This window comes from Abramis brama (assembly GCF_963993115.1).
Source record: "Abramis brama genome assembly, chromosome: 15".
Lineage (NCBI taxonomy): Eukaryota > Metazoa > Chordata > Actinopteri > Cypriniformes > Leuciscidae > Abramis > Abramis brama.
In genome coordinates this window covers 20,950,497-21,063,360 of record NC_139977.1, presented here as the reverse complement: position 1 = coordinate 21,063,360, position 112,864 = coordinate 20,950,497, and the positions used below count along the sequence as shown (strand labels likewise).

General features: G+C 38.4%; 5 protein-coding genes across 6 annotated transcripts; 2 read left to right on the top strand and 3 right to left on the bottom strand.

The window, feature by feature from the left end:
* The first annotated feature begins 8,656 nt into the window (after positions 1 to 8,656).
* Positions 8,657 to 12,337, top strand: kcnk12l (potassium channel, subfamily K, member 12 like). The gene is made up of 2 exons (XM_084138215.1): positions 8,657 to 9,051; positions 11,168 to 12,337. Exons 1-2 carry the CDS (start codon positions 8,706 to 8,708, stop codon positions 12,175 to 12,177), a joined length of 1,356 nt encoding a protein of 451 aa, XP_083994341.1. The 5' UTR covers positions 8,657 to 8,705; the 3' UTR covers positions 12,178 to 12,337.
* A 5,479-nt stretch (positions 12,338 to 17,816) lies between these two features.
* Positions 17,817 to 25,559, bottom strand: ppm1nb (protein phosphatase, Mg2+/Mn2+ dependent, 1Nb (putative)). Its single transcript, XM_084136388.1, has 6 exons — positions 24,830 to 25,559; positions 23,857 to 24,428; positions 22,687 to 22,804; positions 22,402 to 22,516; positions 19,016 to 19,079; positions 17,817 to 18,878 (listed from the first exon to the last, which is right to left on the bottom strand). Exons 1-6 carry the CDS (start codon positions 25,239 to 25,241, stop codon positions 18,852 to 18,854), a joined length of 1,308 nt encoding a protein of 435 aa, XP_083992514.1. The 5' UTR covers positions 25,242 to 25,559; the 3' UTR covers positions 17,817 to 18,851.
* Positions 25,560 to 27,392: 1,833 nt separating this feature from the next.
* Positions 27,393 to 35,021, top strand: rtn2b (reticulon 2b). The gene is made up of 7 exons (XM_084137509.1): positions 27,393 to 27,465; positions 29,687 to 29,894; positions 31,598 to 31,736; positions 32,181 to 32,250; positions 32,397 to 32,443; positions 33,412 to 33,470; positions 33,662 to 35,021. The coding sequence occupies exons 1-7, from the start codon at positions 27,453 to 27,455 to the stop codon at positions 33,750 to 33,752; spliced, it is 627 nt and encodes a 208-aa protein (XP_083993635.1). The 5' UTR covers positions 27,393 to 27,452; the 3' UTR covers positions 33,753 to 35,021.
* A 4,543-nt stretch (positions 35,022 to 39,564) lies between these two features.
* On the bottom strand, positions 39,565 to 41,708 carry LOC311097013 (serine/threonine-protein kinase pim-3-like; the record flags this gene model as incomplete). Its single annotated transcript, XM_084136481.1, has 7 exons — positions 39,565 to 39,626; positions 40,233 to 40,412; positions 40,494 to 40,875; positions 41,083 to 41,133; positions 41,276 to 41,370; positions 41,539 to 41,625; positions 41,699 to 41,708. The coding sequence occupies 7 exons, from the start codon at positions 41,706 to 41,708 to the stop codon at positions 39,565 to 39,567; spliced, it is 867 nt and encodes a 288-aa protein (XP_083992607.1).
* Positions 41,709 to 50,128: 8,420 nt separating this feature from the next.
* On the bottom strand, positions 50,129 to 108,615 carry nectin3b (nectin cell adhesion molecule 3b). Of its 2 annotated transcripts, XM_084136107.1 has the most exons (8): positions 108,431 to 108,615; positions 82,839 to 83,189; positions 79,584 to 79,883; positions 75,271 to 75,388; positions 73,418 to 73,569; positions 57,809 to 57,953; positions 51,653 to 51,755; positions 50,129 to 51,082 (listed from the first exon to the last, which is right to left on the bottom strand). In XM_084136107.1, the coding sequence occupies exons 1-8, from the start codon at positions 108,522 to 108,524 to the stop codon at positions 50,915 to 50,917; spliced, it is 1,431 nt and encodes a 476-aa protein (XP_083992233.1). In that variant the 5' UTR covers positions 108,525 to 108,615; the 3' UTR covers positions 50,129 to 50,914. The 2 variants fall into 2 exon arrangements, with proteins under 2 accessions (XP_083992233.1, XP_083992232.1); XM_084136106.1 differs by lacking the exons at positions 50,129 to 51,082; positions 51,653 to 51,755; positions 57,809 to 57,953 and adding an exon at positions 67,669 to 70,363.
* Positions 108,616 to 112,864: the final 4,249 nt, after the last annotated feature.

Below are 112,864 nucleotides of genomic sequence, written 5' to 3'. Positions count from 1 at the left end.
AATAAATCAACATTTTATTTATTTAAACCCATTTTGTTATGACTCTTTTTTTTTTTTAACCTGAAAGGATTAATTATTACATTTTTTACTAGTTTTTCTCTAGCACTCTCTAGCGGTCCCCTGGGGGTACCCGGACCCCCGTTTGAAAACCCCTGTTGTACAGAACAAACTAACATAAGCAGCCAAACACATCTGATGTTTTGAAACATAATGCAATGCATTGACAACATTACTACCCTTCGCAGGTTGAAGTCACCACTGTCAAACCCGTCAACAGCGCTGTCAGTTTGTATTGTCTAGCACACTATGGTGCGCCACAGCAAGCTACAGAAACAGGTCTTATCTCTGTATCGGCAGTTTCTCCGCTCGGCACAGGACAAGCCGGGCTTCTTACCGAGAATACGTGATGAATTCCGTGCCAACTCTGCCATCAAGAAGACTGACGTCATGCACATAGAATATCTTTATCGGCGAGGCCAACGCCAACTTGAACTGCTTAAAGATGTAAACACTAAACAGCTTGGATCATTCAGCAAGTCTAAAGAGGACAGCTGACCACTCATATAGCCTATATGTCTGTCATATAATCAGTACTGTATTCAAATATTTTACAAAATGTGACTCGAAAAGAACAAAATAGGGTTTTTTTGGGAAATCACCTCCCTTATTTAAATGGAATATCCAAATGACTTTCACTTTTCTCAGGCTGGACAAGATTAACCCATTGCTGTTTTATTTTTATGGTGTTATTTATGTACATTAATTTGCAGATTAAACCCATATTATTTGGTGTTATGTCAGTATTCTACTTTTTTCCATTACTTCCTCAGACTTCAATTTCTTATAGTTACTTCTGCATACCACATTTCGTAGACGTCGAAGTGTCTACTGGATGTATTATGAGTTAGAGTCAATGTAACGGAGTGTTTAAGGTCATATCTGATTCTTAAATGATTCAACACAAATATGTTTATTTTGTCTTTTGCTTATTGGTCACATTGCTAAATGCTGCTATAAATCCTCTGTCCTGTTGGTAGTAGATGTGTGTTACCAGTTACATTAATGTCTTTGGGTTCACATTATAAACGTAGAAAATGTCTACGAAATGTCTTTCATGTCTATGAAAGATATTTTGAAGAATTTGGGTAATCAAACAGTTGATGGACACCATTGACTTCCATAGTATGGAAAAAAATACTATGGAAGTCAATGGTGTCCATCAACTGTTTGATTTCCGACATTCTTCAAAATATCTTTTGTGTTCAGCAAAAGAAAGATATTCATACAGGTTTGAAACAACATAGTGTGAGTAAATGATGACAGAATATTTTATTTTGGGTTGAACAATCCCTTTAAGTGGTTGCATGTTACATTCATAAAAAAATATTTATGGTTTTGGTCTGAATCTATAGTTATATCCTATCGTAAAAGAGATACATTCACTAAAAAGATTTACTTATCTATATATATTTTTTCTAAATGAAGAATTATCATTTAATTCTAAAGAAGATTTTGGGTAGAATGGCAGCCAGTCACAGTTCTCTTTCATCGCATGGAAAGAATTGCTTTGAAAGTGAATGGATACTGAGGCTGTCGGTCCCTAACATTCCTCCATATGTTTTCTCCAAGTCTTGAAGCACATGAGGATGGGTAAATGAAGACAGAATATCAACTTTTGGATGAACTATATCCAGAGGATAAGTGGGTATGAAAGATTGAGGAATCTCTTTAAACAATGAAGAACACATACTTGTTCTTTTATGACACAAGATTTTTTTTCTTTTCTTTTCCTCGTCTATCGAAGGCTAAAGAGGTTCAGATTAAAATTACTAATGACATTTATCCATGTAATGAGTTCCTGAGACAGCTTTAATTTGGATTGTAATGAGTGCACATTTTGTAAAGGCGGACAGGGTAATTGGAACATTTATTTTATTCATGCAAATTTTGAATTTTGCAAATTTTGTTTTAATTTTGAAATATAGTAACTGACTTTAACTTTTAAACAATAAAATATGCTTTCCTATTATGAATTCTGATGTTAAAACATTTCGGATAATAATATGATTTCATGCATTTTTTTTTTAATAATTATTTATTTATAATAGTTATGTTTTTGCTGCTGTTTAGAGTGTTTGAAATTATGTTTGTCATTAAAAATACTGAAGTAATGACTTGCCCGTCCATAAGTGGGCGCAAGTGCGAAAATAAATCTGATTTCATTGAAGGAAGAAGAACACGCTGCGGTGTAAACAGGAAGATCATGTAAGTTGTGTCACAAAAGCAAGGAACAGAATTTTAGCCGTAGTTCATAGTTTACTAATTATTAATCGCATACATTAATAACATACTGAACTTCTCGACAACAACAAAAGTATGGCGGAGTCAAACGGGATGACAGATGCTCAGTTGATTCAGCAGGTTGGTGTGACAAACGTCAATTCTGTCACATGCAGCTTTTCTGCCAAATATGAATAAAAAATGAAGACTAGATCCATCACCATGTTTTACTATGGTCTTAACTCATTTGCATTCTAACCAGCATGATTGTGATTGTGTTCGGGTTGCAGCTGGCTCTGCTGGGCTGGCTGAAGACCGACAGTGTACAGTGTAAAGATCTGCTCGCTGCTGTCACTGGGATGCAGGTGTGCCGTGAGCTTCTGGACAGACTCTCTGGGCAGAGCCAGATAGATGCATACAAGGTAAGAATTTTCTTTTTTTTTCCTTTGGCATCTTTACAAAAAACTACTGCGTTTGTACTATATAGGCCTAGGGCAATTGTAACACAACATTTCTTCAGTCACAAACAAGCCAAAATGATGACACTTTTTTCCCTGCCCAGTAGTTTTCTCTCTGCATGAGAACAATTAGTGATATATAGGCCTATATTTTTTAAATGCTCAATGTTTTTCTTCTGCTGTCTAAAGTGTCGACGCCTCTAGTTTGTTGGTTAAAGGTAGGGTAGGCAATTTTTCAGAGAGGCAAGCTATGTTTGAAAGCATTTGTGACCCTGGACCACAAAACCTGTCATAAGTCGCACGGGTATATTTGTGGCAATAGCCAACAAAACATTGTATGGGTCAAAATGATAGATTTTTCTTTTATGCCTAAAATCATTAGTATATTAAGTAAATCTCATGATCCATGAAGATATTTTGTAAATTTCCTACCTTAAATATATCAAAAAATTATTTTTGTGAGTGGATGCAGCAAAATGGCCAACAGAAATGGACAACTTTAAAGGCCATTTTCTCAATATTTAGATTTTTTTGCACCCTCAGATTCCAGACTTTCAAATAATTGTATCTCGGCTATACAATATTGTCCTATGCTAACAAACCATACATCAATGGAAAGCTTATTTATTCTTACCCATAAGACCCATAAGTTTTGTGGTCCAGGGTCACATATGATCCCTCAGAGCGTCTCCAAAGCCACGGCTCCTTAAAAACACATGAACGCACACAGCAGAGTCTGCAAAGCCTATATATATATATATATATATATATATATATATATATATATATACAGACCCTTTCCAAAAAAAATAGAATATCATGGAAAAGTTTATTTATTTCCATAATTCCATTCAAACGTTAAACTTCCATAGATTATAGATTCAGGGCCCACAACTTTCGACAACTTTCGAACGATTTCTAGTATTTAGTTGTTTATTTGTACATAATTTGGGCTTCCAGCTCATAAAACCCACGAAAACAGGATTTCAAAAAATTAGAATATTACATGAAATCACACAGTAATTACACAGTGATACCATGGTCATTGAACCAGGTTTTGGTTATTTTGGCAGTGTGGGCAGGTGCAAATCCTGCTGGAAAATGAAGTCAGCATCTCCATAAAGCTTGTCTGCTGAAGGAAGCATGAAGTGCTCTGAAAATGTCCTGGTAGACGGCTGCGTTGAGTGGACAGCACAGTGGACCAACAACAGCCGATGACATGGCTCCCCAAACCAACACAGACTGTGGAAACTTCACACTGGACTTCAAGCATCTTGGATTGTGTGCCTCTCCATTCTTCCTCCAGACTCTGGGACCTTGGTTTCCAAATGAGATGCAAAATTTGCTCTCATCAGAAAAGAGGACTTTGGTCCACTGTGCTTTATTAAATCCAGAGTCAACGCAGCCGTCTACCAGGACATTTTCAGAGCACTTCATGCTTCCTTCATTTTCCAGCAGGATTTGCACCTGCCCACACTGCCAAAATAACCAAAACCTGGTTCAATGACCATGGTATCACTGTGTAATTACTGTGTGATTTCATGTAATATTCAAATTTTTTGAAATCCTGTTTTTGTGGGTTTTATGAGCTGGAAGCCCAAATTATGTACAAATAAACAACTAAATACTTGAAATCGTTTAAGTTGTGGGCCCTGAATCTATAATCTATGGAAGTTTAACGTTTTGAATGGAATTATGGAAATAAATAAACTTTTCCATGATATTCAAATTTTTTGGAAAGGGTCTGTATATATATATATATATATGTATGTATGTATATGTTGCACAGGGATGAGTAAAGAAATGAAATTATGAAATTGGTAATGAAATTATTCCAACTAATATAAATCGTTAATGATTAAATAATTTACAAATACCTATATATGTTTTTTGTTTATGATTTTAGGCCTAGGCACTTCACAGTTGTACTGTAAATTGTGTTGCTTTGTACTTTATACCTAATGAATACTAACATGAATACTAACATGGTCCAACCTATCTAATCCATTAAAGACATTAATTTATTATAAATTCATAACAGAATGTATTACAGAACACATTCATTATAAAGCAGACAAACATTTGTGACGTGATGTTCTACTTCCTCAGAGGGAATGCATCCAGAGTATTGCTGACTATGTGAAGAAGAATCCCAGGGCTTCGCAGCGCGAGCTCAATGCTGAGGTTGAGAAGAACGTGCTGGTGTTTGCCTCTAGAGTGCAGACTCTATAGATATACGTGTAACTGCCTTCATTGTTCTTTACTGACCAAAATATCTCTCCCCATTTTGTCTTTCTCCCTCTATCTCTGTATTCTAACAAATCTATCTAGCTGACTTTATCTAAACTCTCATATGTTGAGTATGCTTGTTTTTCATAATCTTGAATAATTATTTATGAGGGCAACCTGTCAGCTTGTATCGTTTTTTTTTTAATGATATATAATGCTGATTTTTACTGGTTATTTCTTTTGATTTCATATTTACTGTGATATTCACTATACAGAAAGTCACTTATAACCTAAAACTTGAGTTTTTATTTTTAAAAGATGAGATTTTAATCTTCTAGTTCAAATCTGAAATAAAGTGCTCATATCTGATCATGTATTGTGTGTCATTAAAGTGCATAATACATATATAATCAAACAAATGACTTATTCATTTACAGGCAGCAGTGTGAAGGCCAGTTTTGAGAGCGCTGATTTTAACACATAGACGACAAAGAAAGACAAAGAGAACTGTCAGGTGGATGAAGCGAAAAGAGAGAGGAAAAATAAGAGGACAGAGACTCCATAATGAGCTATCACTATATTCATCACACAGCACCTGTGATGAATTACATTATGCAGATCACACTTCTCAGATCTCTTGATGACTTTAAAGACAGTGTAGCACTCGGAGCCCAAACCGATGATTATCGCTGCTGCTTTTGGAATAATACAAACGCGAGACGTGGCTTTTGCTGTCTTTTCGGTTATGCGGCAAAACACTTGTCTTCCAATAAGGACAAAGTTTATGAATAAAATACCACACTCTCTTTTGATATAGCGCTTGTCTGTCTCCACTGCACCTGGGCACTTACAAGCAATGACCAGTACTCTAATGATGGGGGAATACAGTCTTGTGAGCTGGCAACCAAGATGAAAGGCAAGGGTGGGCTGGTCAGAGAGAACAAAGCAATGTCGTCTCAGCCATCTAAGCACATCTCACAATAGAAACTGAGTACCACGGCTATATTTCTGTCTGTCCACATCAAACAAAGCAATATTTTAATGTAAGTAACGCAACAAGCACATGGTGGTCTGACAGCTTTTAAATTGTACTTGGATGTCCTTGAAGTTGCATTTTCAGAGAGATCGTAATGGCGTAGGGGTGATTTGTGAGCGTTTAGGTATTTATCATAACATCAGTCCTTAAAAACAAATTACCATGGTAAGCATAATTTGCATCAACATTCCATTACTACTTTTGTTTCCTATTTTTTTAATGGCATTTATGTTATCAAAATATTATTGTAGTAAATTTACTGACTTAATAACAGCCTTATGATAAAATGCAAAGTGATAAGTCAAGGTGATTAATAAAAAAAAATCCATGTAGGCTACATTTGTATGTCGAAGATTTACAATTAACCTCTCTGTCAGCAACTGTTGATTGCTATAAGATAATTTTCGGTTTACAATGGAAATAAATGTAAATTAAGTCCGCCTTCCAATGTCTATGTTGCTGCCTCTCTGAAGATTATATGATTGAGGGCTCGATACCTAAGTTCTTAGTAGGTGGGATGGGGGAAGATGCCCCGAATGTGAACAATGTGGATTTACTTTTAAATTGTAACACATGTTTAGCATGTGCCGGATGATGATACATCTGCCAATGTGTTGTTATAGGAAATAAATAGAAACATTTGCTAACTTAGTGGTTATAGCACAAAATGTCAAATATCAAAAGAGTGGTAAGATGGCCCCTACCAGGGTAAGGTGCCAGAAAGGTCATCTTACCCCAAGAGTCTAATTTTACATTACTTCAAAATAAAGACTATAACTTTTACTCCACAATTCTAAAAACATTATGTGTCCACAAATGAGCAAATAGACACACAAAAACTATGATATTTAATATAATACGATGTCATAGATCACTATAAGATCACTCAAAACTGTTTCTGAATAAATCTCACAAATGTTGATATTCAGATGAAATGACTAAATTAAAAATAGTGTAGCCATTCATCAAAAGTGCTGAGATGAGGTTTTGTTTCATCTATGGTCGGGAGAAAAAGGTCATCTTACCCCTACCTACCCTAAATGTGTGTCTACATAGACAATAGTGGCCAAAATTGTTATTTTTTTTCTTATTATTTTTTGTGTGTGAATTGACAAATCTTTGAAATGAACAAATCATTCTCGTTTACTTACTGTACATAGCCTGCTCATAATTTTCGTTCACTAAAGTCTCTTCCATTGACGATCACGTTACACTTTTAATGACAAAACGTTTTTTTATAACTGCATATAAAGTTTTTTTTTTTTTTTTTAAGATATGGAAAAAAGACAACAATAGCAGCCTACATAGTTCTAAATAGTATAGGCTATTCGTTCAGTACTGATGAAATTCTCTGCAGAGTGCTAGACCTATATTGCTTAAACAACCTAGGATACACTCTTTTAGTAGACATTCACGTGAATAAAAGATAAGACTTGATTCAGTCAAGAATCGGTTGAGTGAACGATTTAGTGATTCATCATAATACACAAAAAGACTGGCGTAATGCAGAAAAGACCACAGAAGGAATCAGTGAAAGAACCTTTTTAAGATTTAAACGATTCTCAGTGGAATGAATACAACTGATACCTTAGGCTGCTCAGCTCATTACATCTCTCTCTCTCTCTCTCTCTCTCTCTCTCTCTCTCTCTCTCTCTCTCTCTCTTTTTGTCACTACTCCTCGGCTGCATCATTCAATCACGCACTGCCAAGGATTCACACTTGCCACGAATAGACGGAGCCTTTTTAGTTTAACTTAACGTTTGAATTTTATGTTGTGTGGAGTGATGTTTGAAGGACTTTGGTGACAACATCGGTGCTCTTAATCAAAAAAAAAAAAATAAAATCAGGTAGGTAACCTTTAATTTCACCACTTTAAAAGTTTCTTTGCGATAACCAAATTATTCCTGATCACTTAAATAAGGAAAATGAGACTGACATTTCCCTAATAATTGTAGCCATGTTTGTTGTTGATAATCAGGGATCCAGTCCATTTAAATAGTTTTAGTCTTAATAATGGCCTTTAAAAACCAAATATACAATTAAAACATTTAGAATATGTGTATAATAAAACATAATGTTCTATTCTGTAGTGTGTGCTTGATAATTTTTTATTTTATTTTACATTTTTAAATAGTCAGAATCTAGCGATCTTGTAAATAGCCTGCACTTGCAGTTTAAGGGAACTTCCTTCTAATACCTTTCACTAAAGTGGCAATATGTTTTTATTTTTTTCAGCCTGCTTTGAAGGATGATTTCACATGAGGACCACAACATTATTACTGACTGGTGTGGAACCAACTATACTTGGATAGCGAGATGGGGAAAGATAACAATCTTGCGCTTGCCTGCCTACTGTTACCTGCTAACCCAAAAGGTGTATCTTGAGGTCTTATTTCCTGAACCATGTGTCATTTTACCTGATAACCCTGCTTTTTACGATGGTCTCTGTCTCAGTGCCACTGGAGAAAGTGATGCGGTTATGAATCCTGCAGAATGTTAATGGACATGAAGAACTTTGTCCAGTACACACTCGTCCTTCATTTTTGAACTGTATCTGCAAACATATGGTTTTCATGTGACTCTACACCTCTTCTAAAAATCCCATTGTGGTGACGTTTATATGTGCGTTTTGAAAGTGAGTGTGTTCTTGTGTCTGTGTGCATGTTTGCCTGTTCTTGTCATTTCCTGCTGATGATCAAGTCATGCCACGTGGAAGAGATGTCAGCAACAGCTGTTGCCTCCCACTGCACCTGAATGAAGACAATGCCCGCTTTGGCTTGTTGGCAGCCCTCATCCTCCTCTACCTGCTGTTTGGGGCGGTGGTGTTCTCCGCTCTCGAGCATCCCTCTGAGCTGCAGGCTCACAAGCGCTGGGATGAACAGTTGGCCAACTTCACAGAGCAAAACAGCATAAACCTGAAATCACTGCAGGTCCTGCTAAGGCAATATGAGGAGGCCTTTGTGGTTGGGATCCGTGTGGACAAACTTAGGCCCCGCTGGGATTTCTCAGGGGCCTTCTACTTTGTTGGTACAGTAATCTCCACTATTGGTGAGTTACTTTTTAATTAGTTCATGCATTCCCTTGTAATTGAACCCATAGTCAAGGCATTGTTAGCTCTACTGTTTGAGCTACAAGCATGGTTATAATTGTTAACTAAAACCATAAAAAACTAATCAAACTGAAATCAATTAAAGTATTAAAAACCTAAACTTATTATGTTTCAACTAGTTTTTTGTTTAAAGTTGAAGTACTAAACTAACTAAAACTAAATAAACAAAAATTAAAACTTAATATACTGTAAATGAGACATATTTAAGAAAACAAAAACTTTATTTTAAAATTAAAGTTAAAAACAATAAAATCTAATTCAAAAATTTAAGTTTAAAACAATAAAATCTAATTCAAAATATTAACAAAAATTATAATAATGAATCAATGGAACTAAAATGAGTCTGGCTACTAGAATACAAAAATGTATATTATAAATATTTCCACTGACCAAATCAACTTTGTTCACTTATTTAATAAGAATTTATATATATATATATTTTTATTTTTTATATATATATTTTATATATATTTATATATATATATTTTTTTTAAATTTATTTATTATTATTTGTTTTTACTATGCTTATCATTGAAGGAATAATAAAAAAAAGCAAATTCTGTCATCACTTGCCCTCGTAGCTCTGAGCCCATGCCATATTCTTTTTTCCGTGGCCCAAAAACTGAAGTTTCTACAAAACATCCAAGCTGCTCCTTTACATAAAACAAAAGTAAAAACGCAATGCACAGCCACATTTGCATTTCTAACTTGAAATTCCCCTTTGCCATAACTGAAATCTTACAAACGTCCTGGGCCCGTATTCATAAAGAATCTTAATGCAAAGAGTAGCTCCTAGTGACAAAATTCTTAGAAATGTGGGCGTTTACTCTTAAAATTAAAGAAAAAATCCTAGTAAAGAAAAAAGTAATTCAGAAAGCATCTTAACCCTTAAAAGAGGTCTTAAGGTAAACATTGTTAGGAGCACGGACGAGGACTTTTAAGAGGCTTAAGAGTTTCTTTAGCAGAGGAGAAAATGACAGAAAGACGAAGAGGGAGAAGAAATGTGTTGCAGACAATGGATGACAGTGAGTTAATAAGAAGCTATATATTAGATCGTGCAGGGATCATGTTTGAGACAGATCTTTTTAGAGACACGCTAATATCTCCAGCACAGCGCAGAAATGCCATAGCGCCTGAAATGAAAGTAATCACTACATTACGATATTTGGCAACTGGGAAAATTCCATGTTTGATACATTAAAACCAACATTCAAACCACCACTTAAATAGACATGCCAGTAATCAGTGTAACTGGAAAGAGTGGAATTTTTTTTATCATTCTAAGCAATCAAATACCTTATAGGAAATTAACAGCATGGTAAAAAAAAAGGATTTATATACACATATATAATGTGTGTGTGTGTGTGTGTGAGAATGGTCAAATAGGAAAAATTATGCATGTAATTTCAAAGTGAAGGCTTAAAATAGACCCTATAGTTAAAATCACTTTTTTTTTCCTTCTTGGTCAACCAACCAATCACAGTCTTCAAAAGATTGTGTCATACATAGCAACGGGGTCAACCCCGCCTCCTCACTAAGATAAAAGTTTTTGTCTTTTCCTTACTCAGAGTTGCTCTCAGATCGGTCCCGAATCGCTTTTAAGCTAAGACTCCTACGTAAAAGTTTTTAAGCTAAATTAAGAGTTTTCTGAGAGGATTCTTAGAATCTTTATGAATACGGGCCCAGGTCTTGCCCTGCCTGGTTTGACGTGATTTATGTCAAATGTTATTGGCTGTTGTTGTTCTCATGACCACTTGAAAAGTACTTAAATTGAATGTCCACAACACTTGGAATATAGTGCCATATGGTGGATTTTTTGTATGGTGAAGTTTTTTGGAACAGCCTTTAGTCTCTACTTTCACTGTATTAAAAAGCAAACAAATGTTTTTTTTTTAAACTTTGTGTCCCACAGAATACATAAAACCACAGTGGATTGGAGTGACACAAGGAGGACTAAATTATGAAACTTTGTGTGTGTGTGTGTTATTTTTTTCTCCTAATAAATGTATTAAAAATACATAATCAAAATACTTCCTGTTTCCTATTTCCCTCCAGGCTTTGGCATGACCACTCCCGTCACGGTTGCAGGTAAGATCTTTTTGATATTCTATGGACTCCTTGGCTGTGCAGGAACAATCCTCTTCTTCAACCTGTTCCTGGAGCGCATCATCACGATGTTGGCCTACATCATGCGCTGGTGTCACGAGCGGCAACTGCGGCGCTCCGGCGTGGGAGGAGAGGAGGCCAGGAGCGAGGATGACAGTCTGGAGGGCTGGAAACCGTCGGTCTACTACGTAATGCTCATTCTGGGCATCGCAGCCCTGCTGGTTGCATGCTGCGCGTCTGCCTTGTACTCTGCCATGGAGGACTGGGACTACTTTGAGTCCTTCTACTTCTGCTTTGTGGCCTTCAGCACCATTGGCTTCGGGGATGTAGTGAGCAGCCAACGGGAAAGTTACAAAGCTCAGGAGGCCTACCGTCTCGGCAACTGCCTCTTCATCCTCATGGGTGTGTGTTGCATTTATTCCCTGTTCAACGTCATTTCCATCATCATCAAGCAGACGCTCAACTGGATCCTCGGCAAACTGGACTGCAACAGGCCTCAGTGTCCCTGCCGTTGCCGTCCGTACAGGCGTCGAGGTCGGGCCTGCTGTTGCTGCTGCTTCCCGCGCATTGCCAACCAACGGCACAACCACCACCCTCCACCGGGAAATTCCCGGCAGAGGGCTCAAAAACGCAATGCCGTGCACCCTGCCCCGGCCAACGAAGCGTCGGGAAAGCGTTTCACTAATGCATCAGTGGAAACAGTTTGTGATAGTGAGACTGACGCTGGCTTAGGACCAGATGGAGGTTATCTGACAGGGCGCAGACTGTCTGGAGAAATGATCTCAGTCAATGACTTTATGACCAACAAGGTTTCTTTGGCAATTTTACAGAAGCAACTCTCAGAGACCGCTCACGGTAACCCAAGACAGAGCCATGTTCGTCAGAACGGCTTCTCTGGTGGAGTGGGCGCCTTTGCTATCATGAATAACCGCCTTCAGGAGACAAGTGTCGATAGGTAGCTCGGTTGGACAAAGATGACGTTGGATATTGCTCATCAGTTGCATATAAAGATATACAGGATTTAATCATGACTTTCAGTTCAGGGTTGTGTACCATTTAGAACTGAATTAAGACTGGCTTTAAAATTCTAAACTGTAATTCAATATAATTCACGTATAATTCACGTATAATTAAAATGATTTGAAATTCAACAAATTTATAATGCTAATTTATATTCATGACTCATTTTTTAACTACAAAAGCATAGTTTAGGTTTCTTAAAGGGTTAGTACTTCCAAAAATGGAAATTATATTATTTACTCATCCTCGTCATTTCAACCACTAAAGCCCCTTTCACACAGAGATTCCGGAAAATACACTGATAAAGTGACCCGGGATTTGACCCGGGTTCGTTTGATTTTGGTTCATTCACACTGCCAGTGATTTTCCGGAATCAGAGAGTGCGTTCACACACGACCCGTAAAAATCCTGTAAAGACACGTGACATCGATGTGACTTGTAATGTCTTAGCAGCGTCTTAAGTTTGCTTATGAGCTGCGATTTCTCTCTCGATCGAAAAAAAAACACACTTGTGCATTTTTTTCTCTGATTCGATCATAAACTTGCGCATTACGTACCGTTTCACAGCTGGCGAACGATCCCGCTTCAGCGTCATCACTATGACACGGCATTATTATGGCTTTTGTTCACACAGCGCGCGTTCCGGGACTGAACACGGCAATGTAGGTCCCCAACCCGGCATCAATCCCGGGTCGTGTTTGCGTTCACACAGAAGGCACTCTGGCAATTTGCCGGCAATTTCCCGGGTTCAAAGCGCTGTGTGAAAGGGGCTTAAGACTATCGTTCATCTTCGAAACACGAGGCAAAACCAGCAATGCAAGTTTGAGAGGTGGCGCCCTGACAAATCTCGCGAGAATCATGACTTACTTTACAGCACGACGTCACATACATCAACAACATATGAAGCAGCCTCTATGGAAGACACTAGCACGCATTTCAGACGTGAATCATGGCAGAGTCGACGAAGAAAACGAAGAAAGCGCGGTCGGAAGAGTGCAGAGACGGCTCTGTGCGAGGGGTATTTACGACAGTAACGTTAAAGAGTCGCTGTTTGAGAAAAACGGAAACTGCATAGTGTGCCTTTAAGAAAAACACTGACTAGATAGACAGACAGAAAGATAGACACAGACAGACAGACAGACAGACAGATAAACAGATAGATAAATAGATAGATAGATAGATAGATAGATAGATAGATAGATAGATAGATAGATAGATGTTTGAAATGCATAGAAATTGTAATCTAAATAGTATTTCATTTATATATTGTAACATATTTAGTAAACCATTGAGGACTATTGAGGAAATTAATTTTCTGTGTTGAATTTCTTTGAATTGCAATTCCAAACCAAATTCCAGTTCAACTTCCTATTGAATTTTGGATAATTCAATTATAATTCACACTCACTGACTAAAGGACAGGCAATTTTTCAGTTCTGAATTTTTCCCAACCCTGATCTCATAGCCTACTGTTCGCTGGGAATTAATTTATCAGAGGTTTAAGCATTTATTACATGCAATTAAAGATGTAAATTGTACATTTAGCCTATTATTGTAATATACAGTAGCCTACAGAGACAATTACTTCAAATTAAAATAGCCAATTACCTCTGTAGATCACAAGGACGGCGAATGTAAGCATTCATGAATGGCTTAGTTCTTAAGAGGAGACGGCTTTCAATTTTTAAAAAAAATCATTATAAACAAATGTGATTTTAATGGTTAACATCGCTTCTCAGAGTCACTTTGATGCTGAAGTGATTGGCCGGTGTGGTGAGCAATCACACTGTGCTTCTGGAGAGATACTTTAACGGCTCTTCGCGGAAACAGACTGATTTTCAAGAGCCAGGCAGATGAAGCCACGGCACTTACAGAGAGACAGTCCCCGGAGGAAGAAATACAAGTGTCAAATCAAAGAGAGATGGTCAGTATTATTCATTGTTTGATCGTTTCTATCACAACGCCGTGTCCTAAGAAACAATACAATTATGTGCAAATAGACTTTTAGCAAAATGGATATAATGCGAAATTATCATCAGTCTTTTAAAAGACAGAGTCATCTCAATTATTTTTGTTGTTGTAGATAGACTGTATAGATTCTGTAGATATTGTATATTGTAAAGGCAATTTTTACTGCTTTGTTGAATATTTATTTTGGTATCATCATTTGTGTTTCAAAAGAAATAACTACTCACACTTTTTACATCTGTGTTACAGCAGCCTCTTGTCATTCATAGAGGTTTATTTATTAAAAAAATAGCCTATCTTTTTCTGAGTGACAGACAGCAATGCTGTGTTGGTATGGCAAGCCGTTTTGACTTTTATTCTTTCTCAGGATATGAATTCTTGATATCAACAATTCAGTTTTCAGTAGTTAAAATGCTAATTCTTGACATCAGAAATTGGATTACTAGTAACAATGTAAATTTTTGATATCAGGAATTACATTTCAACTAGTAAAACACTATAATTATTGATATCTGTAATTGTATTTTCACTAGTTAAATGTCACCATGTGGCTGCCATTCAAATTCAATTGTTGATATCAAAAATTTGAAATTGAAAATTTCACATATCAGGAATACAATTCTTAATAGTAAAAATCTTCATTTTTGATATCAATAATTACGTGGTTACTAGTGTGAATATAAATTCCTAATATCAATAACTCAGTTTTCACTAGTTTAAATCTTAATTCTTGATATGTATTTCAACATTTGTTATTTCTGATATCTGAAAATATATTTCTGATATCAATAATCAGGAGAGTAATTTCAGATAGCCTATCTAAAATGGCTTTCTTACTAGTAACAATCACATTCATGATATCAGAAATTAACATTGTCACTAGTGACAATCAAATTATTGATTTAAAATATATATATATATATATATATATATATTTTTTTTTTTACTAGTAGCAATTCCTATGGTGACATTTAACTAGTGAAAATACAATTGCAGATATCAGTTGATGACGTCATTTTTGATATCAAGAATGAACATTTTTACTAGTGGAAATGTAATTCCTGATATCAAAACTATCCATTGTTACTAGTAGAAATCTAATTCCTGATATCAAGAATTAGCATTTTAACTACTGAAAACTGAATTGTTGATATCAAGAATGCATATCCTGGGAATGAATAAAAGTCAAAACGGCTTGCCATACTGAGTTTGCTGTCTCACAGTCCGACTGTGTTAAATGAGGAGCGAGTCTCTACTGCCCCCCTGAGGATGACAGTGGTATATACGGTGGCCCAGTAGTGCACACAACACAACGAAATTTAAAAAGCAAACATAAGTTCACAACACAACTAAATTAAGCCACAACACAGCGAAATGAATCCACAACACAACGGAAATGAGCCACAACACAACGGAAAATGTACAACACAACAAAATAAAGCCGCAACACAACCGAAATGCTCCCGACCACTAGAGGGCTCTCGGAGCGCGGTAAAGTTAGTTTTCCTTGCCACTGTTCTAGAGTCGGCACTCGGCAGTCTTAATATATCAATACCACGATTAGTTTTAACAGTATGTAACCATTGTATATCGACATAAAATATACTTCAAAATCACCTACATGAATCACAGCTGCGTATTTATACCGATTTATACTCTAGAATGCTTTGACGCGCTACCACAGCGCATGATCCCTAAGGGAATGTCTGGAAATTCCACCAATAAGTGGTTAAAAACGTATAATTTATTATAAAATAATTTGATAAATAAAAACAATTTGGTGAATTGCAGAATTACAGGAAGGTATTGGCACAATTTCACCTGTAATAAATCAGTCTGGTCACTAGGAACCTACCACAAGCTTTGGGACATGGAAAAAAAACTTTTTGGTGAATTTCAGTAGGCCTAATGTTTTTATTAAAAAAACAAAACAAATTGTGTATTGTGCATACATGGAACTATTGGCACAATTTCACCTGTTTGTAAGTCAGCCTGGTTAATAGGAACTACAACCTTTGAAACATGATAAAAGAAAAACAACTTTTATTATATTACAGAAATTTCCCAAAACATAATTGTTTAGGCTACTATAAATACATGAAGGGTGGTATTGGGAAAAAATCAGCTGTAGTAAGTCAGTCTACTACCAATACCATCAAGCTTTGGATTTGGAACATGTCTTTTTTTGAATGTTAAAAGTAATTTTAATTAATACAAATTATACGTTTTAACAACTTGAAGGAACTGGCGGATGTTCCCTGACGGTACGTTCACACAGGTCGTCAGCGTCAACGCTTGACGGAAGGCGTGGCTGAAGTTTGGCACTGACGCCATGGTCATAGCAGCGTCAGCCAATGAAATTAGACAGGAACTCAACAACAAGCTTCATTGTCATTCAATGGTCATAAAGGACCGGGTGATTGCCCACCGCAATAATTAGTTTCTCCTCCATTTTAAAATTTATCCTCAGTTTGCTGCTCTTGAACAGGATGAGCGTGATTGGCTGCCGCCTGGCTACTGTATTTGCATAGAGCGATCTGATTGGCTGACGCTTCCGTCGGCGGCGCTTCACTGGCGTTGCTCGCGGCAGAAGTTGAAAAATTCTCAACTTCTGCCGCGAGCAACGCCAGTGAAGCGCCGCCGACGGATCCACAATTCTTTTCGGCAAAGCTTGACGTCACCCATTCAAAGTCAATGGGAAGCGTTGACGCTGACGCCCCGTGTGAACGTACCGTAAGGGGTCATGCGCTGTGGCAGCGCGTCAAAGCATTCTAGAGTATAAATATGCAGCTATAATGCACGTAGGTGATTTTGAATTAATAAATGTCGATATACAATGGTTGTATACATTACATACTGTTAAAACTAATCGTGGTGTTGATATATTTTTTAGACTGCTGACTCTATAGAACAGTGGCATGGAAAACTAACTTTATCGCGCTCCGAGAGCCCTCTAGTGGTCGGGAGCATTTCCGTTGTGTTGCAGCTTTATTTCGTTGTGTTATACATTTTCCGTTGTGTTGTGGCTCATTTCCGTTTTGTTGTACATTTCCGTTGTATTGTGGATTGATCTCGTTGTGTTGTGAACTTATGTTTGCTTTTTAAATTTCGGTGTTGTGCACTATGGGTAAAAAAAAATCAGTGGGGTTTTGTTTTACATACAGTAGAACCCTAGGGTTTTTGACTCAATTTTAAAGAACACTTTATGCCAAGTAATATATGGAGAAATGTCTTAACCTGTTAAACATGAAAGTATTATGCAATATTTTTCTTTTTCTAGTGATAAAATATGTTGACAAGCTTTTTAGTTCATAAAATGTTATTAAAATTAAAAATTAATTAATTAAAACTATATCCGTAAAATGATCCCATGATGGGAACCCCTAAAAGGTTTTATATATGAAGTGCCTGACCAAACCCTTTAAGTTTCTAGAACCTTTTCTTCAAAGACTGCTTACTGATATTGTAACTCCTGTGCTGAAATCTGAGATCAACCACACACACACACACACACACACACACACACACACACACAAAATGTATGACTAATTACCATAAAGCCATCTGGTTATGTAGCAGGACAGACATTAATAAACAGAAATACCATGAATGACTTGATCTGTTTATTATCTCTTTTTTTTCTCAACCATTATGCTAGCACAAATATTGCACAATATCTGTAAAATGTGCACAAAAATTATTACACAACATGATACAGCACTGCATCAGTTCATTTGCTAGTCATTAGGAAAATCTCAGTAATATTAACACGTTGGCATAATTTCAAAGAGGTCAGTAAGGCAACACAGTACAGATCATGCAAACAGAGTAGAGAGATTTACAGGAAACAACTATTCAAAAACAGAAAAAATTGCACTCTGTGACCATATTATGGGCCTGTATATAATCCAAAATGTAAAAGTGCTTGTTTGAATTTTATTTGATAGAATTTGTTTCTTAAAATCTCATCATTTCACATTTGCCTTATTTGAATTCTTAAAGGAGTAGTTTACACAAAAATGAAAATATTGCCATTATTTACTCAAGATCATGTTACTCCGAACCAGTATGCTTGTTTTTTTTGTTTTTTTTTATCAAAAAAACAACAACACTTTGTTACCACATGCTGTCAAGCTTCTAAAAGGAGTAAGCACTAAAGGCAAGTAAATCATTTTTGGGTGAATTATTTCTTTAATACATCACTGATACACTTGTTGCTAATTTAATGTTCCTCAGAGTCCAGAGAATAATCTACTATAAGTTCTGACTTTGTATATCGGTTTAAAAAATGACCTGTTATAATGCAAAGACTGAAGAGAATCTTAAAAGTTTGTCATCATGCTTAAACACGTTACCTGAGTATTGTTGATTGTAAGACTCATTGAATACATTTGGTAAGGAAAATACTGAACGTATCACAATCTAAAGAGTCAAAGTTATATACAGTCATTATTGTCCTGCATTGTGGCACAGCATTGCTTTTTGTAAGTTTCGTCATTCAAGAAACATACAAAAAGAAGGAAGTAAAATTTGTGTTGCTGTCCAAAAAGATGATCCTTTCCATTTTTCATGAGTTTAAAAGACAGATCACCTTTACTTCTTCCTCAATCTAGCACATCCATTAAGCATTTATAAAACACGGACTCTAATTGGCATCTGTAGGACGGAATTCCTGAAAAGATACAGAATTCAGATTAAAAATGCTTAGATATTAACTTTAGCAAACAGGAATGACAAATACATTAGTCATTTTAACATGTTATTGTAACATATAAAATAGATTTAGCATCATTCTCCACAGAAGCTTACCTGGGCTAATCTTGATCGCCGTGCCTCTTTCTGCTGATAGTAGGCAGAAATTATACAGTTCCGCCTGCAAATGTCCAAAAAATATGTTATTTCAAAGTTCAGCCCTCTGTTCTTTTGTCAGTCATCCCACCTACATATCATTTGAGCTCTACTTGTGGAGTTGATTGGTGCTCTGGTGCCTGTACTGAGTAGACACTTGAATCTGAGAGCAGCTGCTGTGTACATGGACATTGCTCTGCAGCACAAGGGTATATATGTCATCCTTGCAGCTTTAATCTCATAATTACATACTGTGCATGTGTCACTATAGGCCTACATTAAATAGTACCATTTGATGAAGTGCAATACCCCCCCCCCCCCCCCCCACACACACACACTAAAACAGTTCCATTTTAGAAGAATTAACTTTATTAATTTTGTGAAATGTTTCTCTTATTCACTTGATCCAACACTTTTATATAAATTATTATTATTTATTATTATTAGTGTTGTTTTTGGCGGCCTGTTTTAATTTTAGTTTTAGTCTAGTCTTTGTGTCAGGCTGTCATTTTAGTTTTTATTAGTTTTAGTCACATTCATACTCTTTTTAGTCTAGTCAAGTTTTAGTCGACGAAAACTGATGACATTTTAGTCTAGTTTTAGTCAACGAAAACTGATGACATTTTAGTCTAGTTTTAGTCGACGAAAACTGATGACATTTTAGTCTAGTTTTAGTCAATGAAAATTGTATTTTAGTCTCTTTTTAGTAATGCGATTTTATTTAACCCAGTCAATATAGAATTTCAAACAAGGCTTATTATAGGCTATTTAGTAGGCCTATATTTAGAGCTGTGACGGTGGCAGGTTTTTTTACCACCGCGGTAATGGACCAACTACCGGCGGTGGTTGGGGGGTTATTAAAAAAAATACACTCTGCGCTTTGGATGTGGGACACGAGCAGGAAAACACGAAGATATCGATCTCTTTATGATATCTTCGTGTTTTCTACTTGATGTAAATTGGTTTGAAGAGCGAATTTTATCCTCCACAAGGGCGAGATATTTAGGCTGTGTTTGAGATTGCGCTGCCAGAGAAAGTGAAACTAAAAATCACCCACACGTGTCAAACGCGCTTTACAACTAAACTCGCGCCCAATGTCTAATATAACAAGCACAAACTGTGTTAAAAAGAATTTGACATGCAAGTACAAATGTAGGCTATCTGTCCTACAGCGTTTTTCTACTTTACCACAGTAAAGAATACGAATATAATAGGCCTAATTAGAAGCGAACTAAGAAACGTTTATAATACCTTTAGAAAATGGGTGAGATTTGGGAAAAGAAACAAGAGATTCCATGCAGGGATGAGTCACGATTTTTGGATATTCGATTAGTTTATTTAATTATAAAATATCGAATAGGTTGTGCGATTATACTCTAAAATAAAATCTCCATGTTCTGGCGCTGATGCGGTGACGTGTTCATGTAACAAGAGACGCTGCCAATAACAGCTGTCACAAAGAACCAGCAAAAGTAATGATTAGGAATGTGTCAAATATATCAATGAGACATTTTAATAGAATAACTAATGGAGTAATATATGGTTAAATTCGCTGATAATCGGGTGACCAGATCGCAATCCAGAATTTAAAGCCGACAATGGGTTCACGCACAACTCTCTCATTCGTCGTGACGTTACATTTCGTCTCGTCTCGTTTTGGTCAACGAAAATGAAGAGACATTTTAGCATAGTTTTTATTTTTTAAACCACATTTAGTCTCGTTTTTATTCGTCAACGATATTGCATTATACATGTATTTTAGTCATCGTCACATGACCATGCATTTACGTCTAGTCTCGTCTCGTTTTCGTCAGGTGATAACGGTTCGTTGACGACAATATTTCGTCATAATTTTCGTTGACGAAAGCAACACTAATTATTATTATTAATAAAAGCGATTAAAATAAATGATTCAATTATTATATTAAAAATACACTCGCTGGCCACTTTATTAAAGGTGGGGTATGTGATTCTCTTTTTTGTCCATTTTTTCAAAATCACTTGAAATCCTATTCCTAACCAACACAATCTCATGAAAGTGCGTATCTATAGCACGAATGATAATTCTCGTATAATTTATACGCCAAAACGAGTTTTAGCGTTCAAATGATACGCACTGCAAACCCCTTGGGTAGGATTAGGGGTGAGGAGGGCGTGCATATTACACGCCATAAAGTGCGTATCATTTGCACGCGAAAACTGCGTACCATATTTACGCTAAAACTCGTTTTGGCGTATAAATGATACGAGATATTATCATTCGTGCTATAGATACGCACTTTCATGAGATCGGGCTCTCCTAACCCACTTACAGCCACTGAGTTAGAAGCACTTAAATTAAATTTAAGCAATTTAATCATCTGTGGAACGGGCAGGACTCGAAAAACTCCAGCCAATCATTTCCAAGACCACCTAGAATCATTGGACAGTAAGTTTGTCAATCAAACAGTCATACCATACCCCCCTCCCCCATCCATGTCCATGTTCTTCGAATGGGTGGAGTCAGGGCCAGCGTTGGAGGAAAGAAGGTAGGACCATTTAAGTTGTGTATTTTCAAAATCTGCCAGCCGTTTTGCAAATCCCATACCCTACCTTTAAGTACACCTATTCAACTGCACATTAACGCAAATATCGAATCAGCCAGTCACATGGAAGCAAGTAACTTTATTTAGGCATGTAGACATGGTCGATACGATCTGCTGAAGTTCAAACTAGGCATCAGAATGGGGAAGAAAGATGATTTAAGGGACTTTGAACATGACATTGGTTTTTGGTGCCAGAAGGGCTGGTCTGAGTAGCCTATTTCCGAAACTGCTGATCTACTGGGATTTTCATACACAACGATCTCAAGGGTTTACAGAGAATTGTTCGGAAAAGAGAAAATATCCAGTGAGTGGCAGCTCTGTGGGCGAAAACGGGAGATTCGCATCATGGATATGACGTCGACAAATCTGCAGCAACTGCGTGATGATATCACGTCAATATGGACCAACATCTCTGAGGAATGTTTCCAGCAACTTGTTGAAAGGTTTGAGTCAGTCTTGAGGGCAAAAGTGGGTCCAACCGGGCGGGTTGTAGCAATTTGTACCGGTGAGTGTAAATCATAATAAATCAATAAATAAATTATAATAATTATTTATTTTTAACAACAACAGTTTAAAAATGGAAGAAAGATTAAAAAGAACGCTAATCGAAAGCTTAGCTTATAGATCTCATATAGAAACCGTTTAAAAGTTCTTAAAGATGTGCATGTTGCAGTCTGTGAAATAGTTTTTTACACTTCTCACACATCATTGCTGACTGCAGTTTTGAGCAGCAGTAAAGCATGATATTAAACACACACTCACTTGCTCTGAAGGCCGCCCCCTGGTGGAAGTCCAGGTATCACTGCTGAAGCCAGAACTGTCAGAACGGACAGCAGATCAGGCTCATCACCTCTTGCACTCAGCTCTTCAAATATCTCTGCCAAAGAAACATGCATGACAATGGTTAAATTCCGCAAGCAGACCACTAGAGGACCATTACATTTTATTCTAACCATTACATGAATCCACTATTTGAAAGGATTTTCAGATGTGACATAAATCTTAAAAGCAACATCAAAAGAAGCCAGGTTTACTCGGATGATTTACCAGCTACTTTGGACTCCAGAAAGTCCTCCAGCTCAGCCTCCTGGTGCAGTGCTTCAGGTGACAGCTGGGGGGCGCCAGGGAAACAGACTAGAATGATGCTGATGTTATCAAGACTCCCCTGTTAGCAAACACATGAAGAGACATCCAAACAAAATAAATGGAAATGTAAGATGTGCAATTAATGTGTCCGCTATGCGATTTCATCGCTAAACTGAACAGCATTGTTTTCCTCTGATGTGTCTTTAGATAAGGCAGGCAGTAGCATGACGCTCACCAGTCTTGAGGCTTTTGTTTTAAGGACAACTTCCTCACGTTGATGATTAAGTAGATTGGAATTGGTGACGCTAATGCAGACCTTATCCTTCATTTCTTAGGGATGTTGTCGGGTGTCTATCCCTACATGGCAGAACGCTGGGTAGAATGCTGTAATCTCCTAACACCAAGGCTAAAAGTAGTTTATCCTATTGCAGCTTAGCAGCTGAATACAGCAGCCTCACTTTGAAATGGTGGATGAAAGCGCAGACCTGACAAAGCAGAGATCTGGCTCACTGCAGAGAGAAAGATGCTGACATTTTCAGGTCGGCACACATCCTTTTCAGCAGCCTAAAGGCCATTCTGTGTTTCTCTTATGTAATACAACAGCCTGGCTGAAGTCAGCTTGAGATGCCATAGCCAACAGACTCCAGACTTCATATTATAAAATTTACTTCATGTTTACGATCCTAAAATACATTTTGGGTAACTGATTTTGGAAAATATATGTACAGTATATAAATTTAAATATTAAAAATGTCCAAACATTTGAGGAAATATAAGCAACTAAAACTTGTATATTAAATAACTTGTATATAAATTAGAAATTTGTGTAATAAAATATATCTGAAAATATATTTTCAGACATATTTCTGAAAGCGGCTTGTCTCTGAAACTTTGGAGAGCAGTTTGCATGTGGCATTGCATCTTTTGCAATACATCCATGGCAGTCAAACGCGAGAGTTGGTCTATGCATGTAAAGTTTTGGTGGTAAATCCAATGTAACAAAACGTGAATAAAGCAGTGAAGCTGCCATTTTCTCGCCCCTAGATCTCCTGCATGAGTGGGAGGAGAAATCAAACTCGAGGTTTGGAGCACACAATCGAAATCAGTGAGAAATCTTCCATTCATACTAACCTTATAGAGGCAGAGGTCGATGACCTGGGAGCAGACCTCTCTCAGGTCTGTGCAGACACGCAGTCGGCTGTGTACGAAGGCACAGAGCTCTTCATTACTGACAGTGTCCCACACACCATCGCAGGCCAGAACCAGAAACTCGTCTGCTGGCGAGCGCTCCACAGCCGACACTTCCGGCTCGGGTGAGACCATCTGTTCTGTGACCGGCCTCCACTCGGCTGTCTTGTAACTGAAGTCGCCCAATGCCCGAGAGACTGCCAGCGAGCCATTCACGCGCTGCAAAGTCACAGATCCTCCAGCGCTCTCTATCCTCTCCCTCTCACCAGGGCTGAAGGGCTTGTGGTCCTCTGTGGAGAAGGCAACCCGCCCCGCACGGCACAAGACGGCCCGAGAGTCCCCGCAGTTCACAAAGTAGATGTGGTGCGGGGTGATAGCAGTGGAAACGACAGTGGTCCCTCCACGTTCCCAACCCTCACGGCAGGCCATGGCATGAAGGTGCTTGTCCATGAGAAAAAAGCCCTCCTTGATGCCCTCAGTGACCCTTTCCACATCCGCATCTGCTCGGATCTTGCCTGAAAAGAAAAAGCTCATGTCACTAAATCACAAAGACGAATCTAAAGGCTTCATTAGTAAAGATTGCAACAAACAGCCATTATGTGACTTCTAATTGCTTTTCCTACATTAGGAACATGTTGTCCACTAAAATGAACTTGGCTAAAATGAAGTCAGATCATGGCTTAATTAAGTAATAATATTGATGTGGCGTTGGATGTACAGTAGGTTTAGAAATTAATCCAATCTGAGGAGATCCTCTCAGCAATATCACAATATCATGTGATGATCAAATGGGAATTCTGTTTCTCAACAAAATCCTCCAAGTCGTTACGTTTGCTGTGCTCTCAAATAACTGATGATGTACTGTCATCAGTATAAGCCAAAGAGACAGCTTTTTCTAGAACAGCTTGTCGCTCACCTGTGCCCAAGATGTGGTCCAGCAGGTTCCGGGAGCAGTGTTGGGCCACCGCGCTCCCTGCGTGTCCATCGAACACGGCGAAGAACCCCCAATGGGACAGTTCCCCTCCCAGCTGAGGGAAGCAGTTGTGGAAATCCTCCATGTGGGCCCTCCAACCCTGCATGCTGGCCAGGGCGTAGGTAAGTCCCCAGGAGGCACATCCCTCTTGCATGTGCTTGTCCAGAACCGGTCGATCTAAGTAGGGGCTAGGGATGACCCCTTCCTCCTCTGCTCCCTCTTCGCCTTCGGACAGCTCCCCCGCACCTCCCCCTCGCCCCCCTTTAAAAAAGGAGGTGACCCTTTTCTCTGTTTCCTTCACCAGCTGCCTTACAAAAGCAGGCATTTCCACGCTTCCTTTCCTGGATGTCCTCATGGTGTCTTTTTTTTTCCGCACTCGTTTGAATCCGTTCACGGCCTCCACCCAGTGCTGTTGCTCGCTGGCTTTGGTTTGGCTGTGTGCAGCCTTTCTGCTCAGGGCCTTCACAGCATTATCTCCCAAGAGGCTGATTCTGCACCTTCAAGCATCCTTGAATGATCCACTGTAGAACGGTTGATTTCCCCTTCTGTCACTCTACCCATTGCTAGACATTCTCACTATGATCTAATCTATCTGTAGGCATAGTTACTCTTCCCAATTTGATCCACTTTTGTTGCCTTCCTCCTCTGTATGTCAGTGATATTCTCTCTCTCTAAGCTTTCTCTCTCTCTGAGCCTGTTATTTTCCTGTCATCACTCTGATTGGCTGAGCTATTTCTGTGTACCAATCATCTCGCAGTGTCCTCCCTCTTGTTGTACACACCAACATGCAATCCTTTTGCACAGTGGCTCTCTTTTTCACATGTTCAGTGTGCCTCTCTCCCTCCCTCCCTCCGCCTCTCCTCTTGAACTCCCTCTGTTAATCATCTGTGCTGAACATTTGATAATTTTGGATTACCTAACATGCACAGATTAATGTGCATAACAGATTTTCACAGTAGCCCAGTTAGAGAGAAAGACAGAGAGCGAGAGAGGGAGAGAGATAAAAAGAGAGCACACAGTAGCCTCTTTTTAAAAATGTTATGTGGGGTAGATTCAGTGATTCATATTAAAGAACATGGTTTGCCTTGAGCAGAATTCATGAATGGCATATTCAAACATGAACTTAGGAGACTCTTAAGGGATGATTCGGACAGATTAGTGGATTATGTTAATTTAAAAATGCATTCATGCACATTATTACATAACAGGCTATTTTTGTCTTTGTAACTCTTCTAGTGTGTCCATGGAATGATGCAAATATAAATATGTCATGAATAAATGTGTTTGATAGCAGAACGATCATTGCATCAGATTCTGGTAGTACTGAGTCATCTGCTGGGTCAAGTAACATAAAAAAAAGAAAAAAAAAAGGGATTTTTTCGGATTTTTAACACTTTTATACAGAAAGCAGTAGTGGCACAATAAAGAACTAATAAAAATAAATATAATAATAGTAGTAGTGGTAGTATTGATTATTAGGGGTGTAACAATATATCGTGTCATAATATATCGCAATACAAAAATGACTAAATGTATTGCGCATGTGTATGATTCATCCAAAATTACAATTTCTGTGAGAAATAAATTCAAGTTTAAAGAGTTTCAGTGTCAGTACTACATTAAACTACAATATATAATGTTGAATATAATGTATAATAATGCAATGGGGGAATATTTGTGGGTCCTGATTATGCCAAATGTCTTATGTTACCAGTAAAAAGTGGCCTACATTATTTTATATCTAGCCAGTGACAGAGTGCAAGAATGTTCGTCTAAAATAATTCTGTATTTTCAGCTTCAGAATCATGAATATTTTTATTCTGGTGTCACCAGCACCAAGTCCAAGCCTATTAATTTCCACCCCCAATGTAAAACCAAATTTAGCATTTTAATCAACAGTAAAAAGATGTGTTATCCTTTTACCATATGTCTTGGAGTATCGCAATAATACTGTATCGTGAGTTCAGTATCGTGATATGTATCGAATCGTGACATGAGGTTATCGTTACACCCCTACTGATTATAAAGTAAATGTAATAATTATATATAGATATTTTTATTATTATTATTTATTAAATCATTTATTAAATTATTATCATAATACTATTATTAATATAAAAATGAATATAATTTAAAATAAATTAATATATAATATTAATATATAAAACTGTACACACACACAATCATCAGAATAATCTTCACACAACATCTTCAGTTGGGTGTTAAAGGCCAGCACTTTTGCTAGCATGTGAGAAGAAAAAAGGCACAGGATTCCCTGAACAATCCCTGAGTAATTTGCCCGTATCTGGTTATCCATTTCTCATGAGATGAAGACTTGTCTACACACAGACATATGCTGACGTCTCAGGTTCCTTAAGCTCAGAACCCCCCATGAGGGATCATAGCTGTGTATGTGTGTGTTTGTAAAGATGGAGTGTCCAAGTGGTTGAGATATTATTAGGTCAGACCAACCCCTTCCTGCTGACAACGCTAGGATGGCCAAAAAAAGCCCAGAGGGTTCGTGGAGTTCTGGGAGGAGAGGGGGTTTGATGTGGAAGCAGCAGAAATGGCCAGCAAAGGTGAGAGTCTTCCGCAAAAACAGAACAGCACTGGGACTGAGGTCTCCTGAGCTATATTGTTTACTTGTGTAATGTGCTGGTATGCGAAGAGCAGGTTGTAACTGAGGAAAGTGTGTGTGTGTGTGTGTGCGTGTGTGTGTTTGTGTGTGGGCGGGGGGATCAGATTGAAGTTGAGTGGTTTACACTAGAGGTATAGTAATACTGACTAGTCAGCACATCACACAGGACTTCTCAATGAGAATCTGATGGATGGACTGCTTTCAGGAGCGGACTGATGCATGACTCTAGGATTTTGAGGCAGAGGGAGAAAAGGAAACATTGATGTCTGAAAGAAGGAGGTGAGATCTTCTCTCAGTCTTATTTTGGCAGTGCTGGCATATACGTCTCCCCAGAGAGATTCAATCTGACCCGGCCATGTTAGGCAGCAATAAAGAGGAGTGAATGCCTCGTGGAGGATTTTTTTAGTAGAGAAGATTTCAGAGGGTTTGGATTGATCTCATAATGGCTCCTTCAGCTTTGCACCAGTGTGCGCCACAGCACAGATTTGCACCTGCGTTCGAAGGATAATCGGAATCAACAGCTGTTGGGGTCTATTGGCTTTACAGTGGAAAGGGCGTGAAAATGCACACTGCCATTAGCTGTTCCACTTGGGTTGTGTCCATGCACTCTCTCTGACACAAGGGCTTCTTGTCCGTTTATCTCATATGTTTGACTCAAAGAGCATTTGCTCTAATTTATTGCAGTTGAACAAAATAATCTGCAAATAAGTGATAGATGAGCTCATGGACAACTGGACAGTGGAAGATTCAGATTAGTCTGTTCATATGCAGACAAAATTGAATGCGTTTATAGACTTGGCGTGTTTGGCACAGCCTGGGGTGTATAATGTGATCAAGCTTGGCTGGACAATGACGTGGTTTCATCAAGTGTTTCTGGTGGAGTCGGCCTTGATCACATGTCTGCTTGTCATAATAATCAATAATCAATGCTAAATGAAAATCTCTGACAGCCTTTTTTAGATTAAAAAACTAAATCTCAGTAAAGTCCTTGACAGCATTAAGGCCACTCCTTTATGTTTCTGTGAACTTTTTAATTCCACTTGTTCATTTCTGTCCTTTTGTGTTGTTTTCATATTCCACTGAGCCTTGTTTATCCTTTTATTGTGCTATTTGAGAGCTTTTCCACTGCTTCACGTTGCCTGAAATTCACCTCAAAGAAGAGTGAGAATGTTTAGCCTTGACAGAGTATTTTAATATTTTGTTTTTGGATACTCAATATATACTCTACCCATCCCATTACTGGTAGATCACTCATTTTACACAAACAAAGTTGGATACTTTGGTGGCTGAATGACATTATCACTACAATGATAATACTGGTAATGAACACATGTTGCAATTTCAGTACATTAAATACATCCAGATCACAACTATTTTACTCTCAACAAATGTTGTGTTGACAGTAATACCACTCACTGCTAAAGCTTGCTGCTAGCTAATTAAAAAAAGGTTACAGATGTTTATGTGGTCACATATGGCATCAGTTTTTGCATTTTATATTTTCTCCCCTCTGTCAAACCTAAATTATCATACATTGCACATTAGGGAGAAAAAAAAGAGAGAGAACCCTTCTTGACAGAGATGATTCAGCTTCCTATGTAGGATGTCACTTCCATTATTTGACATAGGCTGACATTAAAATTAAGGGACATAAGGAAATTAGTGCTTTATTTAACAATTAATCTACTATTTTCTTAACATATTTGGGGAATAAGATTACAGTTGAAACAAAATGCAAATGTGAATTTTAGTCCCACTAAATGTAAAAAGCCCAGAGTGAAATATAGGCCAATTTGCTTACTCTCTTCACTGCAAAAATGTCTCAATTCTCCAAAATAATACTAATAATTTGGTTTAAATTTAGAATAGTTTTCGAAAACAGAGAATTTCTTTAAAATATTGTCAATTATTCATTCACTCAACTAAAGTTTGTGGAATCACTCAAAGAATGGATGAAAATCTGTAATATGATAGTCTGTTTTACCACACACATTACCAGACGCTGTGCAAACACGCACATCTGCATCCCTTTTTGGGGCCGACTTCAAAGCATGATCTTTGCATTTCTCCCTCAGTCGCTTTCCATTTTTCAGCCTGGCTATGCCTCTTTATATGTTTATTTCCCTGACGTTCCACACATTCATTTTTCTTGCCCTCTCTAGTGTTGGATCTGTTATACTGGCGAGATGTGGGGACCACCGGGCTGGTGTTTACTGGTTTGGTTGTGGGTTTGGCTTGTTTGTTCCAGCTCAGTGCCATCACGATCCTGTCCAACCTCGGTTTGGGCATTATGGCCTTCACGCTCCCTGTACGCTTCCTTTACAAAGCTTCGACACTTGTCCGCCTCAGCGATGGATCTCATCCCTTCCAGTGAGTATGCTGTAAAACAATAACAGTTTAAACAGCCATAACCCCAAATGTGTAACTGACACTGCTGTTTACTGTAGCTCTTAAGAGTAAATGGAATAGTAACAGAAGTCTCATGTCACTTCACGCCCGAGTGAGTTGATTCATTCAAAAACAGATTCATTAAACAACAAAAAGTCATTTAATCATTCACTCAAACAACATTGTTCACAAAAACTGTTGCTGAATCCCAGTTCTCTTATACTATACTATACTATATACTCTTATTACATGGCTTGGTTGAATTCCAGTGTAGAATGCGGTCTGTTATTTCTTGATAACAGACCGCTGCAAAGTATAACACACCGTTGCCATGAAAAACAGAGCATTGCTATGGACGCAGGATTCTAACCATAGAGACGGAACGGACTATTTTCTTAAGTGGAAGCAATACAATCGTTTTTAAATCAATAAACTCCTTTTTAAATCAATATTTTGTGTCAAATTATTTATTTATTTGGTAGGTAGCCATGAAATAAGTGGGATAATGTAGAGCGAGGCGGTTGTTATAGCGAATACAACCCCTTCAGGCTGATTCTCGATCAGCCTGTCGGGGTTGTATTTGCTATAACAACCGCCTCGCTCTACATTATCCCTTACTTATACTCTAACACTATTATGTACTGTTTTTGTGAAGTTTTTCATTCGCGTTTTTGGCGTACAGACGTCAATGTTGTTAAAACGATCCCCGTTCACACGGATCTGCAAAAACAATTAAAAACGCTGTATTATGAATGACAGGCCAGCAGTTAGCAATGTCACTTTGTAAAGAAACACTACGCACCTACAGACTGAACACGTAATAAGCATGCGCATGACGCATTACTAGTCGCATCAACTAGTCGTGTAAATGAACGGCCAAAACGCATCAAAAGTTTTCAGTTTTTAATTAAAAACAGTGGTGTGTAAATAGCCCAATTCTAATTTCGATTACTATTTAGGATGGATATAGTAGGCTACCTATTTAAATGTGAAATGGAATGCACCATTATGCATTTGACAACAAACCAAGTGACAGCTTTTTGTGTGTCATTGAATCATTCACTCAAACAATTCGTTAAAAAACACTGATTCATTGAGGAATGAAACTGTACTCTGCAGAACCTACTGTGTGTTGCTTGAAGATGCATAGGAGTATTTTATGGAGAGATTTCTAAAATTGTTTGCTAATAGTTTTTTTTTTGCAGGGTTCCGGGGATTCAGCTTTGAATTTGTTTGAAAGTATTTCCATTGATGAAGGCAGAATACACAGCATAATTGCTAATATTGTTGTCTTAAATGTAAACTGCTCAATATTAACTTATTTACTATATTAGAATCTAAACCTTTTTTTTATTGAACTGTATAAAATAACAAATTGCAATAGTAGTGCTATGGAAAAACACTCTTGTTCATGTGATTTTGCTTATAAAATTAGACCCTAATTAGACAACCCCAGTCTGCCCTATTTGCAAGCTGTTTTGAATGGACGAGTTCACTCTGATACAGTTCATATAAAGTTGTTCATGGGTTAAAATGTTCATTCTTGAGATGCATAACAGCTGAGCAGATTTAAAACAAATATTGAGTGAATTGGCAGGAGCTTGACGGAGGGAAAAGCAACTCAAATAAACTGGGATTAATGCATGTAATCTTTCTCAGCTGGTCCACTTTTCTTTATTAAAAAGGTCATATTTGGATGAGGACCGCACGCTGACAGATGAGGACACAGTCCGCATGGCGGAACAAATCGTTCTGCTGATTGCTACGGCTGTCACCGAGTTAAAGAGGCTGTTCTTCATCGAAAGCATCATGGACTCAGTGAAGGTCTCACACACATCTTAAATATCTCACCTCAGCTATACTGAGCAGTTTTTACGCTTTTACTGCAATTTATGACCTACTTTCACTACATCAGGGGATATTGCTGACTTACGTAATCAGTAGCCTACTGATATTAAATATTACCATGTGCTTTAATTCCCAAAGGCAAAGGTGCTAGGAGAATAAGCATGTGAAAGTGAAGAAATTCATATTTGGAAAAAAGCTGAACTTTATTATTATATGAACAAAAGGTTCCTGTAGCTCCCCTGGTTCAGCAAGGGAACTCAGATATAAAATATATACTGTAGGCTACATTCATTGCACTGTTAATCTCTTCAGATAAAACAAAGCATCTTGCAAATGAATAAATGTAAATCTAAAGTATAACCATTCAAAATGAAATATAATGCTTTTATCGGAATGACTGTATTTTATTTGTTTGTGTAGTTTGTTGTGTTCCTGTATTTGTTGACATATGTGGGGGTCCAAGCTAATGGTCTCACGCTGGTGATGACCGGTAAGGATATCCTGCTGAAATTTGTAATGTAAAGCAAATCATGACTGAAACTATTTTTTTAACTAATATTAGTCACTAAACCGCCTGAATTCTAAACACGTGTTGATGTTACATGGCGTTAATGTAATCCTTTCACTTCTGAACAGGTGTGATATGTGCCTTCTCTCTGCCACTGTTATACAGACTTCAACAGGTAAGTGTATCAGTTGGATTTCATATATAGAGACCTTTATTCAAAGCTCTTTGTGGCATCAATGGTTCCATGAAGAACCTTTAACATCCATAGAAACTTTCCATTCCACAAAGTTTTAAAATGTTCTTCACACCAATGGCCCGTTCACACCAAGGACGATAACTATAAAGATATAGTTCTAAAAATCATTCTCATTATTTAAGAATAGCAGAGTTCACGCCACAGCTATAATGATAATGGCACAAAGAAGCAATATCGTTGGAATCACTTTCAGAACGATTTTATTCAACTGATGAACAATAAAAGCATTGATAGCCAATCAGAATCCATCCTACTATAACGAGCTCGAGCATTTAAAGTGACAGACAAGCACGCGCTTAGAACAAACAGAAAGATATTGTCCACTAGTGTGGACGCTAATTTACACTGTAAAAAATTATATAATTAATAAGTTATAACAACATATGTTTTTACGTTGCATAACTCATCAAAATAAGTTAAGCAATTTTCAACTTTTTTTTTTTTTTACAAGTTATAAGATTTAACTATTTTTTTAAGTCAGTTTAATGTAATTGAAATGACTTAAACATCTAAGTTGACTGTACTTAAAACTTTAAGGCAGCAACTTTTTTTTTTACAGTGTAGTTTGTTCGTTGGTTCTTGGTGTGAACGGGCCTTAAGAAAAAAAAAGTTATTCTATCTAAGGTTTTTCGGAGAACCCAAAGGGTTCTTCTATATGGCATTGCTGCAAAAACACCCTTTTGGACACCCTCTTATTTTTAAGAGTTTAGGTATAAAAAAAGTGTTTAGAAACTGAATGTGTTAGGTAACAGCAGGAATTTACCATTGCCCTCATTTTCCTAACCAGAAATGCACTTTTTATTAGATCTCACTAATTTATGCACATTGTTTCACACACCATAGGCTATTTCAAACTTGACACTTAAGTTTTATTTTCATTTTAACAGGGGAGGATTGACAAGATTGTTAAAGCAATCAAAAAACTTGTGGATAAAATCACCGAAATGTAAGTAAGAAGAAAAAAAAATCAAGCAACTTAAATTTACATCATTCCAAATATTTAATTTCTCCTTGCATAGAAACAAATGATGCTCAAAACACATTCAATATGACTTTAATGAACTAAAACAACCGTGGTTTATTTTCTTGAATGTATCATGTTCTCTGTGCCACTTCTTTTACACGTTTCTTTTCTAGAGTTGATCTTGTGGTTTCCCTGGCCAAACCTTCACCAGCCCAAGCACCTTCCCCTACCCCCACACCAAAAATTAAACAGAAGACTAAATGAAGAGGAGGGAGAGAGAAATGTGGAGTACACTGAACAAAGAAAGTCTTACGTTGCAGCTGCAGGTCGGGGTTTGGGGGTTTGAACGAGCGCTATGTTTTACAGTACTTTTCTTACGGTCCTAGGATATTCTTCACCAGGTCTTCTCAAAAGAATTAAGCAAAAAGCTTCTTCAAGAAGCACACGTCAGTCAAGAGAAGTCTAGATGTACACCTATTGTATTCATTTATTTAATTCAAACTGTCTTTTATAACCAGTAACTGTATAAAGCTGTGTAATATTTATAATTCTTGGTTCATTTTGCCTGACTAGGCTTTTCTACTGATTTTCATAGAAACAGCTGAACCTAGTGACAGTTGCAGTATGTTTTTCTCCACTAGAGGGAACAATGTGACCACACAATCACAGCAGTTCTCGGTCAGAACGTTACAGAAATATTTTTGGAGCTTACAGTTCACGCTGGGATTGTTGTTCTCATAATTTGGTTTTTAATTTAATACTGAATGTTACATGGCAATTCAAAACTAATTTATAAGTCACTATGAAACAAGTTGTTTTGCTTCCCTGTCTTAGTACGTCTTTTGTGCAACACGACCCCCCAGTAAACATGTGTTTTCAATGTTATTTGCCCTTTTTTGCATCTGACAACATAGAAAAAATCTCATCATGTTTCTTCGACCTTGCACTTGAATAAGCAACTGCTGATGATGCAGCTGATTTGAGATGACTACGGAGAGTCCAAAGGAACAGCGATTTCAAAACATTCAATTATACTGGTTGCAGATGACATTCTGATGCTGAACAGAAACAAATATAGGATGTCTTTTGATGTTAAAATACTTCCATGCTAGGATTTCCATAAACAAAATATGGTTATTGTCATCACAGACTTTTAAGAAATAGGCCTATCTGTAGGCTACCATCCGTAAAATGACAACATTTATGGAGGGGACTGTTTAGAAAGCACGAGAAGAACATTTCGCACACTACGAGAAGACGAACCAATGTAAGGAATAATACAATGTAAGGAATAATACCAAATACTCATCTGTCGAGAAAAAATTGCACTCAAAGGGACATTTTGTATTCATTGCCGTTTTATATAACCTACTTCAGACTTTACTTTAAATTGCCCCTGTGTGTCATAGGCTATTTGTTAAATGGTAGGAGTGGGAAATCTCTAATTGAGGATATGAAGAAAATTGACATTATAGAAGTTCATTAAGCTTTTCTAAATAGCGGTAGCTATGTAATTAAATGCCCTGTCTGATTGAATGATGACTGAATTGTCTGAATGACTCAATTTATAAGGACTATAAGTATTTTTCGACATTCTTTGAAGTTTTGTAGGCTACTTGTACTTTGATTAGTACTTGACCTGTTGATATTTACTGGTGCCACCACATTAGAGATATATTCTTTTTTTAGCAACAACATTTTGTCTCTTTAAATGTTTTTACGCACAAAAAAAGTTACATCAAATCATTTTTTGGCTCTTAATTTTCAATAAATAGGGAATTATTGCTCCATGACTGATTCACAAACAGCCTTTTACTGGAAAAAAAGGAAATATATTAATTTTATAATATGAAATATAATATGAAATTACTATAATTACAATAACTTTTCATCTGCAGCTAGATAACCTGATGACTTATATGTAAATAAGCAGTTTTCATAACAGTGATGTTCATTGTTCTATAAAAACACATGAATATGATCAACAAACATACAATGTAATGACAACGCAGAACACCCACAAAACCTTTTCACATCATCAAGCCGTTCTTATTGTTGAGCCATATGTCAGTCTTTTTCATTTTTTCACTCTTCTTCCAACTAAACTTTTGGCTTAGATAAGTGATGTATAATAAATGGAACAATAGGGAAAACACAAAATCTGAAGTTTGTAATTTAACACAACATTTGGCAAGCAATGTTCATACAATCTTACACATAATGTGTGTTAAGTTTAAAATGTCCTCCAAAATTTTAATTTCCATTCTTCACTAACAGGGTCCAATTCTTCACAACCCCCCGATCAAGCAAATAAATAAGAAGGATAATAAGCTGTAATTTTGTCCGTGATGACATCCTCACAGATGATTCTGCCAATATGTTTTGGGATTGTGGTTGTATAAAAGCTGCAAAGGGAAATACTATCTCGAGTACGTCAGCACGAATGAGCTCGACTTCTCGCACTTGACCAGAAACATCTGCAATGAAATGAAATAAATAACTAAAGAGAAAATATCCCAAAATGCCTTAATGTGACATCAAATGAAGAATCAATTGACCATGCAATTCATCAGCAGCCATCAGACACAAACCAGCTGCATCAGACACGGATTTGAGCCAATTAAAGAATATATTCTCAACTGATAGAACATGATCCCACAGCAGGATTTGCCCATGGCACTATGGGAAAGAAGCAGAAGTAGTGCACTACAGTTGAGTGCAGGTCATTCTTACATGAGGCTGTCTGGCAAAGACGTGGTAATTGAGTTTTAGAGAAAGTGCTTTCACAGCAAGAACTGCGTCATGGAGAGATCATTGCAAGGTGAGTCACAGAAATCTCTCTTTATAGGTCAGAAAAGTCAGAATTGGACACATTTTTACCAAAGTGAATGGAATGAAGTGAATGACATAACTTTACTAATTCATTTCATAAAAAGAACAATCATTCATTTGCTGGTTTAATATTATTGATTGCCTAAATGGATCCTCGCTACAAATGTCTGTTCATTGATCATACACTCCAATGTTTTTTTTTTTCTGTTTTTTTTATTGATGTGCACTCTCTGCTGAGAGCTCTCGTACATTTACCCGCCTCACTTAGACACACAAATGTGAAACACAAATAGAGGTTTTCATAAAGTTCGCAAACCACTGACCCTTTTGACTTGTAATTTTATAGCGAGCCATTTCAATTAAGAGTTAAACTCTTTCTCTCAGTCTTTTTTTGCCTTTGTGAAAGCCACTTGAATGATCTCATTCACTGAGGCAAAATGCCACAATGGCCCCAGATAATCACTAGGACAGACTAAGAGAGAATCCCTTTGTTCCTGAGAGAGGGAAATTATTCAAGGAAACTTCTGCGAGTGAGTCTGGATGGGTTGGATATCTGCAAGAGGAAGAGGTCAGGAGAAGGGAAGCACAGGAATACAACCAACATGGATAGCTTAGGTTCACTAATGTTTTAATCATACTGCGGCTGTATGGGGGCAGCTGTTTTTCATCATTTTTATCATTCATAGTGTCTATATTTATATCCTTTTCTTTGGGTTTGATATCCTTTTCTTTGCACTGAAGGTCGAATGAAGCACTGTCACAGATATGCAATCCAGATCACTGAGGAAGCTGTGAAAATAGTTTTAGAGAAAAACAGCTAGAGAGGCCTGTGCAGTGGCAACCTTCAGGGAATGGATGGACAAATGGAGAAATAGCAGGAAAGTTGAGCGAGAGAGAGAGAGAGAGAGAGAGAGAGAGAGAGGGTGATGACGTATTGAGACATTGAGCAGAATCAATTGTTCACGTGACCATCCCCCTCTGTAGGGCACCTTGATCCCCCTGGTGTTAACAAAACACTTGCATACACATATTCTCCCTTATAACACCAGATGTATCCTCCACAATCTCTGTGTCCGAGCTGGAATTGCCTAGACATCCACTAATAAAGAAAAATGTAGGCTATTTTTGGGCTCCTATAAAAAAAAAAGAAAGAAAAGAATAAAGAAAGCCTCTCTCTTCCAACGGCCAGAACGGAACCCAGAAAAAAACTCATAAATAATGATTAGAAAGGAAGAGAAGTTGGTTGAAACAGTCTCACAGTTTCAATCCAATAAGGGTAGTGCAGGGAAATCACAAGGGTGTCTGGGAAAGCAAGACATAGTAAAGCGCAACATTTTGTATTGATTCGTATACAGCAAAGTCATAGCATGCTGCAGTGATTCTCGACAGATTTTGCTATAGGTTTTTCCTCACATGTTATATTGTGCTTTTCTATTTGTATAATACTTTTTTATGCTGCCACTCTAGTGATCCTGGCTGTAGTATTTGTACCACATACTGTACATATCCATTTGTTTTGACCTTGCATTGTGTTAAACAATAACCAGTAATATTTTTGTGAATATTGTTTTTATATGTTTTTACTACAGTATATATTACCATATATAACCATTGTGTTATGTTACGAATCTGTATCTTTAATTACACGTTGTCAACAGGACGTTAGTAATCTCAATCAGTTAAGCGCATGCACCCAGCATGAAGTTTGCAAGACTGTTCCCTGCAGGTCTGAAAAATGCCAAAGCTCAGTGCCCTTTCATGCACACTATCCACGCTACAGTATCTCTAAAATCGCTTCAGAGCAAAGTGTTTCCCATCATTCATCATAGTGTCCCCGAAATTGTGAGATGTCGAAAAAAAACGTTACAATGTAAGTTAAATTGATTAGATAGGCTATTACATTTAATTTGGTAACAAAGCATGAAGTGTTGCATATTTTATTGGTGCAGAGATAAGTATTTTGTAAAACATCTGCTTTTTATCACTTATTAGAAGTCATCTGTAACATAGGGACTACTGAACAAATATTAAAAATATAAATTTGTAAATAAAGTTATGATGTGTGTCCCATCAAGCAATTAAAAGTTCTACTAAGACTCTGGCGTTCTTCACACTTGAACACTTGAACCAAATACAATAGTAAGGTAAGTGATTAAGTGTGGGTATTGGGACAGGGCCGCAGATTCCAACAAGTGATGGAATTAGCAAATTAGCAAAAATTAGTCTGCTTCGTTTTGACTCATTAAAATAACTAGTTCATAAGAGTCATTTGCCTCATTGTTTGCCTCATGACATTGTTGAGAACCTCTCTTTAGCCTACATACTGTACTGCACTTTATTACTCACTCACAGCCATAAGCAGAATTATTGTCTCTCTCTATTACTGCAGATTTATTGCCAAAAGACAACAGGCACTTACTGGTGACAGGCTTTATAAACAGATGGTTTTCATCTAGACGTGAGATAAATGTGGCTGATTTTAAGTTCTGCTGCAGCTCTCTGGTTCCTCTTTATAATCTCTTTCGGAAGTTATGATGAACCACAGTGTCTGAATCCACAACCCCCGTAGTTCCCATCTTTCATAGCGGTTACTGAAATAATCTCACTTTGATATTATATTTAATCCTTATCTATTACTTTCGTCACATCCAATTTGAAAGAAACAAATGTTGTAGTTTATGCTAGTGAAACTTAAAGGAACACTCCACCGTTTTTTGAAATAGGGCTTATTCACCGTCTTTCCTACATTTAGATAGGTGGGCAAATGCATTTTTGTCTAAGTGCATGCATTGTTTTAGTTTGGAAGCGCCACCGCTAGCTTAGCTTAGCATAATGAATGGAATCCTTTGTTGCCAGCTAGCATGTCATGAGTAAAAGTGATAAAAAAAACAAATAAAAAAAAACGAATTACTTTTTGTGGCCTGCGTATTCACAACGAGTACAAATAGCGATGCAGATTAAGACTAGGCGATTTCCTAGGCAGATATTGACTTGGGACTATATTGGGGTGAAGCACAGGCGAAGCACTGCTACTTGGGCGCAGAGATATGACTTATGACATATATAAGGCGCTATATAGATACAGATGACTTGTCTTGACTTTTAAAACAAAGCAAATGTGGCTGTGATGACTGTGATGTCTTGTTTCCAGTCTTCAGTCTCTCATGTTCTTGCTCAGACGTGGACAGGCTCTCTGATCTCTCTGGTGTGGCGCTTGAGTTCCCTGTCAGGTTGGGTTTGGACTTCAGGCTTTGGGTCGAGTCTCCAGCTCAAGCCCTCCACCAAGGACAGCAAGTGTGTTCTTTCCTATCCAATACAAAGATTATATGAACAAGTCAACTCATGAATGATATTTTAAGAGCTGTTTTAACTGAATTCTGTTTGCACTGATTCTGTTATTTTCCTGTTTACCGTGAAGCCGCTTTGAAACAATCTGTATTGCACAAAGCGCTATATAAATGAAGGTGACTTGACTATAACAAGAACATTACAATGAACACAAATTTGAAAATCTCACTACAAACAATCCAGAGTTGAAGACCGTTGATAATAATCCTACTCTCTCTGTTACACTTCCTCACACCTGAAATCACTGATCGAGTGAATCCCCTGAACTTCTCCAATCTATAGTAGATCATTTATAATCCATTGATGTTGTGACATCTGCTCTAACGTGGGCCGTTTCGTTGGATCCCGGGCTAGGCACTGGCTAATCAGATCCCTGCATTCTGTACAAATGTTAATAAGGAGAAAGCTGGTTAGTCATGTGACTTGGAATCTATGAAAACAGTATCTAAAACATGATTAATATAATGTAAAATGTTCCTTATCTTTAACTTTAACTGTATCTGTACAGAGCCTTTACTTTGTGTGTGTGTGTGCTTATCAGTGCTTTCAATATTATTCACTCACCTCTGGATAAGTTGGAATTCTGAAATGTAACTCTGGCTTCTATGATTTCTGTTCTACTGCAAAAAGGACGAGATGCGTTCACCATCTCATAAAACATCACTCCTAGAGCCCAGACATTTGCTGGGACGGCGTGGAATCTGGGTTCTGTGAAGACTTCAGGTGGGCAGTGATCCTGTATTCCTGTAAGACATTTGCACATTGTTGAGCATTTTTTCTTAAAGCGTCACTACATTCAGGTTTCCACACTCCCAAAATGCTCACCAACGTATACGTCGCTCTCGTAGCCCTCACTACTGAATAGCTGACCGCAGCTAAAGTCTATCAGCTTGAGGTCTAACGAGTTTCTCTTCAACAGGAAATTCTGTGCTTGAATGTCATTATGAAAAACGCCATGCTCAATGCAGTGTTGTACTGCCAGCACAGCCTGTGGCATGAAGACCCGTGCTGCTGTTTCACACACTTCAGGATTACGAGTGATGAAGTCCAGCAAGCTCTCGCAGGGTTCGGGTAACTCCATGATGAGAGTGAATTTGCGAGGGTGTTCAAACCACTCGTAAAGTTGTATGACGTAGGGGCTTATGGGTTCTCGCCTCATCATTAGCAGCAGCGCCACTTCTGTAATGAGAGGTTCAGGATGTCCAGGCTAGAGAAGAGAGGTAGACAGAAGGTTAGCTGGGTAAAAATCAAGAGCGTTCAAAAGAGCCCTTAAAAGAGCTCAAAGTTTTTTCTTTTGTGCCTCTAGGCTTATTTGTCAATCACATTTACACCTAGTGCTTCCTATTTAGGTGTATTAACTACAGCAATCTGCACTTAAACAACTAAATACATATTCAGGTTTTGGCCGACTTACAATATCAAGATAAAGAAAATTGTCAAACTTGCGCATCCGCTTGATGGCAACCTGCAAAAATAGATAAAAACAGTTTCAGTAACAGTATTCAAGCACCTGACCTTGCACTAAGTATTAAACCATCTGTAAATTGTTTTGAATATGTTTTGATGTACGCAAAAGCAAAATGTTTGTACAATTCGGGAAGATTTACCTTTTTGCCATCAAATTTGCGTGTTCCCCTGTACACACTGCCAAACGCTCCAGATCCAATCATCTGTCCCGCTTTATAGAGAGACTCAAAGGACTCTGAAAAACAAACAGAAAAATATGAGAAATATAAATTAGATTGTTTTATTTCAAAAATATCAGTCCTGGTTGTGTCGAGAAAATAATATTAATATGTGGAAAATAATATGAATATTCTCTGAAAACAAGCCTTAAGATATTTTTAGTGGAAAACAAGACAAAATTTACCATTATTTGGCTCGACATCGGAGAGATCTGGTGCAGGTGATGATGGATCAGGTGATGATGGATCAGGATCAGGCTCTGGCTCCAGATCTGCTGGAGGGACAAAAGGCTCCACAACATCCACAGCACAACTGTGGCAACAGCAGCAGAAAAAACCCTTCACAGCCTTCCATACCCTGTAGAGGAAACGACCAATTCTTTTCCTCTTCCTTGTAGGTTTTTCTGAAATGAAGAGAAACATCTCTGATGTTAAATTAATGATATCATGACATAACTTACATTTTACTGTTAAATTCTTATCTGTAATGTTACAAATCCAAAGTAATGGAAATATTTCCAAGCTACCCATCTGACTTCTCCTAAATGCCTGCATAAATGTCCCAAAATCATATTTCACAATATTAATAGTCCTTTTATTTCACAATTTTTATTTATCACATAAGCGACTCAGTAATCCTCGGCACGACGGCCATTTTGACAATTTTGTGAGTATTTGACAATTCAAGTGCAATAAGTCAGAAATATAAATCTATTGGGGATGGAATGCTGTCTGAGAATCGTCTTTCTGTGCGCGTGTTTCTGGTGTGTGTATGAATAAAGTTTTTTAATAAAGTTAAGCAATCGTTATTTCTAAATGTTCCCTGAACGTTCATAACGTCCAGTTTTTTCAATGTTTCAAAAATGATTTTTCTTGGTTAAAGGAACATTATATTTTATAATTTTGCATTATGGGAACTTTACTTTTGAATGTTCTCTTAATGCTCTGAAAATGTTCCAATTCAAATATTTCAAAAAATATATATACAAAAATAAATCTGAAAGAAAATTTCAGCAAAATTCAGCTGAGCAACAACAGTAAATGTGACCGGACATTAACATGCTAAAAACTTGAAGCAGTTATGCATTAAATAGCAAAATCTCTATCTGTACACTTTACACTGCCCAGCCTTATTTCAGTCTCACCTGTTGAGCTCTTGTTCACAGGAGAAGCCTCCATGGCACCCTGAGCAGTTCGGCCACTTGAAGTCTCTGTTGGCTCGACAGGAACTTGACCCGGCAGTGGATGGCACCGCCACCCTTTCATGCTGTTGGAACAGGACAAACCGCAGCTGCTGCCACTGTCCTGTTCGCTTTGGCTCTCCGAAATATCACCACTCCACCTCCATTCCACGCTGTACAAGCCTCTGCTGCTCAGCCTCAACAACTCTCTGCATAACTGCCTCTCCACATTGTCCTCAGAGAGGGACAAAGATGATGATGAGTCTGGAAAATTTCAGACATCAAAAACTGTTTTCTTTTCTTTTTTTGTAATAATATTTATAATCAATGTAAGAAATGGTCAAAGCCTATTCTGACCTCTGCGAGAAGTGGACGGGCGTCCATCATCTGTGCTCTTCTGGCTGCCGCTCTGCCACTCCTTCCTCCTGTGAGCCGGACCTGTGGACACAGAAACAGACATGTCTGGGATAAATTGGCCTGTGGGAACTATGTATTGTTTTTAATATAATATTTCACATAGTTAGTATTAATGGTTTAATAATAACCAATACTCAATGTCAGTGGTCAATTACAAATTGTTAATACATAACTTTAGTTACTCAAATTGAAAAGTTGATTTCAAATGCAAGGAATCAAATACATGTAATCACTTAGCTGGGAAAACTGGGGGATCAAATTTACCTCGCACAAGTTCCTTCACATTAATTTACTCAATCATTGTACAACAATATCATACCATAACATACCATTTACAAATAAAAAACTAAAGCACTCACTTCCTCTTCCCCCCATGTGAGCCATCGACATCCTCCAATCTGCAATAAAAACAATACAAATACAAAAATACAAAATACAATACAAAATACAATACAAAAAAGAACAAAATACAACTCTCAAAATTAAATAAAACGCCAAACTCCTTCTAACGTAAGAAAAGAACAATTAAATAGAAGTCTCCACAAAAACAATATGAACTCTTTAAAAAATAAAAATATGTAAAGGATATATGCGCCGATCTTCTAGAATAAAAGTCTCTTCTCCGCTTCAGCTTCACAAGATTTGCATAGAAAATACTTTGCAAAAGTCTCTGAATTGTTCGCCTCGTCTCTCAACCAACTCTCAACCAACTCAGAAAGCGATCAGTTCGATTGTATACAAATGCAGTCAAAATTCATAACATGCGTTGCTATAGCAAATCAAATTCAAATAATTCATAAACACGCACGTAACGTTACACCTTACGTCTCGCGCGTGAGCGCACATCGAATCTCAACACATTTATTGAAAAGTAACCAACTTAATTTTAAACAGTTATTATTATTATGATAATCCGTGGAATTATTCTTGCCCAAAATCTTCATTAGCTATTCATAATTGAGCAAATTAGCGCCGACTTCGCAAGGTACTTACAGTCTAATGGATCCCATAGTCATTGCATCTGTCCAAAATGCGTGCAAAAAGGAACAAGGGAGGATAAATCGGACATCATCTTATTATAAAGTCTAGAAGAATTAAATTTCCGCATGTAAACATCAAGCCAATCAGCTTTCAGTATCACTAATGCGTCATCACACCGGTTAGTAATAGAGTGGTGAAGAAAAGAAATCCAAATTAATAAAGCCCCATTTACTGACACAAATCAATGACCTGGGCCCTCATTAAATTATGGAATAATTTTTAAAAATATTTAAAATTAAATATTTGTGGAAAACATATGTAATATTTGAGTTACATAAAAGCTTTTTATTTGTTTTCTTCCTACCCCCCCTCACCCAACACAAAAATGGTTTGGCCACTGATCAAAATTTTATGTTGTCATCTGATTTGAAGTTCAGTACGCTCAAAATGTCCGGTCAGCACAAGTCCGGTGCTCAGAAAAGGAAAGAAAAGAGAAGAAGAAAATAGAGGCCTTAGAGATTTTCTAAACAATTAAAAAGGTAAGAAACAGCGCAGCCAACGTTTACGAGCCTTGTCAGGGGTTTTCCTGCATTGAATTTTTTTTTTTTGGCGGCCGCCAAAGCAAATTTTTTGTCCCGCCAAAGCGGTGAGTGAATGACTGCTTACGAGCAGAGAAAAGCGCCCCGGCCGCGCGCGCGCGCTCTCACGTCTTCAAACAACACGTCGAGCGCTGTCTTCCTCTCTGTCTCTCTCTCGCGCATTTTAATCAAAATCAATTGACACGATAGTAAAAGGTCGGAAGACCGCAGTTTCACGTGGAGCATTTGGAGATTTTTCTCTCCTGAATTACCGCGGGGTGTGAATTGTGGTAAAAAACGTTGCCTTATCTTCTCTAAAAAGCGTTCCGCCCATTCAGCTGACATAAACCACAATTTCAGTAAACGAAAAACCTATCAAGTGATGAAATGTTTTCTGTGTTGACACAAATCTTGTGCGATGTCCTAAACTGCCGAGATAATCCATAGATAATCACACAATGCGTCATGCTAGTAGGCTACACACCCACTAATGATGACACGTCCGATACGCAAACGAATGACCTTTGAACCATTCACTTTAATGACGTCTCAATCGGTGTATAAAAAATCGGTAACATTTTACAATATGCTCAATTTATTCAACTCTAGTTAATTACATTAGTTAACATACTATTAATAAACTGCACTTCTACAGCATTGTTAATGTTAATTTTAATATTTAGGCTTCTAATAGCCTACATTATTGAAATCAAAAAAGTTGTATTTGTTAAAGGAACACTCCACCGTTTTTTGAAATAGGGCTTATTCACTTTCTTTCCTACATTTAGATAGGTGGGCAAATGCATTTTTGTCTCAGTGCATGCATTGTTTTAGTTTGACAGGGTCGGCGCTAGCTTAGCTTAGCATAATGAATGGAATCCTTTGTTGCCAGCTAGCATGTCCTGAGTAAAAGTGATATAAAAAATTTCAAAAACCCACCTAATTACTTCTTGTGGCCTGCGTATTCACAACAAGTACAAATAGTGATGCAGATTAACACTAGGCGATTTCCTAGGCAGATATTGACTTGGGACTATATTAGGGGGAAGCACAGGCGAAGCACTGCTACTTGGGCGCAGAGATATCACGCCCAAGTAGCAGTGCTTCGCCTGTGCTTCCCCCTAATATAGTCCTTAATATATAAGTCAATATCTGCCTAGGAAATCGCCTAGTGTTAATCTGCATCACTATTTGTACTTGTTGTGAATACGCAGGTCACAAAGAAGTAATTAGGTGGGTTTTTTTTATTTTTTATATCACTTTTACTCAGGACATGCTAGCTGGCAACAAAGGATTCCATTCATTATGCTAAGCTAAGCTAGCACCGACCCTGTCAAACTAAAACAATGCATGCACTGAGACAAAAATGCATTTGCCCACCTATCTAAATGTAGGAAAGAAAGTGAATAAGCCCTATTTCAAAAAACGGTGGAGTGTTCCTTTAACATACGGTAGTTAATGCAGAGGAGAGGAAGAGCAAGGGAAAAGGAGAGATCTGGGCGCAGGGGAGGGGCCCATCTAAGATTATGTAGTCCAGGGCTGCGTTCAGCCCCGACAAAACGTTGCACAACGTTTTTTAAACAGAAACGGTGATGCGTTGAACACACTGTTCTGATGACGCAAGAGTTGCAACTATGGCAGCTGAGAAGGCCATTCTTTGTGTTCTTTGTGAAGAATTTTCGGAGCCTGATGAAATCGGTATAAATATGTGTTTAATACAAAATATGCCCGATGTTACAGTTACTGCACTTGCCGCCCAGAGCAAAAGATAACATCCCAATCGAGTGAAGGGATTGCTGAAACTGAAGCACACATCTTACCTAATTCAGACTAAAACACATCTATTTAGCCTCACATACTGACTTTATTTGTAGTTCATACTGTTTTAATACCCTGTATTTTCTTTCTCGTTTTTAGGAAAAGCACTTAATTACCATTGTTTATTTCTATGCCAAATGTCATACATGCAATGAAGCTAAAAATATAAACAACATCACTATGTTGATATCCTATATTTTTACAATAAAACTTATGACAAACATGTCTTCTAATATCCTCAGTTGTTGTGTATACCGAGCTGCACATAGATAGTGGAGCTGCATCGAACACATTTGTAAATTACTTTACTTGAACCCATTGTGCGAGTTCACTTTAATACCGCGTGCTTTATATACATGTTGCTGCTGATTGGACTGCAGTTCTGACACACCCACCAAACAAGAGAAAACGTATCTCAAACCCCGTTGCACACCGGTGCACGCCGTTTCCAGGAAACATGACGTTCAACCCGGAAACCGTAGCAAAACGTTGCGCACCGTTTTGAACTTGAACGTGCCCCAGGTGTTGTGCCAAATTTCAACCCCTGCCAAATTATTACCCCCCTAGTATTGGTAGGTTTAGGATTAGTGGTGGGGGTGGGGTTAGGATTAGGGGTGGGGTTAGGATTAGGCAATCAGGTATTGACTTCAACGAGGGGGGTAATAATTTGGCAGGGGGTCGAAATTCGGCACAACACCTGGCCCAGGCAAGACTGTCAGCTGGCCTGATTTCACTGTCCACTGAAATGTAGGCCTAGATGTGATTGATGAAGTCATACTGAATCAAGGAAGTATAATGTACCTGGAGAAGGCCAACCATTAGCATTCACATTAATTTCTTAAGTTGCTCGGCCCGACCCGTGATGCTGTCATCTTCGCTTCAAGGGCTGTCAGTTCAGGTGTTATGCAAGATAATGGCAATTTAGGTAGGTGTGTTCGACTTCGGCTGCGGTTGGAGATTTTTGCCACTTGCATTCTGGGGAGGACGAGTTGAAAACGGACACTTTCTGCTTCCCGTAATAACACTCGCGCTGTGTTTTGCACAGAAAATACACAGACGTCTGAAAGAAAGAAAGTGAAATTAAAAAGAAAGATTTACCACAGCACTTTTGACGCCAATCAGGACATATTTGATGTAGGCTTATGTTTTATAGCCTACTATTAGCAATTACATGAAAATAGTTTTTACTGCTACAAAAGAACAAATATTAAATAATAATAATAATAATAATAAAAGTGTTTTATATTTAAAGTATTTTTGAATAACTATCAGCAGAGATGTTTTTTTTATTATTTTTTTCAATTAACAGTGCAGGCCTAGTAATAAATCGGACTGGTTTGCTTTAAAACTTCTGAAGCAAAAGTCAATCCATGACCCCATGTAGCCTACTGAGTTTTTTCTTTTTTAAATGTTTTTTTCCAGCGAGCACATGAATAAAGATTTACCACTTAACGCCAATAAAGGCACATTTGATGTTCCTTTATCTGACAATTTGTCTGTCAAGAATATTGCTTTCCAGTCCTAACCTCAGATATCCCTGTTCCTTACGTCAGCTTTGTTTCTTAAAGACAACAGGGTGACTTTTAGCACTGAAGGAGAAAAGAGAAGAAAAGGAGGAGGCCTGTACCACCTTCTGCCCCGTCGTCATAAATCTGTAATGTTGGACTCTGTGCTAACCATCCCCCACTGTCCCCCTCTCCTCTTCTCCCTTGTCTCCTGTAGGGCTGTAAATCTGCGCAGGACGGTCACTCTGGGGCCGACTGACTTAATAGTTTAATGGCTGTACAGCGTGGCAGGTGTCCAATATGGCTGCCGTTGACTGCATCTCCATTACGTGTCAGCGTTGATGGTGAGTTCAGAATACAAGAGAAGGAGAAATGCTGAAAGACAGACAGCATAGCAGATTGTTCCACTATAATAAAGTTAACCAGTCTCCTGATAACAATTGCAGGACAGGATTTTGGGATGCACTTTGCTGTGTTAAATATTTTTTATGGCCTTACTTTATACTCCAGCACTGCGCCAGTGATGGTCCACGTTAATCTACAGTGACAAATGACTTTTCACAGGCAACTAGAATTTTCCAGCATTCCCTGCTGATTTTTGGAATTCACAGAGATATTCAGGATTATAGGCTAATGTAATGCAGACGCCATATACACTGAAAGTGGTCTGTACAGTTTAAAGGGTTAATTCATTCAAACATCCAAATTAATTGCAATTATAATGATTGGAGACTGAAGCATTAAAGATTCAAAAAGGACAGAAAAGCATCTTAAAACAGTGGCTTTCAAATAAGGGGCCTCAGAAAACCTCCAAAGTGGCCACATGATGACTTAAAGTTATTCAGATTGTTATTATTATTATTAGTATAATTAAAATGAATATTATTATTATCAATTGAGATAAAACTAACTTAATTAAAATGCTAAAAATACACAAAATCAAGATATCCTTTTTTACCCCCCAAAAGAAGGGGAAGTTATTTTGATTTTAAGATTATGAGGGCACATGAATTAAAAAAAAAGATTTATGCACGGATAAATCATTGATAATAATGCAATATTCCGTAAAAAGCAAGAATGGTCAATTTTGATTTCATGGTGACCCACTGCTTTAAAAGTATCATATAAGTCTATATAGCTCTTGCACAATATACCAAATCTTTTCAATCTGTATGTTAGCAAAAGACTTACAGCTCAGCTATTCATGTACAAATAATTCAGACCAGTTTTGCGAGAAGCTCAATGTCTACATATTATAAAGCTCCCAAAGGTTTCGTTCTCCGAAGATACTATTGCAAAAATATTTATGCAACATTCCACATTGTGTCTAGAGACTCGCAAAACTGAGACTTTTGCTGGAACGACAGAACGTTTGCTCATCCAGAACAAATATGAAATCTCTCAGGTGAAAATTATAGACCTCAGCACCTCAAATCCCTTAGATGGCTTCTTAATGCGGTGAAATATCAGATCCACCGCGGGTCAGACACACAAACAAGAGATCAGGAGACAAAACATAAAAGGATATACAAGCTCTGTCAAGAAACGGTAGAAGAGTACATATATCAAAACATGGCTCATCTCTGGTTTGTATAAGGTGATGAGAGAGCTGTTATGTTATTGCGCGCTCTGTAATAGATTTGGACTGAGAATCTTTATTAGTCTAAATGGATTTATCCTGGATGAGTCCAACTTTATACTTTATTGTGGGACTGACACATTTTTATATAGCGATGGTGGATGCATTCCAGAGAGGTAACTCACTGATGCAATAAACAATGCTCTCATTGAGTGTTTGGGGGTCCACTGGCTGACATTTCCCCGAATGGTGAGGCCAGAATAGTGTAGATTGCTCCCTGGTGGCCGCCACCTCATTAAAAGCCTGCTGTTTAATGGCCTTGCCTATCCAGTTGCCCAGCAGATAACCAGTTTGTTTACCTACAACACAAGTCATAAGTTGACATGCAGACAGAAGTCTGTGCCGAAAAGCTTACAAACACTCCCGCCCGTCCCCATTCACTGTCTCTCGTGCCTTCCCAGAGAGCATTTTGTGGTTTGAAATTTTCCATCATCGACTGGGGGAAGTTTGTATAGCAGTCTTGATGACTAGAGCAGCATTTTAGGTATTCATCAGGTTTTACAACCTATATTTGACTCTCAAACCCTTCTAATAAGATTGTGTGCGGATTTGAGAAGTAGCGCTGCTGTAGTTATATTAGACGTGTTTTTTTGCAAACCAATATGGAAAATGATGTCATTTTAAATGTGCTGCACAATAAAACAAGTCTCATATTTACAGGTTACATCGCTTTATTTGATTATCGATATTCTGTAATTCAAAGATTGCTTTGGTTATGAGATTCAAAGTTCATGTTTAACTAAGCCGACTGGGAAAAAAAAGTTAACAAAAATGATCTAATTGAGAGCTTATACAAATAAAAAGCCACACTGATATAATGAGCTCAGATATTTACATGATACAGTATCTACACACATACTGTAAGCAAGGGCAAAGTACATAAGAATGTGCCTTATGATGCCAATTCACATCTACTGTACATCACAGTGTAAACAAGAAAACTCACGGCAAATGAACTCTAGCAGTCACTATTTGTCATAAGCAAACAAATCTCAGTTTGTCAAAATCTCACCTAAATGACAACCAGTCTACAGTGAATAAAAATAGCATTTTACTGAGGAAAAAGTCCTTGCGTAAAACAATCAAAGGGCAATGATCCCTATAGAAAACTTTGTACAGTCTTAATAATGTCAACCATAGTCACCCTTGACCACTAGATTCGTAATATGAGATGTGAACAATGTGAACAATGAGACTCATATAGACAGCCTAGGTAATCTATTTTATATTGGACTATACTGTAAATGTTAAACAAGCCAGACTAATAATACATATATGGTGCCAGGGTTTTCATTGCGCATTATATAGACCTTGTATATACACCAGTAATAGTTCAATGTTCTAATTACTGTATGGCGGTGATTTTGTTTTGCTCCCAGTATTCTCGTAAACAGTTTTCACTATGGGGCTGGCAGTGCCCTGCGGTTGACACGAGGTCGTCATCACACGTAGTGTTCTCTATGGTTGATGTAAACTCGGTCCTCCCCGTTCTGATGACAGATCCACTCCTGATAGGACAGTGAATGGTGAGTGGGGCTGTGGAGGTCCCTCCGAGCCATTCTGACAGGCCCCCGTTCGGCCAGTTCGTAGTGCCTCTCCATCCGACGAGCCTATAAAATGACACAGCAGCTATAGTGCATACTATATCCAAAGTATTAGTAGCAGCTCCACTGGGTGCTGATGCTGTTAGACAATGAAATGCAATGTTTAATGTGATTAGATGGATAGAATGCAGTGGGTTTTTTTTAGGGCTGTCAATTGAATTTAGGAATAATGAATGAATGAAAAACAGCTGACCAGTTTTTAATTGTTTTAAGGGTTTTTTTTGGGCACTTTTCATCTGGTTAGACTGGAAAACCAGCTGCTGACCAGATAATAAACCAATTTTGTCTGGATGGGAGACCAGTTTAAACCAGCTAAGACCAGCAAACCACATGAGGCTGGTGTATTTTTCAGCAGTGTTATGTGTTGGATGGGTAAAAACGCCAGAAAAGACAAAAGAGAAAAAAATCTGGAAAAAGTGAGCTAAAAGAGAGCATATAATCACTCCTTAAATAATAAGAAACATGCCAGTAGTCATCTTTCGAATGCAGCTCTATTATAAAGTACCACTGAAGGAAAATAAATCAGATTATAGAGCCGGGACCCCCACAGTGTAAACAGAGTAGTGTGAGGTTTACCTGAGAGAATGAGGCCACCTGAGGGGCCTGAGAGGCCAGTGGGATGACAGGAGGTCTCTCTGTATATGGAGGAGGAGGCTTGTGAGTTGGAGGGAGGTCAATTCTGTAGGACAAAAACCAACAACAGTTAGAATAAGTATATCACTGACATGTTGCATGATTCACAATATTATTTGCAGTGACCCCAAAGTATCTGGATACATGAGCCACAATAAAAATAATGTATGAATGTCATTGCATTACATAAAAAAAAAATCAAGCTAAGTGGCATTGATTTTGTAGAAATGTACTGTTTAGGCGCTGTTTTCAGGCTAAACATTTCACAGAAGTTTGTTCGATGATAAAACGTACAGAGTCACTGTTTGTATTCTTGTCAGTAGATTGAGGAAATGGTGGTCAAGAGCCAAAAGTATGAAATGTGTTTAGTCTGAGGAACAATAACAACCACACCTTCTTTTAGTTCTGGGAATGGAATGGAACTTTTGTTCTGTTTTACATCCATGGCAATACTGCCAATTTTTCAAGCTGAACACAAAATAATCTCATTTTTAAGGCTAAAACAAATCTGAGAGTCTATGATTCCTATGCAAGGTGTCACTTTTGACTCAATCCCCAGCCACTCAAAATGGCCTCCATGTTTTCAAGCCCCTACGGCCACTCTGAGACATACTTTCTCATGCTCTCTGGACCTCTAAACCAAACACCAGCAGGCCACAATAGACCCCGTCTGGAGTAACTTTGTGTGGGTACACATGTGGGTGGAGGTGTATATTAGTGATATACATAAATACAACTGGGGCCCATTTTAAAACTCCAAACAAAACTGAGAGAAATGGAAACAAATGACTTTGTCTTCTTGTTTGACTTGTAAATCACTGCAATGGCTCTCTATAAGAACATACAGTATGCGAACAAACAATCATGTCATTTACATTTCCTTTAAACAATTCATCGTGGTTTGATGTCCTAAACTTCTACAAGATACTATATTTAATATATAGTGCTGTCTCCAATGCATATAACAAAGCTAAAACAAGCTTATTAAAATAATTTCTGATCTGATATTGACCACAACTACACTAGCAATTAAGAGGAGTGGTCTCACATCCCTATAACTTAGGCTCTGATGGACTAATGTCTATTTAGCTTCTGCTTTGTATCCCTATGCATTGGGTTGTCCAGAGGGTCGCCCTGCCCTGACCTTGAATTCCCAGAATGCCTAATATATGGAAAGATACCTGTTCTCGTTCCCTGGATTTAGATACTGCTGTGTGTGCCATAAAGGTCATCTACTGAATGTCATAAAGATAGCCTAGAGTCATTAGTGGACAAATAAGGAATCTTAAACCTTCACTGCTAGTTTTGAAAGCTCTGCATTGACAACCAATGAGAACAAGCTCTTAAAATACAGAGTTAGTTCACACCTCTTGGTTAAAAACCCTTTAGGGAAAACATGTCAACTGTGACCTCTCCTCATATATTTTCCCAATGTGCATCCATAAGCTCCTCATTCCTCAAGGGATCAACTTTGCCTTTGTTTTTCCACTTCCTGTGGGCATTAATCTCCAACCATTAGTAGTACATTGTTTTGTGTAATTGATTTTCAATGGACTATCAGTCTGTCTAATGTGTCCCCTCCCCTCCCCACATAAAGTCTAAATCAGACGGAGATGGAAAAGTGTACAACAGTGTTTTATGGCTCATTAAGTCTATATGGACTCACATTAGCATTTCCCATGAAAAGTTATGACCGAAATAGAGGATTAAAAGCAGGAGATGTCATCCATGGACTAGAAAGATGATATGGTGAGTGCATTCGTACATGAGCAGGAAGAGACGCAGACAGGCCTGGATACTCTCACTGGTTCCACCTGGATGTCCAAAGAGACCAAACAAGGGCCAAAATTTTGGACTTAGCATCAAAGAGGGAACGAGATTGCATTGTCCTCATATAGTTTTCTCTCTTTTCATCTCCTCTCATGTACTCAATGCACAGTTGAAGGTCAGATTAATTTGTTTTCCTCCAAAGAGAGCCTGGAACATTTTCCAATTGTCTTGATTTTAAGCCAAGACCTTGACATATAAACTAAAACTACTTTAATACTTTAAAGGCTGCCACATCATCTAGTGAAGGATAAATTCAAGGCCACTTTAGATGAATGAGAGCTATCAAAACAAATTCAAACACAAAATCATCACGACTCGGAAATGAAAGTGGAAAGCTCACACAAACCTGATAAATATAGAAAAACCTATAAAAAATACCTCTTGAAGCATTTGAAGGAAGCACATTTTCTCATCTTTGACTACTGGGTGCAATCAGATCTAAATGTCAAGAGTTATATGGACATTTTTGCTTTCATTCCGGCATAAGCGCCATGTGTTAGCATCCCAATGCTGCTTATCTCTCGCAGATTCCCTGCTGTCTCCAGCGCAGTGGCAGCGACATCCATCAGACCAAACCCAGCTGTCCCACCACACTGATCTGCATGCAGCCTGCAGCCAAAGTAAAGCTGAGCCAAGACACACAGAGGCTGAACAGGGATCAGCCGAAACAGATAAGAGTGCCTCTTGCACCTCTACTGAGAGTGACGCTTCTGACAGCGCCGCTGAGAACTTTCAGAGAGGGCTCGCTTCAAGATAGATGTGGATAAAGATAGCGCAGCAGAAAGCAAGTAATAAATACTAAGAGTCAACAATTCAACAAATTTGAAAACCTTACGGGACCTCTACACAGGATGCGTTCTTTTATAACTGTTTTTATTCAAATAGCCAATTAACGTCACAGTCATCAACCTTAATTTCTGATTGCTAGTTGGACGCAGACGGTATTTTAGTAATATTAGCAATATTTTAGTCAGAGAAAAAAATAACATTTTAAATGTGGACACTACTGTTCGTAAGTTTGGGGTTGGTAAGATTTATTAACATGTTTGATAGAATTCTCTTGCGCACTAAGACTGCATTTATATGATCAAAAATACAGTAAAAATAATAATATTATGAAATATTATTACAATTTAAAATAACGATTTTCTATTTTATTATAATTATTTTAAAATGTGATTTATTCCTGTTAATGTGCAAAGCTGTATTGTCAGCAGTCATTACTCAAATCTTCAGTGTCACATGATCCTTCACAAATGATTCTAATAGTATCAGCTTAATATTTTGGGGAAAACCATGATACTTTTAGAGCATTTTTAGAGCATTTATTTGAAATAGAAGTTTTTGAAAACAATGTCAAAGTCATTTTTGATCGATTTAACGCATACTTGCTGAATGAAAGTATTAATTTCCTTTTGAATAGTGGCGTACATCTGCTAAAAGTTAATTTTGTGCATGTTCAAGACTACACTAACCTAACAGACAGCTAACTCCAGAATGTATCCAGTGTGAATGTCTCCTTAGCTGTCATGTTTGGATAACACGCTCAGGTCATATTACAGCAGAAACTATTTGAGAAAAATAGAAAATTCTGAAACAAATTTCAAGGTCCACAAATCATATGGAGGCCAGACGTTTGAGCGCTGAGAATTGTCTGCCTGCCGCATTTCCCCTGTTCCCCGATATAATTTTCCCTGTGAACAGCTGTATCACGCAAGAGTCCGCTGTGACTTCATCCTCATGAGAATTGCATTCATCACTATGGCTCTAGGAAACATATATTTTTTTGCTATGTTTGCTTAACTATTTATACTCATTTATTTACACTAGCTCCTTTTATAGAATAAGAGAAGAACGTCCCATATTCAGTGTTATTTCTGCTGACAAACACTAACAACCTGTGGCAAACTAACAATGGTGGGTCCTTGACAGAATAAAAACATCTGCAACAAATCTATGTGGTCTTCTGTGGGCACAATACATTTGTAAACCTGGGTTAACATTTTAATTTGCATATTTATATGGCGAATAACATGAATTGGATGAACACATCTCAGTTTGTCAATCTTGACAAGAAAGACTTTCTAGCTATTTTAAGCCACTTCAACCTTCAAAAGCAACATACTGTAACAGTTTCTTTCCTCCAGTTAACACGTACGCCATCACCGTTTGATCAATGTGTTTGACAGTCAACAGTCATTTTTCTACCCGCTACTGAAACTAAACAGCGTGTGAAAGTTTCAGCAAATGTAGTGTTTTGCGTTCAAAAGTATTGCAATCAAAGGTGAAACTTTGCGCTGCATCGCAAAACATTTGCGTTCTCACCCAAAGCTAAAACGTTTTCCCCCTCACCCTTATGTCCATCACAAAAATTTTGCAAGCAATTGCAAAGTTTCTTGAGGGGACACAAATAATTAGCAAAAAAATTATTTAAGAGATACGATTAAGAGATATAATTTCCCCTACCATTTCATTTTTATACCATCACAATGAGCTCTGTACTATATTATATTATTATTGGTTATCTATTGCTAAACAACTCTGTTAAGATGCTTGCAATGAATCATATCACATTATACTTTTGGCACCATAAAAGCGGTGCTTACCCAGGGGTTAAAAAGCAATGCTAACACTTTAAAAACTACAATTGTGAAATGCCACTTCACCAGCGATTAATTAGTGGCCTCAAACCAAGATCAAAAAGATGATAACCCGGGGTTAAGTGCAGCGTGAAAAGCCATGTGAAGCTCTATGAGGGGAGCTGCTTTTTGGAGGCTGTGGGAAAAGGGAGACCTCCGGGCTGGCTGAAATAAGACGTCTGTGGGCTCACATCTAGAGACACTCTTAGTGACAGAACAATAAAGCGGCTCTTTTAGCATGAACCAAAAGAAAAAAACTGAAAAATCAACATGATTTGTCAAAAAGGAGCTATCTGAAGCTCTTTTACCCACACAAGTTCTGAAATGATGTATCGTGTGGTAGTCTCTGTATACTGCAAAAGCAAATACACAACTGTAGTCTATTGTGGCTCTAGTCTCTCTTTGTGATGACATGCAGTTGCCTTTTCAGGAAACAAAAGAAAACCATCTGATGTTACTCCCACTAGAACAGACCATTCACAGTCTTGACTGGGTTTCTGGGCTCAGTAATAATTGACCAGACAAAATATATTACAGTTAAGGGATGAAGCAAAGGTTAAGCCATAAAAAGGTGCTGTAGCGTGAAGTGCCTCGTTCTGACAGGCCAACAGGTGAGCCGGACAGAGCTGAAGCGGAGTGTAATGTACTTAATGATAGTCTGACTGGAAAAACAAACTCTTCAATAAACTATTCACTTCAGTAAACTCATTTTAAACATATTACGACTATGAGTAAATCGGTTTGGCATGTTAGACCAAAACTGTAACACATGAGCACATCGATGAAACGCTACTAAGAAATCTGGTACAAGTCTGTAAGTTCACTGAAATGTAGGTTGGTGATGGTTAAAGATTTATTCTTTCAGTCCAAGTTCAAAGGAAGGTTAGGAAGTTGCTGAGGAAGCATGGTAATGATTAAATAATTCACCAGGTAAGTGCCCATGTACTGCCCCAACTGAAGGTCTAAGTTGTGGCAAAGCAGGTGACTCAATATCTTAGATGTCTGACAATGTCTGTACCCATGCAAACAATGTTATGTTTTAAGAATGTTTTCTGTTCCCTTCAAGTTATTAAAATGCAACTTCTGAACGGTCTGGGAAAGTTAAAAACATCCAGTTAAAAAAAAGTGTTTGGGACAATTCTTCCTTATTTATGCAAATGTTGTTATTTTTTCCATTATACAAATGTCCTGTATTTGTTAATATATAAAATTGTTAAGTGAATGATAGTGTCCACAAAAGTGTAGTTTCAAACTTCAGTAAGACTAAAGATGCAACATTTTAAACAGGATTGGGCAAAAATACAATCTAATAAAATAGAAAAAATAATTAAATTATAGAAGAAAATAAAGTACTAAAATTAATCACTGTTCTACTAAATTAAACTTAAATAGATGATTCATTAACTCATGGATTAAAGGGCAGTTTACACGGCACCATTTTAAAAACACCAACTAAAAACAGAAAACTTTTTATGCGTTTTAGCCATTCATTTACACGTCAACGACGTTTTGAGGGCCTGAAAACACAAACTTTTGAAAACTAATATATTTGAGATCTCATCCTGCATGTCGTTAGGTAAAAGTTAAAAGTCAGATTATCTGTATAGGTGAAGATATTGCATGTACTCACACTTTATCTGAGTATGTGGTTTGGGGCGCCTTGCGTGCTGTAAGGAGCACGATGGTGAAGACTGTGATGAGGAAGAGTGCCAGCACAGCTCCCATCACGGCCCCAGCAATAGCCATGGAGGATGTCATCTGCTTCTGAGACATGTCTGAAAGGCGCCACAACACAGTGAGAAAAAAGAAAAGCTAATTAATAAATAAACACGGCCAACGCTATTGGAGGTACATCAAGTTCCACTAAAAACACTGCTGATCTTGGCACAGAACGGCTAAATGCCACAAATTATAACAAAAAGCACAAAAGATTGCAAAAGGCAACTAACAGAACAGCAAGAGACTACAAGACAGCTCAGTTAAATAAAGATATGAATAAAAATGTGACAATGCCAATAGTGAGGGCAGAGTAAGCAAAAATATTGAGTTCATACAGCCAGAAGAATTTAGCAAATAAATAAATACATAAAAGTATCTTTAAAACTAGAAAGATGTACTTGAACAGCAGAATGAAGACAATAGCTTCATCTGAAAATGCATAGCCAATTTCCCCACTATATGTTAAATGTCACAGTATTCATAAAAGAGTGGGCAAAAAGTACCCAGGTGACCTATTTGCAGTGAGATTCTCAAGTGTGCATCCAGTGGACACTTTACTATCCCATCAGGCCATAGGAGAGAATTTGTGAATGACAGTAAAGTGACGCAACTGACACTGGTAGGTCACATGACGAATGTAGTACGTCCAGATTACAATCAATCATACACACATTCATACATACGGTAACACTTTAGTTTAGGGTCCAGTTCTCACTGTTAACTTATAACTTACTGATATAACAAGGATATTGGCTGTTTATTTTTATTCTCAAATGTGCTAAAAAAAAAAAGGAACAAAATGGGTTAAAAATAGCAATGCACATACACTTTAGGGATGTTTAATACAGAAAGTAAGACAGAAAAAGATTCAGAAAACGATGCCAATGATTCAGTTGGTATTTTACAGTGCATATCATCTGTCCTAGTGGATTTAATTGTTAATCAAGAGTCAGAGTGTATGTGAAATAGCGGTTTGTTGTTACGGCGAGTCAGGTGGATGGGTGGGTTGTGCAGTGGTTGGAAGGGGCAAGCTGTTGCCAGCCATCTCTAAGGCTCAGTAATTAGGACCTCATGCTGCCCTCCTTTTAAAGCCTGCTGTTACTGTCTCTCCCACCCCGCAGTGCTCTTATGCTTTGCTGCACTCCTTCCTCCAGCTTTCCCTTCCACTCTCTTTCTCTGTCATTACTACCTCGCTCGTTCGCTTTTACGGTGAGTTTCACACTCTTGCGCAACTTCATTTAGCAAGTTCACCAAAATCAATGAGGTTGCTGAGATCACAAGCTCGTTATCCCCACAACGGGACTCCAGTAAAAGGATTACATCCATTAATTAAGATTAATTAAACTCAAAAGTGTGCCCCTTTGGATGATCAACAGACTTCTTGGCCAAGAGTGTGGAACAACGACACCATATTACCCAACAGTTTGAGGATGTTGGAAATGCTGAAAAAGAATCACAATGTCTTTTTTTCCCCTAACACAAATCAATTGAACGTATTATCGAGTGTTTTCCCCTAAGGTTTTATGGCCGAGAACCCAATAATTACCACAGTGCTGTTACTGTCAGCTCACCTCTGCTCTCACAGGAGAACAGAACAGGATGTTCAGTCACAAGTCATACAATAGTGATTGTTTAAGTGTAGCGAGGGGTAAATATTTGCCTTGCTGAGCACACGTTTGGCTCATGAGGGGGCTGAGAGAAACTGGCACTGGAGGAATAAAGACAGTGAGAGCAGGAGGTCAAGGGCGTAAGGAGTCAGGAGATCGGGGAGGGAATATGAGGAGAGGGGATTGTGGCTATAGGGGACTGTAAGCACCAATGTGAGCTGGGATAGAGAATATTAGCAAAAAGTTTGGCACTGAATTGGAGGTTTGGCACAGTCGTGCTTCAACCAGGCTCGTGACAGATCTTTGCACAGCAAGTCCATACGGCAACATCAGAAGGCAGTGTATTAAAAATATGACTTCTGCAGCTTGTGAAGAGTTAAAAGTGAAGCGTATCATTTCTGTACCATCACAATATTTTTTCCATATCATTTGATATCTATATTTATCATGTCATACCATTAAAGGGGAAGGAAATGCATTCCACGCTTGTTAGATCTCAAAAACAAATGTAAACACATAGCTATTTTCATTTAGGGCCTCATAAAATCTTTTTCATTTGTTCCCAAATTCTGTGTTTTCTATTTTGTATTTTATAATTTAATACAAATTAATCATCAAAAATGATGTCTAATGAAATGAATGACATTTTTTTTAACCATTTATTCAATATTTTAAAATGTATTCAAATGAAAATCTAACAATTAATTTACAACAATACATTGCATTTTATTTTATATCAAATAAGGTGCATGCAGCACAACCGAATTTGTATACTGAAAATAAAATAAAACATTGTTGAAATATACATCATCGTTGTATGATATTCCTTAAAATAATAGTAAAAATAATGATAATAATAAATATAGCTGCAAACTGAAATTAACGGGGTTCAAGCGCTTTAAGGCCTTTCAACACGTGTAAAAAGGTATTATGTTTTACATATGAAGCCTGCACCACCTAAATCATAGATGGAAAAGACCATTCACAAACAAAACAGGTAATTTACTAAGGAAATATATGTTTTAAAACTTTTTAACAGTTATTGAGGTACAGCCAAAAAGTTTGCATAGGTTTTTTAAATAAACTCCAATATTTAATGAACAATTCAATTGACAGCGGTGGTCCTAGAGGCAAAGTTGCTCAGAATGAGTTCTAAAATATGGTACGAATATGGCCATATGGTCATGGGCATGTGCGAAAAATCGTGTAATTATAAAATCCTTCACGCACGCGAAAAACACAAAGGCGTCCCCCGGTGGCCAATTTCTTTGAATTTCTCACAGGCCTCTAGGGCTGTGAATCAAACAGGCCCAGTGAGTTTCGATCAGACTCTGTTAACCTTGTCTGACAGCTGCTCGAACTTCATTGGCCGAAGGTGGCCATGTTTTTCGAGATACGCAAATATCCTCACAGACAATCGCGGCACCTTGGACAAGCACACCACATGTCAGTTTTCAAGTCATTCGGACTGTTGCGCACTACTGGTATAGCCATGTTTGTGTTTTTTTTTTTTTCATTTTATAGCACCACAAAGTTGCCAGTCGCCATGGCCTTTTTCACGCAACCACAGACTGAGCCCATACATAGGTGTACAGAGTTTGTTTTTCAAAAAATCCAAAATACACAATTTTGACCGTATTTTATCCGAGACGTTCATTCTGTCCGCCTTGCGCCAAGGATTCCAATGATATAAGACACTTGAGATAAATGGTTTAGGAGTTATGAGCCATTGCGTACTTTTGATTGCTGTAGCGCCACCATCAGGGCGATTGAGAAGAGCCTCTGGGACGTTGTATATTGGGTGGGTACAACCATCCCTCAAAGTTTCAAGTCTCTGTGACTTATGGTTTGGTCTGCCCGATCACTTTTAGGGGAGAATTCATCCTTGGAAATTCTAACAATTACAATAGGGTTATTACAACTGCTAATAAGAAGACTTTGAGAACCATATTTTATTTCTGTTATAAATTCTTCAAGTTAAACCGAAACTCTTATTTCGGCAGTTTGTCAAAAAGATCTTTGCGTTTCAGACAAAACTGCACTGCTCAGAAAAAGAGACATGAAGAACATGTAGATTTTTAATGCCACACCCCTGACCATTTAGAATAAATGTAGGCTAAATATCGAAAATTACTTGGTTTCAGGTTTCCTGAAAACGCCTTCTGCAATTGGTCGATAATGTAGGCCCAAAATCATTTATTGTCTTTACACATTGAACTAGGATAGAAGCCATTTTACCATTTAAAAAAATTACACACAACAAACAGAAGTCGTCATAATTACAAAGAATTAGCCTTCATGTTAAGGTGTGATATTTACCATTGCTCTGTTAAATTTCATGGGCGAAATCCAGTCATTTAGCATCCTAACGATAATAACAAGAAATGGCAATGGCCAATCATTAATTTTTTTTGTACAATATGCAAAAGATTGAGGATTAAGGATAAGAGAGGAACTCTGTTGATAAGTGAGAATGTTCCTAACATTAATCGCATTTCTTTTTTATTCCCCCTACCTTCCACACTCTATTTCTATTACTAATTAGCACATAGCTTAGCATCCAGTCCAGCATGTCTATATTTATTTCTCTATAAGCTAGATGTTTTCTGAAGGTTTACCTTCATTTGGGATTATATGTGGTTCAGTGTACAGGAACAATGGTCAGGGATGGTGTCAGGGCTCTGAGGGGGCAGGAGAGAGGCGATCATTCTACCGTCTGGCATGTAATACCACAGATGGGCCCCCCACAGTGAGTCACAAGACCCCTTTTCAATTCAGTTCAGCAAGGGTTAAAGCTGTCTGTTTGCTGCGCAACATTCACCTCACATATTACAAGTAATAAAGCAACAGACAATTTGGTTTATTCACTCCAAATGCATACAAAGATAGAAATTGTAGGATTTCCCTCGTGAAAAAAGTACACTTTAGAATACTTTTAAAAAGAGTGATTATTACAGATCTAATATACTTTAAAAATAATAACCTACTTAAGTGCACAGTTTTTGCACTTAACTGCATGTTAACTGAAATTAAATGAAAATGTGTTATAGTTTAAATTTATATTAAATACAATTAGTCACATTAGGAGTGTTTTTTTTTCTTTATGCAAATTCATACTTCTATTGTCTTTGAATTATGGTTAAAGTGTACTGCCGAATATACCACTACACTCAGAAAAAAAGGTACAAAAGCTGTAACTGGGGCGGTACCTTTCAAAAGGTATAATTTTATTCCTTTAATATTTTTTTATTATGAATATAGGACTGACCTGAAGGAAAATGCTATGTCTACTGTAAATGCAGGTACACTCGCTAACTCGATCTCTCACAATACTCTACTATAGCTTCAATGAACAATATCAATGAGATCAAACATGTTTAAATTGCTAAGAGTGGTTGCTAGGGTTGTATATACAGTGAGGAAAATAAGTATTTTAACACCCTGCTATTTTGCAAGTTCTCCCACTTAGAAATCATGGAGGGGTCTGAAATTGTCATCGTAGGTGCATGTCCACTGTGAGAGACATAATCTAAAAAATAAAATCCAGAAATCACAATGTATGATTTTTTAACTATTTATTTGTATGATACAGCTGCAAATAAGTATTTGACCACCTGAGAATCCAAAGATTCTCTATTGGGTTTAGGTCTGGAGACTGGCTATGCCACACCAGAACCTTGATATGCTTCTTACAGAGCCACTCCTTGGTTATCCTGGCTGTGTGCTTCGGGTCATTGTCATGTTGGAAGACCCAGCCTCGACCCATCTTCAATGCTCTAACTGAGGGAAGGAGGTTGTTCCCCAAAATCTCGCAATACATGGCCCCGGTCATCCTCTCCTTAATATAGTGCAGTCGCCCTGTCCCATGTGCAGAAAAACACCCCCAAAGCATGATGCTACCACCCCTATGCTTCACAGTAGGGATGGTGTTCTTGGGATGGTACTCATCATTCTTCTTCCTCCAAACACGTTTAGTGGAATTATGACCAAAAAGTTCTATTTTGGTCTCATCTGACCACATGACTTTCTCCCATGACTCCTCTGGATCATCCATAAGGTCATTGGCAAACTTAAGACGGGCCTTGACATGTGCTGGTTTAAGCAGGGGAACCTTCCGTGCCATGCATGATTTCAAACCATGACGTCTTAGTGTATTACCGACAGTAACCTTGGAAACGGTGCTCCCAGCTCTTTTCAGGTCATTGACCAGCTCCTCCCGTGTAGTTCTGGGCTGATTTCTCACCTTTCTTAGGATCATTGAGACCCCACGAGGTGAGATCTTGCATGGAGCCCCAGTCCGAGGGAGATTGACAGTCATGTTTAGCTTCTTCCATTTTCTAATGATTGCTCCAACAGTGGACCTTTTTTCACCAAGCTGCTTGGCAATTTCCCCGTAGCCCTTTCCAGCCTTGTGGAGGTGTACAATTTTGTCTCTAGTGTCTTTGGACAGCTCTTTGGTCTTGGCCATGTTAGTAGTTGGATTATTACTGATTGTATGGGGTGGACAGGTGTCTTTATGCAGCTAACGACCTCAAACAGGTGCATCTAATTTAGGATAATAAATGGAGTGGAGGTGGACATTTTAAAGGCAGACTAACAGGTCTTTGAGGGTCAGAATTCTAGCTGATAGACAGGTGTTCAAATACTTATTTGCAGCTGTATCATACAAATAAATAGTTAAAAAATCATATATTGTGATTTCTGGATTTTTTTTTAGATTATGTCTCTCACAGTGGACATGCACCTACGATGACAATTTCAGACCCCTTCATGATTTCCAAGTGGGAGAACTTGCAAAATAGCAGGGTGTTCAAATACTTATTTTCCTCACTGTATAAGTAATTAAATTAATATAAATGTGCAATTAGTCAACTAATGGCTTAAATGAAAGACTACTAGTCAACTAGAAAAAATTTAGTCGGGGGCAGCCCTATTTTTTTGTGTTTGTCTGTCAATACAACTGAACAATCCCTTTTGAGCTTTTTTCCTTTATCCACCCTCAACAAACATCTTATGAAATCTGTTGGTCCCTCTTCAATAGTTTTGTCCTGCTAAAGTGCCCTCTCCATAATTCAGGTGCCTTTTTGGCGGCTCACTTTAACCCCGCTGGACTTAAGACCTTACGCAGGTGAGCCCAGACTTGAACCGTATCCTTTGAAGGCGCTTTCATTCCTCCTAAAAGATGTTTACCAAGCAGATTTAATGTTTCTGGAGACTGACGGAGAGATTCACAGCTCAGAGCAGAGGTGATCCCAGAGGATTAAATGAGTTCACACTCGCTTAGAGCCGGTTCAAGGGTGGCAGGCATCTTTAAACCTGATTAAAGGGATCAGGTGTTTCTCTTAGACTCACTGTTATAGGTCTCAGATTGTCGTATTGGACACGGACAGCCCGTAACTCATTCAACACTCTCGGCGGGTATTTGATAACAGGAGCTGGGATGGGAAGAAGCACCACAATGCATTCTGGTAAATGTTACATGGGGAATGCTGGCCCTCCCTGCTGGCTGACACCTGATAGCCATATTGGAGTGCAGGTAGGGAGTTTGTCTGTGTTGGACCGGAAAGGTTTCTGTTGTGTGTTTGCGACCCATGAGTCTTAATTACTGTGAATTACTGTCTGTGGGGCAATGGAAAGAAACAGAGAAACGTCCTTGAAAAGGGCAAATGTTTATGATGCAGCTCACCAAAAGGGCTCAATGACTGTTCAATATAACTCGTCTCTCCTAATAGAGGCCACTAGACAAGAGAAAGCCCACCGCTTAAGTATTGTCGAGAGGGTTGTTCTGGCGAATGAAGATAGGTCAAGTGTCAGAGGTCATCTCCTGTTGTGGCTGCCATTGTTTAAACTGACAGATTTTTATGAAGGTACTTTAGTGTGCTCGACTGTAGAGAGGAGAAGCTGATTCTGGGTGGTCTCTCAAATCATTAAGTGTTTGACAAAGACCTCAAATGCTATCTGAAGTGCTCACTGCAGAAATAAGACTTGAAGAGTATCTCGTATCTATCAGCATTTCCCCCTTAGCATTTTATTTGTCTTTTGGGTCAACGTGACTTCCTGAGAACCAACTGGAGGCAAATTAATATCACTATATTCGGTTTCATATTTGTACACCCTAGTATATCTGTGACCGTGAAATAATAAAGTGCAGTCACACTTTCCAAGGTTCAAGTTCTGATATATGTGAGACTCTAAAAATGGAGCACTGAACATTTAATAACAGCCTTACCACTGAGGGAATGACTTCATGACCACTGTGATGTATTAGTGGAAAAATATGTCATAAAAGATGGATATCTGGGAGGGAGGAGTCACAAATGACAAATTTTCCAATGGAAATATTCTCTCTGGAAGGAAAAAGGAAGAAAATGACTTGGTCACAATGACAGATCGCAGCCTTTTAAACTGACCATCTTTTATAGAAGACATTTATCTTTATAATTGATATACTTCACACGTGCATTTTCGTTGTCATCCCCCAGTTCTCCTTTTTAACCTTAGTCCATCTTTGGCTCCTCCCTTCTTCCTGTCTCAAGCTCCCCCCTTTTCTCAAAAGCTCTCCCTATTTTTTTTCCTGGAGAATTGCCCTCTTTTATCCACTCTTTATTTTTTCTCTGTGATGGAGAGCGAGACGGGAGGCACAGGTATCCCTCAAGAGAACAAGCTCTCTGTCATGAGCCCGGGAAGAGTCTGTTGCCATGGGGACGGTGTCAATGGCCTGGAAGGGAGCTGTGGCAAACAAAACCATTCTACCGGTCTAATTTAACCAATCAGAAGCACTCATGGATCAGGGAGGGGGGTGGTAATACTGCTCCTTAGTGAATCTATTCAAACAGTGCAGTGAGAGACAGTGACCTCCTCACCCGTGATAAGGTGACTGCATGAATGACATTGTTATTTTCAGTGGGCTTCCTCACTTTCCAAGGAATTATACAGTATGCTGGACTTACAATACCTGAGGGAATGAAAGTGTCTCTATTCTGTATTCTCTAAAGGTATAAAGAGCATGTTTGTGTCATTTCCCATCACTGACGTAAACAATTTACGGCATTGTTCAGAAGAAAGGCTTTATTTGTTTATTCCTGTGATGGCAACTCATTACTCCAGTTTTCAGTGTCAGATGATCCTTCAGAAATCATTCTCTGCAGATTTGGTGTTCAAGGAACACTTATTATTATCATCATTAATGTAGCAAACAGTCGACTCAAATGTACAATAGCTAAAAGGCCCAGTCTACTTAATTAAATTTATTTAAATGAATTAAACATGAACAAAACAGTCAAAGTTTTGCACAATGTGAAAGTATCATATCGGTTTGCACAGAATATAATGGATATTTAATTGTGCATTTTGATTTCCACCATCTTTTAAATTTAGATATTAGCTATTATCTTTTAGCTATTTCAAGATAAAAGTTATAAACTAAGGGTTATTTGTACACACCTAAAACAACAGGTAATTACTTTGACACTACAAATCTGTTTGCCCCAGATTTGGGGTCTAATGTGGTCAAACACATGAAAATGTATGAGAACCACTGCTTTACTATACTAATTTTAGCCCTGATCTCATGGTCTTGGATTAAAGAGGCACATTTCATGAGCTGACTTTGGACATTGATTCATCGTGGAACTTCTGACAACTAATTACTAGCTTGTCCCACCACCAGCTGATTGGACAGGATGATAGACTCACCAACGACTATGAAACAAAAAACACTCAAACACCATTTAGTCCCACAGCTGTGCTTGATCTTCCCTTCGTCAACCAGCTCCCCCATCTCCTCTCACACAGATCGACAGAACAGCAGTGCAAACACAAGAATCAACAAGTCCATAATCCCCTCCACTTTAAGGCTATCCTAGGTAAGTCTGAGAGGAAGTTCGGCCCCCATCCACAGGAAGCTTTTAGCCACAGGCTTTCCCACAAAATATGCATGAGGCTCAGAGCACGAGGGGATATTCGGAGATGAAGTAGGTTAACCACAGCAAAGGAAAAGAGGGCGTGAGGAATACATCCCTGGAGGCCTCCAGGAGAGTAGAGGAGACCCCCACAGGGAACACTTCTGCAGCTGAAGCAACCAGTCACACCCAAGACCTCAACATTCACCCTTCCAACCAACACGAAACAGATCTGAGGCCAAGTTATAAAACAAAGAAACATGTCACAGAAAAAAGGTGCTTTATTTCAAAACAAATGTATCCCAAATTTTTTTTTTTTACAAAACAATGCTCAGTATATCATCTATACATTGCAAATACATTTCTTCTCTGCTATTTTTCTTTTAATCATTTTTTGTATTTTTTTTGCATTTTTTTTTTTTACAGTAGATCTTTGTAAAACAAAACGAAAAAGTGAAAAAGATGTTCTGGAGAAGTGTACGTGTTATCCTCTCATCACAATCTGTGTAACGGTGGGTTTTCTAGTGCGTTCCACCGTTGAATCTCAGGCTTCCTAGAGGAACGATAAAGTCAAACAAACTAACAAACAAAACAAGGTTCTCCAAACTGCCAGCATATATACATAACAACCTTGTTTACATTGAATTCTTCAACTTTGCATTGCCCAAAACTGTACACATACATATTTTGTTTTACTTAACTCTTTGATGTGCACTGTAACTCAAGTGTCACATGTCATTTAATGCGAGCAAAACAATTAGTTATTGTCTGAAAATCTGCAAAAAGCAAATCATAGAAAATGGCACACAAAACAAATGACAGTACAAATTAATGTTCTCAGGGCCCATCCTGACCATTATATGCTTCAAAAACTACTCGCACACTTCTTCTGAGAATGATACTCAATCGTTCGTAACTTCTGCATGCACATTATAATGCTTACAGGGCACGTCTTCAGTTTAAGGCACTACAATATCATCTCCAGTATCTCAAAACCCAACCATATGCATCTGCTAGCTTATTAAGATCCAGCCAACACTAAAAATGAATGACCAATAACACGTGTGTTAGGCTATCGTCTTCTGCGTTAAATTATGTGTGAGATCTGAGGCCAGAAATCTGAACACTATTGCACAGACAATGAGGAAATTCATCAAAACACTGTCGGTTAACACTAGCTGATTGGATTTACATAATTACAGACAGACACACGGACACAGAGAAAACACACAGAAACACAAGAGACAGGCACAGGACTTGATTTGTGACGTAATGCAAGCCGCTGAATGCAGTCGGACGTTAACACTTGGCAGTGATGGTCTGACGAAGACAAGCCAGACAGCTACATTAATACGGGACAAGCTTTCATGTCGAACAATGGCAGTAGTTTTCGATGTTCAAGACATTGTCCAACCATCTCCTTTTGCAGACAGACTAACACAGCGGCAAACATTTCTGATGGCACAAACAAAAGAAATCCAGAGCTAACAGAGTGACACAGTGGTATGCAAATAGAAGCTGAATTGATACAATAACAGCACCCCATTTCGGCAATCATACTGTCTGGCTTTCTCCCATTGGACTTTATCAAATCCAGCACAGTCCTCCCTGTCTAGCACCTCCCTAAAGCACTCCAACTCTGAATGCCAGTAGAGAGGAAATAAATGTTGCCATGGAAACCGCCAGGCTGTTGACAGGAGCTAATTTCTGCCTCCATCAGAGTGACAGCATTGAAAGTTGATGTGATTCATCAAAACTCATCGCTTACATCGGCGCTGATCTGAAACACTTATCGACAGGTTATCTGAATACAAATTGCATTTGTTTGAACGCCTTTCTTTTTTTGTATTGACTTCCTTTTAAATAAATCACACAGTACAACTTACTGTGCAAAGGAAAGGAGACTGGTTATTGATTTGGCAAGAAAACCCAACTTAAATCACCCCTGAAATCAACCCTGAACTGGTTTATTGGTGAAACATAAAGCAGATGTCTTTTTACCTGACCTTAACAAATGAAGACAAAAATTATACCCTCTCTTGGTCCCAAAACATCCTTTAAACCAGCTAGCTATGAAGAGCTAACTAATGATTAGGCTAATGTACAAAAACAAATTGGTATGTGTAAACTACTAGAAAAGGTGCATTTCCTACTAATTTTCTGTACATAACTCTGTTCATCCTTGTATCATTTTGCAGTCTGAAGCATTTCAAGTGTCTACGCAGTCTCTTCCTGCTCATCCTTCTCAGACATACCACTCCCTCCGCGAGATCATTGAGCCATCGGTGTGCGACACGTAGTCATTGTCGTAGCAGTCCTCTGACATGTAGGGGGAACCGTTGCTCATGACTTGCGGAGCGGCGTACCTGCGGGGCTCTGGCTGCAGCGAGCTCCTCTGGATGTGATGGGCTGGACTTAAGGTCTGCGGATGGCCGGGGTGATGGTTGTTGTGGTAGACGTGCTCATGGTTGTGATGGTTATGGTGGTTGAGTTGACCGCCTGCTTCCCTCAAAGCTCTACTGCGTCCATTGGGTGATCGCTCTCGGTCGAAATCACCCCACTCTTCTCGATCCTTATCCGGGTAGATGGAGCCGTTATCCTGGTTGGATTTGAGCTTTGTGTCAGGGCTTCCTTTGCTGTAGACTTGCTGCAACTCATGGGGCTGGGGAGCCTTCTGCATGTCCGAGGGGCCGTGATACTGCTTTGTGTAGTAGTCGCCGCGGAAAGTCCGCCGCTGACGCTGGTAATAAACACCACCTAGAATGAGCAGCAACAGCAGGAAGAGGGCTCCGCCCACTGCCCCACCCACAATTGAGCCTAGGCTTCCCTCCGGCAGAGGCGCCAGGGTTGGAGAGGTGATGAGGGCTCGCTGTTTATTGCCAGGTGCGGTGGCAGAGATGTCGGCGGTTAGGAGGCGCACAGGGGTGGTGGAGGGCATGGTGGTGGTTGAGGGAGGATCTAATGGAGGGAAGGAAGGAAAGGCAAGAGGGAAGGGGGCAGGAGGAAGGGATGGACAGACAAAGAAAAGTAGATAATGTCAATGCCAACTACATCCGCATATCATTAACAGTCATATGAATCTGCTTCCAAGATTGTAACATCTTCTAGCATAACATCTAGACTGACCAACAGTTGCCATGGACGTGACAGTTTCAGGTTTTGGATCAGTTCTTTTACTGAAAGGAAGTGACTGCAAACCTTCCGACAGCTTCAAAACCTAAAACTGTCCAGAGCAAAGACTAGAAAAAAACAAAACATGAAAGTGAAAGAAGAGTTGAGATCTTCATGATAAGGGATTCATGAGGAGCTACATACTAACATCTCCAGCTAACAATGAAGTACAGTTGTCTGCAACAATGAAACCTAATGAACAACATTTGTGTTAGCTGAGAGAGGGAGTATGTATGACCACATAGCTGAGTGATTAGAAAAAAAACAAAATGGAAGGAAGGGGTCAGTGAAAGGGTACGAGCTACTGGGGGAGGGGAGGGAACAGACATCGAGAATACCCTGCTAACGTGACTTGACTGGTGCAAGGATAGGAGATTGAGCTAACGCCATTACCATGCATTGATCGCTTGATTGTGTTAGGGAGCAGCGTGTTGCGTTTCATTTCATTCTGGAGCATGCATCTGTACTATGCAAGTAGCGTTCACTGAGGCTGGGAGCTGAAAGTCAAACTATCCCACTACGGAGTGTCCTGTTCCCGGCGCAATGAGAACTATTTGGCTGGCTGTGAAGTGTGTGAAAGCATAGAGTGCAGACGTGCAAGTCGCAGGAGTCAGGGCTGCAAGCTCTTCAGGGTTACGTGGTTCAAATGCTCCAGCTAAAGTGGGGAATAATTTGCTCATCCTCACTGGAATGAATAATAAACGTAGCATACATAAAGCATTCCTGGACTGTATTGTTCCCGCAAGGTCAAATGTAATTTGGATGCATCTGTGGGTCTGGTGAGAGAATGTATATGCATGTAGGAAAGAGCAGCTATATGGTTCAGAAAAAACTGAAATGTCCCATTCATTCTTTTGGAAACATTTTTGATACAAAAAGTTCTGAAATATTTTTGCACTTCCACAGTATTCCCAGCGCAAACATCTGTTGCATTTATTAAACCACAGGGATAGTTCACCCAAAAATCTAAGTTGTTACCAAGGCATGGTACGGGGCCCAGTACAAGTTAGAGGATGCGGGGCCTGGTGCAAACCACCCTGGTTGTCATTATTTACTCACCCTCGTATCAAGCCTGTATGTGGTTATTTCTTTGAGTGCAATACAAAAAGAGAATTTCTGGAGAAAATTCACACAGCTAAGGTCTGAATGATTAATTAAAGAATCTGAATGGTTTATATTTATATATATATATAAATTGATAATGATTTACATTTTGGACAGTTCCTCACATAAAGCTAATGTACGACTCCAGAATACTTCAGAAAACTACAAGACTACGATTATAGTGCAGATATTAACACCATGAACCACAGTTGTATGAAAAATAAATAAATAAATAAATAAATAAATAAATAAATAAATAATCGGCATGAACATTCATCAAAATATCTTTGATCCACAGAAGAAATAAAGTCATACAAGTTTGCAACAACATGACGATGAGTAAATATTGACCGAATTTAAATTGTGTGAACTATCCCCTTAAACCACAAGGACACGGATAATGTCAATTTATTTTAATTTATTCAATTTCACCCAGCGAGTTAAAGAATAATTTGTTTCAATCAATAAACACTAGAGCTTCTCGCCTCCACACGTCAATGTCCAGAAAGGAAGAGAACAGGACATAAAGAGAGGTCAAGTCACAGAAAGGTCAGAAATCCCTCCCCCTTTCATGCTTCTCTTCTCTGTGCCTCCATAAAATCCAATTAATCACAAATTATGTACAGTATGTGTTAACCCATGCTTGTCCGAACACTGTACATATCATTCAAACCTAAATGTGATTGGTTCGTCTGGAGGCAGTGTGTGGGTGTTTATCTGGGGGGTGACTGGTGACCACACAGGTAGTGGCAGGGTGTTTAACATGCAGGACAGGTTCTGCCCACCCATACTCATGCATAAAGATCAGTGACTAGCAGCAGACACCCACAGTCACTCAGTCAATACGCAAACAGTAGCAGTAGGCATTCTAGTAGAAACATCACGACTCAAAAAATTGACGCAAAGGGACTCTTAAAAAAAGATATAGGCAGACAACTTTGACATAAAACGCAAACACACGCAAACAACAGAAACACATAGCTTCATGCATGCATATGCTGAATCTTTCTCAAGCATTAAAAAAAAGTTTAAAAAAAGAAGAAAAGAAAATACATAATTAATGGCGGTTGAAAAGAGCTGGTGAATGTTTCATGAATCTAGGACATCTCTCAGTCAAGTTTGCTTCCGCTCTATTCTCCCCTTGTATAACTGCGTGACAGTCTCAGAGATATAAGTGTGCACGAGGGAGGGAGGGGGAAGGGGGGGTGGGTAATGTGTGTCTCTATCACAGAAACTAATTAAACAGCAGTTTTCAATTTTCAAGTTTAATGTTTACACAAAAATGATAGGAGATAAACACCATGGAGTTTGACAGCGGATACCTGTCTCAGAGGTCAGTTAGACAATGACTCATGAAACCCAATAAAAACCAAATCAAACTTTTTTAAAAGAGCCAAAGCTGAACTTAATGGAGGGCCAATGACCTTCAGGCAAAGGCCTCATGCAAAAGGAACATGATTGGGAGCTTCTGTGCCTAAAACAAAATGGATCAGGATCCATGTAACTCTGAGTGATGTGAGATAGGTGGGTTCTAGAGAAGAAAACATTAAGAAACATCTTGCTTGAAATAAGTAAATGAAAGAATTAATGCGAGAAGTAAATTTTTTGGGGGATTTAAGCCAACATTTCAACAAATTTGACTGGTTAAGTTGCTGTTTGCTTATTATTGTTTCTCCAGCTTCACATGGGAAACATATTGATAAGATGGGTATGGCAAGTTTCAAGTCTCTCACTCACCCTGAATGCGTATTCTAATATCTCGACTGCGCAGTCCAATATCGTTTGCCACCTCACACCTGTAAACGCCAGAGTCGTTCTTCTGCAGGGGCCTCATAAAAACCAAAGAGTTATTCAGCACCTCTGCTCCATCTGGCATTTCTCCATCCAACCTACAACATACAAAACATGTCAAATTGCTTCCAAATAGCAAGATCTTTCATCTGCCCAGACACTGTGGAAAATGTCAGTAGCAGTAGTAATTTACAGAGTCAATCAAAAGTTGGACTTATGATCTAAATGTCTATGGTTAACTGCTTTAAAAAAAAAGCAAGCTTTTTTTTTTGTGAAATGGATGAGTTGGACCAGATAAGGAAACAGCCAACAAGTGCCCAGCATACATGGGAACTCCTTCAAGATGCATAGTTGAGGAAGTCGCCAAATAAAAGATGATTTGTTAAACAAGTTTTGACTTGTTAAACATATTTTTGTTTGTTCATAACTACCATATGTCATTTCATAGTTTTAAAGGGGACCAATTATGCAAATTTCACTTTTATATTGTTTTTGAACATAAATGTATGTCCGCAGTGTGTGTACACCACCCTTTTGTTGTTTTGTTGTTGTTATTTCCCCATAAATGTTCATTTCAAGACACTTTCAGATTTGAGTGAGACATTTAATCTTATTAAAGCTACTAAAATTATTTAATCAAGAGCAATGAGTGATTTTCTGTTTTTCTTCTGTTGTTTGATTCATATTTACAGCATACAGCAGTAGATATTGCATATTATGCTGCGGTTACTTTAATACACAGATCTAATGCCATTTCTTTCCCCGCTGTTTACGTTCACGGACATAACTGACTGTGTTGATGGCGGCGTCATTCCTCTTCCTTCACGGCTTCCGGCACCAGTGTAACAATGTACAGAGGAAGGAAGGAAGACGATTGTGTGTATGTGAACTTTGTGTGTTTTTTACTTAACCTTGTGTGTGTTTGACAGTTTAAGAGCAAAGACAGGAAAGAGATTGTAGTTTAAAACTCGCGCGCCAGTCAGTTTTCGGTGCATGTGCATCGGATGCATGCGCTCAGAAAACCATATATCAGAAGTTTAAACTTATAAGGCTTTAAAACAAAATGGCAATAATACACTTTCAAGATGACAAAAAACTGCAATGTCACATGAGCGTGACCACGATAGATAATAATCAAAACCAAAAATATGTAGTTTTGTTAGCTTTTGGCAGAGTATCCGAGGCACGAGCTGTAAAGGCACAGTGCTATTCGGGATAGGTGGGTGGGGAGCAGCAGCTCATTTGCATTTAAAGATAAATGCACGAAAACAGCATGTTTTTGCTTCCACTCAAAAATGGGCATTTACAACATGGGATAATAAATGATCTGTGGGGTATTTTGAGCTGAAACTTCATAAAACACATTCTGGTGTCATCTAAGCCTTATATTACATCTTGTAAAAAGGGGGCACAATAGGTCCCCTTTAAATTAATTCATTACGGCTATTTTCAACAAAGAATGAGTTGGTGTGATTTTAACATATGACTGCTTGAGGCAGATTTAAATCACAATTAATAAATGTTTAAGCACACGATTGACTTTCAATCTTTCAAATGAGCAAATATAATATATTAGTGGCAGAGAACTGATTTGCTTTGAATGTGTACAATGTTTGGGCATTCACTCATGAAATTGGTCCATTTGCATTGAAACCTGACAGTTCAAAAGCAACTATTGGTGTTGTGAATCATAGAGATCATCTGCTGATTGAGAGGAGTTCAGGAAACCAGCATTAACACTCTTGAACCCATTCCAGACATGGTGCGCTGTGGCTATTGTGAGTGTAGTGGTTACACACCTGATCCATCTGAAGTGCTGGGCAGGCGGGTTGGCCTTGGCTCGACACTTTAGTTGCACATTCTCCCTGCCCACATACCAGTCGCCGTCATAGCCCAGCACCACGATGTCTGGAGCAACTGCACACACACACACACACACACACACACAATGCACAAAGGGATCATTCAGAGTAGTGTTAAGAAAGGTAAGGTAAGGCTGTGCCTTGTTAAAGACCCTATGAAATGACATAACGAGTGCAGTTTTCTGGTCCTGTGTTGACGCATCTCCTATTGGAACAGGAAGATTTGGCAGGACATATCAAAGGTTCCTGTTTTTTAAATACCCAATAGGTTTTAGTTACATCACAGCCATAAATCATGATTTGCTACCTGCTACAGTGGGTGTTATGTATTAGGGGGCAGGGCATTCTCATGCTAGAGAGCATTTGATTGGATTAAAATGTAACAAATTTATGGCGGATGGAAGGACAGACAGATGGGCAGACAGATAGATAGAAATAAAGTAGTAATTTATAACACAACAACATTATTAATGCTAATTGATCAAACAATTCACCATTAGGACTCTGTGTCTGACCAGAAAAGTACAAGACCACTTACAAAGACTAAAGACACTGTATTGATTTGTGCCTTTAGAAAAGCTCTTTAAAGTTCTTTAAGTGAGCGTGCTGAATTAAAGGCAGGGTAGGTAGGACTATATAAAAATAAAAGATCCAAATTTGTTAAAACTTTCTATATACATCAATACATAATTAAAATGTAAGTACTCTGAAAAAAAGAGTATAAAAATCAAGTGACTCTAGACCGTTTAATCTGTATTAAACACAGCTCATTATTTCGATTCGGGACGAATCAAAGGATTGGCTTAGGCGACTGTCACTCTCTCTCGCAACCATGGCAACCACCCTTTTGCCACGGGATCTGCCCACTTGCGCGCGCACGTTTGATTTGAGGAATTCGAGAGGCACGGAACCTAGGAATAGCAAAACAATGGCAGAGAAAGAGCAATCAAAATTCACATTACCGGCATGCAGTTAGTGAAGGCAAACAAGGCAAAAAAAGAAGACAGTACAAGAAAAGGTAATGAACAAAAAGTCTTTGGATAAACAAAGAAATAAAACGCGTGTCAATATCATCGTGGCTTTCCAGCGACCACCCCGTCCTCAGCCTCTACTTCCTCGGACCCTAGTTGCACGCCACGGCCTCTTGCACGACCTCCTCTGCTTCGCCCTAAAATTATTTTTATTTTACAAAAGGACATTTTACAAACCTACATTTTGCGCATGTGCTCCTGCATGCACTTTTCCAGTCACAACACAGCAATCAAAGGAGGACGCGCTGAAAACTGTAATGCTGTTCTCTTCCTTCATAACTCGTACTGAGAATGTTTGAGTTGCAGAGGAATTTGTGACTGTTTCAGCTGTTCAACCACATCAAAGTTTCGTAATTAGTAAGTCCGTGCTTTTTCTCTTTTTGTTCTTATGTGCTGAAGGGCTGCTGTGCCTTGGTGAAACGGTGTTTGTACGTACGTGAAGAGCTCTTTTCCAAAACGCCATAAACCTAAAAAGCTGCCTCAAAGAACCAGCAAAAGTAATGATTATGAATGTGTAAAATATTGCAATAAGACATTTTAATTGTTTATTAATTTCTGTGTCGGCTGCAAAGATGAAGTGGACGATATTTGACTCGCGATCTTCGCAGTAGGCTAGTGAACGCATGCACCGGAGAAATGCACATTTAGGCTACATAGTTTTATTTTGTTTTGGATGGTTTTGTTTAGAACCAGATTTCTGTAAATATATTCCACATTTTTTAGGCCTGTGAGGCGAGGCTACGGTTCGGTTCACGATGATATAATCTCCAGTTCAAGCACCTTATGTTGTGATTGATAGCCTATATTTACTTTATGTATTTAATCCAGGAATGAAAATATTAATGAATTAATGAAAAAAATATATATTAAAATTAAGATACAATTAATACAAAACGAAATTCGTTTTAAAGAAAGGCTTTGTGCTTTCTGTTTTGAGGTCTCTGTTAAAGTTTGAAAGTCTTAGTGCAGCTTTCAGAGCGCTCGCGTCCATAATGGAGAACTGTCAAGTAATATTGTTTTTTCCTCATAAATGCAAACACGAAAAATAAAAGACAAAAACTTTTTTAAAAAGACAAACCATAAATTTAGAAAAAAAAAAAGAAAAAAAAGATGGATTTATAGCGTTTTGGGGGGAAAATGAATGGATTTATACCGTTTTGAAAATGTTATTTTTTTTTTACTTTGAATTGATCATCAACAATATTGTTGTTTGATTTAATAATCACTGTTGCAAGAAGTGCCAAGTTTTTTTTTTTTTTTTTTTTTTTTAAGTGGAAAAAGTAGGGGCTGCCACAGATTATGTTTAGTTAGCTCCTTTATTGTTTTTTTCTATAGCCTAGAATAATATAGGTCAAATGCAGCAAGTCAAAAGACCAACTGGACCTTCTTTGCCAGTTTGCTCACATTTCTTTGAAGGATGGCAAAAATATCGCCTGAATATCGATATCTAGATATTGGAAAAAAATATCGAGATATTCATTTTTGTCAATATCTCCCACCCCTACATGCAGAACACCATATATGTTATGAATCTTACACGAAATTCATCTTCATCACAATATAACTGATGGTAATGTAAAAAAGTGTATCAATGCAACCTGTTTTTAGCTTATATAACTAGCTCGTTAGCGAATCAAAAAATATATATTTTAAATTGACCAATATCAATATGCAAGCTTGATAGTGAGTACTAAAATACATCTTATTTGTTTATATTCATAAGCAATTAGCGTTAGATTTTTTTATTACATGTGATTCTGACATGATGTCACTACATGCACTGTGCTCCTTCCTCTCTGCTTGTCTCAGGTAAATAATGCGTCTTCAGCTCAGCGGTTGGAGTCGCGCGTTCATGTGTTTTGGGGGCGTGGCTTTGGAAGGAGCCCAGAAGGGAGGGGGTGGAGTGAATGGAAATAATGAACTGTCTTTAAAACAGTCGTGAGAGGTCTACAGACACTCGATTTTTATACTTTCTTTTTCAGAGTACTTACATTTTAATTATGTATTGATATGTACATAAAGTTTAAACAAATTTGAAAAAGAAGTTTTTTAGACCATTCCTACCTACCCTGCCTTTAAGATGTCTTGCAGACCAAATGAGATGAAAAAGACTGATGGAAAATGAATGAAAGAAGCTTTCGTGACTATAGCCATGTCCCATGACTGATGTGACCTCTCCCTTCCCATACTCCCTACATCGGCTGCTTCCTGTACCTGCCTCTCATCTATATTTTATTTAAGAGACATCTGCGCTTACGCACTCGCCACCACTGCAGACACACACTTACACGCCTACCTCACTGCTCAATGGTGCTTAGAAGTCTGTGTGTAGAAATCGTTAAATGACGCTGACAAATCTTTCGTCTGAATATCAATACCCTTATTCACTAGAAGTCCATGAAACCTTAAGGACTGTGTCCTAGTGAAAGAGCTTTTAGCTCCATCATGCACAAGACAGCATCAAGACATCATGTCATGTGGATAGTTACCGCACTGGGGTGATTTGTAAAACAGATGTAGGCTCTGGACATAAATCTGACTGCTTTGACTTGGTACAGAATAAAAAAAAAAGAAAAAGTGAAGTCTTCATGGAGAAGCTACAAACAAAAACAGGCTTGTGTGCACAGGAGCGAGTACCAAATGAGTGTAACATTTCAATTTGGTGAGTAAATAAGTTTAGCGGACAATTGGGTGATAACCTTATCAATGCTACATGGATTCACAGGTTTTTTTAATCTGATGCAAGTGATGTGAGCAAATGAAAAAATATATGCTCTAATGCCGAGTGTCCATACAGAATTCAAGATATGATCTCACTCTGATTCACAATCTTTCAGCTCAATATGATTGTGAATAAGCCAGTTTAATTTGGATATAGAGTATCAAGTTATAAAGACCACTTTCCTTACTTATAACAGACAATCATTCTCAGGCAATGCTTACACATTGAAAACTGCATTTCTTGCATTTTTAAATTTCAGTTAAAAACTACAGGAAAAATCTGAAAGAGTGTAAAATAAAATCAAAACATTCAATGAACAAACTTTAATAAGAAATTTTTTTTCCCATGAGGTTCTTTGAAAATAACACACACAATAATGCTCAATAATCAAAAACTGATTATTCTGTTCCATTCATTTAAAAAAAACAAAGCTGCAAGTAAGGATTACTTATGTCTGGTAAATTTGCTCAATTCAAACCTAAAAATCTGATACTCACACTGTACATTGACAATATAGGGTATCCTGAATTCGCTCTGCAGAGCGGGATGTTTCACCAGACATGTTAGCGTGTGTCCTTGGGAGTGACGGGAGGGCTGCCAGGTGTAGTGCACCTGGGTCGTAGTGGTGCCGTTGGCATCGTCCTGCATGTGGGCCTCAGACGTGCCGTACAGATTAGTCTCCCAGGAGACCTCGGCGGGGGGTCGAGCCCTCTCAGCGATGCATGTGGCCACCGTGGTTTCATTGCCACCGTCGATCAGAGCGGACGATCCGGCCGAGACATACACCTTCGGCTCCACTAAGACAGACAGAGACATATGAGTTAAATGGACCACACTGCTTGCATTTAATTCTGCACTTTAACGTGAGGAGACATGCTCACACGATTACTCGAAAGATGTATCAAGATAATGAACCCAGGTAAAGGAAATCCATTCAGATGAGAGTACAAAGCTAAATAAAAGCTCATTCTTTCAGCATCAAGAATCGCTCTGGTACCACAGCCAATAAATTCATAAACTGATAAGCATGACTGAGAATAATTCGATTTTCTTTGAGAAGAAATAAAAGACTTAGACTGAAAAAAAAAAAAGAATCCTCTATGGTAACTACCGGCTGAGAGCGGCCTCGGTTTCTCATCAGAGAGCACTAAGTGCTTTTCCAGAGAAGATGAAATTATTTGTTTTAATGGCTTATCCAGTTTACATGGCAGAAGGGGCGGGGCTTGGGCGTGTGCGAGAGCCGTTATGAATCCAGCAGTGTTCAGGGCTGGAAAACTGAGCTTTGCGGAGACTGACAGCGGCTGACAGAAACATTAAGTGTGGGGCGCTGTCCCCTTCCGTTCCTCCGCTCAGTGTCATCAAAGGTGGGAGATGAATGGGAGCGTTTTCCTGGGCTCTGTGACAAGGGAGGCCCACTAAGTCAAGAAGGGCTGTGATAATACAATTCATATATTGATATACAATCCCATTTAAAAGTTTGGTGTCGGTAAGATTCTTTTGTAAGTTTCTTATGCTCACCAAAGATGCATTTATTTGATCAAAACTACAGTAATACTGTGAAATAATATTATAACCATTTTCTATTTTAATATATCTTAAAATGTAATTTATTCCTGTGATGACAAAGTTGAATTGATTTTGTTATTATCATTAATGTTAGAACCATTGTGTTGCTTAATTTTTTTTTGGGGGGGGGGACAGTGATGCATGTTTTTCAGGATTCTTTGAAAAGAAAGTTCAGAAGAACAGCATTCATCTTTACTGTCACTTTTGATCAATTTAATGTAACATTGCTGAATAAAAGTATTTATTTCTAAAAAAACAACAACAACTTTCAAACAGTAGTGCATCATGATAATTTCTCTCAAAATATACAGATATGCATATCATTTCCTACAGTGATAATGCTAAAAAAAATGCTATTCAAAATTAAAATAAAAGGCATTTGGACACTTTATGGTGATGTCTTTTATCATGATGTCTTATGTAATGAAAAACAGCTCAGTAAAATTGAAGTTAGTTTGGACTTATACCATCGTTTAGCATCAAAATGCGCATCATATTATGAGGTAGTTGGCGATACTCTGCCCTGTTTTATAATAAATATTAATTTGCAGAAGTCAATGGACAGGTACCGAATGCATCAATACTCATTGACTAGCCTTTGTTTCTCCCTCTCTCTTTCTCTGCCATGAGTTTTTCTCTTCCCATCTTGTGAAGTATTAACATTGGCAGCTGACCTTCAGAGACGACAGTAGCAGCTGTGGCCGTCGTACCTTCAACGGTCCACTGGTGAGTGACACGTCATAAGTGCCGGTGTTCGTATGTGCTCTATGCCCATGTGTGCGGCAAATCTCGTGTCACTTTAAACAACAAATTCAACAGGGCTTTGCAATGACATCCTTGACCCTAAAGTGCAGTGAATCCCAAAAGCAGCAGGCATCTTTCCCACACTCATACACTCCTGTCTCTGCACACGCACACACACACACACAAAACATTCCTCCTGATCTAATTATAGCTCCGGCGCGTGTTCTCTTCCTCCCTCAATCCTGCTCTCTCACTTCACCACCACTTTCCATACTCCTGCATCCCCCCCCCCACCCACCCAATCTCTCCTTTCATTAAAGCACTCAGTCCCTGTTCGTCTCTGCTCTCATTTACGTTCCGATTTTCCTCCAATTGCACAGCTCATTTTATCTATGACATCATCTTTTTCAATTTATCTTTTGCTTGTGCTTTATGAACCTTCACTCAACTTGTCTGTCTGCTTGTCATTTATTACTCTAACAAGACGTCTACACTGGATGTGAGTGGCATAAATCAAAATTAGATTGTTATTTAAAATAACAGTTTTCTATTTTAATATATTTTAAAACGTATTTCCAGTGTTCCTGTGATGACAAAGCTGAATTTTCAGCATCATTACTCCAGTCTTCAGCGTCACATGATCCTTCAGAAATCATTCTTATATGCTGATTTGCTTCTCAAACATTTATTATTATTATTATTATTATTATTATGTTGAAAACAGTTTTTGCTGCTTAACATTTCTGTGGTAATGGTGATGCTTGGATGAATAGAAAGTTCAATAAACAGCATTTAGAAAATGTCATCATTCTAAAACAATACATTCAGGGTTAATTTTTATATCAATGGATTTCATTTGAAAATAAAGTATTTTATTTTCATTTCATTGCTGCTGAAGTCTATTTTTGAAGTTCACTGTGTAACCTTCATCTTCAGCTATCAGAGGAAACTGTGACTCTCCTCATGCCTCCATAGTGCAATACATAATTGATATACCTAACATAAAGCACTGTGCTTGTAAGCTTCCTTGTTGTCCCTTTTGTACACCCAGATAACAAGAGCACACAGCTTCGTTCAGTTGTATCTGTGTTTAGCAGATCAGATGGCTCTGGGGGTTTGGTGGAGGAAGAGAGTTTAAACATCACCATGTTCTCTGAAAGAGCTGGACGGTCTCCCAAAACACTGCTTTCATTCCTGCCCTGGAGTTGCTCTTAATGTTTTTCCACCCTTTCGCACACACGCCGCATACTTGCCCACTTACACAAATCAGCAGCTGCGATGCGCATCCACACGCACGCCTTTCTTTGTTTGTCGACCGCGCACGTGCAAAAGGTTTGTCACGGCACTTTAGCATTAATACACAAGCACCACGCTATGAGTGCATAATCTAACTTAATCAGACTGCAAAAACACACGCATACAGACACACCGTCTCAAGTTACCTAGCACGCTGACAGTGGTGGAGGCCTGTGTGTTACCCAGCGGAAAGGTGGCAACCTTGCAGGTGTACACGCCGATGTCAGCGAAACCCACGTCTTCCAGCATGATAGTGGCGTCATGCATAGAGGGCGAGCGGAAGGACAGGCGTCGCTCATATTCAGGTGGGATGGAGATGCCAAACATGGGGTTGTACACGGCCATAGTCACCCATCCAGTGGGCAGCTTCCTCTCCCAGGAGCTCTGCGTCAGGCTGAGGTTCGTGTCCACCTGCACCCTGCAGCTGAGGGTGACGTTCTTTCCCAACACAGCATTCACCTTAGGGGGGACAACCACCTGACTGCCATACACCACCCCTAGGGGACAGAAAAGAAGACATCGTTAGTCAGGACAATTGAGCAGCTGCAGAAAAGAACTCTTGAGCACTTGTCCACCATCTCAACTGACAAATCCGTTTTTATCCTGTTCAAGCTCCAATCAATCAGATGCCAAGGTCTCTTAGCAGAGCTCCTAATTCCAAATGAGAAAAGTTCCCTTTTGCTTAGACGTCTGACAAGGAGACGGATACTACACCGGTTAGCTGGTGTAATTTGCTGTGCTGTAGAAGGAGCAAATTAAATAAGTTTTATTGTGCTGGAGGGAGGCTAAAATTATCCCTAACATTTGACTTGCTGCAAAAACCCTGATTTAAAAAAAAAAGAAGAAAAAAAAGAAAAAAATGGGTCAGGAACAATGGAATCAGAGCAGACTAGATAGAGAGAGAGAAATTAAAACTAAAGCCAGGCTGAAAAATAAAAATAAATGAAACAAAATAAGAATTTAAATTAAATGTAAGAAATAAAACACAAAAACATTTTTTTTTTCCAGCAATGCAAATAACTATACACTATAAATGAATATTAATTGTATTTAACTATACTACTAGATAATGTAGAAAAATATAAAATAAAATTATGTTGTCTTTAATTATGTAGGACAGTAACAAAGTACATTTACTTGAGTACTGTACTTAAGTATACTTTTTAAATATCTGTACTTAACTTTTTACTTTAACTTCACTACATTTGAAAGACAAATATCGTACTTTTTACTCCACTACATTTCTGTTAAAGTCAGTAGAACGTAGAACGTAGTAACGTCAGTCAGTGGATGATTTTGGTTGCAGGGGTTGCATTTTGGTTGGAAATGAAAGTCGGTTTGACGTCAGAAACCGACATCGGGTGACGTCAACAACTGACATCGGACGGACATTGGATTTTGGTTGGAAATTAAAGTCAGGTTGACGTCAGAACCCGACTGATGCTGGTTTCTGACGTTTTTTACCCATGAATTTGTTTCATTTAATTTTCATTTCACTGTTTTATTTTTTAACACTAATCTCAAGTTGAACAATGGAGCCAGAGGAGACTAGAGAAAAATAACTAAAGTCAGACTGATTTGTTGGTGCGCAGAACAATGGCTGACCGGCAAAAGCACCGGTCTGCGCAGCCATTGGGACCATAGGGCTTTAAAATAGGAACAACATGGGCATTCACCACAAAAACTCAGTGTTCTCCTCCCTACCTCCTTCTATTCCTTTCCGTTTGCCTACCTTCCATCACTCAGCCCGTCATCATTTTTTCCTTTTTCCATTTGCTGAACAAAAGCTTAATTATGTTTGAAAGAGGGTGTGCGTGTGTGAAATGAGTGCAAAAGGGGAGTGTGTGGATAAGACTGCGAGACGAGACGAGAGCTAAAAGATGCCAAAGAAACAACAAAGGCCACACGAGGACAACCTATGTGTCTTATTACACCCAGACAGCTGTGCCCGCAGCCTCTGAAACCACGTAGCACACAGACACGCGAACACGCTGCGCAGTCGCACGCGTTCTCTAACATGTGGCGACTGAGGCAAATCAATGTGTTCTGCTGGGAGATGATGGAATTAAAATCATCAGGGAGGATCTTCTCTGGATTCCCACATCAACAGCACATCAATCATCTGCTGGAGTGTACAGCAGTACCACAGTACCAACAATTTACTACAGTACAATATAATTTTGCAAATTTCGGTACAATGTGCTGCTATCCTGCAAAGTTTGGAAGGTCAGACAGCATGATTAAATTCATTAAATTACTTAAAAGAATAGTTACCCCAAAAATTAATAGTCTGTCATCATTTACTCACTCTCATGTTGTTGGATTACTTTCTTCAGTGAAACACACAAAAAAAAAATACATTTACATTTTTTTTTTGGTCCATACAATGGAGTTAAAGGGTTAGTTCACCCAGAAATGAAAATTCTGTCATTAATTACTCACCCTCAAGTCATTCCAAACCTGTAAGACCTTCGTTCATCTTCGGAACACAAATTAAGATATTTTTGATGAAAACCGATGGCTCAGGAGGGGCTCCATTGACAGCTATTTAATTAACACTTTGAAGGCCCAAAAAGGTAGGAAAAACAGCGTTAAAATAGTCCATGTGACTACAGTAGTTCAACTTCGATTTTATGAAGCGATGAGAATACTTTTTGTGCGCCGAAAAACAAAATATCGACTTTAGTCAGTCATTTCTTCTCTTCTGTATCAGTCTCCGACACGCGTTCACGAGAGCACCACGTCCGAGATCTTATTTATCTTAATGTTCTGAAGATGAACGAAAGTCTTACGGGTTTGGAACGACATGAGGGTGAGTAATTAATGACAGAATTTTCATGGGTGAACTAACCCTTTAATCGGGTCCAAAACAATTAACGATGAATCTACTGGTTTTGTATTTAATATTAATTTATTATTTAATATTAGTTTCTTTTCAATATTGCCTGAAGGTAATCCATTTACTGACGTATCGATTTAGTACTGATACAATCAATCCAATCCTATCAGGAGTTTCCAATGAATAAGATGTACACAAAGGAACCCCAAGTTTTAGCAAAAGAAGCCTTAAAGCAGCCATCTTAGAGTATGAGCTTCTCCACACAAACATATTCATTTATGAAGGCTGGCCGATTGCTGACCTGAATCTGAGAATTAAAACCAGCCCCTCATGCAACCGCGTCGCTTTGGTCCAGTCAGAGCAACACTTCAAACAAAACTAAATATCTGGATTTAATCTGCAGAAGACCATCCATGTTATACAGTGACCAGCTCAGAGGAAGACATGGAATCTGTAATCGATAGAAAGGAAAGGAAAAGAAAAGTTTAAAAACAGAGGGTACAGATAAATGTTAAACACAACAGGCGGTGTGAAAGATCAGTGAAGATCTTGTGAAGAGAATACTGGAGCATTTTCAGACAAATAAACAGAAAAACTGTACGCACACACCCACCCGCTCACTCACTCGGCCTCTCAAACAACAGCGCTAATTGCAACAAGCTGCCGGTCGGAAGATGTAATCGTAAATCAAACCCCGCCGTATTGCTTGGCAACAGACTCCAAACATTCCGCCGGAGAGTTTGTCTTGCCAGCAACGACCCTCCCTCTTTTGTCTCAACGGTACATCCTCGCTGTGACTAGAAGAGGAGGAATAAGAGAAGTGACAAAATGTGGCAAATCAGAATCATAATGGAAGTTTGGAAGTGGTTACATCTTCATCAGCGCCAGAAGTTTAGCAAAGCCAAAAGATGACCTCACAGGAATGGATGAGCAAGAGAGGAAATGATCTGGAGGATTTCAGGCTGTAGGCCTAAATGTTGACTAACTTTATGCCGTCAGCATTTAAACAAAGGCATTTTAGGCCACTGAGTCACCGGGAATGCCAAAATGCAGACCTCTCCATCCTTAAATCACTGGATTCATAACAAACAAGCCACAAGGTTCCTGCTTGGATCCAATACAGTGTCACTTATATGACTGATGGGTACATAAGCATTGAAGAAAAAAAAGAAACAAGAAAAAAAAAAGATACACACCGCCTTAGAGGTGCAGTAAGTGATTTCTGAGAATCACTTGAACACTGTTGATATTTGAAATCAACCCAAACAAACAATCCCATCCCATCATTGCTCCGCCCACAAAATGCACAAACATGCAATGTAAGAGTGTCTCTATCATAGCCGAAGCGAACCAAAATAAAGCTTAGCGAAAAATAAAGCGAAGATGACAAACAAAAGACAAGGAAGAAAAAAATATAAACATTCATTACACTAGTATATAAACCAGCAAGAGTTTGTTGTTAATTGCCAGCAGCACACCAATGTTACTCATATATGGAGCAGAAACAACGAAACCACTGCGTAATTTTCAGCCCTTCCCGCTTAAGTCTCTCCAGCGCTGGAAAGATTTTCTAATATTAACACGGGTCCTAAAGCTCTTGCCTGATCATAACCCTTCTTTTTCCAGTGACTTTTTCTCTTTTGTAATGTCTCTCAGCCATTTTTCTTTCTAAAGTCACTCTTCAAATCTCCCTTTTGCTCACTCTTTCCACCCCAATCATGAGTGCATTCGCCCCCCTACTGCTGATTGGCTACAAGTGTGTAGCCAGAAATCGCTTACTGTACCTTTAAGATCAAAGCAATATAGATAGTATCAAACATTCTGCTAAGCTTTTAAGTTTTTACTTTAAATTCAGCCTGATCCGCTTTACATACAGTCTTCATTTGAGCTTTGTTTTAATATTTATGCCTAAAATCTAAACTTAAACATTCTTTTGCAGCCTTGCAAACCATATTTCCAAAAGTAAATAATGTAGTCATTACACTTACAATTCTGTTTGGTGCCACTAGTGGAGCAAAAGTACACCCTTTTGGGTTTAACACTTTGGCCCATCTGTGATGAAAGAAGCAATAAACAGGCTGACATGAGAAAGAATTGTCTGACTAATATTTACCCCCAAAGCAAAAGAAAAAGCAAGCAATTTTATATTTTATTTTTCATTGTGAAAGATGAACCAAACATTTCTTGATGGTAAGATTCACTCTTCTAAGTTGCTTAGGAGTATTTTATATATATATACATACACACACACACACATACATACACACATACATACACACACACACACACACACACACACATACACATACATACATACATACATATATATATACACACACATATACATATACATATATATATATATATATATATATATATATATATATATATATATATATATATATATATGTATATGTGTATATATATATATATATATATATATATATATATATATATATATATATGTGTATATGTGTATATATATATATATATAGTATATATATACTTTCTACAGTATATAGATGAATATATATTACACAGGGAAAACTCACTTTAAACAATCTTGTGAATAAGATTTGGGTTATGTCTTCTTTCATCTAAAGTAGGGCTAAGGTACTAAAATGTGCTATTCATCTTCAGGTAAGAAAATAAATAAATGTATTAATTGTTGTTAGGCTACTAAATAAAAAAAATCCTCGTATTAATTTATACTTTAATTTCATTTAAATTAAATACTAATATTTATCTTATTTTAACATTATCTTTTAATAATTAATATATAAGATTTTTGTTCCATTTAAAATTCTCAAAAGAAATGATTCTGTACCTCTCTTATTTGTTTTTTCACAGGTTTAAGCTAAAAATAAAAATTTCTGATAATGTGTTTAAGACTAGTTTCGGCATGCCTAGCCACATACTCCACAAAGACGACAATTTTACCAACATATGCCATGTGCCAAACAAAACGTTCCCTAATGCACTAATGACTAATGTGTTTTATTAACAAAATTGCTTCAGAGTCTGAGAATGAAATTCAGCAGAGACAAATTCTGAATGGTGTAATAAATGTGAATTATACAAACTCATGAATGCTCCACACAGCACAGTCACTGCACCACACGCACACACAAATCCGTACAGCCTGAGAGGTCAGAGCGGCACAGGAAGTTAACTGTCCTGACAGCAAGGACACCGAGCTCCCAGAAGGGTTCGCTCTCTATTCTGCCACAGTCAGCTATTCTGCCACACGCACAATCTACCTGCAAGGTGTGTTGGTGCATGTGAGGGTGTCTGCGCGTGTCTGCGGGAGAAGCTGCACGTCTGTGTCCTGTGAGGTGACAGGGTTCAATTTTCCCTCTCAAAGACAGTTTGTATTCATCGCACATGGCAGGTCGCAATGGAGCTATCACCTCTGCTATGACTCAGCAGATGGGCTTAACTTTGCCACATCTCCTTGACCGAAATGAATATCCATGCATGAAATGGAAGAGAAGGTAGAAGGAGAGCGAAATATGAAGAAAGAAATTAGTTTGTCATTAAACATCCTCACATTCCCTTTATAAACATTCCCTCCTCAGGTCAGGTTAAAACAACAAAAATCTTAATCTCCATAAACAATTCCAACCAAGATCAACTCTCACTAACAATATCAGCTCAGATTCACATTCTGTTGTGAAATATACGCTATGTAATAATCCACAATCATAGAGATTCTCCTGATTTGACCTGGGGATTGGCTGACGAAATAACTAAAATGTTATTCACCTTCTTCAGATGAGAAGAAAAAATAATAATAATTCAGATAAATGAATACACAAACTTTAATGCTTATTTTTCACAGACATACCAACAACAGTTGTTACTATATTATTATTATGAAATGTATTGTTATGCTTATGTTTCATCTATTACGTTAGTATATTTTTCTTTTGCACAGATAAGCTGGAACTGACCTGCGTAAATTGCATGTTAACCTTTTAATGCCTTTCCACTACATGAATGTGACAAAATACTGACCTTTTTCTGACCTTTTTGGAGAAACTACTTTCAAAATATGACAATGATGATAAATGACCATACAGTGACTGTAGAGGTGGAGCATGTGCAAGGGGACAGGTGTTCTGGACAGACAATGAGCTTAACAGCACTGAATCTGCACACGCCAGACACAGGCGCATGAAAGAGGGCCGGAGATGCTGAATGAAAATAGACCTGGGTGATTGAAGAGCTCAAGGTCGTGTCAAGAAAACAGCAGGCGTGCAGGATGGGGCTAAAGGTCATATGACAATTGTTGTGTTGTGTGTGTGAATCTGTACATTAAAAGACAATGACACGCACTGACGTTAAGGGTTACACCATTTTTGTATGTAGCAGCAACAACAGCAGAAGTGGCTTCAGGTTTCACATAAATGTGGTCACTGCATCTCCAGCGGCCTGAGCACTCAGCAGGAACGCACCAGGGACCTCAAACAAGTCTCCGCTTCCCTGAAAAAGACAAATAGCCAGACCAAGCTCTACATAACAGTACAATATAAGGGCATATCAATTTGAAAGTTTTCTAAAAACATTTTTTTTGAAGGTGAAGCTCTATTCCAGTAGTCCTACGAATCAACTTCTAACTCAGACATTTGCTACTGAGTTAAGGAGTCCCAGTTTGGCTGGTTTGCATGAGCAACTCCTAATGCCAAATAAATGTCATGGTAAACCTTAAACGACAATAGTTCAGAATTGCAATAAAATAGCACACAATATGCAGAACAGTTTTAATATTTTAAAATAGAAAGAATTATTAAATAAATAATGAATTAAACAACTTGAGTAAATAATTATTGGGAAACATGGTATAAGGAAAGCTTTTCAGTATATAACTTGTCAGTGTCTTTCTCACACAAAGCTATTGTATGGCTTGTAATATTGCACACAATTCATTTAGAGTGTGTTCACACTTGGCATGTTTGGTTTGATTAAAACGAACCTTGGTGCGATTGTTCGGTCAGTGCGGTTCATTTGAATAAGTCTGAACGCTGCCATCCGAACCCTGGTGCGCACTAAACAAGCGGACCAAGACCACTAAAAAGATGGGTCTCGGTCCGCTTCCAAACAAACTCTGGTGCGGTTCGAATGAAATATGAACGGCGGACCACGGACTAAAGACATGTAAACAAACTAAAACAGGAAGATGCAACCCTAAAAAGGACAAAATGCTCAAGTATACCTGATTTGTCTTGTCATAGTCACGATGTTGCACAGTTCAGTACAGGCATCAGAACCACGTCCCCTCAAAGCAGATCTTCGTTTGTGTGTGTGACGGAGGATTCCTTGACACTCTTTTGACTACTTTACACATTTTATAAGCTCTTCACGAGTTCTCAGCAGGTCAAAATACCATCATATGTAGGCTACGCACATACAAGCACACAGCATTGTTTTGGATGTTCGGCAAGTTCCCTCACGAAATGTACGTATTAAAAGCCCACCAATCAGGTTGTGAACATATCCCTATGCCTTTAGGTTCGGTGTTAAAATGTCAATGGGAATGCTAAGTGGACCAGGACTAAATGTTTTTTTTGGTCCGGACCAAACGAACCAAGCAAACTGAACTACAAGTGTGAACACACCCTTAGACTACTTTTATGGTTTCCCTTTTGGAGCTTGACGAACGCAATCAGCAATTCACCGGCTGTCAGCAGGCTGGTTTCTCAAAGAACAGCCAACAATTGATGACAGAAAACAGAGCCACCTCACTTCACCTCACTGTTTCGCTTTAGTTTCCATCTTTCAGCAATAATTTCTACTAACGTTAGCTGGCGCGGTGTTTTTAGCAATGGCGGTCACCGTCGAGTTGTTGCTCACAATAACCCCGCCCCCAGCATGACGTGGTAAAAGAACGGTTCTAGTCCAGCAAAGAGTTGGTGCCGCTTTGGAACCAATTTTCCTGGCCGAGAACCGGTTCTTTGCTGTCGAAACAGAAAGAACTGGTTCGCGAGTCGGCACCGGCTCCGAACCGGCACCAGCACTGCCTTGGTGGAAAAGGGGTAACAGAGCATCCTGGTGCAGGGGCTTGCCGAGCAAGAGGCCAGCGGGCATGCATGTAAAGAGACAGAAAACGTGTGTGAAAGCCTGTGTTGTGACAGTCCGAGCGGTGATGTCTTCAGGGCAGCAGAGAAGCCTATGCTCACACACAGAGATGGTGGTTTTGGGAAGAGTGACTCATGGGGCTCCCAGCTCCACAGCATACTAGCTCCAGTCTAGACCACAGAGAGGCCAGGAGACTGCCAGAATCTACCCAATACGAGCACAAACAGCCAGTGTGAGGGGGGCGTGGATGTACCCGAGGATTCTGGGACTGAGTGTGATGGAAGTCAAATATAGCATGAGGAACCCCCACAAATTCTTACACATGCACACTAAAATACATTTGTCAGGCATTATTTTCCTCAAAAAAGGAGCTATGATCTAAAGTAATTGGTTTCATTATAGTTACAAGGAAGCTTGTCAAATATGATAAGTCATAAAAAGTCAGAATAGCAAACATGCTACAAAGCCATTTTTTTTCCATATTATGAGTGATGTTAAAGGAAAGCCTGATGGTTGTGTAAAGATTTTATTGATGACATTGCCAAAACAAAGTGAGATTATAAAAGCATCACAAAACCGTCAAAAATCAACTCTTTTGCTGTGAAAATCCCTGATTGTAACACGTGACTGAAAAGCTGCAACAGCACAATGGCTAGCGCAGCAGCCTAGGTCATATTCTAATGCTGAGTCACCGTGTCTCTATTCCTCAGGCTTCTAATCAGTCAACCTCACAGAGCTGCAATTCACAAGCCACTGTTTTCTAATGGTCAAAACAGCGATGGAAAAATAGCTGTTTCTCATCTCCTACGTCAAATCCTTAACACTCCCCTTTTGCTCCAGCAGAACAAACCAATGTTTTCATTTTACTTTGGTTGTCTTTTCCATCCCTCTGAGGCTAATATCATTCCATGTGCCTGGTTAAAATGAGACCAGAGTGAAAGGAATATATAGGGTGGAAAAAAAGCAGCAGCAGCATATAGGAGAAGAAAAAGATAGATAGGTTTCAAATGCTTTTGACTAGTTCAATATATTCTGGCAAATGTATTCAAACAAACTGTATCATCTGTTCCAAAATCAGACATCTTTCTGACTGTAAAAATATAGTGAGAGAGAAAAAAAGAAAGAAAAAAACTCATGTCATATTTATTTTTTCCACAACTTTTTTCCAAACAAGATTTTTTTTTACAACAATCTTCAAGCAGCAATTAATTTTTACCATGTCTGTCATTAAAAACAAACAAACATATCAAATTAATTAAATTAAAAAATATTAAATTAATAAATACAAAATAAAATAATGTAAATATAAAATCATACAATACACAAGTAGTATTTAAAATAAAATAAAAATACATTAAAATAAATAAAATAATAATTCATAATATAAGAAAATGAGTAAAGTATTGTATGGAAAAGCTGCGTAAAGAAGATGCGAAAAAAAAAAAAGCATACGGGTTTGGAACAACATGAACGTGAGTAAATCATGAACTATTCCTTTAACTGTACAACATTAAGATGTGACACATCAAAGCTGACACTGTATGAATAAAAACCAGCCCTTCATTTCTCCTGGGCCAAATTACAGAGCACCCCATGTGCACTCAACCCCAACACTCCCTGAGAGACCCCATTTTTCTACATGATAGCAAAAGAGGTCTCTGAACAGTGATTTCCTTCCTTCTCCACTTCAAAACACTGCTAATCACACCATTAACTATCGCAATTTAATGCTGTTCCCTGGGCTCTCGGCACACCATTCAGCAAGCAGCAGCAACGGGAAGATAAATGAAACATGGCTTTAATGTGTGCTGCTAATAGAGGGAGAAATGCTTTTCTTATGGGAAAGTCCCAGTTGTTTCCGCTGTCCAGCCAACTTGTTTCCTCATTCCCTGCAACTTCTCACAGAGGCTTCACACTGGGCAATGATACATTTCATTCCAAAACCTAACCGAGTTGCCTCACTGCATGTATAGGCAGCACCCTAACAGACACGAAACCTCACAAGCGACCAATCTGGAAAGCTCTACACAGGCAGCACATAAATAAAGTTCCACATGGGAGGCGAGGCGCAAATCACAATTGATTGCAAAAGAGTTTGATGTTAGCATGTTGCTACACTAAGGGTGGTGTGATAAAAAACAACAACAGTGCACTAAGGAGTTAAACTATTTGGTAGCACTTTAGTTCGGGGACCCATTCTCATTATTAACTAGTTGCTTTTAAGCTTGCATATTACTAGCATTTTGGTTGTTTATTAGTACGTATAAAGCATCTACTAATGCCTTATTCTGCACCCCTTCATCCTACCCCATGCCTTCCTTACTAACTTTTAATAAGCAGTAAATTAGTTTGAGGCAAAAGTCATAGTTAATAGTGAATATGTGTTCCCCAAACTACTATTTTAATTAGACTGATTTTTTTTTCTTTTCTTAAAATCCTGAGTTTGTTTGACCTAACAAGGCAACAGTTTTGTTGCCTATACCTTCTAAGCCTTTGAGTCTGAACTGAAGTGGGCCTATGATGCCTTAAAATGCTGCCTAGGTAGACAGCTCAAGGTTTTGAAATCAAACAGTTGTCAAAACAAGAAAATGCCGAAATGCCAAATGAGAGAGCTGTGATTTCGATCCAGACTGGATGTACAATATTATGATCAGACTAGTTAGGTCATTTGTTTCTACATTCATCCAGATCTGATATAAAGGGCTGGTTCCAATCTCAAGCTCAAATCCCGCTCTGTGATACATTAGCGTGGTGAGGACAGATTTAAATACACAAAGCAAAGCAGGTCTCAAGGATCTGTCTGACCACAAGTCTCTGAAGGGACAGATGGACTCTTGCTTCAAAACACTGCTTTCTGCTGTCTGCTTTCAGGTCGGCCCATCAAGTTTGCGCTGCGACAGGGAGGGACTGAGAAATGAGCGGTTTGGGGGCCGATTCAGTGTTTGAGCGTGGGAGATGCAAGCTCCTCGCTGTGGTAGGTGCAGCAGAGCTCCAATAAGGCCTCCTAAACAAACAGAGGTTTAAACCTATGGGAGATTTTCTGACATCTAGGATATTTGCCCAGCGTATCATCCTAAAAAAATCCCTTTTCAAAGTCCACATCCCAGGAAAACAAGAGAGAGGGTGGGTACAGACAAATTCAGCTCAGCTTTGCCAATGCGGAGGATGTTGGAATACAAAAAGTTTACTTGAATGATGAAAAGAGAGAACGAGCCAGTTTGATCTCTCTGTTGAAGACTCCCTGAAAGAAAAGCAATGACTCAGAGGTGTAAGGCCTATTTCTATCAACTGAAATGTGGATTCATTTTAGACCACATACCTTATGCAAAACATGCCAATGGCAAACAATGCTGCCATTGACAACAAAAGCATACAATGGAAATTGCTAAATTATTAAATGAATGCAATTAAAATACTGTAGCAAATGTGTTTTCATATGAAAGAATCAGATGCTTAATTTTCACAAACCATAGTACACAAAATAGATCAGTTATTACTTCAGTCAAGGTGCTGACGAATCTGGGAAAGTGACAAAATCAAATCGATTCAAGGATGGCACCAATAATAATGAACTTCTAGCCTGTACAGAATTATTAGTTTAAATTTCATGTTATAAAAATATATACACTACAACTATACAATCTATACTATGTTGTCTAAAAAAAAAAAAAAACACACGATTTAAAGGGGCTATATGTAGGAATTTTCATGTATTAATTGGCAATGTGTGAACAGCTTGCAATGAAACTTTAAAAAAAATAGAGACCTTCCCCCGACTTCCTAGGTCGTCTATGAAAGCCTGCAGACTGGACTGATTTCTATGTGAAGGACTTGGGATGTTTTTGACAGGAAAAATCTAAAGGGTTTTTGTGATGGTTACGCACACTCAAGAGAGCCTCTCTTCTATTCTATGATACATGAAATGAATGCTTATACAATCCTGAAAAACATTCAGGATAATGCAGAATTCTATACGGTAAATTTGTGTCATGCAACGAAAAGGTATTAATTCAAACTACAGTCTCACATAGTCAGATCTATTTAGTCTATAGTCTCAAATATACTTTAGAATCAAAATATCAGTGTCAATTTAATAACATGATACAGACAAATGAAGTGTACAACTTTTCCATATAGATATGAATTGTGCAAACATATCCACATTGCTACGATCAGATGCATTTTAACTGCCGTTTTCTCACCGCTGTAATTTTTGTTGTGTTTATTTTGTTATTGAGAGGAAAGCAAAGCACCCAACACATTACATATTCATCTAAACGTCGCTCTCAGCAGCGTGGATGGCGTTGGGTATTTTCATTAAAAGTATAATGCTGCAAAGGGATTTCCAACTTCTTTTTACTTCTAAGCGAAGAATGAACAAGAACTTCGCCATGAGTAGGCTATATCGGGGCCTTGAATCACGTTTAGTCTCTTATACGTTACGTGTGCACAAGTGTGATCACGAGCAATAACTTGCTGCCTGCAGTTCACTTACAGGCCACCGGTGTCGCTAATAACAAGAGTTTCTTGAATTCTACATATAGCCCCTTTAAATGCTACAAGTGAATTTAGGCATTATATAATCAAATGTACAATATATATATATCCATCCTATAGGTGGAAATGAGCATGCATAATTAAACTAATCAGCAATTTTGCTAATGATATGCTAGCAAGTGATATGCTAATGATATATAGTGCATCTCTAATTATAAATCAATTTCTTTTTTATTAATTCAGACAGCATGCTCACAATAATAAATAAATAAAACAAGTTATGAGCATGTTGTCTGAATTGAACACGCCACACGTCCGTATTGAAGCCCAAAAGACTTTCTTTCATAAGCTCCAATTTAACAGCACTGAGGGACTATCTAATTAAAGAGTGAGAGGAGACGGATGCACTTGGGTGGGATGCAGCAGTCAGATTCTCTGCACATGATTAGATGAAAAACATATGAAAATAAAATAGATGAGTACTTCAATTCAAGTTAATACTGTCAGTCTTTCAATCACGAGCCCTTCACAAAATCAAAAGACTTCCGGTGCTACAGACCCAGATGTTAAAATGTCTTCTGGAGACATTCATTGGCAATGCATTCACATCAAGGAATCAGAAGAAGAATGTTAAACTATAAGCTCCAAGAACTTCAAAGTCCCTTATGTGTATGATATGACAACAATGGTATGCAACGATGATGATGATGATGACAACAGTATGTGAAGTCACGTGCAGAGTTTCACATTTGCCTGCAATCATGACAGAAAATGCTGTGCCACATCAGACCGAAGCCATTCGTTCAGTGACGTCAGCAGCTAGGAGCTCAGCAGTCTTTATAATTAAAGTCGCATTGCGTTTTAGTGCATTGAAAGAAAGGAAACACAATTACAGCAATCCTCATCTGGCATGGCTGCCAGAATTGCATTTCAGAGTGCATGCATTCCAGAGTGACAAAATGAGAAAACCATGAAGGCCTCCATCATTGGAACACTATTAAAAAAAAAAAAAAAAAAAAAAAGAAAAAAAAAAAGAGACACCAGCCAACTAAGATACTGAGGAGTTTGAGTGCTCCAACCAGGCCGAGCGGAAATCTAGATATTTCCATGAATGATTAAAGCACGTGTTCATCCACAGTGGAAGGATTTTAAGTGAATCATTTCCAAAAAAGGTGGCTAGACTGTTATTCTGGTTGAACTCGGACACGTCGTTCAATCACACCAGTAGAAAGCTGGTGATAAAACAATATTTTACAGTAAATAATCTGAGTGAACCAAGTAAATTTTATTTTATTCTTTTTCATAAACAAAATCTTATTTAATTCTTTCAATTTCATGTAAATCTATATACCCGTCATAAAAAGATTTTTAAAAAATTATTGCAGAGAATTTAATTTTCTTTTAATTTTCCTTTTTGCATAAATCTCTTTAGAAATAGATTGCCGGTGTATCAATACACCCAAGAGTCCTGCCAATTCATATGCATCAATTGTGAATCATTTGTTTTGGATTGGCCAAATTTAAAATAATTTTAAATTTTAAATAAGAAAACGAGTGAGTGAGTGAGTGAGTGAGTGCAAGTATAAACAATCAAATGCAGAACTGCAGAACTCTGAATTAGCAAAAATGAAATGAAATCAATTCACTTTCCAAGATTATCAGCTTTACATTTAGAAATAGATGTCTTGAGTTTTAGAAGGTTTTTTTGCCCAAAAAAAAAAAAAAAAAAAAAAAACCTGAAACACATATCGGCTGACCGCTAGTTAAAACCCACTACTTTTGATAATTCAAAGAAGATCCAATGATGTCAAACAAGACACTATGACATGAAGTAGTGAAGAGGGCTGCTTCAAAAAACAAGTTAGCCAAACATAGTTCACACCCAAAAATGCTGATAAGTGTGGGTGGATTAGACAATGCTTGCATGGGAACTGAGTGACCACTTCACGGTCCCAGCGTGCCTGTGAAGGCTTGCTGAAAACCAGGAAGGAAGGACCGGTGTTCGCTTATCAGTAAAAGGCACTGCATTTAAAAGTGAATCAGAACAGAAGGTCATGACAAAGCTCTAGTTTTCAGAGAACCAAAAGTAACAACAACAAAAAAAAGCTCCACCTAAAATAATCAACACCAAATTCTTATCAATGTAATGGGTGACGATGACCTCAGCATCAGATCAAATCCACTGTGGGACTACTTAGGTTAGTGAGGAGAATGTTCTTAGATCAGAGTCTAATCCACTGCATTCCAGGCATTTTAAAACAGGCTTAAAAAGCTTTCAATGCACCTCGACCAAACACTGCACTACCTTGAAAAGCAGCAGAATTATATGTCAGCGAATATATGCTTTCGTGAGACTTCGGAGTCTCTTACTGGATTATGCATTAAGCTTATTCCAGGATCACTATCATGATGCCTTTAGGTTATTTAACGATAACATCAAGGTTGTCCCACAAACAATGCAAGTGTTATACTGAAATCCAGTGGCCATATGATAACACGCACCATTACTAAATGATTTCTAAACTGAGTAAACTGTCAAACATGCATACATAAACTTAACAGGCCTCTCATTAAAACCTTCCAGGGCTGCGGGCACACACAAATAGAGGGTTGAAATCAATGACAACACACCACATACAAACAGGCTTTTGTAAGGAGTGCTGTGGGCCCTCTGAGAGACCCCAGGGATTTCCATGTGTCCCGGGACGATCTGAAAAATATCTGAAATGTGCATAAACTGGGCCAGAATACATCATTCTGAAAAAAAACCCCAATGGAATATGAGATTAAAGATACAGAATCAAACAGCTTTGAGAGGAGAGGTGGGGAACTGTGGGAGAGAAAGACGCCATGGCAACAAAACACTTAAGCAAAGAAACAACTCAGGATGGATTACATTTTGTATGAAATCTATATGCTTTCCTTTCTCCATGTCATAACATCACGCAACAAAATGACTTACATGTGTTTTGCTATGCTTAAATGGTCCCTCCTGGGCAAGTATCACATACAGAGATAACTAAGCAAACCATTAGTTAAAATGTAGTATATGCTTTAATTAATTAACATATTAATTCATTAATATACAATTCATTAACATGCATTAGGTAGTTAATATATCAGGTATGATGAACTAATAATAATGAACATTACTATGTTATGACCTCGAAACACTTTTACCATAGTGCATGATTTGTAAACTAATACATGGCCCTGTTTACACCTGGTTTTAAGATGCGGTTTTGTCGATCGGATCACAAGCAGACGAGGGAGACACATACCCGTTTACACCTGGTGTTTTAATCCATCTCTTTTGTCCAGTTTCAACCACTTCTATCCTGATTTCTTCGAGGGGAGGGTCTATAAGCGGGTAAATGTTTTGGCTTTTTCAGATTTTTCGATCTAATGGATGAAAAAGCACGTGCAATTTACATTTTAAACGCACCTTGAGTCAACAGAAAAACACACGAAACGAAACGCTCAAAACGTTTTCGACCCAGTTTACACCTGTATTTAGTGTCGTCCACTTGTGAGCTGATTAGTGGTCGACCGATATTGTTTTTTTGATGTCCGACGCCGATATATTAAAGAGCAGGGTGGCCGATGGCCGCCCGTTATAAAGCCGATATTTTTATATATACTTTATATTTATTTTAATCAATATTATATCGGCCTTGGCAATATATCGGTCGACCAAAATGAATTTTAATACCAGGTGTAAAACGGCCTTTGACATTGCATCATCTGACCTCATAAACTTGCTCTTCATCTCACCTGCACAGCATTGCACTTTAGATGGAGACAGTGAAACACGAGTCACAACACTCGATAAATACAGATCAAAGACTTAAAGAAGGAAATGAAAATGACATGGTTGCCACAGCAAATTTGTTTTTATTTGCTAACACTATGGGTTATCTATATAAAGGGTTGAGTGTAGGTGGTATGCTATTTTCAAACATGATAAAGCATTAATTAGCACCACTCACTAGACATTACATTTATTCATTTAGCAGACACTTTTACCCAAAGTGACTTACAATTAAGGAATACAAGCGATTAATCTAAAGAGGCTATAAACATAAGACATGCAATTAATACTGTGGGTGCTTCTCATTTCTTATTTGTGCATCCTCGTTTCCTTTCCTCGTGTCTCAGCTCCACCCCCTGTAGGATGCGAGGGAAGGCTGCAAGGAAAGAAGATGAGGACGGAGGAATCGAATGAAAGCTTTTTTTATACATTGGAATACTCGAGCATCACTTCACTGCGTCATCAGCAGCGCTCAAGGGATCTGCCCTTATGTTGTTGAAGTTTGTTTATTTAAGAAATTCATAATAAATAATAATAAAGCAAGATACCCTGTTGAAATATGTGAGATGTGTGGTTTATATAAACTGCAAAGGTAAAGTATAAATTAAAATTATTGTGACCGATGTGAAGGGGGAGGAGAATTTATATGTGCGTCACGTTTTAGTCGATAAAACTCTTCCGCATAGGATACACCTGTGTATCCTCGCTCATGACTCCTCTGGAAGCCTCCTCGCTCCTCGATACTCGACTCCACGTGGTGCAATTAGAGAATTGAGATGTCCTTCAAGATGGCTGAGCTCGATCGGTTTCCGGGTCATAGGATGGAGGATGGAGGAGCGAGGAGACGAGGAGGGTTATTGAGAAGCACCCAAAGTTTCAGTTATCGTTCAGGATAGTAAAAGCTAGAATAGGATTAATGAATAGTGAGAGCATAGGTGAAAATGGTGAAATATTTATTGTTTTTATATTATTTTTCAGCAGGCTGCAGTCAAGTGCTCAAGGAAGAGATGGGTTTTCAGTTGTTTCTTGAAAATTGTTAGGGATTTGGCGGTCCGGAAGTGGTTGGGAAGATCATTCCACCAGCAAGGAACAGTGAACGAAAACGTTCTTGAGAGTGATTTTGTGACTCTCTGCAATGGAACAACGAGACGCCGCTCATGTACAGACCGAAGGCTCTTTGAGGGGATGTAGACTCATGAGAGAGAGTGGACAGTGGAGGTAGGAGGGTGCAGAGCCCGTGGCCATCCTGTAGGCAAGCACCAATGTCTTGGACTTGATGAGAGCCGCAACCGGGAGCCAGTGCAAAGACATGAGCTCTCTTGGGTTCGTTGAAGACCAGTCGAGCCGCTATATACTTGATCATCTGTAAAGGGTTTGATTGCACATGTTGGAAGTCCAGCCTAGAAAAGACAAGGGCCTGGACAAGAAGCTGTGTTGCAGGCTCAGAACAGAAGGGCCTGATGATCTTCATGAGAGTTGTTGTACAGTGAAAACCTGCATGATCATGGTCTTTGAAAGTCAGCTTTCATCATGTTTAAATCCATAGTTGTGTATTAAAGCTTTGATTTTTCTCCCCAAATCAGTGCAGAAAATGCAAATCCTTAAGGAATCATATCACACTCAAAGTCATAACCAGCAGCACAGCAAATATAAAATAATATCTATGACTGCCATCCTCCAGTGACAGCTGCAAAAAGTAATCAAGCCATAGAGTGAAGTTAGAAACTACATAAGGGGTGAAAATGTCAGTGTTAACCACAGGCTCGTAGAAGACACACGGCTTGTCTCCCCACCCACAGAGAGACAGCTGCTTGATGAGGAGGTCACTGGAACTCGGCTGCCCTTTATGCTCCGGCAAAAAGCTGGGCTGGTCATCTCAGAGATTAATACTGGGGAGAACTGCACACAGAGATCGCTGACTGTCTGTTTGTTTCTCTCTCATGTTAACAACAGCACCATCACAACACACACACACACACACACACACACACACACACACACACACACACACACACACACACACAGATAGCATCCTAAGCTGGCCTCTTCATTATTGCTTGGGCTTAATCCTCTTTTGCAACAGAGGGACAGATGAATGAATCCCAGTTCTCTACAGCACTGACATCTCATCGACCCCCTCTTAAAATGTCACAAAATTTTAAATCGATCTGTGTTGGCTATTAAATCTCCCTGTGGTCCTTAATTTCAGAAAAACCTGCCGATTTTTGATCTTCTGCTAAAAGCACATTTTCGTACCTCAGTTTGGGACAAATCGCTGGCAGTGCTCTGTTCTCTGACGGTGCGGCTCACCAATAGCCCAAAACATCACAAGTTATATAAAGAGTCAGCCAGACTGAAGACCATGTTCATTGTCGGTTTACAATATTACAGTTTCTACAGGAAACAAAATGACGCTTATGCTATAATGTCTTATTCTGGAGGGGACAATAAGAGAACACTTTTTGTATAGGGACGCAATATGCGGTTGAGTACCTGCTATGCACAAGTAAAAACAATATTCGAACTTCACAAACTGATTTTCCTCTGACTGTAGTAGACACCAATGGAAAAACTGAATGAATAAAGAATATTATTTAAAAAAATGTAGGGCTGTGAAAAGTTAACATGTTAAGTTATTCATTGAAATGTTTAAATAAATAATTTTTAACATTTATCACATTTAATATTAGAAATTCATTCATTATGCTTTCTAAAGACAGGCTGGAATCAAATTGGCTGTGAATCTACCTAAACCGGTAATCAAATCTCTTCATAAGTTTGATGTCGGTAAGATTTTCTGCAAAAGTCTGCAAAAACATTTGATCTCCAGTCTTCAGTGTCACATGATCCTTCAGAGATCATTCTCATATGCTGATTTGCTGCTCAAGAAACAGTTCTTATTATCAATGTTGAAAACTGTTGTGCTGCTTAACATTTTTGGGGAAATTATAAAAAAAAAATACAGGACTTTTTGATTTATAGAGTACAAACAGCATGTATAGTATTTGAAATCTAAATTGTTTGAAATAAATGTCTGTACTATTTACTTTTGATCAATTTAATGTGCCCAGGTTAATAAAAGATATGAAATAAAATAAATCTTACTGACCCCAAAAGTTAAAATAATCTGGTCATTAAGCTCTGGGTGAGTGTAAAGGGCAACATTAGAATCACAACCGGTACAGAAGGTGAGCTTACTCTCCACCGTATGCTTCTGAACCAACAGGCTCTCAAAAGCACAGATGAAAGGGTCTAAATAAAGAGGTCATTCATTATTCAACCCTGCTCCAAAGCAGTGTGACCCGGAGTGCCGAAGTGTGGAAATCTCTACTCCAACTATACCACAAAACATGCATGTTTCTCGTAGGTTATTCATGAATAAACAATGAACAAAGAACCTGGCTAAGACTTCTCAACATGTACAATGCATTGATACTGTAATGGTCTTGTGGACGGACACTTTGTTTTACCTCACATATTCCATTGTCAAGCATTACAAGATTTTTTTACAAGCATTTTTGAGCTTGTCCACTTTCGACCACTTGGGTAGTCGAAAACGCATTTGATCAGATTGTAGACTCAGTTTAGACACTCATGTGTTCAAATGCGTTCGAAAAGCCACAAAAGACCACCTACTCTCCGCCTACTGACTTAATGCGTAAACATTATGGGAAGTGCGCTAGCCAGACGGGATTTAAACTTTGTTGGCTGGAGACCCAAGTTTGGTTTGAAGACGAAAAACTTTTGAAGACGAAAATTCCTGATTTCTAACACACACTCACAGCGTTCGGCGTCGTCTTGTGGCTATCAGAGCAGAAACGAAAGTTGCTGCTCTTCCGTGTGTTTTTTCTTCGTCTCCGGTCGTGTTCATATTTAAATTGCGTGAGCTTATTTTGTCCAGTAGATCAAAAGTTCTAGAAAAAAAACAAAACCATACATTTACCCGCCTATAGACCCACGCCTCGAAGAAATCAGGACAGAAGTGGTTAAAAGTGGACAAAGGAGACGGATTAAAACACCAGGTGTAAACGGGTATCCGTCTCCCTCGTCTGCTTGTGATCCGATCGACCAAAATGCATCTTAATACCAGATGTAAACAGGTAAGAGTGAGCACTCAGGGGGCCGGGTAGCAGTGATTTAAGCTCTAGAGAAATACACAGAGATTGAGAGTGTTGAAAGGATTGTGTTTAATACCACTAATGCTTCAATTTCCACATCACCTTTTAGTGCTTTTATCGATCATACTGAAGAGAGTCAAGAGAAGAGTGAAAAAATAAGTAAGAAAAATATATTTATATAATTTACTCATATATTACTGCAAATACTATTAACCTCTGATGTTAGTGGTTCCTGGTCCAGGACCAATATGAATTTAGGACTGAGGACAGTGCTGATTTTCTGTGGTGGAAACTGCACCAGCACCCTACACCCTAAACGGATTTGGCTGACACAGTAGGATAAAATAGAAAATTATATTTTTCCATGTCCAGTATTCATTAATTTATTATTTCCAGTATTTATAGTTGTTCAGGTCTAGCAAGTGGTGTGATACAGTGATACAATGATAACATTATAACACTCAAAGCAGTGTTCATGCAGAATTTATGGTACTTTTCACAATGGGATACAAAATAAGATCTTAAAGGAGCTGTATGTAAGAAATGTATTTCAATTAATCATAAAATGGCCCTGATATGTCACTAGACATTAAGAAATCATGTTCATTTCAAATACTTATATCACTGACAACAGTAGTCCGGCCAGGATATTGTCATTTAAAAAGTGAAGTTGCAGCCCTCAACTGATGTTGATGTTGTCATGTTGTGTTTTGGCCTGATGCGCCACCCTCCACCTATCTACCAATCACGAAGTCAGTAGTGTTTCGGCATCCGGGTTGCCAGCTCTGCTCTAGTTACCACAGCTGCAGCTACAAACGTTCCTGCTGGATCCTGCAGCATATCTGGCAACCTCAAGTCAGGGGGGAGGGGGGAGGGGATACACTGCTCTACAGTAATTTGAAAGTGATTGCAGTACCAGTTTTGGCCACAATCTTACATACGGCTCCTTTAAGAAAAAAAAACTGCAAATGTACAGTATTTTCTAAATGCATGGTAATTATTCATCTTATTGTGAATCCATGCACACATTTGATTTTAATTTTTTTTTATGTAATTTTTTATCAAAACACAATAACTCTAGCCGCATTTCCATTACCCTTCAAATTGCGCGAATTGAAATTGCGAATTGAAAAAACGCCCAATGGAAACACGTCAATTTCGCAAAAACTCGCATTTATCGCAAAACAGTTTTTACGCTCGCATGAGGTGGTTTTCAGGCTATTAGAAAAATAAATATTTCGCAAAACTGCAATGGAAACAGTTTTTGCGCATTAGCAGTCACCTGACGTAGATGACGCGGTGTGTTTGGACAGAATACGAGACGGAGTTCTTTATTAAATTCATAAAAGACAAAAGAATTACATGAATAATGGATTCTAAACCTCAAAGAAATGCCAAAATCAAGACCTCGAAGCAGATATGAGGGAGAAACACCCAGAAACACCTCATATGTGCCGCTCACAAGTATAATAAGGGTCGTTCCTTACCATTAATGCTTGGAAAACACGCATACATCTCCTTCGATTAATAATAATGGCTATCATCTCATCCACATAAACCACACCCCTTTTCTTCATCTGCCTCCATCCAATCAACAATTGATGAATTAAAATAAGTCCCCGTTTCACTCGGATGTACATTTTTCATCAAAAAATTGCTTTCAGTTGTGGCCTAATAGAGAGTCAGACTGGTAACCAGAAGGTTGCAGGTTTGAGTCTCAATACTGGCAGGAAATGACTGAGGTGCCCTTGAGCAAGGCACCTAACCCCCAATCGCTCCCCACGCACCACAGAAAGAATGGCTGCCCACTGCTCCGGGTGTGTGTCCACGGTTTGCAGTGTGTGTTTGTGTTCACTGCTCACTACTCCTAATGTGTGTTTTGCAGAAGACAAATTCTGAGTGTGGGTTACCATACTTGGTCTTCACATGTAACTTTCACTTTTTATTTTAAATTTTAACACTGCTACATGCTTTTAACAGTTGAATATGTTGGGAAAGTCAAGACTCCTGATATGGGACACAAACATTTTGTTATTACTGACATCTGATGCATTTGAAACTCTTCTCAAACTTGTTGATCTTATGTTGGATAATACTTTAGGAAATTGAATAGTCCTCTACAAAAACATAGAATTTGTACATCATGTTCAGTAATGGACACCAAAGCGTATCATATTCATAGAAAGTACCATGATATCTGTACAAAAAGTCTAGATACTGATATCACCTGGCTGAAATAAAGACAAGTGGAGAAACTCTGCCTTTAACAAAGAAAAGGGCCTGAGAGAAAATTTAAGTTATTAACCAGCCAATTTGATTCAGGGATAAAAATGGAACACGGCGACAGAGACAGAGAAAGAAAAGCAATTAAGATGACATGAATAAGAAGGAGTGAAGAGGAGTTCGAGAGAGAGGTAGAGAAAGAACGGGAGCGAGGGGGGGAGGGATGGAGCGGGGGATATACAGAGTGGAATGCCAGGGCTAATCCCCAGCTCCTGTGTGGTATTTTAACTGTTATTCTTTCCTCCTCGTTCCCCTGCCGCCATCACTCACTGCAGTGCAGCTGAACCACACCATGTCTGGACAAACCTGAGGACAGGAGACGCAGTGGCCGACCCTGCTGGACACAGGGTCTTGGCGTCAGCAGGATGTCTGGCCTGACATTTGTCTCCTTACAATAAACAGGCTATTTTAAAATGTTTAGAAATCACAAAACACTAAGGAGAAGTCAAGTGAAGACCTTTGCTCTTAGACCAATAAAAATGCTAAATCCAAACTAAGTTAGTACATAAAAGTAGACAAGTAAAGCTTTAAAACATCCCACCTCACCTCAGTCCAAATATTTACTTTAAAGTAACTTAGGCATGAAACGAAGTTGCAGTCATCTTTTCTTCCCTATTGTGACATTCATCCAAGACAAACGGATTTTTGAAGGAAGAAAAGAATGTAGGGCGGGATTTGATTTTGTTTGTTTGCTATTGCTGAGATGTGATGAGAGTTGCGATAGGTTGCCCCGCCCTCGCGCCAGTAAACACGTCATCAGAAAGAGATGTTGCAAAATTAGGAGGAAACATGAATTAAATTATGTGTGCGGATAAAGAATTTATAATAAATACTGAAATATTCCATTAAAATTGTTTTGATATCATGGTGACTAACATTTACATGCCACAGACAAAAACGGCCATTCTTCCCAAGTCCCGACAAACACGGCGCGGCGTGGGAATACAAGGCAGGAAAACGATTAAATCAGCTGAGTGAGTGAGTGAGTGATCGATCGGTCGCGAGGACGCTGTCTCTTGCAGACAAACCGGTCACTATGGATACCGCCCAACAGTGCACGAGTTGTGGTCTGACCTCTGCCTGCATGTGTCCCCTACAGCTGCAAAATGATACAACACAGCTGAAGCCCGTTGCTAAAAGAAGGCAACTGCGGTCGCGACAGGTGTGCTCATAGCACCCAGACAGAGACAAAATAAGTTTAACTGTCAACGAGCATTGTGCCCGTAGGAAAATCCATCTTAACATTGCCAGGTATGACCATCTTATAAGTTACCATCCTAAACCAGGCACCGTGCTTAAATGGGATTTTCCAGCAGATAGGCCTTTCCTACAGTCATTAACCAGCAAAGTGCAAAACCAAATAAGCGCCAAACAATGGAAATGTCACTTTGGATTAACTTACATAAAATACTTCTGATCAAGTTACTAGAAACTGGGAATTGCTCGTGTGATTTGGGTCGCAAACGAATGGCTCAGTCCATTATACAGTTTAATTTTCAGTCAACAAACGAGGCAAATCACAGCGAGCTCTATTTTTCTGCTACGGCCACAATTGCACGCTAAAAGCAAACAAACAAACAAAGAGGCACAACATTTGGCATGGATTACCAGCTGGCAAACAATAACTAGCATTCCACTGCCAACATAAATGTCAGGGGGTTACTTCGAGTATTCGACTAGCTATTCTTTAAAGATTTGAGGCTAGAAATAAATGTTCATTTATATTTAAAAACACAGCGATTGTTTGTTTCTCAGTTTCTACTCGGATGTTTCCATGGCAGCTGAATCTCAGTCCTCGTGCGAGATTCCTGCGTTCACAGAATCAGCGTAGTTTGAGGGAAAAATAACGGTCTTGGATAATTACGACGGAAAGATTGGGTTCCAGATGAAATATTTTAAAAGCATCCGAAATGTAATTGGCTACAGGGAAGTTTTAGAAACTTTTCGTGGCACAAACGCCGTTGCATAGTGACGTTTTGAAGGACTGTCCGCGAGCCTGGACGGCATCATGTTCACGCGCTCAATACTTTCCACGGACCGCTGGATTCCCCCAAACTTTGCCAAGGGCATGCGCTCTCACGACACAAGCAAATAAGGCATGATCAAACCTACCTGACACAAATGACAGCATGAGCAGGACTCTAAAATTCAGTCCCGGATGAATCGGGTTATTCCTGAGATAATGGGCAGTCATTGTCAGCGCCATATCGCCGCCCGCGCTCTCGCTTCTCTCGTTCTCCCCGAAACTCAGTCTGAAAGCTCCTCAGCAACAACTCCATAGGGAAAAGGCTGAGTCTGGACCGTACCACTCTGCCTCTCCGTTATGGGGGTGTGTGTCTCACCTGAAGCGCAGTCCATGCAAACCAGTATTTGCAAAACAAGATGTTGACTGAAGTGGATGGTCAAATATAGCTGAAAGTATAGTAGTTTTAGTATATTGTTCATATTCTAAAACAGTAACTGTTTTGTTTACCGAGATTTGTTAACAAATTCTTGCACATTTATTATATGTTGCAGTGTAGCAAAGCACCGCATGCATTTTCACGTTTTCACTGTTATAGCGCGACTTTCTGTCCAATCGGAATGAAAAATGCATTCAAACACGTTGATAGACTTGGCAATGCATGAAATGAAATTTCACCCTCTTTTGTAAATACATTGAATTAATCTTATTGTGAGTGAACAATGTAGCCATGTTTCTTTGTTTAACTTTTGCTTGACCTCGTAATTTTTAGAAACTCGATTGTTCGGCGGTGAAACAACAGACTTCTCTCTGGTGACCTTGTGGATTAATTTGCAGGACTGAATTGTTTACCACAAGACTAGTGATGTACACAAAGAAAATGGGATCAATTTTGATTTCTTGTTAAATAAAATTTTCCTCATATATTGCCAAAAGCCTTTGCCTGAATTCAGAATGGTGTACTAGCCTAGTATAGGCTACTCTACAAGAGTATTCTAGTATGCTATGCTAACTTATTCCGAATTCAGCCTGTGTCAAATAGACATACAATGCATATGAAAAAATCAAACCAGTCATAGGCCTTACAATTATCACAATGGCTGCATCTGAAATCGCATATGCTACTCGACTAGGAACATTTTGAATAAGTAATTAGGCTACTTCACAACCACTAAAAAAGTATGTTCAACATAGTATTAATGTGTGTATGACTGTAATCTGGACGTATACATTCGCCATGTTGCTCTTATCACGTGACCTACAGCGTCAGTTGCGTCGCTTCACCGCCGTTCACAAATCTTCTCCCGTGGCCTCATGGGATAGTAAAGTGTCCATGCATTTAAGAATCTCGCTGGAAATAGGTCATCCTTTTACCTATGATTTCGGAAATACATCTTTTGTCACATAGCCTACTCTTTTTTGCCTACTATATAATAGGGAAGTATGTGATTTTGGATGCAGCCATAGAGACATTTTAAAGTGTATTTTTGTTATAGCGCCACCAACTGGCCGTGCTCCATCAATTCACTTTTCTGTTATAGCCTAAATCAAAAGGAATTTGGACTAATTTAATCGTAATTAAAGTCTTGTGTATTGTGAGTATGAAACAGAACATTAAAAGACAAATTGGGTTTCTATTTAATACTTAATATTTATATTTAATACTTCGGTTTGGATCGTCATCAGATATTTTCCCACTTGTTGGTTCAGTCCCACAAATAGGCGCTAATTTTCTGTTAGCTTCAGGCTTAATCCCCGTACCCCCTGCTAATCCACTCAGACCCCCCGTCCCCCCAGTTTTCATCTCCAATCTGTGTTTTTCTTGCCTCAAAGCCACAAGAAAACCCCTCACCCCATTGCTACCTCTTGGTCTGAGTCTAATTGAGACATATATAAATTAACAAGCTAATCCTTCCAAACAACAAATGAACTGGGCGGCTAATAGCTCCACCCCATTTATGCCAGATCAGCAATTTGTCGACTTTCAGTCTTGTCTCAATCCAACCAGGGTAAGCTTTAGCTCAACCATTTATTTGGATGGTAGCTGGAAAACAAAGAAAGAAGTGAAGTTATGCCACTCCTTTCCCCCCTACTGTTACTTTGATTTATTGGACAGAGATTTTTTTTTTCTCTCTAGGGCATTGTTGATCGCAAGAATATAACTCAAAAAGAGGTTGATCACAGAAAAAAATAATAATAAAAGAGAGTGCCTTTACAGTAGATTTCCCATTTATAGAGTTGTCTAAACGATTTCCCCGGAGTCGCAATGCACCATCAACAAAGTCAGCTCACTCTGTTACTGATATATCCTCCATGAAAACAGTACATCAAAGACAGAGATCCCCAGACTCTCCCACAACCTCTCTGAACGAAGCAGTGAGCCTCGTTCCTTGAGGATCTGTTTTTTTTTTGCAGCAGCCTATAAACCAAGAGACTCCTTCCATTCAGCAGTGTTTTTGTCCATCTGCACCCAGAAGGTTTGGTTTACAAAGAATCTGGCCCATCATCATCGTTCCTCCAGCTAAACCCTACATCCCTTTTTGTTGTTTGTTGACAGTTTTTCTAAGACAATCCATGAACCAGGCAATAAATCCTCTCTCTTACTTGTTAGACGCAGGTGAGTTTAGTTTTTTAATGTGAGGGATGCCTATTGGAAAATAATGTTCTGTTAAGACTCTGGAAATTTATGAACATCTTTATTGAATGTTTTCTTCATCTGCTGTAATGTGTGCCAGTGTTTCACCTTACTGTTTGGACTAGAATTATTCTAAAAGCAAGTTTTCCTTCTAACTCATTCTTTCACCATTTGTTAATTTGGAAAAGGAGGAAAAACACTGAAGGAAAACTGGGCGCACAGTCTCACCTGGCAGTGAGAGAGGGACTATTTATGAGGTACTCCAAGTGATTAAAATATTCAAGAAGAACTTACTTACCGGGTGACTGACAACTTTATGATGATGAATAACTTAATTCTGATGTATATCCCACTGTTCATTCTAATGTGTGACAGGGGATCGATAAAGTAATTTTTTTTTCTCTCTGTCTGGATGTTTGTCTCTGTATTAATGTGAATGAGCAAGGCAGGTTCTGACTATATAGAGATTTTTTTTCTTTGGTCTAGTTAAAGTCTTGTTTTGTAGATTTATCTGTAATATGTGACCATGGATCACAAAACAGTCACATGTCGCACGGGTATATTTGTGACAATAGCCAACAATACATTGTGGGTCAAAATTATCGATTTTTCTTTTATGCCAAAAATCATTAGGATATTAAGTAAAGATCATGTTCCATGAAGATATTTAGTCAATTTCCTACCGTAAATATATAAAATATTTATTTCTGTGAGTGGATGCAGCACAATCGCGAACATAAATGGACAACTTTAAAAGCGATTTTTTCAATGTTTCGATTTTTTTGCACCCTCAGATTCCAGATTTACAAATAGTTGTATATCGGCCAAATATTGTCTTATCCTAACAAACCACACATCAATGGAAAGCTTATTTATTCAGCTTTCATGTGATGTATAAATCTCAATTTCAGAAAATTGACCCATGTGACTGGTTTTGTGGTCCAGGGTCACACACACACACACACACACACACACACACACACACACACACACATATATATATATATATATATATATATATATATATATATATATATATATATATATATGTATGTATGTATGTGTGTGTGTGTGTGTGTGTGTGTGTGTGATTATAGCCTTATTTAGAAAAAAATGTTTAAAAAAAATGAATTAATGTACTGTATGTTCATAACTTATTAAACTAAATTATTAATAAACTAAACTACTTTTTTTTAGAGTTATCTGTATTTTTTTGTTTTATGACTTAAAATTATAAGCTGGCTATAGCAGAGTATCATAAGATTAGGAATCATTTTATCTAATTTAGAGATATTGGTATTTGCAACACTTCTCATGACCTTTGACTTGACCTTTCTATAAATAAAATGTAAGCGGAAAAAAAACACATCAGTGTCATGGAAAAGATAGCCTAATTAAGAAATAAAAAAGTATCTAATTTACAGAAATTTTCGTTAGATAGCAACAAAAGCCTTTAAACTTGTTTCTGGGAAAGCTTCCCTCAAAGAGGTTTAGTGTCTCTAATGATGTGATGCCATGGCAACATTCAAATGGTAATGTATCCTGAACTCAAGTGATAATCTAGTCCTCATCTTGCTCCAGAGGTTGTCCTGGAATCAGAACAAATGGACATACTTTTAAACACTTGAGATGTAATTGCTCAAACCTGTCCTTTCAAACTCTGTAAAGTGCATTGCCATTTATCAAGTATTACGTGCCTGAAAGATTTTTCTAAACACTTTAATGTTTAGTATATTTTACACCCTGAAAAATATATTTTTTCACCCTTGTGCTTTCTAAAAACCGGGAAGCACATTGAGGGTGTTGCCTGCTCCGGAATGTTGCATGAGTCCTCAAGGACCCTTAAAAGAGGAGGCTTGGTGCACTCTCCTTTGTGCCAACACGTCCTGACTTAACTCCCTCATTGCAGAACACTCTATAGTTTATTCAAGTAAATACACTACAGTAT

What these genes read in the sequence shown, in the direction of transcription:
- kcnk12l (XM_084138215.1), top strand. Translation starts at nt 8,706, where the DNA reads ATGCCACGTGGAAGAGATGTCAGCAACAGCTGTTGCCTCCCACTGCAC. An exon ending in TACAGTAATCTCCACTATTG is followed by an intron (nt 9,052 to 11,167) that starts GTGAGTTACTTT and finishes ATTTCCCTCCAG; the next exon opens with GCTTTGGCATGACCACTCCC.
- ppm1nb (XM_084136388.1), bottom strand. Translation starts at nt 25,241, where the DNA reads ATGAGGACATCCAGGAAAGGAAGCGTGGAAATGCCTGCTTTTGTAAGG. An exon ending in GGACCACATCTTGGGCACAG is followed by an intron (nt 24,429 to 24,829) that starts GTGAGCGACAAG and finishes TTTTCTTTTCAG; the next exon opens with GCAAGATCCGAGCAGATGCG. An exon ending in GGGGGCGGCCTTCAGAGCAA is followed by an intron (nt 19,080 to 22,401) that starts GTGAGTGTGTGT and finishes GGACATTTGCAG; the next exon opens with GCGGAACTGTATAATTTCTG.
- rtn2b (XM_084137509.1), top strand. An exon ending in GATGGATCTCATCCCTTCCA is followed by an intron (nt 29,895 to 31,597) that starts GTGAGTATGCTG and finishes TTTATTAAAAAG; the next exon opens with GTCATATTTGGATGAGGACC. An exon ending in TCTCACGCTGGTGATGACCG is followed by an intron (nt 32,251 to 32,396) that starts GTAAGGATATCC and finishes ACTTCTGAACAG; the next exon opens with GTGTGATATGTGCCTTCTCT.
- nectin3b (XM_084136106.1), bottom strand. Translation starts at nt 108,524, where the DNA reads ATGGCGCTGACAATGACTGCCCATTATCTCAGGAATAACCCGATTCAT. An exon ending in CATGCTGTCATTTGTGTCAG is followed by an intron (nt 83,190 to 108,430) that starts GTAGGTTTGATC and finishes TCTGTCCCCTAG; the next exon opens with GGGTGGTGTATGGCAGTCAG. An exon ending in TATTAGAATACGCATTCAGG is followed by an intron (nt 70,364 to 73,417) that starts GTGAGTGAGAGA and finishes TCCCTCCATTAG; the next exon opens with ATCCTCCCTCAACCACCACC.